This window comes from Castor canadensis, chromosome 1, assembly GCF_047511655.1.
Source record: "Castor canadensis chromosome 1, mCasCan1.hap1v2, whole genome shotgun sequence".
Lineage (NCBI taxonomy): Eukaryota > Metazoa > Chordata > Mammalia > Rodentia > Castoridae > Castor > Castor canadensis.
Genome location: NC_133386.1, coordinates 22,774,010 through 22,892,328, shown reverse-complemented (window position 1 = coordinate 22,892,328; position 118,319 = coordinate 22,774,010). Strand labels below are relative to the sequence as shown.

The 118,319-nt window shown below is 33.9% G+C and overlaps 3 protein-coding genes and 1 non-coding gene across 4 annotated transcripts; 3 read left to right on the top strand and 1 right to left on the bottom strand.

Annotated features, from left to right (window-relative positions):
• Nucleotides 1-14,779: 14,779 nt before the first annotated feature.
• Nucleotides 14,780-14,887, bottom strand: LOC141416180 (U6 spliceosomal RNA). The gene has a single exon (XR_012441014.1). It is a non-coding gene; the product is annotated as a U6 spliceosomal RNA (small nuclear RNA).
• A 14,144-nt stretch (nt 14,888-29,031) lies between these two features.
• Nucleotides 29,032-30,789, top strand: Gje1 (gap junction protein epsilon 1). Its single transcript, XM_020186088.2, has 3 exons — nt 29,032-29,094; nt 29,718-29,870; nt 30,394-30,789. Exons 1-3 carry the CDS (start codon nt 29,032-29,034, stop codon nt 30,787-30,789), a joined length of 612 nt encoding a protein of 203 aa, XP_020041677.1.
• A 1,281-nt stretch (nt 30,790-32,070) lies between these two features.
• Nucleotides 32,071-32,439, top strand: LOC109700780 (ubiquitin-conjugating enzyme E2 D3-like). Its single transcript, XM_074064962.1, has 2 exons — nt 32,071-32,214; nt 32,269-32,439. Exons 1-2 carry the CDS (start codon nt 32,071-32,073, stop codon nt 32,437-32,439), a joined length of 315 nt encoding a protein of 104 aa, XP_073921063.1.
• Nucleotides 32,440-40,108: 7,669 nt separating this feature from the next.
• On the top strand, nt 40,109-116,264 carry Vta1 (vesicle trafficking 1). Its single transcript, XM_020186089.2, has 8 exons — nt 40,109-40,283; nt 66,308-66,402; nt 68,958-69,085; nt 69,587-69,662; nt 84,888-84,996; nt 98,319-98,495; nt 104,537-104,617; nt 115,196-116,264. Exons 1-8 carry the CDS (start codon nt 40,172-40,174, stop codon nt 115,339-115,341), a joined length of 924 nt encoding a protein of 307 aa, XP_020041678.1. The 5' UTR covers nt 40,109-40,171; the 3' UTR covers nt 115,342-116,264.
• Nucleotides 116,265-118,319: the final 2,055 nt, after the last annotated feature.

Below are 118,319 nucleotides of genomic sequence, written 5' to 3'. Positions count from 1 at the left end.
AAATCAAGCAAATCTTTCAGATATACTACAACAAATAAAAGCAGAAGGAGCTCAGGATGAAAAGACAACTTCTGTAATCATGATATAAAGATCTCCACAGACACATATCCCAGTGAGAGAACCATAATTGGTGAGCATTACAAACATGCAAAACCATTAAATGGCTCCAGAAATTGTCCAAAGAGCATATAGAAAATGAAGAAACAGCCAAGACTATCTACTAAATCTCAGTAAAACCAGCCAAAGCTTATGGCATTTGAAACTGAGCCCTCTTCCTCTGTACCCCACATCTGCAGATCAGCTTGACAACTTCTCTCCTTGTGTATGCAGCCAAGAATGCAGGACTCCCTCTTGCTCCAAATTCCTAGTTAAGTGCCCCCAGAGAATCAGGCCACTGCCAAACATCCTCCACATATCCAGGAAAGAGCATCTGAGTGGTTTGGAGCTATCCTACTACATGCATCCCCCATCAGTACGGCAGAAGCTCTGTTGCAGGTACAGCAGACCATAAATATTTGGTCTCTGATCACCCTCACCCTGACTCATTTGTAGGGAGAGATCTCATGCTGAGAGAGGCAAGCTGAGGAGTTGGAGGTGACCATCCCTGCTTACAAAGCAGTGGTGTCACTGAGAGGAAAGAAGTCATTGTCCCTGCTTCAATGCTGTTGCAGAAGCTTTACCAAGTGATGATGCAGGAGGGTAGGAGTGAGCAGAAAGCGCATAAAAACAGAGAGCCCCAAAGCTATACCCAAGGGAACTAACTTTATTTGGAACAGAGTCTGGGGAAATTCAAGCTGAATGACACTCTTAAAAACAATGAAGATTGAAGATTATGGTGACAAGAAATTAAGAGGAGGCTTGTAACTCCATAAGAACAGTAAGCTAAATTGTAAACCAGCTTTACCAGTGAAAACCAAAAGGGATGGAATGAACTTTAAGGAATGGCCTCAAAGACTACTCCAACAAAGGGGCATGAATGTAATTGAATCATACTGTGAAGCAATTCATGCCCCATGTTATTAAAAACAATATAGAAGTCAGTCAGTAATTAGTGGAAGCTAACAGCTGGATATGACACATTCAAAGGCAGACAGATTAATAAAGAGATCAGGGAAAAAGGGGATCAAAGAGAATATTGCTAAACTCCTTCTCCCAGAATGACTGTGCACTTACTCAAAGCTTGGACCACTAAGGAGTGACAAATCAGGCCACACACTATGGGGTGAAATAGACATCACTGAAATAGTTCACGTTCCTTACCAAATGTATAAGGAAGCAATCACAAATAAGTTTTTTCAGCAGTGGTGGTGAGGGTCAATATTTTAAGTGGTTGCAATATATTAGAAAATCTGAGCCTAATACAGGAAAGGCTAGACAACAAAATTGTCCTTTGAGAGAATTCAAAGGTTGAACGTTGCAGAAGACTATATTATAGTAATAGCTAAGTATAACAGCTGAATGTTATTCAAAGAAATGAAGGACACCATAGTTAAAAACATGAAAGAAAGTATAATTACAATGTCTCTTCAAATATAGAATATCAATAAAGAAATAACCGGCAGAAAATTCACTAAAGTGGAAGACAATTTGATCAAATCAATATGAATAGAGAGGAAAAATACAAAGAAAAATGAGTGGACACTCAAAAATGTGGAATGTAATAAAGCATACTAAAATATACACAATGGGAGTGCCACAGGTAGAAGGTAAGCAGTAAGAAACATAAAAAATATTCAAAGAAATAATGCCTGAAAATGACTCAAATCTGGTGAAAAACATTTTAAGATACACTGAGAAAATTCAGTGAATTCCCAATAGAATGAACACAAAAAAGATGAACACCATGATATTTCAGTGCAAAAATATTGAAAAACAAAGGTAAAATACTAAAAGCACCAAGAGAAAAACGATTCATGAAATACAAGGAAGGGAACACCAGTAAGGTTGACAACCAACTTCATTTTTTTATTATTAATTGCACAAAATAGTGAGTTTCATTGTCAAAATTTCATACTTGCATACTGTTATTTCAGTCATTATCCTTTTTTACCTCATCCCTGTTCTATTGGTTCCTCTTTCCCCCAAGTAGTCCCTCTTCTGCTTCTATGTCTTTTTGAAATCTAGATTATAGTGTGTGAGAGAAAGTAAACAGTATTTGTGTTTCTGAGTCTGGCTTATTTTGCTAAGCATGTTGATCTCCAGTTCCATTCACATTCCAGAAAATGACATAATTTCATTATTTTTATGACTGCATAATACTCCATTGTGAATATATAGCACATTTTCTTTATCCATTCATCAGTTGATGTACTCCTGGGCTGATTCCATAGTTTAACTATTGAGAATAGGGCTGAGATAAACACGAGTGTGCAGGTTTCTCTCTCTCTTATATTGCTGACTGTGCTTCCTTTAGGTATATGCCTCAGAAGGGTATCACAGGACAATATGGTAGATACATTTTTAGTATTTTGAAGAAACTGCACACTGATTTCTGTAGTGGCTCAAATAATTTACATTTCTTCAGAGTATAAGGTTTCCTTTTTTGCCTCTTCCTTGCCAGCATTTGTTATTGTTTGTTTATTTGATGATTGTTATTTTGACTAGGGTCAGATAGAATTTTAAGTGTAGTTTTGATTTGCATTTCCTTTATGGCTAAGGATGTTGAAATTTTTTTTGTATTTGTTGGCAATTTGTACTTCTACTTTTTAAAAATGTTTGTCAAATTCATTTTATTGATTGGATTATTTGTTCCTTTGGAGTTCGATTTTTTAAATTCTTCATATATTCTGGCTGTCAGTCTCTTCTCAGATGAGAAGATTTTCTCCCATTCTGTAGGCTGTCTCTTCACATTAATGATTATATACTTTGCTGTGCAGAAGCTGTTTAATTTTATGCAATCTCATTTACCAATTTTTGCTCTTATTTCCTGTGTTATGGAGTATGCCTATCTTTTGAAGTGTTTTTCCCTAATGTCTTCCTGTATTAGTTTCAAAGTTTAAGGTCTTACATCAATGTCTTTGATTAATTTTGGATTGATTTTGTACAGGGGGAGAGACAGGGATCAGAGTTTTATAGTTTTCATTGTAGACATCTTTCACTTCCTTGGTTAGGTTTATTCATAGATTTTTTTAAAAGCTATTGCAAATCTGATTTTTTTCTGTTTTTTCTCATATGTTCATTAATTATATATAGAAAAGCTTCTAATTTTTATGTTGATTTTATATCCTGCTACTTTGCTGAAAATGTTTGCCAGATTATAAGATCTAAGGGTCTTTTTTAGTGGTGTTTTTTAAATATAAGATTATATTGTCTGCAAATAGAGGTAATTTGATTTTCCTTTCCTATTTGTTTCCCTTTTATTTTTTCTCTTGCCTTATTGTCCTGGCTAAGAATGAAAACACTATATTGAATAAGACTGGAGACAGTGGATACCTGTGTCTCATTGCTAATTTTAATAGGAGAGGCTTTCAGTTTTCCCCATTTAATACAATGATGGCTATAGGTTTGTCATGTGCATTTTTTATTATATTTTATTGCTAGTTTGTTCAGGGATTTTATCATGAAGGGATGTTGAACTTTGTTAAGGGTTTTTCTGTATATGTTGAGATGATCATGAAGGGATGTTGAATTTTGTTAAGGGTTTCTCTGTATATGTTGAGATGATCATGTGATTTTGTAGCTGGTTTTATTTGTGTGCCATGTTACATTTATTGATTTGCATAAGCTAAGCCATTCTTTCATTCCTGTAGTGAAATACCCTTGACCATGGAGTATTATGATCTTTTTAATGTGCTGTTGAATTGAGTTTTCTAGCATTTTATCAAGAATACCAGGAACGAGAGAAAAGGTTAGTTCAAGAAGAATTAATTTAGAATGTAACACATATGTACAGGAAAGCAATGGGAGTAAACGTCCTGTATAGCTATTCTTATCTCAACTAGCAAAAACCTTTGGTCCTTCTTATTATTGCTTATACTCTCTCTTCAACAAAATTAGAGATAAGGGCAAATAGTTTCTGCCTGGTAGCGAGGGGGTAGGAGGAAGAGGGAGGGGAGAGAGGGAAAGGGAGGAGGTGGGGGAAAAGGGGAAGAAATGACCCAAACATTGTATGCACAATGTAAAAGAAATTAAAAAAGAATTTTTACTTCTATGTTTATCAAGGAAAATATGTCTATAGTTTCTTTTTATGTGTGTCTTACCTGGTTTTGGTATCAGGGTGACACTGGCTTCATAGAATGAGATTGGAAGGGTTCCTTCTCTTTCTATTCTTTGGAATAGCTTGTGTCTGGCAGAATTAAGCAATGAACCCATCCAGTCCCCATTCTTTTAGGATACTCTTTATTACTGCTTCAATCTAATTGCTCATAGATCTGTTTGAATTGTTTATATTCTCTTGGTTAAATTTTGCTAAGTCATATGTGTCTAGAAACTTACCCATTTTTGCAGATTTCTCAATTTCTTGGAATACAAGTTTTCAAAGTATTCCTTAATGATTCTCCTGATTTCACTGGGATCTGTTGTAATATCCCCTTTGTTTTCTCTTTAATAGTTTGGGTCTTCTCTCTCTTTCTTTTGGCAAGTTTGACTGAGGGACTGTCAGTCTTATTTACCTTTTCAAAGAAAAAAGTCTGTTTTTCATTGATTCTTTGCATTGTTCTTTTAGTCTCCATTTCATAAATTTCCATCCTGTTCTCTATTATTTCTTTCTACTCATTTCAGGCTTATTATTGTTCTTCTAAGAACTTACTGTGCATTACTAGGTTGTGTATTTAAGAGGTCTCTGATTTTTTTTTAGAGTAAGCATTCAGAGTTATAACCTTTCCTCTTAGAACTGCCTTGCTGTATTCCAAAGGTTCTTGTAAGTTGTGTGTTCATTTTAATTTGATTCTAGGACTATTTTAGAATTTTCTCTTTGATTTCTCTTGATCTTTCAAAAATATGTTGTTCATTTTCATGTGTTTGTATAATTTTTGTGATTTCTCTTGCTCTTAATTTCTAATTTTATTCCATTGTGATTTGTTAAGACACGTAACATTATTTTGATTATTTTTATTCATCAAGACTTTATTCATGGTCTAAATTGTGATTTGTTTTAGAGAAAGCTCCATGGGCTGCTGAAAAGAATGTTATTGGATGGAATGTTCTGTAGATGACTGTTAAGTCTATTTAATCTATTCAGTTTACCTCTGAGATTTATTTCTTGAGTTTCTTTTGTCTGAATGGTCTATGTATTGATGAGAATGTGATATTGAAGTCACCTACTGTTATCATATCTGGATCTAGCTGTCCCTTTATATCCAGTAATGTTTGTTTTATGAAATAAGGTGTACCAATGTTTTTTGTATTTATATTTAACACTTCTTGATGGATTGTTCCTTTTAAAAATAGGTAGTGACTTTCTTATCCCTTCTGACTAATTTTGACTTGAATTCTGATTCTTCATATATGAGTATAACTATTCCTGCTTGCTTTCACCTTATACTTGCTTGATATATAATTTTCCATCTTTTCAATTTTAGTCTGCATGTTTCTTTACCACTGAGGTGTTTCTTATAGACAACCAAACAACCAGTATATATGTCTTTTGGTTGGAGAGAGAAGACCATATATGTTTAAGGTTATTATTGAGAACTATTTGCTGATTCCTGTGATTTTGTTGATTGTTTTTCCTGTTTATTCAAGTAGTGTTTTGTTTTTTCTTTCACCCTTATTCATCTTAAAATTTGTGTGTTTGTTGAGTTGTACATGTTTGATTCCTCTCTAACTCTCACATGCTCATCTATTCCTGTCATAAAATTTATTCTGTCTGAGCTTCTGTGTTTCTGACTGCCTTTCTTTCTCTTTCTGTGAGTAACTTCTGTAATGGTGGCTCAGTTTTCATGAATGGCTTTAGTTTGTGCTTATCTTGGAAGGGCTTTGTTTCTCCATCAATTTTTAGGGATAACTTTATTAGATACAGTCATTTTGATTGGCAGTTATTTACTCTTAGGGCTTGAAATACATCACTTTTTTTGTTTTCTTGGCTTTTAGGATTTCCATTTAAGGTCTGATGTGATTCTGATGTTTTTACCTTTGAGGGTAAGTTGGTGTTTTTCTCTTGCAACTTTCATTTACTTTCTTTGTTCTTTAGTCTTGGAATTTTAATTATAAGGTGACATGGAGAGGTTCTTTTCTGGTCATGTCTATTTGGGATTCTAAATGTCTCCTGTACTTGAATGTCCATATCCTTCCTAAGATTTTGGAAATTTTCTGCTACAATTTCATTGAATAGGTTTTACATGCTTTATATATGTATCTAGCTCCTTCTATCCCATGGGTCTTAAGTTTATTCTCTTGATTGTGTCCCAGATTTCTTAAAAGTTGTGGTCATGTTCATTTATTTTTTTCGTTCCTGATGTTTGAGTGTAATATTTCTTAGACCTTTTCTTCAACTCCTGATAGTCTTTCTTTTGCTTGATCTTCTGCTTCTCACTGTGTTTTAAAAATATTTATTTATTGGTGCTGCTTTTTATTTGTCTTGGGTGGGTCTAGGGTTTGAACTCAGGGCTTTGTGCTTGCAAAACAGGCATTCTACCTCATGAGGCACACCTCCAGTTCATTTTGCTCTAGTATTTCAGAGATGACATCTGATGAACTATTTGTCTGGGTGGCCCTCTGGTGAACTATTTGTCTGGGCGGGTCTCTAACCACAATCCTCCTGATCTTAGCCTCCCAGGTAGCTGGGATGACAGGTATGAGCTATCGATGCCCAACTTCTGGTACTGCTTTATTTTAACCAGGGTCAGCCCAAGGCTGAGATCTTCTTATTCATGCTTCCCACCTAACTAGAATTGCAGGCATGTGCCATCACTCCTGGTTGTTTTATTTAGTTTTTCATGCCCACCATTTCCACTGCTTTGTTGTTGTTTTTTCAGAATCTCAATTTCCTTGCTGAATTTCTCATCCATGTTGCTGTCTTTCTCATGAAAGTGTTGCAGTGATTTGCTTGGTTTATTTATCTGTTTGAATTCCATTTGAAGTCATTGATCATTTCAAAAGTACATTTTTGAATTCTTTGTTTAGCATTGTCATTTCAGTATTTGAATTTATTGAGGTGTTATGAACTTTCGAAGGAGTCATATTGCCTAGCCTTGTCATATTTCTTGTATTTCTATATTACAATTTGCCCGTATTTTGGAATGGTTATCTCTTTCACTATTAATCTGAAGAAAGAAAGCTGGCAGCACTAACAAAATAAATAATTTGAAAACAACCATACATTTAAATATAGCTAAAATCACTTGAAAAATGTCAATTACACCCCAATAAGGTTAGAAAAGAAAGGGACTAGTGTATTTATGGAATAAATTAGGAGTTTAAAAGTTGTTAAAGGTATACATATTTAACAGTAATAAAAAGAGGGCATTGGGGAGGTAAAGAAAGAAGAAACAAGATAGAAAAGAGTGGATAAATATATGTGATGAACATATAATGAATAATACTGAGAGAAAACACACTAAAATAAGTATAGGAAAAGGCAAAACAGAATACAAAATTAAAACATCCACAACCAAAGAGTAAAAAGTAAAAAAGCCAATATGTTTTCCTTGAGAAGGACAGTAGATTTCCTCTCTAGGCTTGTTTGTTACAGTTTACTTTGTGGATGGGGCAGATTTTTCTTTTTCTTAAGTCCAAACAGGTTAGATCAGAGAATGGGCTGGAGTGTAGTTCAGTGGCAGAGCACCCACACAGCATACACAAAGTCCTGGGTTCAATCACCAGGATAGCAAGAAAACAGAAAGGACTGTCTGTAGGCTGAGTGTGACCCAATCCATAGGTCCCCTCTATGCATGGCAGGCCTGTGGCTACCCTCCCAGCAACTTCCGGTTTGCCTCAGGCTCTATGTGGCTTGGGCACTCCTGGTTCAGGCTAGCTCTGACTTGTACCTTGCACTCTCTATTGAAGTAATTCTATGTTCATCGCCATGAGCCTGGGTCCACACTAATTATTGGGTGATTACTTGCTTAGCCAATGTGGGGGAGGAAGTGTGGAGAAATAAAAATGCAAGCTCTTCTGTTGTCCCCAGATGAAAGGTTTGTCTTTAAAACCAGTCTTAAGAAGGGCACTGATGGTTTATGCCTGCAATCCTAGATACTTGGGAGGCTAAAATTGGGAGAATTGCAGTTTGAGGCCAGCCCAGCCCAGCCCATCTCCAAAACAACCACAGCAAAATGGAATGGAGCCATGGCCCAAGAGTAGAGTGTCTGCTTTGTAACTGCAAAGCCCTGAGTTCAAACCCCAATCTCACCAAAAAGAAAAAAAGACCAAGCCTAGGAAGACTTCCCTCTGGGGATCAGTGATGAGTTAGGAGGTGCCATGGGCGCTTTCTTTGTCCTCTGCTTGCTGCACAGGATGCAGATCTACCATCTTAAACTTTTCTGTTTATTTTTTTTTTGCAGAGTGTCATCTTGTGTGTCTGTGGCGTCTCCCACAGAGGCTCTCTTTTTTCTCTTTTTCTGTAGTCTCACTGGAGGATTCTTTGTTTCCCTACCATTTTGATTAGCACTCCTTTGTTTCTTTTATAAACCTAAAGTTCAATTTTTCTGGATTTTCCCTGGTATCTGTCCACTGCTTATTGTTGTACTCCCTTGCCTTTCCACACAACCTACCACTCTCTGACGCCATGGTCCTAATGTTTTATTTCAGATTTATAGAGATGTGGAAAGTGCTGCCATCTTTTCCCCCCTCAATGACTGACTTCTCATTAGAAATGATAGAGGCATATATTGCTACAATGGGAGCAATTGTGTCCCTCAAAAATAAAGGCAAAAATATTCCCAGATAAACAAGAGCTGAAAGAAATGCTTTCACTTTACAAGAAATGCTACAGGAATTTCTTTAGGCAGAAAGCAAGTGACCATAATTCAAATCCACATGAAAAAACAAAGAGCATTGGTAAAGACAAATATATAATTATAAAAATAGAATAAATGCCAGTTTCCTCTCCTTTTCTCTCAACGTATTTTTTTAAAGTAATTATATAAAACAAGGTGTATATAAACATATTGTTGGGCCATATGACATAAGAAATGTAATAATATTTGACAGTAAATGTATGAAGTTGGTGGGGAGAAGTAAAAAGTAAAAGTAAAGAAGTAGAAAGTATGAAATCAAGGAAAATACACCAGGGAATTCCCAGTAACAAATGAAAGATCCATAAAATACATGCACAAATGAACAATACTCACAATAACCAGTGAAGAGAGCCAGAAATAGTAAACTGGAAGTTAAATATAACAAACTCAATACATAATTGCTCTTTTTTCTCTCTCACCTTCTTTAAAAACACAAGTTGTATAGCATAAAAGCATAACAATATATTGTTGGTCTTATAACATTTGTAAGTTAAGAGAAAGGAGTACTAGAGCTATCTGAGAATAATCTTTTTGTACCTCACTGACATTGTTAGTATAAATCAGAAGTAGATTCTGATGGGCTAAGATGCATTCAGTAAGCCCTAGAATGACCACTCATGAAATTTGAATAAGTACAAAAATGATTTAAAAATATTAATTTAGAAATAGATGTGTGGCTGTCCATGGGAGGTAAGAAGTACCGGGAGGAAATGGGGAAATGCTAATGGTGTGGGACTTTTTTTTTTGGAGATGATGAAATATTTTTAAGTTGATTGTGGTGGTACTTGCAAATATACTAAAAACCACTTAACTGGACACTTTACATGGGTGAATGGCCAGGTATGTGATACCAGTAAAGATGTTAAGGAGAAAGAGGAGAAGGAAGAAGGAAGAGCACCTGCCCAGACTTTACCTCTTTATGATGTTTATCATCAAATTCATTTAAATCCTTAAATTTTGAAATTTCTGGATAAGGAATCTAATTTAGACTAGTCTTCTTGAATGCTGTGACCCCCATTGATAGAACAAAACAAAACATACCCAATTGTGGAGCTTGTAGAAACAGGATGATATATAAATTTTTTCTCAGATAAACCCAATAAGTTGATAGATTATCTTCTAAGTCTTTTTACAATGGGAAAAATTTATTTAATCCTCTAAAATGATAAAAGATTGGTGATTGTGCTCACAAAACACTTGTACTGAACTCATTGAGACATGGCCTTTGGTTTGTACTGCTGTATACCACAAAACCTGGTAGCCGAGAAGAGTTTATTTCTGTTAGGAAGAGGCAATGAATACAAAAGTCATAATTTTGACTTACTGATAAAAACCAAATGAGATTAAATAATTTTCTTAGTGAGAAAAGTGGTTCAGGTTTTATATATAATGTGATTTCTGTGTTTTATATTTTTCAATTATTAATGTTACTTGTTAACAATTAAATAGACTGTCACTTAAGTATTACTCACATTACAGGGGATGTTTTTGAAATAGTTCTTATCTAGCCACTTACTGCAAGTAGGATTGCAAAAATGTGAAATAGATCAATTTCTTCAAATTAATACATAGAACTAGATAAGACAGACCTTTGTTGGAAGAAAAGTGAAAAACTGAGGTTACCAGAAATGTAAATGCCAGCTTTACCCATATAGAGTTGTGTCTTCGGAGAACATGTATTAGTATATTCTTAGTAAACAATTCTTACTCCCCATTTAATGCAACAATTTCTCAAGAATCACCAAGGCACATTCTAAGATACAAGTGAATGCTGTATTTGTAGTAAAATTCTCAAGTTGACAAGGTAAGCAAATACTTCAATCTTTTTAAATTATGTTGTGCTTGCTTTTTCAAATAAGTCAACTTAATTGCCCAATGTGTCCATTTTTTGTTCTGAATGTATAATTGCATAAAAAAAAGAATAATTTTCCAACTTCAAACACTTGGCCTGAACTGGGAAACGGGTAAAGAACCTGTGAGGTATGTCTCAAAGATGAGTGTGATTATAATTGTTTAGTAGTTTGTAGCTCCCAAGAATTTCATTTGAATTCCACATTTCATGCTTAATAGAATCATTTAATGTGATCCAGTTTTTCCCTTTTTGCAGCATGTGAGTGGGAGGCACTTCATGTAGGCAAAATAGCTGAGTTTTCAGTTGAAGCAGATGTTTTAATTTTTTTCAAATATGAAGTAGACAAGAAGAATAAACATTATTTTCAAATTTCATATAAAGAGTTGAATAAATTTTTTAAATCATTTGATGTGACCATGGTCCTCCCCAAATAAGAGACAACACAATTATTCTGACTCATCCTCCACATTCTTATATTGAACATTGCAATAACTCTTCTCTGGCAAAAGGATGATTTGACAATTCAGTATTGTGTGTCTCATTAGTGCCACCTACTGAGATCTGATTTCATTTCCTAAATCTCAGTTACAAGCAACTGCTGCAAATGCAAAAGAAACCAAGTAAAAATAACAAAAGAATGATAATGGGATGATTATGTTTCCAGAATTTTACTTTCATCCATGGTATTTAAGTAGATGCAGTAAACAGAGCAGTGGATGTCAGATCAGAAAAGGAATTTGTTTAAAATTTCATTTAAATAAATGGAATATGCAATTTCTTTCACATTCTTTCTATAGACTGTGGGAAACAAAAAAAAAACAGTAATGAGTATAAAAAATAAATACTCCATAGATGATACAAGAAAAAAATAAAAAATAAATAATTGATAATCAAATAAAAATGAATTGATTCCACATATAACTAAATACATTTATTACATTCAATTTTTCCATATGTATACATTATGCAGGCAGAACATTAGTTTTGTGAAATCAAACAATGCTCACATTGCATTTTCTTTCTTACAGTATTCTAGTATAAAGAGCAGCCTTGGAAGCTTCTAAATATCAATGAACATTGAAATAATTGTCATGAACATAAATGACAACTGCCTGGCATGCTACCTTTTCACATTGAGACTTTGTAATTTGTAAATATAATTATAGCCAAAATATTGAAGTCAATCTCCCTCCCACATGCAAATAAATTATTGTTTAATGGAAATCATCCTCTAGTACAATTCCCCTTTCATTCTCATATTCATGGCTATCCCTTGTGACTCCCAGAGGTTTCTCAGTGTGAAGATCCCAATTGTGACAAAGGAAAAGCTCACTTGAAGCCAATACATGCAGTCGCAAAGTGTTGTATAGAGGTTAAAAGACTGATATAATTTGGTCCACTCAATACAACCTGCAATGATATTGCCAGAGAAGACAAGAATTTGAATGAGCTTAGGTTGGAAAATAAATTACCTTGTTGCCTTGAAGGCAATCTCCATGGGTCAAGGATAAGGCACTTTTCTTTGGTATTGTGTGAAGAATCATCTCCGTTGCTTTTTTTTTTCAGATAACTAGGTGGTTTTGACATTTTTTGTGGTTAGTAACCTGATATTTCTTCACAAATTGTCTTTCAGAAAATAGAAATTGTTCTCAATTGGATAGGAGTGATGAATCATTCTAACAATTGTCTTTCTCAAAATCTATCACAACTTTAAAATCAAATTCAATGTTTTAATAAGACTGCTACCTTCCTCATATTATTTTTTCTTTCTGGGTTCATATATCTATATGTGTCTAGTTGATATCAACAGCAGAAGAAAATAATATGATAGTTCAAGAAATATAATCCTGTTAATATTTATTTGAAAAGTACTAATTTGATAGTGATTCTCAGTAAACATCAGTTAAAAAAATACTTTTGTGTCTACAAATAATTAACTTACATACCAGAAACTTGGAATCCAGGAGAAAAACTTTATACCAGTCTTTGAGAGTAAGGATGGTAGCATAATATATGGTCATTGTAATGGCAAATACATGCAATGGTCAACACAATTATCAGGGTTTTGGATCTTAAATGTCCATCAAAGTTCCATGTGTTAAATGTTTAGTCTCAGTGAGGTATTATTGGAAGGTCGTAGAACCTTTAAGAGGTGAAGTTTAGTGGGAGGTCTTTAACTCATTAGGTGCATGCTCTTGAAAGGCATCATTGGTCCCTGTCCCCTCTTTCTCCTCCTTGCTCTGTTTTGCTTCCTGAAGATGAGGTGAACAGTTATATGTTATACCATATCTTCCTACCATGATATGTTGACTCATCACAGGCTCAAAAGCCATAGGACCCATTTATTGTGGAACTACCAAAGCTGTGAATCAAAATAAGCTTTTTAACTTTATAAGTTAATTATCTCCGATATTTTGTTTTTATGACAGAAAGCTAACATAATCTGACCATTGCACTTTATACTGTGTTCATGTATTGAAATATCACATGATGTTCCAAAAATATGCATAATTATTAGTCAATTAAAATTATATATGTGTGTATTTATAAAAGGACTTTTATATTTCAAATGGCTTTATTTTCTAATTCACTCAGAGTTACAATTCGCTCACTAATCTTTGTGTCTGTGATTATTCCACCCAAATTAAGTTTTTGTCTTTTTAATTTATACAAAGATGTAGTATGGCCTTGTATTATACTTGGTATTGCCAAAAATATTCTAAAAATTCAATGAGAAAGGGTTTGTTTTTTTTTCTGTTTTTGTATTTTTTAGCTCTATTGTTCAGAGATGGACTCATAAAGATAAGGGATTTAAATTTAACTTGAGAAATAAATAAATGTTGATGAGGAAAATAGAGAGTAGAAGAGTCAAGTAGGAATTTTGTAATAGTGTATGAAAATAAATGAGGCACATTTGAGGTACAGGATATAATTAGGAGTGACTGAAGCATATATTTTCTAGCTGGTTGGGAACTAAAAGGCCAACATGGAATATTAAAATGCTGAATCAAAGTGTGAAGTTTGTGGTTATTAAGCTGTGGGGGCCATGAGAATTTAGAAGAGAAACAACAAAACCATACATCAGATGCTTAGTTTGGCATCATGTATAGATATTTTTGATTAGGTAATGTGACAAGAAAGCAACTGATGAGGCCTGAAGCAGCAGAAATGGAGGAGAAAATGATCTCTAGAGGTGATCATTACTCTTTTTCCTCCCTGTGAACATGAATTGTTTCTCTGTTCTTAGATCTAATATTTTCATCATGATCATCAAATTTAAACACTAAAATATTCTGGAATTTGCCATAGAGATAATATGTGAAAAATTATCTGAAGACCTTGAATTATGATTTTGATAAAGTCAAGCAGAGAAATACTTTTGCTAGTGCTCTCCACCATTCAGCCTCACAAAAAGGAGACATTGACTCAAACATACATATCCACATTTACCTGAAACTATGTGTTAAGTTTAGTTACTACAGGAAGCTATATGTAGAATATTTGGCTCTGAAGGGATATATAGAGTTATTTAAGCCTTGTTTGAATGCAGATAAAGACTTGGTAGGATTTCTGTTTTCAGAATCTTTTATGAAGGACGTAAGGACAAATTAGTAGTACTAAACAAAAGTCTTGAAACTCCATAAGGTTGTTGATGCTTCTGGATTCTGAAATGTTAAGAATCAAGGGAAATTTCCTATATAATTTCTAAAACACCATTTGATTCCAAATTTCTCTACCAATTCCAAGGAATTCATTCCAGACCGTCTTACTTTTTACCAGTCGATTTTTAGCCAGGTATTATCAGGAAACATTCCTTTTTAATCCCTACCTAATCCAATCATATTTGCAAAAATAATTGAGTGCTACATACTTTTACAATCTATTGGCATATATTTACAGATCCATTGGCATAAAATCATCTTGCAGCTTATGATTATCAGAAATTTTATCTACTATTATCCAAATAAGCCATGATTAATATCATTGTCATTAACATAATTGCTTTTAACTGGTTACTAATTTCTTTTTTAAAAAGAAAATGGGATACTTCATGAATTTGCGTGTCATCCTTGCACAGGGGCTGTGCTAATCTTCTCAGTATCACTCCAATTTTAGTATATGCACTGCCGAAGCGAAATTCTACCAACATCATCATGATTAGTGATGATTAGTAATTTTCATTAGAAATACTCCATCTCCCAGAAATAGAGATCCTATATATAAATTATATATATATATATCTACACATATATAAACTGTCATTAGAAATTATAGCATATACACTCATATCTTAAATTGTTTGTATACCAATCTTCAAAAAATTAAACCGAGAATGGCTTCCATATATTGTATGTACAATAACCAATAATGCTTGTGATGATAACCCCACTGAAGGTCATTAAGACATTTATAGAACCTTTCACTACATCTTGAAAAGTATCTTTCTAACACATAAAGCTGGAGAAAATCATTCCTTCTGAAACTATCAGAGTATGAGATGGTTTTAAAATTTTTAGTTTATATGACTCATGAAACTCAATTATAGTAAGTAATATCTTACTATAATCATCTCACATATGGTTTCATATTTTACCAACTCCGGCACTTCTACATCACAAGATCTATATTAACATTTTAAAGATAAATGAGTACATTCCAATGCTTAACAAGTAGGAATTCATATAAAATGGGCATTAAATTGTCCTTATAAAAGAGAGCAAAGATGTTCTATAAGTTAGGTGTTCATAATAGGAAAAGATATTAATCAACTTTCAAATGCTAAATGTTTCTCAAGTTAATTATAATTCAAAGCAGTGAATTTTCCCTGGTAACATGTTACAAAGAGAATAAGGAATGAATGTTCTAATAGCTCAGCAATTAAGTATGAGATTTTAATTCAGTAATCTGGAGTTTATGCACATATATCAACTAAAGTTGAATTATAGAAGCATTTTATAAATTACAGGAATACTTTGTATTACAAAATATGATTCAGTATATACTGAAATTAAGAAGCAGCACAGGGGATAAGGACATCACTCAAGTGGTAAAGCACTTGCCGAGCAAGTGTGAGGCCCTAAGTTCAAACCCTAGTACTGTCAGAAAAAAAAGAATCAATTAACAGTATAGTGCTTTGCTAAACAGAAAGAAATGATTAATTTTCCCCACACTAAGCAGGCAACAAAAACGTTACAAATTTTCATCATGTCTAGCATTGAAAAATGACAGCAATTTGATGACTTACAGAATTTATATTGATGAAAATTAGAATGAAGTCAGAAAGAAGCACTGGAAAAGTAGCAGTAGTAAGCAGAGGTTTCCTAATTTTACTCTGTAGTAAGTAATTTCACAAAATTCATTCCTTTCAGGCATATATATCTTTACAGCTATTTGGTTCACAAAAAAGAAAAGGAAACTAGACATGCATAAGTTTAAAAATTGAGTATTTATCAGCAAGACAAATACAATCTTCCTTCCTTTCTATTTATAAATCTAAGTGAACCAATAATGCTATCATAACATTCACTAACTGTTTGGCTATTAAAGTGACTTGAACTAATGCATGTTAAACAGCCAACACTCCAATTCTAACACACTTCTATTTGTAGTCATCACTAACTTATTACTATGAATACTAGTCATGTACACATACCCAACCTTAATGTCTAAGTTCCTCATTTGCCAATGGCAATTTGGAATTACTGCAGATAAAAGACTTCCAAAGTCAGGTTTATGCAATACAGATTTATCTCATTATGAAAAATCCTACTAATTGAAGAATTCTCTTACACCTCTTCAGATCTAGATAGGTATCATTCATAGGAGAATTGCCCCATGTCTGAATATCTTTAGATTATATGGACTATTCTAACTAAAAGTGACAGGGGCATAAGAGCTACAGAAAGTTGATGGGAATCTAAGAGACTAGAAATGACCCATCTTCTGGCATATCTGAAAGGTGAGCACTTCAGCTGCCTAGAAGCTCATCATTTGAGTTCAGAACTGTGCTAGTTGATATAATTATATTTCCTTCATACAATTTCCTCCACTTGAAACTCTAGCTCAGTAGACATGTAAAGTATTCAGGAACACATGTTTTATAAAACATAAAACACTTTCAGACTCATTAAGGTGACAGAGGTTGTGGTTAAGAAACACAGGAAAGAGGACATAGAAAATATCTGAAGAGCTGTACAACTGTTTATCTAATTCGGAAGCCTGTATGAAGACTCAGAGAGACCTGAAGCACGAGATTATCTGCATTCAGAATACAGCATCCTCTCACTTGTGGACATCTCACATTCATATTCCCCAAGTGCTATATAGTCCCCTAAAGCCCATGTGTTAAAGATTCGGTCCCTATTATGATAATGGGAGGTGGTGGAACTTTGAAGAGGTGGGGCCTAGTGAAAGGCATTCAAGTAATTAGGGGCATGACTTTGAGGGGATTGAGGGACTCTAGCCCCTTTCTCTCTATCTCTCTTTAGCCATCAGATGTGGTTCTGCTCTACCAAGTACTTCTACATGAGAACTGCTTCATCACAGGGCCAAAGCAACAGGGCCAACAGGTTATGAACTGAAGTCTCTAAAACCACAAGTCAAAATAAATCCCTTCTCTTTATAAACTATCTCAGATGCTTGCTAAGCTGACAGAAAGAGGATTAGCCCAACAAGTGTATTATATTGGACTCTATAAACTGATTCTGAGTTGATGATATGTGACCAGAATATTTATTGAAGAGTTCTCTCAGGAGTTGCCCTCATAAGGAAATGAGGTAGGCAGGACTGAGCAGGGGATGAAGCAAATGAAAAGTGGTTGCAACTGAAATCCCCAGGGGAACCCTGGAGCTGAAATAGTCTTTGTGCATTGTTTTCAATTAGAATGGAAATTGCCCTGCATCAGCCAGTTACAGGCCCCATGTGAACCACTGGAAAGGGATATAAAGTAGGTGAGACACTTTCCTTCCCTTCAAGGAATGACTGTGCTTAATGAGGGATGTTGCTGTGCACTGTCAGAAGCCAATATTCCCAGCAGCAAGGCCACAGTGCATAGGCCTTTGACCATCAAAATTCACTACACCTGAGTCAAGCTACCCTCATCTGCATAGGGCTACTTCATTAGGTTTAGTATTCATGACTGCCACTAAGAGCTGATCCAGACAGTTTGGTCAGAAAAATTAACCTATTATAATCTAAAATAAAGAGCAAAAATTGCCAAGGACTCTAGACATTGCAGAGTTTCTAAGCACAAAACTTAAGTTTATTGACTCACCTTCAGATGACAAATGGCCAACTTCTCAAATAACAGTCACAGGAAAGTGACAAAATAATTATATTTGCTATGTTAATTTGGTAGTACAGTCTACATATTATGGTAAATACATAATCTATCTCATTCAATTCTAATGGCAGGTAGGTAATGTTTTTCTGTTGTAGATGAGAAATTGAAACTCAGGAAAAAATAGAAAATTTATCCATGACCTCACAACCAACAATTCAGTACTTGAAACAAATGGTTTCAGCATATTTTAAGAATTTTACTAAAGAAGCTACATAGTCTGGCTTATTGTGAAAAACTCTGTTGATTTTTTCATTTCAAATACAAAATTATATCTGCTATATTTAAAATATTGCAAAATTCCCATTATATATTTTCAGTGGTCACATATCCAATCAACTTAACACTTTAGACCATTGAGAACCACAAAACCATCTTAAAAGGCTTTGTGCTGTGGAAGAATTAGAATGGTAAATATGAATGTTCCACTTTAAAAAACTAGAAAACTATATAAACAACTATAATAATCACTGTCAAAGTTGGGAAAGTCATTGAAAAACAAGCAGCCCAGAGCTCTAATCAATGAGAAAACAGAAATAAATCAAGTGAACCATGAATACATCAGCATACCTCCAGGTCATCTTTCAGGAAGAGAAAACCCTAATATAGCCCAGTGTTCTCAAGGAATTGACGAACCAGAAATCAGTGTTGGTGGAAGATGGCTGAATTTTGCTGGGATGAATACCATAGAGATGTGAGCTAATCAGATGGAACTTAAAGATCTGCAACTTAAATCTTTGAGTATTGGTCTGCTTATAGATCAAAGGAAACTACCCAAAGCCAGAGAAAGAACCACCTATGATGATTTGAAGTACAGCCAGTTGTGGTGGTACAAACCTGTAATCTCAGCAATTGAGAGGCTTAGGCAGGAGGATGGTAAATTGGAGGCCATACTGGGTATGAGACCCTGTTAAAAAAAGGGAGGGAAGGAAGGAGCAAAGTAGTTAGGAAGGAAGAAAGGAAAGGAGGAAAGAAAAAAAGATTTGAAGTAAAAACAACTGAAAGTAGTTTGTGCCCCAGAGCAGAAAGTATATCCTGTAAAACATATATGTATGTCATACATGTATGACAGCGTACCATACTCAGTAAGTACATAGTATGATATTTACACAATGAAATCACCTAATGATGAATTTCTCAAAACATATCCTCATCATTGAATCATTCAAGACTATAATTAGAGTATTGCTTTAGTTGTGAGGCTAAATTTGTCCTATAATACAAGCTAATGGAAACACACCTTAACAGTGTTTTAAAAAGCCTCAAGAGTAATACAACTAAAACTCCAAAGCTAACTGTATGCCAGAATAAATTCTAACAATGTTTAAAAGAAAACAATAAAATCCAACAACCAATAAAACAAAGTTAACAGTGTCAGATGATCAATCCAAAATTATCATATGTATAAAAAGTAGGAAAATATAACTAATAATGAGGAGAAAAATCAATCATTAAAAACAGGTCTAAAATTGAAATATGTGATAGAAATAGGAAACAAAGACATTAAATAGCTATTAAAACATGTTCCACCTATTTAAAGAGGTAGACAAAACATCATCATGATTACTAGAAAAAGAGAATTTTAAGATGAGTTTTAGAGGGGACATTCAAATCATGGAAGTTACCTTTGGAAGTTACCATACCAAGCATTGTAACATGTATATAATTGGAGTCCCAGAAAAAGAGAGAAAGGATAGAAAACTTTTGAAAAATAATGGCAGGTATATTTGTTTTAAATGTTGAAAACAAATGCACAAATCTGGACATTCAACAAACTTCACACAAATGAGGAAACTGAGGCCTAGAGTTGTTAAGCAAAATTTCCAAGGCTTTTTCATTACAAATTATGAATCAAATGCAAATTTGCTAATCCAAGAACTCAAAATTTCTACATGTTTGTTATACTTCCTGCTAAGCTTTTGGAATGAGTTTCTTCTCCATAATAAGAGTGAAAATATTATTTACCGAGAAACCAAGTACATATCAGGCCCTGTACAAGACATTAAGTACCTCCTGTACTCTCTCCTTTAGTCATGGCATCTTTATTAAGAACTGGAACCGAAGAGTTGCATAGAATACTTAAGTAACAGTAAAAGCAGGAAAAAGACACAAACCTGGGTCTTCTGAATTTGTTCACAGCATTCTCCTTTGGCACTTGGTTCACTGGATGGAATATCCAGAAAAGAAATAGTTATATGTGTTCCATAGCTAGAAACCATAGAACTTAGAAATATTCAAAATATGAATTCACAATTTCAGAGTCATAAAATAAGGCCTTCCATTTAGCCATTAGAATAAGCAATTGCTAGCAACATCCAAATTACTGACGATAAATCTCAAAGGTAAAGCAATAGCTCCAAAGTATGGTTATAGTACTTAGAATCATAAAGTCACAGAATTGTGAAATTACTGGCAGATTGTAGCATCCAATCTCTTCCTTTTGGAGAAAGGGAAACATATCCCAGAAGGTTAAATCATTTACCCAAAAATAACATCATTGGTTATTGACCTTTCTACTATGCCATCCCCAATTCCATTCCAGAAAATATAAATTATTCATGCAGAAAGACAAACCTAGTTTTGGCAGTTCAGAAAGACATGAATTGGCTAACAACTGTGATTTATAAACCTAGGCAGCTATCCAGATTGCCTTATCTCAGCTGTCCTTCTGGGAAACATATTATTGTGAGCATCTAAATTGACCTCTATTCCACCTCATTCAATAGTCATTGGGTATTTCATGAAGAGGGTAAATTACTGTGACACAATGCAAAATACTGAGAATTAAAGAATGTTAGAAAATTTATACTGAGATCATTTTCCCTTGCTTACCAGATATGAAATAACCCAAGAGAGTTTGTTATCATACGCTAAAGGATTAAAAATGAACCATGCCCCATTCTAAACAAATTCTTAACAGTATATGTCTCAACAATTTACTCATATACCTGTACATATATGCACAAGCACACATGCACTTATAAGCCATAGGAAGGCAAGGGCTACATTGCTCTCACATGTTTCCCACATTTTGCACAGCAGCTGGTACTGTAGGGGCTCAGTATTTACTGAATGAGTGACAAGAATCGTGCTTAAGTACAAAAACAGAAATGTCTGTGAAGCAATACATGTAACATGTAACTTTATTTTCAGCTTTATTGGGGTATCTTTCATAAATAATTATATATAGTTAAGGTATACAATATGATGTTTTCATATTCACATGAAAATGGCTTCATTGTAAAGTTAATCACAGTCAATCTTATTAACATAACCATCACCTCTTTCATTTTTGGTGGCACTGGGGTTTGAACCCAGGGCCTCAGGTTTTCTAGGCAGGTGCTCTTGACACTTGAGTCATTCCACCAGCCTTCCATCACCTCTCATAGCTACTTTTGTGTGTGTTAGTGCCTCCATGTGTCCACATGTTGTGTGGTAAGAATACTTAGGTCTACATTAGTGGCAAATTTAAAGTACACAACACAGTATTGTTAACTATAGCCACACTGCTGTACATTAGATCTCTGGAGGCAATTCAGCTTGTGTAACTGAAACTTTGTAGCCTTGTCTCCCTATTTCCTTTTCACCTTTTGCCCTGGAAGCCCACCACTCTGTCTGCTTTTATAAGTTTAACTGTTTTGAATTCCACATATAGGTAAAATTATGTAGTATTTATCTTTATATGTCTGGACTGTTTTACTTAGTATAACATCCTCCATTTTTATCCACGCTACAATGAACATAGGAAGATCATATAGCTGTATAAGATATTAATTTGATTCCTTTTTGATATTCTAAAAGTGAGCTGCTGAATCATTAAGGTAGGTTAATTTTAATTTTTTGAGGAAACTTCATACTCTTTTCCATAATGGCTATACCAGTTTACATTCCTACCAACAGAGAATAAAAGCTCTCTTTTCTCTAAATTCTTGCCAATAATTACCTTTTAATGTACATAAAAGCCATTCTAACAGGTGAGATATTTCATTGTGGTTTTGACTTGCATTTTCCTGATAAGTAGTGACGTCAAACACTTCATATTCTTGTCAGTCATTTGTATATCTTCTTTTGGGAAATGTCTACTCAGTTCCTTTGCCCATCTTTTAATCCAATTACTTGGTTTTTTATCAAGAGTGGTACGAGTTCCTTATGTATTTCGGGTCTTAAAGCTTTGTCATATACACAATTTACAAATACATTGTCCCATTCTGTAGGTTCCATTTTTGTTGTGTTGATTGGTTCCTTTGATGTACAGAGCTTTTTATTTTGATACAATACAACTTGGGTTTTTTTGCTTTAGTTTCTAGGAATTTAGTATCATTTCCAAAATCTCATGCCCAGAGGAGAATCCTCTTCTGTAGGTTTTCTTCTGACATTTATACATCAGATTTTACTCCTGGGAGCAATAAATCTCTCCTTTATAAACCACAGATCCATTGATAGATGAATTAAAAATCCACTGAGTCAAGACATATCCATTAATTTATAGGGAAGAAACTTTATTTTATAAAATTTCTATGTTAAGGTCCCTATGACAATTACTTTAAGAACAAAAAAGAAAATATAACATCAGTCCTGGTGCTTAGGTATGTTAGTGCAACCAAGGTGTTCCACTCCTTCTAAATATAGTATTTATAAGCATAATTATAACATTTATGGTGCTGATTTTATCCTATTCTCCCCTTCCAAAATGAAGCAAAAACCTTTCTCTACAGTGTGATGACTTATGGAACTGATTTTCATTATTTTATTTTGATTATTCCATCTGGTGTCATCTAAGGACTGGACTGATGCAAGGGCAGTTTATTATAGGATCATACAAGAGCCATGGAGTGCCCATGACATATAATTATTTCTTAAGCATTTTAAACCCAGAGGTTTTGAGCGCCTTGATGGCTCTGGATTGGGTAGATTCAGAAGATTGTCCTGTATTAAACCAAGTCCAGGGCAGATTGATCAATAAATCAGAAAGCCAATTTAAAAACTTGTAATGCATACACATATAAACACATAAATTAATAATATCAATATACACTATGTTAAAAAATTGAAAAGCTTAATTTTATAACCCAAAGTAACACATTAAATGCAAAATTTATGGCTTATTAACAGTTCTTTTAAAAGAACATTCTGGGAATGCCATTCTTACTTCTTTAAAATCCATGTTGTACTACATTGTTAGTTCCAGAATACCCTGAGCTAGATGGCAATAACCTGCCTCAAAAATTTACGGATAAAAAAATAAAATAAATACTGTAAAGGTAGATGAAATAATTTGGTTTTGTAGTGAAATTGTATATATTCGTGGCTATATAACATAGGTCTATTTGTTTATATATTAAATATGAATTTAATAAAATTTCATATTTTTCTCTAAAAAAAAATAGAGGTCAGAAAGACTTTATTTGTAGAGAAGAGAAAGACTGCATTTCCATGAATGCAGGGAGACCTGGAAACTGGTGGTCCCAAGATTTTACTTTTAAGTTCTTAGTCCATTTTGAGGTGACTTGAACATTGATCTGATGTCATTCTTCCATATGTGGATAATTCAGTTTTCCCATTTGATAAAGATAATTTTGTTTCCCTGTTGTGTTTTCTTGACATGTTGAAGAGGTTGTATAAATTTATTTCTGGGCTCTCTGTTCTGTTCCATTGGTTTACATGTCTGTTTTTATGCCAATACCATAGTGTTTTTGGACTGTCACTTTGATCATATTTTGAAACAAAGAAATGTGATGCCTTTATCATTGTCTTTTCTCAACACTGCATTGACAGTTTAAGGTCTTTGGTAATTCTATATGAAATTCAGACTTTGTTCTAATTTTTATAAAGAATGCCATTGAAATTTTGACAGAGATCACACTGAATCTGTAGATCTGAGTGTATAGTCATCTTAGCATTGTTAATTTTACCAACCCATCAATATGAATGTCTTGTATTTATATGTATCTTATTTAACTTCCTTAGTTAATAATTTATAATTTTCAGTTTACAAGTCTTCCGTCTCTTTGGATGAGTTTATTACTACATATTTTACCTCTTTGTTGCTGTTTTAGATGGGATAATTTTACTAATTTCTTTTAAAGATACCTCATTATTTGTACACAGAAAGGTCACTGATCTTTGTATATTGATTTTTGTATTCTTTTCCTTTACTAAATTTATTTGTTCTAACATGTTTGTTTTTGTTGAGTCTTAACTGTTTTATACTTGCATGATCATGTTATCTGCAAAGACAATTTTACTTTTTCTGTCTGATTTGGATTTTTTCCTGATTGCTATAGTTAAGACTTCCAGTATTAATTGGATAAAAGTGGGGAGAGGAATTCTGGCCTTGTATCTGATCTTAGAAGGAAACTTTTCATTTTTTCCTATTGAGAATGATGTTAACTGATGGTTTTTCACATATGGTTTATATTGTGTTGAGAAAACTCCTTCTATACTTATTTTGCTGAGAGTTTTCATCATTAATTGTTCAGTTTTGTCAAATATTCCTCTGCATCTCTTTAAATGATCATGTGTTTTTTATCATTCATTCTGTTAATAGGGTGTATCATTGATTGATTTGCATATGTTGAAGAATCTGCATCACAGATAAATCCTGCTTGGTCCTGGTATAGGATCCTTTTAATGTGCTACAGAATTCAATTATTAGTATGCAACTGAAGATTTTTGCATCTATGTGGATTAGGGATATTGATCTATAGTTTTTTGTGCTGTCATATATAGCTTTGATATCAGAGTGATGCTGGTCTATAGAATGTGTTTGGAAGTATTCCCTCATTTTGCATTTTTTAGAAGACTTTGAGAAGGATTGGTACTAATTTTAAATGTTTGGTAACCTGCTTTAAAGTACTAATTTAGAGTAGTTGGTAAGTAGTAATGATATATAATATTTACTGATTGATGTTCACATGTCAGTTATAATGTATAATGCCTTTATACATTGTTATTTCTTTCAAAACTACCTTGGATTTTGCATTAAATTAGAGGCTTATTCTTATCTGGGTTCTACCACACAAGACTTAAATGTTTTCTCATCTCAGTCAGAAATTTTATGATACCAAAAATATCTGTGAACAGATCATATGTGACTTCTTGAACTTAGATTCATGCTGGCATATCATAGTACTCTCTAAATGTGAGCAATTTTTATACTAATAGTAGATCTGAAGTTACTTTCATTCCTATATCTGAAAGGAAATTTTTAAGCAAGTTTGAGCAAGTAGGCTAGTATTGTTCCCTCAAATTTTAGTCCATTTACTCAGGAAACTTATGTAGTTATCCTGTTCATTTAGGATGGGAAACAAAGGTAAAGTTGAATAGTTAAATTTATACAAAGCCGGGCAGTGGTTTAATCCCACTGGTCTTTGGTGAGCAGAAGTGAATATCCTGGTATCTTAATAGACTCTAATAGTAGTGACACCTTGTTTCCAACAACATTAAACAGAGACAGGAGGAGAGAGGAGAGACATTGAAAGTAGAAATGAGTAGATATGCTACTCATCCATCTCTAAAACACATTTACTCTGACCTACACAAATGCTCTTTGCACTGAATATTCTTATCTGCTTAAAAAGGATCATTAAAAAGGAAAAAATTAATTGAAAACATGTGGTTTACGCTTTCATTGAGGACAGGAGAAATGTTCTCAAAATTCTTTGATAATCCACATACAATGACCATCCCACTTAAAAAAACTGAGGTAATAAATAATTTGCTTAAGATCTCAAATCTGTAATTATGGAGTCCATGATGTTAGTTGTTGTATGTTCTTCCTAGTCACACTGATGCCACTAATTTATGTGGAATCCTTTATGTTTCCCAAGTTCTACATCGGTATTTATTGTTCTTGGTTGGGCCTTTCCTCTTCACAATGAGATCTGACCAGGAAGTAGGGATGAGGTCAAGCTATGAAGAACCATCCAGTTGCTGCATGCTCCAATAATCTACTGGGCCTTTCACAGGAGAAAATAAGAAGTTACACCTGATCCTCCTTTGTTTTCCCATGTTCCAGGGTCCTAGTTATTAATGTAGATTACCTTGTCTAGAAACCCAGAGGTGAGTTTGTCAGCAAAATTTGAGAAAAATATAGAGGAGTCAGTACTCGCCACATGGAAATTTTTTTCTCATTGCTAGTCAGTAAAAAATTCTGATGTAAGAAATGGTCTTAGGGGAGGGGGTGGAGGGGGTGGTAAGGGAGGGGGTGGGGGCAGGGGGGAGAAATGAACCAAGCCTTGTATGCACATATGACTAATAAAAGAAAAATGAAAAAAAAAAAAAAAGAAATGGTCTTAGTATAAAAATCAAATTAATGGTGTGGCTATGATGTCCTTTGATACGATTTCTCAAACATTTAAGGTATAACTAATGACCATCTCAATTAGACAAAATATTTCTAATTGTAAAAGTATAGTTTCAGAGAAAGCCTAACCCCAAAATAGCAGTGAATATGCATGTAGAGAGAAAATTATGTCTTTAAAATAATTGCATGGTGTTGTTTCAAACTAAGTATCTTAAATTTGATACATGGAAAAGCAAAAATGTGATTAAGAATGTTGTACCAGAAAAAAAATTAGTATGGATTAAAAGACCCAGATATTGTTCAAATTATTAAAAAAAAAAAAAAACCTTTTTCCTAACAGGAAGTAGTCTAAGGAAGCTATTCCCCATTAATACAACCATTCTTTTTCAAAATAAGAAACAGAAGAGGCTTTCAGCTAGGAACACAGAGTATAGAGCTACAGACCACTGAAAAGTTATAAGCTACTGACAGCAATGGATTCAGAAACTACTGAGGATCTTGCTTTCCAGAAATAGTACAATGCCTTAATCATGGAACATTCCCTGTCTCCAAAGTAGGGACAATTGGCAAGACTGTTCCCTGTGAGATTTCAGAACTGTTGCAGAGTAGCAACAATTGTATCTCTCCTGCTCTTCCACTTTGGGAGTAGAAGTGTCTATTGTAGTCATCCTACTCCTGTATTACCATTGTATGTTGATGTTGAGTGAACAACATTTTATTTTGTATCTCCAGATTCTGGATCAAGAGGAGTCACATATGAGCCATATCCAGACATAATACGAATTGCATAACCATAGACTCTAACTTTAATGCTATAATTAAATGAGAGTTTCGGCATCTGGCATAATGGTGAAATCATGTAGAATATGAATATCTGTGAGGCAATAAATGTGATAGAATACAAAATTGGCCACACATTTCCCCAATTTTTTGCATCCACATTTTTGCCATGTGACTGCAGATCCATGAAAGTGTAGAAGCTATTTCTCAAATCTGGGTTGATACTGTAATTTTTTTTGCCTAATGTAACATAAGCAAACATGAACCCAGCAGAGGCATAAGCAATGCTCCCACATTAAGGATTGCCCTCTTGTGCTGTTTTTGGAAACCCATGCTATTAGCACAGAAGGAGGCCCAGGTGTCACTTAATAAACAGCCCTACCAATTGTCATACATGTGAGGCCAGTCTCATGATAGCAGGTATCTCTTTGGTACCTTTGGAAGGTAAGATTGAACATAATTTACTACCTAGCACCTTCAAACTTCCTCTTGGTGAGAAAGTTGCCCACAAAGATCAGTAGTTCTACTTTGTTTTTCTCAGGCCATGTTTCTTATAGAGGCAGGCAGGCATTCCATGCAGAATGACAGTCATGACACAGCATTGACCAGGACACAACAATATATCTGTGAATCCCAGCTTCATAAACATACAAATCATATTCCTCATCTACCTAATCTTTATGCACAATAAAGGGGATATTTTGGTCCTGGTATACTTTATTCCTTTTTGTCTCGTTGCTAACTTGGATCAGCCCTAATAAGGAGCAGTCTGGAGTTCTGATTCTAAAAGGATGAGAATATACACCAATTTCTTTTATCCATCTGAGAGATGATTAAGTTGCTCATTTTAATTTTTATCCTATCCAGCACATTACTCTTACTTAACAACACTACTGCTTTTCTCATTGGTTACAATTACACATATTGTGCAGTCATTTCTCCACTGCTGGAAGAGGGCAATGAAGTTTTCTGGAGTTATAGTCTTCAGCATATCACAAGAAAAATAGAAATGAGAAAGGTGGGTAAGGAAAGAAGATGTAATCCACTTTATAGATGAATGGACAAGAGCAAGCAGATATAACAGAAATAATTACTTTCTCTTGATCCATGATGCTCCTCAGCACCTACAACAAGGTCTTAACAGATAATGAATGATTCTACTGAATGACCAAAAGAAAAAGAGGGGTTGTTCTCAGTTTATACTAGACACTGGCCTTACCTCGGTTACAAGTCTACTGTATGTATCTTTAGAAGAGAAACCTAATTGCATTCGTTCCATCTTTGCAGCAAGTATTTTGCAAAAAAGACAAATATAATACTACATCAATAATATTCAGTGATGTAATAGTTATCATAGCCTGTGTTACAATTTCTTAGACTTCCTGGAAATTAGTTATATTGCATGAAAGTAAACAAGAATGCTAATTATCTTTTGGGACACACCTAATGGAAGTCTAAGCTAGAGTGTATTAATTTGCATCTAGGCGATTTTCAGGTGATTGCAGAGGCATCCAGTGCTTTGCGCCTCTGTCTGATGGCCTCTTGCTATGCTGGGCACTCCTGGCTGGCTGGCTGGCTCTGCTGATCCTGCAAGTCAAGGGATTATTAGATTGACCACGTGCCCTCTGCTTTTGTTTCTTTGTTTTTGTTTTGTTGGGGAGGGAGATAGGAAAGTTGACCAGGGCCCCAGAGATCTTTGAAAAAAAGACAGAAAAGAAGGAGGGGGGGAGAGAAATTTGCAGTGATAAGTGTTTTCTGCTGTAAAAGTCATGAGAGACTATAAGAGTTTGATTCTGGCAAATGCTCACTGGCAATGTGGATCAAGAATTAACCGGGATGCCAGGATAGCATCTCCTGAAACATGTCTCTAAATTACATCAAAAACTTCTATGAAGGATGTGTAAGTACTATTCAAAAAAATTTCATGCATTTTTGCCTGTGTATCTTCACCTGGTTTGTATGAGTGCTAAATAAATTCCTTTAGAATTGTGGTGAGTAATATAAATAACAACTGAATTCTTCTAAATATTCTAAATGTAAAGCTATAAATAATTTAGGAAGTACTTTTGGATCTTGACGTTTTAAAGCAGTTCACTCAATTCAAAAATTAGAAAAGTCTGTGACAATTAAACATTATTTGGCTGTTAAGATAGTGGGTGTGCTAAGTTTAATATGGGATTTGTAATTTAATTTTTCAAAAGAGGTATTAGAATAATAAAAGATTCTCATGTCTTCATTTCAAGAATTACAGGGGAAGAAAAAACTAATTGAATTCAAAGCTGTTGAAATATTTCCAAAATAACGCATTTGATTGGCAATATGTCCTTATTTGACTGTTGCATTCATAGTTTAAGAGAGAAAATATATGAAAAATCTCATTATGCAGAATTTATATTTGATTTGATAATCTGGTAATCTCTAAGGCTCTATCTATGTTGCTCCAAAACTTTTTGAATCTTAAAATTTTTAAATGTGACCATGAAAACATCGTTTAAGTTCTTTTTAAAAGATATTTGGTTTTAACTGATTTTATTTTCCTCCTAAAACCACACCCTTTTCTTCGGATCTATCCGAATGTTCTTCCTTGGAGTGTTGGGCTTTGCGGTTTATGGGAATGAGGCTTTGCACTTCAGCTGTGATCCAGACAAAAGAGAGAGAAATCTCTTCTGTTACAATCAGTTCAGGCCAATCACTCCACAAGTAAGTGTGCACGTACATTTTGACTCTACAACAGAGACAATCTTTTCTTTTTAATGTAAAATAATGTCATAAAGAGAAGTACTCCAACAGGCGTGATTATATTGATTTTTCTTTAATTTGCTGTATATTTTGGAAAAACTGAATTTGAGTTGGTCAAGAGTTTCTTCCAATTTTAGAATTCCATTATATATTGATATTATAATCATATTCCAGACTTGTATTTACAGTATAGAAATTAAGTAACTACTAAAATTAATTCATCATTCTCAGCAATTTATAGGCAATGCTACTAAAATATGACTAAGTTTTCACAACTACCATATGTTTAAAAACTTTAAACATCTTGGTAATTGCATGAAGCATTTTAAACTTTACTATGTTCATTGTATTACTTTATTTTTTATAAGACCTTTATGAAACTTGGGATTTTTAAGGTAACTTTCATTGGGTCAGCCAATTTTTAGAATATTTTGTTTACATGTTCATTAAATGGTTTGACTAAGCTATTTCTGACACACCTTAGGTGTTCTGGGCATTACAACTAGTGATTGTCCTGGTTCCTGGTGCTATTTTCCATCTTTATGCTGCATGCAAAAGCATCAATCAAGAGTGTATTCTTCAAAAGCCCATCTACACTGTGATTTACATCTTTTCAGTTTTATTAAGAGTTAGTCTAGAAGTGATAGCATTTTGGCTTCAGATCCACCTTTTTGGTTACCAAGTAAAACCTCTTTACTTGTGTGATGCTGGATCTCTTGGGAAAAAAATGACTATGATAAAATGTATGGTTCCAGAACACTTTGAAAAGACCATTTTTCTCATTGCAATGTATACATTTACTGTAATTACAATGGTACTATGTGTTGCTGAGGTTTTTGAGATCATATTTAGAAGATTATGTTTTCTAGTTAAGCAATGACAAGAGTTGATTACTTACTGTTGTGCCATAGTTGTTAACAACCATTTTTGTTTGGTTTTTATCTTTTTCAGTGAGTACCTCAATTTCAGATATAAATGTTTGTTCTTTAAATGCACTTTGGTGTCCCTGAAATTTATGTCTACCATAAAATATAATGCTGAATTCTAAGTCAGATATCATTGAACAAACATTTCTATTTTATCACATATGTTCTAATGTATACATAGATCTAATGTTACTCATTTTAAATACTACTCTTACAAACGTCTCTCATATACAACATCTTCATTGAAACTTCTATTATCTCTTTTACAGAGTAGAAAATTAATGTTCAGCAATGGTAATTTATGCGCTCAAAGTCATACAACCAAACTAGAATCCAAATCTTCTCATCTCCCTTCCCACTGAACCATTCAGTTTTAACCTTGGGATGAAATTATTTTTGCAATTATGTAAAATGTAATATTTAAGCCCAAAAGTTATAAATTAATTATTAAAAAGTATTTCTATAGTTTGATCATTAACTTAAAGAAATTGAGCAGTTATATTTTAATATTATATGTATGTTGTTTTCTTGAAATTTTTAATATAAAATGGCATGCAAATATAGCCAACAAATAAATTTAAAATGATACAGATAATATTGTGCATGGTTTTCTTATTTCTTGTTATGCTCACAGATATCCAATAGCAGTAACTTCTATATTCAAGGTCATTGAAATGGAAAATTATGTTTATATTAAGTTAGTCTTCCTCAATTGTTATGAAATTATTTCACAATTTTGTATCAGTCCAGCACATTTTTTCTATGAACCTGCCTTACCAACAGTGTTCTTCATTTTGTATCATTTAAGTCTTTATATAGTACTGCCTGGTATTGGTATCTTATTAATGAAAAAGACATACATAGTCAGTTGAGTACTGAGGTTTTCAATTTTTAATTAAGTATTAGTCTATGCTTGATATCACAAATTTCTGGATTTAAAAATTTTAAATCATTGAGTTTTCTTCATATGAAAGCACAGGAGAAAGTCAAACTTTCCTCCATTCAACAAATAATTACTGGGTACCTATTATTTAACACATCCTTCATTAAGAGGTTATATTAGGGTTAGCCAGCTACAAGGTTCTCCTGAACCTCCTAAACATCAAGCACCTGTGTCTGGCAGAGCCTGTGTGAGAAGAAGAAACAATCCTTTTCCCATACCCGAATAATCTACAGCATTGGCCGGACACTTGAGCACACCGAGATAGAAAGGAGCCAGGCAAAAAGCACAGACTATGGCACTGAAATGGATTAATAAGGAATTTAGTGATTTGGCCTGTGACCCTCCAGCACAATGTACTGCAGGTCCAGTTGTGGATGATATGTTTCACTGTCAAGCCACAATTATGAGACCTAATGACAGCCCATACCAAGGTGGTGTATTCTTTTTGACAATTCATTTTCCTACAGACTAACCCATCAAACCACCTAAGGTTGCATTTACAACAAGAATTTATCATCCAAATATTAACAGTAATGGCAGCATTTGTCTCGATATTTTAAAATCACAATGGTCTGCTTCAACTATTTCTAAAGTTCTTTTATCCATTTGTTCACTGCTATGTGATCCAAACCCAGACGACCCCCTAGTGCAGGATCTATAAAACAAAGTACAACAGACTATCTCAGGAATGGACTCAGAAGTATGCCATGTGATACTCCCTTAAAGTCAGAATAACTTGCATTATAGTTGGAATAAACTTTAAATTACTGTTAAAAAGAGTCCATATTAGAAGGTAATTAAAGATAAAAATAATTAAAATTTCATATCTACAAAACAACAGATTCTAGAGAGTGGTCCAGTGACATACCAGGAGAGTGGGACTGGTGTGATAGATGACCCTGAAGGAAAGGAATATTTGTTCATTGCCTTTGTTTAGAATAGCTGACTCTTCCTACTAATAAACAGTAACAATGTTTCATCTTTGTATTATTGTACTTAAAATACTCTGTAGATTATATGCCCCTTCACTTCTTTTGGAAGTGAAGAGTTCTTGTAGAAGTGGTAGACGGCCTCACCAGCCCTCCCACAACCACATACATCATCATCTTGATTTGTATTTTCTTTCCTACATCTTTGCAAAGCTGGTAATATTTAATTGGATGTCAGACATTGCTTCTTTTACCTTGTTGGATGATGGATGTTTTTCTACTCTTAAATATTCTTAAATTTTATTTTGAAACACAATTATTTGGAAACATAGTCTTTTTCTGCTTCCTTTTAAGCTCATTAGATGGGATCCATACAGTCCTTAGCGAAGGGTCAACTTTGCTCATGGCAAAGGCAGACCTTCTGGGTGCTTTGTCAGGTGCCCGTTTGGTGGTTAGAAAATGTTACCCTCTCACTTGCTACTCTTAAAATCCTGAGTTCCATCCTCAACCTGCTTGCCTCATGGTTGCTGAATAAATTTCTGTGTCTTTAGTTATCAGGCCCTCATTGTATCCAAGGAAAGAAGGGATATAGGACAGAAGGGCACTTTCCTCCACTCTCAGGGAAGATCATTTTTTCAAACAACTCACAGCAGATTTTCCTTTATCATTGACTACTCATAGATGAACACTGATTTGTTCTCATTTTAATTCATTCTTTAGAGTTAGGCACCGTCAAAGTATGTCCTGTTAAGAGATTTTTCCAATCTGGCTGTTGGGAACAACAGTCTCAGTCCTATGTAAATCTTGGATATTGTCCCTTTTCTGTTCCCTTAATCTGTTCAAGCCCTTTAATCTGTTCAAGTAGTTTTTATCCTTGACATATATTTAAAGACTTGACACTAATGCAGACTCCACTGAATTTGCTTTGAACACCTCTGGAGCGTTTTTGCTTTGCTGCTATCCCCTCAATATCACTGTGCCCCTGAACCATAGCCTTCTTGGCCTCCCTGGAGTCAATCTCCTCAACTGACGAGGAAGAAGGGTGGTATTTCTAACCCATCAAAGGAAACTCTGCTTATGGCTACTTCTTCTAGAAAATAGTACTGCTACAGTTTGAACCTGTCTCCCAAAGTTCACGTTTGGAAACTTACTCCCAAACACAACAATGTTGAAAGGTGATATTTTTAAAAGGTGATTGGGTCATGACAGTTCTGCACACACTTGAAGAAATGTGTTATCAGAAAAATGGGTTTGTTATAAAAGCAAATTTTGCTCTTTCTCACTCTCTCTCTCTCTCACCACGTGATGTTTTCTGCCATGTTATGACACCACATAAGGGTCCTATACTTCTCAGCCTCCAGAACTCCAAAAAATAAATTTCTTCTCTTTAAAAATTATTCAGTCCGTGGACTAGAACCAGTATATATAATAATATGACATTAATAATAAACATTAATTTTATTTTTGTTATTAATTTTAATTAATTAATATTAAACATATTATGTTTAATGAAAGAGATAAAGTGAGGTAGGTTTGGACAATGCTTTTAATTCCTTACTGATTTATTATTCTATAATTTCATTTTATTAGTAAATATATTAGGATTGTTAGCACATAGCTATACTATTTTGGATAATAAGTGTTATATGTACAATTCATATTCAAATATAAAAACTTACTTTTCTGAAAAAATGCAAGTATAGTAAGCATTAATAAGACCAACTTTGTTAAAACTAAACAAATATCTGACTATTTGAAAAAATATTTTAAACAATTTTTAAAAATCTCTTGGGTCAAATGAATAATTTAAACTGAAAATTTTGAGATTATTTATAAGTGAACAATAATCAAATGTTGCATATTAAACCCCAGGCACTCCACAACTGATGAATGGATTAAGAAAATGTCGTATGTATACACAATAGAGTTTTAGTCAGTCATAAAAAGAATGAAAGTATGTTGTTTGCAGGTAAATGGATGGAACTGGAGAATTTCATATTAAGCAAAGTAAGCCAAGCTCAAAAACTCAAAGTAGCATATTTTCTCTCATATGTGGAAGCTAGACCTATAAGTTAAATGTATACATGGATACATAAATGATCATACATATATGTATATACATACATATATATATAGTGACAGAGAGAACCAAACTGTACTAGTGAGTCCGTCTGAGGGGCTGTGGGAGGTAGGAGAGAGAAAGAACATGTTAGAGAATGAAAAGTATTGAAACACCTCATCCATACATGAATATAATATCATGCACTGTGCAGTAAGCTGTTGAATGTTAGGGGAGCATGGTGAGAGAGAATGAGAAAGTGATGGAGGGGAGGGGTTACTTTGATCAAAGCATGATATATAGAGGCCTGAAGTATCATGGTGAAACTCCCTTAGACTATCAATATATACTTAGTTTTAAAAAAATGAAGGGCAGGAGGGAAAAATAAATCTTTTCCAGGGGTGGGTACCAGTAGGAGGGGGATGGGCACAAGAAAGGGGGAATGAGGGCATATATGGTAGATGTATTTTGTATTCATACATGAAAATAGAAAAATGAAACTTGTTGAAATTGTTCTAAGAAGGGGGGAGAGTGGAAGTAGGACAATGATGATGGAGATAAATCTAACTAAGATATATTGTATGCTCACATGTAAATATCAAAATGTATCCCCCATACAACTATTATATGCTAATAAAATCATAAAAAGAACTCCAGGAACCACAAATTTATAACGCACAGAAAATACAGCTATATGAACAAGGAACCAATGAGAGTAATTAAAAAACAAACAAAAGAACTTCAAAATAAAAACAACTTTCAACATAAAATTAGGGGCAAAAATAATTTAATAAGAATATAGGCAGACAGTTATGAATTAGAATAGGAACAATTAGAACAGATGATTAAATACACAGTTAAATAATTTTTCTGGAAAATTACAAAATAGATATTCTCTGGCAAATTGAAAAAAGTATGGAAACTTACTATTGTAAGATTCATAATAACCTATGTAAAACTACATATTATCATTGATGTACACTGTGATACTTTAAAGATGTACTAAAGATATACTATAAAATTTTTTGCTTATTAACCAATGAAAACATTTAAATGGAAACATAAAACCATCAGTTAATCCCAAAGATTGCATAAAAAGAGAAAGCGAACAAAAACAGATGAGACAAATCGAAACAACAAGGTAGTAGACAAACGCAAACCTATCAATAGCTACAGTAAGCCTAAAAGGTATTGGCACTCCAGGGCTGGAGGCATGGCTTAAGCGTGGAGTGCCTGCATAGCAAGTGAAAGGCCCTGAGCTCAAAAAGAGAAAAAAAATTTTCAAAGGACCACTCCAAATAAAAATAGAAATTGTCTGAAGGTATTTTTTTAAAGCCAGATCAGGGCTGGGGATACATCTCAGTGGTAGAGTTCTTACCTAGCATTCCTGAAGATCTGGGTTTGATATCTAGCACCAAAAAAAAGAAGAAGAAAAGCCAGACCACATTATTAAGAGTAACCTCACTTTAAAGATTTTATATTAAAAACATTTCAGTACTTCATTCTTTTCAAGTATTACATTGAATGCTCACTGAGAGAGCATTGCTAGGCCATAAGAAACTCTCCAATATGAAATTTTGCAGCCTATTCTAGTTGCCATTTCATTTAATGAGACCCTCATAATCTTGATATCAAAATTCTTAGCAAAAATACATTAGCACATGTGATCCAGTTATACATGCATGAATAACACATTATGTTCAAGTGGGGTTTATCTCAAGTTGTTTTAACCTTGAAAGTCAATTGAACTATGTTATAAGAATAAAAGAAGAAAATCATATAGTCATCTTAATAGATTCAGATAAGAAAAGGTGGTTACATTTAACATCCACTGATGAAGAAACAAACAAATCCTAAATGCTTCATTCTAAAAGGGAATTACCTCAACTTGATAAAAAGCATCCAAGGAATGAAAAATTTTCCCTGCAATCTGGAAAAAGGGAAGGAGATTAACCTTTACCACTTCAGTGTAATGTTGAACTGAAGTTCAATAAGAAAAAAAACCCCAAAAGTAAATGTATAATTTGAATATACATTTATTCAATAAATGCAATAAGACAAAAATAAAAGGTAGACTGGAAAAGAAGAAATATTATCTCTACTCATAAACATAATCACACAGAAAATTCTGAAGGGTGTGCCAAAATCTACACATAATGAAATGTATCAAGGTTAACATTTCTTTATACTTATAAAAATTGTATTACCAACTATCACTTAGAATGAAAACATTAAATTACAATTAAAATATGTGTTAGACATATTTTAGCACTAAGAAAGAGGTAAAAGAAATTAAAAGTGAAAGAATAAGTCATATCATGTTCATGGCCTTAACTATTTATAACTTCGGTAACTCCAACTGATCTGTAAATTCAACACAATTCCAGTCAAAATACTAGCAATTTTTTGTAGAAATTTACAGCTGTTCCTAAAATTTATATGGGAATATGAAAGACCAAGAATAGCTAACACGATTTTGATAAAGCAAAACGAAAGAGAGGACTTGTGCTACATATTCTCAAGACTCCTTTAAAAGCACAATCATCAAGACAGTGTGGACAGTAAAAGGACAGGCACGCTGGAGAGGAACAACAGAAAAAACAGAAACAGTTCTGCATATAAATAGTTTATTCTTTTTAATGTGCTCGTGCAATTCAGTGTGTTATAACAGCTAATGTCCATGTTGAAAATACAAACTTCTACTTTTATAGTTTCAACGTGTCACAGGTATTGGGAAAATAAATGGACCTGCCCATGTCTTCAAGGTCTTGCTATATCATTCTTCTGATGGAATTTTAGGAAGAATACTTTCTATTGGTCTATTTGGATCGATGCTAATAATAGGATGTAAGTATCAGAATACTAGAAGACAAATTTCTGCCACATGCAGTATATATAATATAGCTACAGTTATTTGTTACCCTGATTATTGACCCCTGTCATTTACCATCAAATTAGTTCTGGTACCTGGAGTCAAGGGGATAGTGCAAAACTTTTAACTTTTCCAATGAAAACACCAGTCATTTCTAATTTCTCTTTCATTCTTCTTCCTGTGCTTACTCTCAACCCCTATCTTGCTCTGCTTCTCTGCCTACTGCTAACTTGCCAAGATTCTAGCCTCAGATCATGGTGATGTCAGGTTCTTCAGATACCGATCAGAGCTATATGGAGGACAGTTTGGTCCTTTTTCATAAGAAAACAACAGAATAAGGGGTTCTTCACAGTAAAACAAGAAACTGACTTCCCTGTTGTTAATACTTTGTTTCACAGCATAATTTCAATGCTGCTATGCCAACAGTGTCAACTCTTCATCATATCAACTATTCTTTCATAAAGGAGGTATGGTTTTTACAAAAATGATAGCATGCATTGGTAAAAGGAGTAAAATCCAATTCTAACCAGGTTACTTACTTGTTTACCCCCACCCAATCCCCAGCCCTAAGTATATGCAAATGAAAAAGAGACTGGTAACTTCTAGTCCTGAAGGCAGATATCAGGGAATAACAGGAAGATGCAAACTTCACCAGAAAGAGGAGCATTTACTTTCCAGGTACAGTGTGATAGAAGAGAGAAAAGATAACAACACAGGGATATATTGGCCTACAGAAGCATCAGAGTCAAATAGTAACAGTTGGGTGCACAGGCTCTGAAATCAAAACACCCAGATTTTAATGTCATTCTTAAAATGCTCATCCTTGTAAATTAACCTAAATTCTATGCATCCCCTTTTACTCACCTATAAAATGATGTCTTCCTCATAAATGAGTTAATGTAAACATCCTAACAACACTCAAAACACATAGTAGATGCTCAGAAAATGCAAGCTGCTTGTTATTTCTTTGAGCTGGGACAGAAACAAGGCAACACAATTCATTCTTGGTGACCTTAATCCAATAGCAGGAGCAGTAGTTGACTAAGGCAATTGGGGCAGAAGGCCTCACTTGAAGAGGATGGGAAAAGCTTGACACATCATCTATGGACATTCATTAGGGTACTGGTCCTCAACCCTAAATATGCCATTAATATTTCATGAAGGCCTTTAAAAAGACAGTGATATTTAGGATCCAATCCAGAGCAATTGAGAATGACTGGAGGTTCAACCTGGATATGAACCTCTTTCAAAGCTGCTGAGTTGGTCTTTAAGGACAGTCATTTTAGAATGGAGAAATAATAGGAAAATAATAAATGAGAGTTGTGAGGATGGAAAGAAAACATGTATAATATCTCAATCTTTTCTTCATTAATTTCTCTACCAATCCAGCAAACTCTGAATAAAAAGTCAAGATAGTGGGAGTAAGAGAAAGAAAGCAATTATTCCCAAGTGGTATTGGATGTGTGGCTGAGATTAGAGAAGAGTGAAGAACTTCATTTTATGTTGAATAAAAAGTAGACCCAGAGTAAGAAGAGGAACTTTATAAACAGGTATAGACAAAGGACGTAGAGTGAATAATACTTGAGTTCTTTAAGGGTGGGGAGTGGGAGTAGAAAATAGTAGGCAAAAGAAATTTTCAGAGCTTGAGATTTTGGTTCTTGGAGATAGTGGAATTTCAATGAAAACTAACTTTAAGACACATCCTCAAAGCTGGGAATTGAGATAAAATAAAGATGTATGTTATTGGAGGGGGCAAACAAAACGTAAAACCCTTAGGTTGATATTATGTAATAGAGAAAAAGACTTGAAATAATTGCTGGTAGGAAGAAAAGCTGATGCCCACCGTGTAGAGGCAGAGTCGGCGCCATTAACACAGGTAAGGAACGTGAAAGCACTTTTCAAATTGTCACTCCTTCTCGAGGAATAAGCAACCTACAGATTATTCATTCACTAAAATATACACTAGCCAGTTAAGACAGAAGTTCAATTTTTTTTCAACTTCATGTGTTAGTGTTTATGTTGGAACAATCCTGGTTATTTTATCCGATGTGTCAACATACAAATTTTAATTTAAATGTTAAACACTATTTCTCTTATGCAAGGATTGAAAAGTTTCTAAAATCGAAAAGGTTACTATGGACACTATTAGTATTATTTGAGGAAGTGGGGGTGATAAATCCTGAATGCTGCCAAAGACAATTCACGGCTTTCCTCTTTGTCCCAGTCAACAAACATCTTATCACAAGCCAACTAAAAAAACAACAAAAAGCAAAGCAAAACGCTATTCTTCCTCCCACCAGCAGAGGGCGAGGGTTCTATTCGCCACATAACGGCCAAGATGCTCAGTCTTCGGATTGTATTCTAGGAGGCAGGCACACCGATATTGTCCCTACCCAGTATCCGTAGTTGACTTAATGTCGCTAAGCAACGGACGAGGGGGGCGGGATTTACCCAAGCACTCGCGCGCGGCCGGTGACCGGAAGCGGAAGTGTCGGCGTCGCGCAAGTAAAGAGTGTTGTTTCCTGAGGTGGAGATGGCTGCGTTAGCTCCGCTGCCCCCACTCCCCCCACAGTTTAAGAGCATACAGCATCATCTGAGGACCGCTCAAGAGCACGACAAGCGGGACCCTGTGGTGGCCTATTACTGTGAGTCTTTGCGAGGCGCTGCACCCCTCCTTACCCGGTGGCACCCGGGGCCCAAACCGCCTTAGGTTCTTGGGGCATGCCCCGCCCCCCTGGCTTTGAACCTAAGCTTTGACCTCTAGCCGGGGTCCCATCCCTCCTGGGAGCCTGACTTCGCCGCAAAAACCCCTTAAACCACCGTATCGAGCACCTCTCCTGTCTTGTAGCTAAGTGTCCGAGAACTGACTTCACGAGCTCCTGACTTGTGAGCACACTCCCCAAGGTTTTCTTCCTGCTTGCATACATACAGGTTTCCTGTCTCCTGGAAATAACCTCAATAGTGAGTCACTGAGATGGGGTTACAGCGAAAGCGAGTGCCTCAAAGATAGTAGTGTTGTGGATAAAGAGATAGGGACTCGTTAAAACGCAGTAATACATACAAGTTAATGATGACAGCATGCAGGCCCATTCCAAAACTCACAAATAGTTAAGAGGAGAGGATCCTCTACTGAACTGTTGAATTTGATTATTCTCTCTTTGCACCCAAACTGCTCTTTCCTATGAATGAGAATTTTGAGTCTTCTTTTAATAATACCGTGGGACGGAATATTTGGTAACAGCATTCCCACTGATTGTTACACATGTAGTCTAGAACTGATAGGAAAACAGATGAAGTTTGTTTAGATATTTTTTCCCTTTACAATAGGTAAAGGGAGCAGTGCTAGTAGTTTTGTATAAACTTTATTTTGTATATTATACTCATCTTTTTGCATATAATACAAGAGACTGAACTACCATAATCAGAAAAGGATTTTTAGAATGGAGAAGCTCATTAAAATATGTATGTCACAGTTGTGGACATTGTTAGGGTAGCTCGAATCTCCTCCATTACCATCCCTCCTGTATTCCATATGTACCCTATTTCTCAAATATGTAAGTTTATTTTTTCCCCACTTGCTAAAGTCCTCATGAGTGAAGATCCAACGTACTTGTTACCTCTTTTGTAGGCAGAAAATTGTGCTCTCTTCTTTACCTTCTTTTAAAATCTTAGCAGCAATATTTCCTCTGTACTTGTTCCTCAAGTTGCTCAAGAAGGTACCATTAATCATTCATTCATCATGTATTTATTGAGCTTTTACCTTATACCAAGCATTACTGCCCACTGTAGTGGTTGTTCCTGTATTCATGGAGCTTACACACAATGCGAGTAAGGAGATTAAACAATAAAAATAATTTTATAGAATATTAGAATGTAATTAAGACAAGAAAGGGAATAGGGAGTATGGGAGGTGGTAGATTGCACATTCAGAGTGGTAGGAGGCACTTTACTGAGTTGACATTTAAGCAAAGAATGGAGTGAAAGGCAGGCCTTCATGCACATTAGGGCAAGAATATTCTTTATAGAGAGAATAAAAGTCCTGAAGTAGAGACCTGCTTGCAAGAGGAGAGAGGGACACCATTGTCACGGGAATGGATAGAGCCAGGGGAAAGTGATATGATAAGAAACAAGAAGTAATCTCATAACAACAGTGAAACAGGACCCCTTCTTTCTCTCTAAAACTAATCCTTACTCATGAGCTTTGTATTTTGTATTCTCCTTTGTTACTATCCCAGGACCTTCACTTCCTGGGATAGGTGAGGTGTCATCATCCTCACATTTCCTATTTGTTTCTAAGCTTGTCCCGGTTTCTTTTATTTTAAAAAAACAAACAAAATAAAAACCTCTCACCATGATATTCCCCTAAAATTACAGCCCTATTTGTCCAACTTCATAGGTAACGTTGAAATTGTCTTCTACAGTTGATTTGTTTTTACATTTTTTGCAGAACCTTTTCAGACAGTTACAGTCTGGCTTTCATGCCCACTGTTTCATTGAAATTGTTCTCCTTCAGGGTCATGAACAAACATTTTTACTTCAAAGTCTACTTAGCACTTAATAACTTTTTTTTTAACAAAACTTAAGTGTATAAGAGACCATGCATTCTGTCCACACAGAGTTTAAGGAATAGTAAAGTGAACACTGACGTGCTAATCACATTTGATGTTACTAGATTTTTAAAAATTTGTTGCCAATCTGGTGGATGTGAATGTTGTCTCAGTGGAGTGATGTTTGCAGTTCTCCAAGTCTTAATGAGTTTCAACGTCTTTTCCTATTTTAATTAACCATGTGCGATTTCTTTTTGAAATGCCTATTTATTGCTTTGCCCATTTTTCTATTGCACTGTCTTTTCTTAATAATACATATGACTTCTTTGTTCTGTGTATTACAGATGTCTTCTCTCAGTTTGAGTTTTACTCGGTGAAGTCCTTGTTCAAAAATTCTTAATTACAAACTATAATCAATTTATCAATCTCTTAAACATTTACATTGTGATTTTCTAGGCCTTGATTTCTTTTTATGTACTTATCTGGGACTTTGGTTTCCTGTCTCTGTAGGTGGATATCTTTTATTCTGGAAAATGATTATGTGTTCATTATTGCTTCCCCTTATTACCTTTTTTCTCTCCTGAAATTTTGATTAGATACGTGTTGGAATTTTCCCCTTTAACTTTCTTTTCTCCTAATTCTTGGATGTTTTTAATCTCTTTGTCTCTGTATTGCATTCTGTGTGATTTCTTGAGACCCATCTTCACCTTCGTATGTTGAGTTTTTGCTTTTGTTTTTATTTCTGAGTGCTCTGTTTCTGTTTTTAAATAAGCCTGGCTATTTCTGTTAATTTCTTGTTACTGCTCAAATTTTTTAAACACTTGATTTCTTTGAAAACTTTGAACATTTTTGTTTGTATTTGCTATCTCATGATTTCTATGGCTACTGTGTTTGTGAATCTGATTCTGCAGTTCAAAAGAACACTGTTCCTGGTGATTTCACTCCTTATAAATTATATACTAGGCATACTAAACTAGTGGTCTTTAAAACTAGAGATTCTGAAGGGCTCTTCAAAATCTAAAGGGATCAGTTTCTCAATTCACAACTTCCATGTTTTCCTTCTAAAATCGCCCTTCCTGACAAAGGGCCTGTTATCAGAGTATCACACTAATATGTTGGTTGTGTTTGCCCACTTTCTGTTCAAAGAAAGGCATACTGTCATGCTTCTTGCGTATTTTTATTCCCCCGGGGGAGAAGGAATCCTCCAGGGTGTTCAGATAAAAGGAGTCCAAATTACTGGTGTTGGTCATGTCTCCATTAAGGTATTAGATAGAGCTTTCTGTCTTTCCCTGTGTCATATGGAAGAAAATCAACCAGAGCCAAAGAAAAAGCTGGACATAAGTTCTAAAAGAGCATTCCAGTTTGGGGAAAAAATATGGAATGTTGTTTAAAGAGGATGCCAGTAGCTGGATGCTGGTGGCTCACGCCTGTAATCCTAGCTACTCAGGAGACAGAGATCAAGAGGATCTCAGTTCGAAGCCAGCCCTAGCAAATAGTTCACAAGACCCTATCTTGAAAAAACCCTTCACAAGAAAGGGCTGGTGGAGTGGCTTAAGGTGTAGGCCCTGAGTTAAACACAAGTACCACCAAAAAAAAAAAAAAAAAAGCGGAAAAAAATAAAGAGGATATAGGGAGTCCTCTGGAATTTGTCTTTTTTTTTTAGGAGCACTTGCCTAGTATGTACAAAACCTTGGAGTTTGATGCCCCAGCACCATACATGCACATAATAAGAAGAAGGCTGGAGCTCAGAAGATGGAGAAATTGTCCTGCATACCCACATTTTGGATTTTATCAAGGGAGTGAGGAGGAACAGGTTGGGACCCAGGTCATACTGGAGAGCATGTGAGGAGGGAGAGCATTGGGAACAAGGACTTGAAAGGGCCACAATGGGAAACTCTGATTTTTAGTCTTTTACATTTACATGTGTCTGTTAAAAACTGTACTCTGTTGCAATGTATTCCTAAAGGGATAAAAAATTTCCTTTAGACAAAGAACTTACCTCCTCTGTTCTCTGATCGTTAGTAAAGAATATCATTCCTGAGATGAGAACAGAACAAAAGGAGCAAAGGGAATTACTAAAGGCGGAAGTTCCTTGTTTCATCCAAGCAATAATAAACTCACATGTCTTATTGTTATTTTAGAGTTAGAGTTCAGAAATGAAATAGTTGACATTCCAGTTGAAAAATTGTTACATTTTTCTGAAAAAGTGACTTGACAGTAACAGCTGACTTTGCCGTTTATCAAATAGGATTGGCATTTCTCCTTTAACTAAATGAGCTAAATCTTCAGCTGTGAGATGTTTTGCTTTGTGTTGTTATTCAGAAATAAATTTAAAGTAGGTGATAGGATAAAAACACGTAAAGGGTTTTTTTTCTATTTTATGTTTTGCTAAGTTACATTGAAATTAATAGTGTATTAATTTTCCCAGTTATTAATGTATCCTGTGATAAGCAGGAAGACTGAAAGAAAATAATAAATCTTTGTAATATCTTTTTTGTGTATTTTACAAGAATTGAGAAAATCATTAACTCAAATAGAATGATGGCCTAAGAAATCTTTTTCTAGTTTTAAACAAATTTTGAAGCCAAATTAATTATCAGCCAAGAGTTTTTAAAAATGTTACTTAATAATAGGTGATGATATGGTTTTTACTATTAACTCATAGATAATTTGATTTGCCTTATAAGGTACCACTCCAATAAGTTTGACTTTTACATTTAATCATTAAAATGTATAATATATATTTGTGGTATTTTGACCAATTGTGTATTACAATAATACAAAGACTCAGTTCCAGAGGAAGAGTTTTAACACTTAGTACAGTCACAGAAATTATTTGTTTAAAAGTTTAAATTACAATTTTTGTTGCAGAGAGACATAGTAAGATAATCAAGTAAGAACTTCAGACTGCAAATGATTCCTGGTTTTTTTTGGCAGTACTGAGATTGGAACTCAGAGTTTTAGACTTGGTAGGGAGGTGTTCTACCACGTGAACCATTTTGCCAGCCCTTTTTGTCTTGATTATTTTTCAGCTAGGGTCTCACTTGAAGGTAAGCCAGTCTGGACTGCTTCCCGCATAGTAGAATAATAGGCACGCACCACTGCACCCAGCCATTGGTTGAGGTAGGACCTCGAGAACATTTTTTTTTTGCCCAGGCTGGGCTTAAACCATGGCCTTCCCAGTCTCTGCCTTCCATATAGCTATAATTATAAGCTTGAGCCACCATGCTTGGCTTAAGTGCATTCATTTCTTTATAATAAGATTCTACAGGGTAAGTAAATAGAAACATGAATCAAAAGAAAAAAGGCACAATGTAATCTTTCTGACTTAAGGAGAGCTTGTGTGTATCAAAAGATTGTGATGGTTACCACATTGCTATATTTAAATTTAAATGTGATACAATTTTTAGATGTCAATGTTCAATGTGGTGTAGAAATCACAGTTTTGTATTTGTTTAAGCTTCCTGATGAAAAAAGGTTTGTAGGTCAACTTAAAAATGTGTGACGGAATACATTTCTCTCTTGGAACATAAAAGAATTTTCAAAATTCCTAGACCAAGAAAGAATTTTTTGTGAGAAAAAAATTTAAGATCATTGTTCTAAATTATGTCCTGATTCATAAAATCTCCATATTATTTTACCTCTGGGGCTTTATTTGTGCTGTCAGCCTCTGGTTTTCCTCTTACTTTGACCAATTTATTTTTACTGATTATGTACAAATTTTATTTCTTGGAGATGACTTTTCATAATTTCTTAACTATAGTCAAGTGTTAGAGTGCGTATTTAGCAAGTATAAGGCCCTGAGTTCAAATCACAGTACTGCCAGAAGAAAGGGAGACTGGGTGGAAGGGGGGAAGGAAGGAAGGAAATTAGTTGCATTATTAACATCTGTTTGCCTTTCAATGTTTTTGTAATTGGGATTCATAAAGACATAATGCATGCCTCTTCTCTGAATATTATTAAAATTAACATTATTAATATTTCACTAGAACACAAACCCTGAGAACAAGAAGTTTACCTTACCTTGCTGATTATTCATTCTCTAACTTAATAAGACAGTGTCTAAGACATAGTGAATATATTTGTAAATTTTCTCTGTTGATTGAACAGTACACTAATTCATCACTTTTTCATGTGCTATAACTAATTAGTAAAGAAATGGAACAGAAAGAAACACAGTATTGTTATTTTATAATTGTGATCATTTGTGCATCTCTAACCTGAAAATCTGAATCCAAAGTGCTATAAAATCCCAGTTTTTGAGTGCCAACATGATACCACAAGTAGAAAATTCCACACCATTAAATTTTGTTTCATGCAGAGAGTTATTCAAAATATTTTATAAAATCACCTTCAGACTATGTTTATAAAATAAATTTCCTTTAGACTTGGGTCTTATCCCCAAGGAAGCTCATCTTTATGCAATCTAAAATTTGAAATGCAAAACATTTCTGGTTTTAAGCTTTTCACAAGTGGTAATTGACCTGCACTTTACTGTGTTTCTAATTGTTTTATTTTAGATTAAGTTATAGATAATATCATGTGGCCTGCGTATTAGGCCTTCTCCTTTATAGTATTTGTGTTTTCCACAAATTATCTCTCTGACCTTCATAGGAGTTCTGCATGTTTTATAACTTTCTGTATCACCTTGTACTAATATCAACTCAAAATGGATCAAGGACCTTAATATCAGACCTGAAACTCTGAAGTTACTACAGGAAGGAGCAGGAAACACTCTGGAACAAATAGGTATAGGCAAAGACTTCCTCAATAGTACCCAAGCAGCTCAACAACTAAGAGAAAGAATGGACAAATGGGACTTCATGAAATTAAAAAGCTTCTGCACAGCAAAAGAAATGGTCTCTAAACTGAAGAGACCACCCACAGAGTGGGAGAAAATATTTGCCAGCTGTACATCAGACAAAGGGCTGATAACCAGGATTTACAGGGAATTTAAGAAACTAAACTCTCCCAAAATCAATGAGCCAATAAAGAAATGGTCAACTGAACTAAACAGAGCATTTTCAAAAGAAGAAATTCAAATGGCCAAAAAACACATGAAAAAATGCTGACCATCTCTAGCCATAAAGGAAAGGCAAATCAAAACCACATTAGATTTCACCTCGCCACTGTTAGAATAGCTATCATCAAAAACATCACCACCAACAGGTGTTGACGAGGATGTGGGGACAAAGGAACCCTCTTACACTGCTGGTGGGAATGCAAGCTAGTGCAACCACTCTGGAAAAAAATATGGAGGCTTCTTAAAAATCTAAACATAGATCTGACATGGTCTAAGAAACCCCAGTCCTGGGGATATACCCAAAGGAATGGGACACAGGTTACTCCAGAGGCACTTGCACACCCATGTTTATTGCAGTGCTAGTCACTATTGCCAAGTTGTGGAAACAGCGAAGACGTCCCACTACAGACGAATGGATTAAGAAAATGTGGTACTTATACACAATGGAGTTTTACTCAGCCATGAAGAATGAAATCTTATTATTTGCAAGTAAATGGATGGAACTGGAGAACATCATTCTGAGCGATGTTAGCCAGGCTCAGAAGACCAAACATCGTATGTTCTCCCTCATATGCAGACTTTAGATCTAGGGCAAATACAGCAATGTTATTGGACTTGGGTCACATGACAAGGGGAGCGCACATACAGGAAGTATGGGGATAGGTAGAAAACCCAAAACATGAAAGTGTTTAATGTCCCCACTGCAGAGGAGCTGATACAGAAACTTTAAAGCGACAGAGGTCGATATGGGGAGGGGATCAGGAACTAGTGAAAAGGTCAGGTAGAGATGAATCAACTTGGGTTGTAACACATTTGTACATGGAAGCAATGCTAGGAATCTCTGTATAGCTATCCTTATCTCAACTAGCAAAAACACTTTGTCTTATTTTTTTTTTTTTTGTCTTCAACAAAAATAGAGAGAAGGGCAGAACAGGTTCTGCCTGGAAGTAAGGGGGGTGGGGGGGAGAGGAAGGGGGTGGGGGGCACAGGGGAGAAATGGACCAAACAATCTATGCACATGTGAATAAATGAATAATAAATAAATAAAATTACCTTAATATTCTTATATTTCTAAGATTGTACTTTTGTTTTCATTTTAAATCAGAAAGGAGTGTTGAAACAATCTATGTCAGGTTGTTTTTCTCTGTCTTTAGGTGCCCTAATGTGCTTATTGTTTCCTTGTTTGAACTTCCTAGTATAGTAATGACACAATACAAATTTACTCATATTTGAAACAGTCATCCATTCCTGGAAAGAACTTATTAGTTCTTTTTAAAAACTTAATCTTTGTTGAGGAATCCTGTATGCCATTTAGCCAGTGTCTCCTGATGGAAATATCTTATAAAATTATAGTACAGTGTGACATTGATAAAAACCAGTCCTATTCATACTTCTTCAGTTTCATATGTGCATGTTTGTGTGTGTGTGTGTGTGTGCACTTAGTACTAAACTGTTCGTGAACAGGTGTAGGTTCTTATACCCATTGCCATAGTGGAGGCAGAGAATGCTACGTAAGAATCTCTCACGTTGCTGTTCATAACCTTCCCTCCCTGCCACCTCACCTTTGTCTCCTGGCAGCCACTAACCCATTCACCACTCCTAAAATTTTCTCACAAAAAAATGCTGTGTAGCTGTGGGGTGTTGGGAAGTAGCTCAGCTACCATGCCTGGTATAGCATGTGCCTGGGTTCAATCCCCAGCATCACACACACATACACACATGCACGCACGCACGCAAATGTTACATAAATGTAATCATGCATTGTACAGATTCTTGGGATTGGCTTTTTTTCACTTGACATAATTCCTTGGATATTCATCCAAGTTAGTTTGTTCCTTTTTGAATGCTCAGTGGTATTCCACAGGGTATATATACTTCAAGTTAACAACTGTTGAAGGACATTTGAATTGTTTCCAAATTACGAATAAAGCTCTCATGTTTGCCTGTAGTTTTTTGTGTGAACATAAGTTTTTATTCCTCTGAGATAAGGACCAAAAGTACAATTCCTCTATCATTTTGTATCCCCACTAACAGCCAGAGTGAGTGATGAGGGATCCAGTTTCTTCAGCTCCTCACAACTACCATATTGTGGCACTGTTTCTTAATTTAATCTTTTTTTTTTCCTGGCGGTACTGGGATGGACTCAGACTCAGGGCCTCACACTTGCTAGGCAGACACTCTACTACTTGAGTCATGCTCCTAGCCCATTTTGCTTTAGCTACTTTTTGAATAGGGTCTCCCTTTATGCTTGGGCTGGCTTAAACTGCAGTCTTCCTATTTACCTCTCACATAGCCTGGATGACAGGTGTGTGCCATCATTCTCAGCTTTTGTTGAGAGGGTGTCTTAACAATTGTTGAGATAGTACTTTTTGTCCTGGAAGACTTCAAATTGCCATCTTCCTGATTTCCAACTCCCAAATAGGCATGAGCCTCTGAGCATTCTAATGGATGCATGTTTATAATTTTTATTTTCATGATGGCTAATGAAGTCAAAACATCTTTTTGTGTGCTTTTTTAAAATTATATGTATCTCATATTCAGTGTAATGTCTGTTCATTGTTTTTTAACCATTGGGCTTGGTGAGCTCTTTATGTATTCTAGTTACTAATCTTTTGTCAGAGACTTGTTTTGCCAATATTTTCTCCCAGTTTTTAGCTTGTCTTTTCATTTTCACAGACAAATCAGTTTTAATTTAAATGCTGCTTATTTTATCATTTATTTATTTTGTTGTTGTTTGTATCATGCTTTTGGTTCCAAGTCTATATATTTTATTATGTATTTTTCTTAAAGTCCTAGTCCATTTTTATTTTTCCTATGTTCCCCAAGAAAGTTATTAAGTGCTGGTTCAGCTTTTTCATTTACACAGTTATCATTTTGAAATTTTTGGTAACGATGACAGTATGCTACTTAGTTAAATATTGTTGAGAGGATTGCTTCTTTTTTGGCTCAAATATTTGGGTTAAAAGGCAGCAGATTTCTCTTTCTGTAGATTAACGAAATTTTATCATTAAGGCAGAATTTTGTTCTTTTTGTGAAATTTGATACATTTCCTGATTTAGTCTATTCTGCTTGAGTTAATTGATATTTTAAAAGGTTTTTTTAGAATATCTTCCATACTTTCAAATTTATTCATCACTTTTCCTTCTTTTCCTTATATTTCTCACAATCAGTCACTCATTACATTTTAAAAATTGTATTTATTTCCTAAGTTTCTTTGGTACCATCCACCTTAAACATATGCTATTGTACCTTTCTACTGAAAAAAAATGATATTAATGATTGACGTTCTGCTTGATTATGTTAATTAATTATGTTAATGTTAATTAAAATGGTATACCATTTTTTGAATAACTTTTTAACTCAGTGCAAATGAGTATGGAAAAATCATCACTGACATGGCTATGTGAATTAGGACAAAATTTCAGAAGGCATTTTGGCAAAACGTATAGTATCAACAATTCACTGATTTCAGTTTTGAAAAACTTGTGTTCAGGAAATACTAACAAATATAGTAAGATCTTAATACAAAACTTCCTGAATAGTTAGCAATATATATTTGTGGCATCTCTCTTTTCCTAAAGAAAGAATATTTGAGTCTCTACTAACAGCAGACACTAGATGATAAATATTTTAATAGTGCCAGATTTGGCTCAGAAGAAAAGCTAAATCCAGAAAGATCTGTGCTTCCTTTTTAAGTTTGTAACTAAAGGTGTAATGTTTCAAAACATAAATTTGTGTGTTTATGTATAAACAAATTTATAAATAAGAATTATCGTGGAAATGGTTAAGTAAATTATGGCATATCCACTTGATGGAAAGTAATATAATCATTTGGAAATTACAAAACATATATATTATGAAAAGGAAAAGTTAGGATACAAAATTTTAAATACATACACAAACACAATGATCTGAACTCTGTGTATATGTATGTGTACTTGGAAAAAAGATTGTAGCTTTTAGGTTCATGAATGGTGTTTATCCTTTTGATTGCTATTTTTTTAAAGTTTTCTGCTTTCTGCACGTGCACGATTCATACTACAAAAAATATATACAAAAACTATATAAACAATAAAAAGTGAAAATCCTGATCCTGGCTGTCCCTGCTCCAATGGCCTCTCAGCCTCCTGTAGTGACAGCTCTATATGGCAGTCAATAAAAATACAAATACTGTCAGTGGACCTCGTGGTTTGAATTTTGAGTAGTATTTTGTAGTTTTTTTTAATTGTTGTACTGGGGGTACATTGTGACATTTACAAATTTTTTACATTATGTCATAATCAAATTCACCTTTCCGATCATTCTCTTAACCTCTCTCCCATACTTTGTAGTTTTAATCAAACTGAATTTTATTTCTTTTCTGGAAACCTGTAACCCACTTTCTCCCAGCAGTCTGTTCTTTCTGCCTCCATGCCTCTTTTACTATCACACACACGCCATTTTTAACAGTAAGATACTACCTTGAATGTCTTTTTCCTGGGTGGTCTTCAAGTCCCTGAGTTTTAAGGTGCATCTTCTCTTTGTCTTCATTGTGTCTTGTATGACTTTACCTAAGTTGTTTTTTCACTCACCTGTCTTCTCTTTTAGACTGTGAACTTATGTAGTCTTCATCCCTGGGTTTCCTTTATTAATTTACTTTGCCAAGTAGTGCTAAATCACTAGAGATATTTTCGTAGTAAAGAGTAGGTGCTAAGAAATGTTTGCTAAATTGACCTGAATTTTAAGGTAATGGGTCTCTATATGGGTACATAGTTGTCACTGATTTGTCACTTAAGAAAGAAGGCAGACAACTAACAGGTCTTGGAATTTGTAACAGTACTTTCCTTTGGGTGTCTGATTTTGTGTGTGTACTCATTCTGCTCCTTCTGTTAGTTAGTGGTAGAACCAGGACTTCAGTGACAGATGTCAATGAAAAGTTATTGATAGTAGTTAGTAATCAGAGAAGTAGTTGTTGATTGAGCATGTGCGGGGAGGTGTGAGTGAAGGGAAAAGGTGATAAATTTATCATTCTGATAAATGAAAGAGGGCAAAAAGACAATGAAATAATCTGGGAGAATCTTAAGTGGAAATAAAGTATAGGCTTTCTGTTATTAACACTGTCTCTGAGCTCCATATGTTGCTCTTTTTTTTTAATTTAATAAAACCAGAAAATTTTTGACTCCCTACTAACAATAAATACTGTATGACAAATTTTTTGATACTGCCAAATTTGGTCCTGTAGATGAAAATAAATTCAGAAAGATCTGTCCTTTTATTTTATTATAACTAGAAGTATAAAGTTACAAGTTTGATTTATTAAGTTTCCTCTAGGGGGTGACATTGTAAAATCATTAGACTTTCAGTGAAAGTAAAATGTTCTTCAGAGACTTCATTTGTTTATATGATCATAGGAAAATTAAATAGTTATTCAGGAAGTTGTAAATAGATATTGTTATTTCAGTTCGCAGATGATACAGAACAAGCAAGCAGAAAACTAACTTAAATAAAGAGTGAATAATACTGTATTTCTTTGTGAATAGATGGTAAACCACATGGAAATTAGCATTATTGATTGGTTGCCTATTATTTTGTTGTTAATCACATAGAAATTGGATTTTTAAGTCCGTTGGACAAGCTTAAGTAAGCCAATAAAGAGAATCAATTCTTTTCATTCTTTAGTTTCAGAATCAGAATGATAAACTGGAGACCATAGTTCTGTTGTCTAAGTTTTTATATTTTTTATTATAGGCTAACTCAGGATATTGTGCTGTAACAATGATAGATTAACACAAAAACACACAGAAGGCAAGACTACCAATTTATCAGAATTCCATTCTTTTGTTTTTCCAAACATATATACTAACTTGAATTTTATTTTATAAAAAGTCATTTTTAATGCTCACTTTTTTTGAGTAAAGTAAATCATTTCATTTTATAGCTCTTTAGAGAAAACTGTGAGTTTGAGGAGATAGGGCCTATGGAGTTAAAAACACCTCCTTAGCTTTCATTTTCTTTGTTAGCACTCAGGGATATTTAAGTATCTTTAATAAGGTTTGTTTTTATAATAATTGCGTTTGATCATTCAGAGTGAAAGCTTACAATACTTTTTGATCAGCACAGAATATATATAATGGGTTTCAATAACCATGCTTGCTTAGTCCCTGTTTTCACTCAAATTCATCATTGGGTTGTAAGGTTTGCTCTCCTCACCCCAATCCCCTACACCCTTATGGCTTCTCAGGGTTTTTGTTTGTTTGTTTTAGTTTGTTGGGTATTTTTGGTTTTTAACCTTAGTCATTGTTTCTCTTTGGAAACACTTTGGCATGCCTTGCAGGGGCAATTCTTTGCTGTCAGCTACGTTTCAGGATTTCATGGTTCTAAATGGTAACCACCCCACAAAATTGCATTATCATGTACAAAATTAAAAAATAAATAGTAAGCCTTCACACTTTTCTAGCTCCCCTGACCTCCCTTGAGAAACGTTGGTATCAATAATACACACTGACTTAGAAAATTTGGGATACAGTTGCCTACTTACAATTTTCACAGTTAATATTTTGTCAAATTCTATTTGTTTTTCTTTGTGAAGTAAATAAAGTTTATACCCATTCATATTTACTATCTGTTCTATAACTTCAGGTGCCACTTACTCTCCTTATGTCTCAGTTCTGTAGAGGATAAAAAATATGAGCTAATTATTAAACGATATTGTCAGTAAGATTCTTGCCAGTAAGACCTTCTTAGTCTAAGATTATCACAAATCAATTAAACAGCCTCCATTTGAAGAGATATGTAAATTATCTGTTCATAAATACAGTAAGCTCACCTTACTCACAGATTTATTACAGGAGGCTTTGACCAAGCAGTCAAAAAATAATAAACGAATAAATCAAAGGAAATTTAAAAGACAAAATTTTTAAATTCCCACATGCACATTACACAGCTCACTTGTTACCAGTTGATGCAGAGAAGCTCTGCATCAGTAAGTCTGGTGTTACCCTGTTTTGTTTAAATCACTGTGTGATGTTCTGAGTGTTTCTCTGCCCTTAATTTTGTGAAAATACTGTTTGCCTCCCAAAACAGAAAATGGTGCCAGAAAAGCACGGTAAAAGGGAATGTGCTTATTGAAGTGATTAAGTTTATTGAAATCTTATGCATGCTGAGCATTTATGACTTTTCCTCAGTGACAGTCTCCTTGGAACCATATACCTGCAGATACTGTGCTGTAATTTATTGGAATTTATCCAAAGGAGATAATAGTGTAAAATTAGACACATAAATGGATTCTTAAAAGTGGTTTGGTTTTTTTTTTTTTTTTGTATTTTATAATAGGTAAAATTGAAACTCTAAATGCCAGTAAATGCAAGTTCAGTTCCTTTATGGTGTATTAATATAATAGCATATTATGTAGCTATGCAAATAAAAAGAATCAGAAGCAGAATATGCCCACAGTATAGTGTATAAATAAAGAGTGCAAAAAATGGCATAGTCTCATATATGTAAAATTTGTGGGTAGTATAATCTTATGTACATGCATGAGAAGAGATCCATTAAGAAATGGAATGTACAGTGACTCTGGAGCAAGACTGTCTTTTCATATGCTGATTTTAATTTATTTGAAGTGAAAATATGATATAGTTGAATCATGATAGTTCTGTTTTTGAGTTTTTGAGGAACCTCCATACTGATTACCATAGTGGCTATATTAATTTACATTCCCACCAGCAGTGTATAACCCTCCTCGCCATTCTACCATCATCTGTTGGTTTTTGTTGTCTTGATGATAGGCATTCTAACTGGGGTGAGATGGAATCTCTGTAGTTTTGATTTGCATTTTGTCCATTCATACTTCATCTTTGGAAAAGTCTTCAGTTCATCTCTCCATTTATTGATTGGATTACTTGTTCTTTTGATGTTAAACTTTTGAATACACAAAAGGTATATTCTAGATACTAAATGTCAGATAAATAGCTGATGACAACTTTCTGTCATTCTGTAGTCTTTCTCTTTATTCTGTTGTTTCCTTTGCTGTGTAGAAACTTTTTAATTTGATACAATCCCATTTTTTAATTCTTTCTCTTAATCCTGAGCTATTGGAGTCCTATTCAGAAAGTCATTATCTCTGCTTATATCTTGAAGTGTTTCTCCCATGGTTTCCTCTAGCAGATTCAAAGTCTCAGGTCTTACCTTAAGGACTTTCATTCATGTTGAATTCATTTTTGTCCAGGGTGAAACATAAGAATCTACTTTTAACCTTCCACATGTGCATACACAATTTTCTGAAATCTACTTGTTAAAGAGGCTGTCTTGCGCTGGTGGAGTGGCTCAAGTAGTAGAGTTGCCTGCCTAGCAAGCACAAGGTCCTGAGTTCAAACCCCAGTACCACCAAAAAAAAAGAAAGAAAGAAAGAAAGAAGCTGTCTTTTCTCCAAGTACCCTTTAGCGTGTTTGTTGAGAATCAAATGACTATAAATACTTGCTTTACTTTTTTTGTAAACTCAAGGTAATAGTATGATCAGCTTTTTAATCTTTTTGATAGAGCAGTTAAATTTTCCACTTTTCAATAAACAATTAGATCAGTGCATGACCCATGATAATTCTCAGTTCACTTTAATTTTTATTAAGTACTATTATTCTAGTTCTGTGGACCCTTGCAGGCAATATACTGTTGGGTTTTTCTTTTTGGGAGGGGAACAGTACTAGACCTTAGGGCCTCATCCTTAGGCTTGCTAAGCATGCACACTGCCACTTGAGCCACTTCACCAGCCATTTTTATGTTGGGTATTTTTAACACAACTATTTGCTGGGGCTGGCTTTGAACCATGGTCCTCCTGATACCTGCCTCCAGAGTAGCCAGGGTTATAGGTGTGATCTACCTGCACATGGCTGGGTCATAGATTTTTATCAGTATGTTATCATATTGATAAAACCTTGTAATTGCCATGTTTAAACCACTTATACTTAATGTGATTTTTAATGTGTGTGGATTTAAATGACTATAATGCTGTTGATTTTCTATTTGACTTATCTGTTCTTTGCTCCTCTTTTTCTACCTTTTTGATAATTGGAAAGGTGTTTGTTTTAGGCTTCCACCGTTCCTCTACTGTGGGCTAATTAGATATTCCTCTCTATTTTGTTAGTGATCAGTCTAGAATGTGAAGCAACTTATCACAGTCTCCTGTCATATAATATAAAGCCTCACAAACAAGGTATTTGTTTTCTCTCATCCTGCCTTTTGGTTGTAGTTGTTATACATTGTGTGTACTTGTGTGTGCATGCATGTGTGTATATGTATGCCACATACCCTATAACACATTTTTTGCTTTTTAACCATCCATTCTGTCTTAAAGAAATTTGTAAAATGACAAAGTGTTTTTTATATTTGACCACAGAAATACCATTTTCAACATTCTTCATTCCTTTCTGTAGCTCTGTTTTAAATCGGATGTGATTTTCTTTCTACTTGAAGAGCATTGTCATTTCTTATGAATGTTTGCTGCTAGTGAATTCTTTCACCTTCTATTGTCTGAAAATAAGCTTTTATTTCAGTCTTTACTTTTGAAAGATATTTTTTTGCTGGATAAAGAATTTGTCAAGTTATTTTTCTTTCAACTCTTTTTTTTTTTTTTACTACCCTTTCCTCTTTTTTTTTTGGGAATCCAATCCAATTACATGTATATTAGAACACTTGATATTTCTCTACCCCTCAGGACACAGGTTTTTCAGAGATCCTTTTTTTATTATTATTATTATTTTCTTTAAAAATCCTTTTTCTCCCTATTTTATTTTGGGTATTTTTTATTGCTGTGAAGTTCACTAATTTCTTTTAATCATATCCTGTGAATTTTTCACCTCAGATACTTTGTTTTTCATCTCTAGAAGTTCTATTTGAGTTCCTTTGTGTATGTTCTACTTTTCCTTTTTATTGACAGTTTTCTTTGAATACTTTCATAATAGTTTCCTAGTATTTGAGTGTTACCTGATATTTCCATTATTTTGGCATTGTTTGATCTGCTTGGCTTATATTTCTTCTTGTTCTGGGTCCTAATTAACATCTTTAGTAATTTTTGATTGAATGTAAGAACTGAACATTAAGTTTCTGATTGTCTGAAGTATGGCTTTACTTTGAAGAGACTTGATCTGGCCAACACTTAAATTATTTGCAGTTCACTTTGATCCTTTGTGTCTTGTTTTTGTTGTTGTTTTTAGCACTGGGGGGAATGTATAAAGTAGGAACAGGTTAACTTTAATTAATGTATGGTTTTTGTGAGTCTCTACTGAATGCCCTGTCTAAAGAACCAGGACTTTCCAATCTGTCTGGTTGGAATTTAAATGTATTCCAGCTCTGTATGTGTGCATGGGAAGAAGTCATCCATAGTCCCTGTTCATTCTTTAGCCTTGTGGCATTTTCCCAGATGCATCCACATTGTTGTATTCAGCTAAGCTTCAAAGTTACCCCTGTACAGACTACTGGACTCTGCCCTTCAACTGACATCTTCCTCAGTCTTCCTGAAGTCAAATCTTTTCTCTGCTCAACTTAGAGGACTGTCTTATGCTTGGAACTCCTCTTCTTGCCCCTTAATTTGGAATCACCTCCAGGCAGATTCTAGGCTGATCTTAGGTGCTACTTTATTTGGTTTTTTTCTCCAGCTATCACGATTTTCTACTGTCTGTTTCTATTGCCTGAAAACTTGTTTCATGTATTTTGAGCAGTTTTTTGGTTTGTTTTTTTTTTTGCTGTATACAGTAGGATGGTAAGTTTAGTTATTTCATTATGGTCTCATTTTAATAAGCACATTGTCACTTAGTGCCTACAGTGTGTCAGTGCAGTGCTGATATCCAGGATCCAATTCTCTAAATAATAAAAAATAAATATTAATTTATAGACTGATTTTCATTTCATCTTTTAGTAGGAAATCAAGAGCAACTTTTCGTAAAATTATTGTATTATGACATGAGCTCCAAAAATATTTATTAAGTGAAGGGATTAATAAATATTCATTAGTACATATTATCCTTTCCTTTCCTCTTTCCCTTCCTTTTCCTTTCCTTTTTCTTTTGCCCAACCCAGTGTACAAATTGTACAATTGTTCTTTGAATTAGTAAAATATACCTGTTAGAAAAACTGTGTAATATAACTTATTCTTTGACTCAGAAGTCCCTTGGCAAAGGATAACCTTACCATATAGCAGGTATTTACAGTATACTTAGAATAGATTTATATATTCAGTTCGATTTCTGTAATAAAATTTGCTTTTTTTTATTCATTTATTCACATGTACATACATTGTTTGGCTCATTTCTCCCCCCTGACCCCCACCCCCACCCTCTACCCCCTACCCACCTTTGCTTCCAGACAGAACCTGTTCTGCCCTTATCTCTGATTTTGTTGAAGAGAAGACATAAGCACAATAAGAAAGACAAAGCATTTTTGCTAGTTGAGATAAGGAGAGATTTCTAGCTTTGGTTCCATGTACAAACGTGTTACAACCCAAGTTGATTAATCTCTACCTGACTTTTTCACTAGTTCCTGATCCCCTCCCCATATCGACCTCTGTTGCTTTAAGGTTTCTGTATTAGTTCCTCTGCAGTGGGGACATCAAACACTTTCATGTTTTGGGTTTCCTACCTATCCCCATACCTCCCATATGTGCTCTCCCCTTAGCATGTGACCCAAGTCCAACAACATTGCTGTATTTGCCCTAGATCTAAAGTCCACGTAGGAGAACATACGATTTTTGGTCTTCTGAGCCTGACTAACATCGCTCAGAATGATGTTCTCCAGTTCCATCCATTTACTTGTGAATAATAAGATTTCATTCTTCTTCATGGCTGAGTAAAATTCCATTGTGTATAAATACCACATTTTCTTGATCCATTCATCACTAGTGGGCCATCTTGGTTGTTTCCATAACTTGGCTATCTGTTCTTATCAGTTTAAAGTTTGCTTTTACATATCAAAATATATCATCCTACTTGATTGCCACATTCATTAAGACTAATAAAACATATTACTCTTCACTGTTGGCTTTGATATATTTTCTGTGTGTATATAATGTTACTTTTTTTATATTTCTCATAGATAAGCAAGATGTGTTAGAATGGTAATGCTCAGAGTCTGTGGAACTTTGAATTATACATATCTTCAGGATTAGTAAATGTGGGTTTCCTAAATGCCTCACATTAAATTAAAGTTGGGCTGGAAAGTATTTAATCCTTTTGCAAACATGCCTCATTACTCATCATCAAATAATATTTATTCATAAAAGTAAACACTTCCATGATGAAATAAATCAAATATATTTTCTTATAGATGGTTTTAGCCACATGTTTATTTGTTCTCTTTCATAGGTATTTTCCATTAATTCTTCATCATATTGCTGTTGCCACACGAAATTGCTTGTCTTGAACAGAGTTCTATATGAAAATGGTTCTTTTTTTTCCATCCATATGGAAAAAGATATTTTAGTGTATTATTAATCTTCATAACTGGATTTGCAGTCTTTTCATGTTTATTAATATACTGAAACATCTTCTGACCCATTTTTAAACTTAAGAATTGTAAATCCCTTAACTAATTCAGAAGTATAAAAGCCAAGCCAATTTTTTTCCTTTCTGAGATGATTCAGTTCTTCAGTTAACCATGTTACTATATTAATCTCTTTATAATTGCAAAGACTATACATATAAACCACAAAAAGTGTTTATAGACCAAGCCCATAAAGTATGTTATCATTATCCTATATTTCAAAATTGTATTATGTTAACTTCTTAAAGGATAACAGCTGAATGATAATGGTGTGGTGACTGTGAAGTGAAAACAATTTGATCTTTGCATCAAAGGCAGTATACACACATTTTTCCCCATTTTTATTATAAACAGCAGATGTTAAATGAATTAGAAACTGGAATTTTACATAGGAATAAATTACTTTCTTATGGCAGCAAGGAAGTGATAAAATAATTTTGTATGCTTCTGCTTTAAGATTACCTGAGATGGCTGTTAAAAAGCCAATGTGAAACTAGGACTCAACTCATTTCTTTACTACTGGGATGTTAACCTATGCTGGATAGCCATTTTTCCCCAAAACTAGTCTACCAAATAGCTAACTATGTTCCATGGATGTTAAGTCTAACATAGAGTACAGTGTTCTCTGGAGAGAAAATAAGGAGAAAAACCTACTACAGAAATGAAATTGTCAATATTGTCCTTACTCGCATTATCATATTGGCCAGTATACATATAGATAGTGACCAATTAATTAATGTGTATCAAAATGTTTTTTGCATATTTGGGGGAAAGCTTGTTTTAGACCAATTGAAGTTCATTTGAATGTCATTCAGGATATTGGGAATGCAAGTATTAAGCTTATTTGAGGTTGATAACTAGATATTTATAATCATGGAAATCTGCCAGCTGTCTCTGTTCAAAGGATAGTTGGATTTCTATGTGTGTTTTTTCTAGAGGGATGTAATAAAAAAAGATTTAGAGATAGAAAGAGATAGGACAGTAACATTGTTGAAAAATATATAATAAAATTAAAGCTGGCTTCAGAGGGAAGTAAAAGGAGGAAAGACTGATTGTAATATAGAACTAAAAAGTAACAGTAAATTGGAAGCCTATAGTAATGTGCATAGCTAAACATTGGAAGGAAAGGAGATTGCATTCTGAAAGTAGGGGCTTCATATACTTACTTACTTTGACTGTTTGAATTGTAATTTAATTACGGAGTGACCAGTGTGTGAGGCAGAGTACATAAAATTATTGGAGTCAATAAGAATTGGGAACACGTTGCTGTGTTTGCATGAGAATTAGATGTGCTTATTTCAGAAATCCAAAATAGTAATGACTAAGAAAAATAAGGATTTTCTCCCTTGTTTAAAAGAAAGTCTCCTATTAGCAGTGCAGTGCTCATGTGTCATCTCCATGAAGTTTGCTTGGACCCAAATTCATTCTAGTTTCAAAGCTAACAGCGCAATTAGAGTTTCCAAAGGTTGCATATAGTGTAAGATAAATATTAGTGTTCAGTTACCTAGTATTTTTAAGTGCAGTAGCAAGGGAAGATAATAGCGTGTCCTTAGGATATCTCCCCTGTTGTCATTTACCCTTTTAAGAAGACTTTACAGAATCCTCTCCCAGTAATTTCTGGTTATATGAAATTAGTCTTAGCTACATGGCCATATTTTGCTTTGAAGAATACTGAGAAATTTATTCTTTTAGCTACATGTGTGCTTCTTCTTGGTAAAGATGTAAGGATGACTGTGGGAAGGCAACTAGCGTTCTCTGCTGCAGTATTGATTATCCATGTGAGCAATGAGGTTTTCAAAAAGGTGATAGAAGAACAAGCATAATAAGCTTGTATAGCAGTGGGTAGCATGAGCCTCCTAGAGTGTTGAGAAGACATTAAGGAAATGCTGAAATACAGGTAACAAATGAGATGCAAGGAGGAAAACTTGGCAATTCTAAGATAGAAGGATTGTGAGATATTTTTTAAAAAAGAATCAAGAGGACTGCAAGACCGCAACTAGAAATGATTTCTTCAGTGGCATCAGGTTTCAGTTAAGACAAGAAAGGAGATCTGAGGAAACGTTGGCAGTATACTGATTTTGAAGAAGGGGTTCCAGGGGATTTGGGTAGGAGGGATAAGAATGTAGAGATGAGGCCTGGGCTGCACTGGGGCAAGAAAATATAGTTCATAAGTAAGAGGATAAAGTAGAGCAGTGATCCTTGATTTTTTGATCACCTATCCATATGAGTTAAAAAATATGAACACCAATCTCCAATATATTGTATACATTATTTATCATTTATATTGTATACATTACTTATAATTTATTAATGTATAAATATATGTCTATAAGAGATACATAAAAACAAATTTTAGAAAAATGAGATAAAAATATATCAATAGAAATACTAATATTTTCTTTCCACACTCCTGCCAGTTGTTTCTCTGTTCCCTGGGGTCATATGGGTCTCAAAAGCCTGGGCTTTAATATAGTTGAGGGTGAGGAGGACTCTCTCAGGAAAAATGTGAGCAATCAGGCATGGAACCTGGCATGGCATTGGTCCTACTCCACTAGAAGCCTTCCTCTTAAAAATAAAAGCAAAGACACTTAATATCTTCAGAAAATTTTGGCAATACGGTAAGACATAGTAAGATTAAATTTGGAAGAAGAAAAAGCATATTATCATTTATAGGTATTATCATGTAAAGAGGTGACAAGATCTGGAATCTCAGCAAAATCAAATAACCAGGAAACATAAAAAGTGAAAATATATTCAAGAAGGAACCACGAATCATTAAAGAAAGGAAGGATTATTTAAGTGATTTTTAAACAGATGCCTATAACTTGTGGAGAAATGCAAATAAGATTAGGGTTGTATTTGAAAATCTAAACCACATGAAAAAACGTAAAAATAATGAAACCAGCTATTAAGTCTTGAGATAAAAGAACTTCCAAAACTTAGATTTGATTTGGGGGAAGGGATTCCACAAATTTTAAGTCTCTTTATTTTGAAACAACATTCCAAAATTTAAAAATTGTTTATTGTATAGAGTTCATGTGCTACGTGTTAAAAACATGCAGCACAAACACTGGAGGAACAGACATGGACAACCCAGTGGTCTAAGAGTTCCCTCAGTTGTAACTAAAAAGCAAAGAGTGGCACAGAACTTAAGCACCCAAAAGAAATACAAGTGGTTTGAAAGGGAGAAAGTGTTCAACCATACTTTAATGGGAGTCAGGGCAACTGATTAAAACCTAGCATAGTCAGATTTGAAAAAGAACTAGACAACTTGTTAAAGAATATAGCTAGTTAAAAAAAAAAAGAGCTAGGGGTTATGGCTCAAGTGGTAGAGCACTTGCCTAGCATGGTTGAGGTCCTCGGTGCAATCCCTAATACCTCAAAGAGAGGCAGAAAAAGAAATAAAAGACAGAAAGTGTAAGTTACATTTGTGACCAAAGCATTGGATACTTAAATGAAATAAGGTGCTTTTTGTTTTCCTCAAGTTACCACCTATTTGTGTGTCCAAGATCTTCATTGCTGACTAGTGTGCATTGTGTAAATTGCACAGCATTTTTGAAACTCCATTTTTTCTCTTTTTAATACGTAGGTGGATTAAATCCTTAAATATAATGTGAAGAAGTAAATATTTTAATTTATCTTCAAGGTCTATAACATGAGGTAGCCCTAAAAGTCCAAGTATTAAAAAAAGTATTTCCTTCACAACTATAGGAGGCAGGAGAAGGAACGAGACTGTTAGAGAATGAAAAATATTGAAATATGTCATCTAATATATGAAGCTAATACAACATCATGCCCTGTATGCTGTTGAGTAATAGGGGAGCAGTGTGATAAAAGATAAGTAACGGGGGTTAATCTGATTAAAGTGCAATATATACATGTCTGAAATTCCAGGGTGACACCCACTTAGACTATCAATATACACTATAAGAAAATGAAGGACAGAAAGGTAAAGCAGGTCTGTCCAGGGATGAGTATCAGTGGGAAAGGGGACAGCATAAGGAAGGGTGAATAGGGGTGAATGTGGTAGATGTATTTTTTATTCATATAGGAAAACAGAATAATGAAACCATTTGGAATTGTTCTAAGAAAGGGAGGGAAGGAGGGAAGAGAACAATAGAAGGGGTGAATCTAATTAAGATATATTGTAAGCACATATGTAATACCATATGTATTTTCATATATCCCCCTGTAAAACTATTAATATGCTAATAAAATTTTTAAAAAGTATTTCCATCAGATAAAATCACTAAAATTAAAAAACAGGTACAATAAATAAGTGATTAGATCATGGATACATTAATATATTTCAGAGAATTTTGTCAGGTAGACATGATTGGATTGGAAATCTGAAGAGTAACTAACATACTCTTAAGTCCCGTTATAAAGCACTAGTAAATTAAACAGCAATGCACTATACACTAATATCTCAGAGTAGAAAATTGGGCTCTTTTATCCCATGGAAACATACTATGTGATAATGAATGCTATAAGTGACATTTAAATCAATGGGGCAGAATGACCTTTTCTTTCATTTATGTATTTATATATTCAGAAAATGTTTTATTGAAGAAGGCCACCCATTCACTAAGATGTCAGCAAAGGAAGTAGACTAAAATCCCCATTACGGATCTCTAGTTGAGGTAGTTCCTGATGATAACGAAATAGATGATTGCATTGTAAGAAAAAAAGTAAAGCAGAGATGGGGGATAGTTTCACAAGATTTTACTGGGTAGGGGAAGAATATATCTCTCTTCATAGCTTGGTAAAGAATTTTTGTAGGCTGGAGGTGTAACTCAGTGGTAGGGTACTTGCCTAGCATGTGAGAGGCCCTGGATTTAATCCCCAGTACTGGGGCAAAAAAAAAAATTCACAGGTCACTTTGTTAAAAAGAAAACAAATTTGGCAGGATTTTTTTAAAATATCGGTAGCGCTCATAATTTTTAAGGGAGAATATAGTGTAATACCTTTTTAGTAGTCGGGAAAATGCAAATTCAAACAGCGAGATACTGTTTTCAGTTCTCAGATTGACAGGAGTTTGTGTTTAAAGTTAATTTTTGGTAAGTCCAGGGAAAAATGAGTATCCTGCATATATTATAGATAAAACTATATTTTGAAGGACAATTTAAAAATAGCTGACAAAGGGCCATGCATGGTACCTCATACCTATAATCCCAGCTACTGGGGAGGCAGAAGTAGATGGATCATGGTCCTGGGCAAAATTAGCATAAGACCTTGTCTAAAAAACAAACTAAAAGCAAAAGAACTGGGGTGTAGCTGTGGCCCTGAGTTGTTCGATCTCCAGTACTGGAAAAAAACAAGAAAGTAGCTCAGAAAATGAAAAAGGCACATATACCAGGACTCAGGAATTCCAACTTTCTTTAGCCCAGAGAACTCTTCTTGCATGTACACCCATGGAATTTGTAACGATGAAAAACATTTGTAAAAAATGAAAATTTGAAAACACTTAGATGTACTTTAGGTGGAAAAATACATACACACTGTGGAAACACTAGAGCTGACAGGGATCTTTAGGACATGTTGCCTTTATATAAGGTAAGTTGCATGCATTATATGTACACACCAGTGTTAAGAGTTACCACTAAAACTGTTCCCAGCTCTTAGCACTGAGAAAGCTATTGAAAATGTGGTGTTTGTCAAAGAAGTCTTTAGCTTTAGTTTTATCTCAGATTTTTTTATTAACTCTTTTACAGACAGGTTATATTTACTAAATGACTAAAACTGTTCCCCCTATAAACCAAAGTTCAAGTCTCATTTCACACCACTATCCCAGCCCACTTGGTGTATTTTATAAGTATCACTTATCTAGCACTTAGCACGTACTCTTGTATATATGGTTGTTTTTCTGAGTATCTTTAAATTGAGTTGTAGGTTTCTGTTGGTCCCTTTGATGGCTTAGGACCTACCTAGACTTTGTTGCTTTGTTTTAAAATAATGCCAAAATGGAAGGCATTGCTTGGTAAAAAGGGTTATCATGGATTTCTTGAATTCTTTAGATAATAATTTTTTCCCATGTTATGTCAATTTTATTATGTTTCATGTAAAATTTTGGGGAGGACAAACACCCAGATTTGCTTGCACTCTTAAGGAAATTTTTTTTATTGTTGTGCTGGGGGTACATTGTGGCATTTACTGAAGTCCTCACAATATATTAAATACATCATTCATCCCTCCATCATTCTCCTTTATCCCACCTCATATCATTCTTGGGATGGTTTCAACAGGAAACTCCTTATATAGCTATCTTAAACAAATAAACAATGTCATGTTTTTTCTTTTGCAAAATCAGAGAACAGGTAGGCAGAACAGGTCCTGTCTGGGGGTTTGCTACCAGTGGAAGGGGGGAGGATATGGGGAAAGGCTGTAGGAGGGTGAATATGGTACAAATACTGTATACACCTGTATATAAATAGAAAAATGAGGCCTGTTGAAACTAAAATCAAATTTTTATTTAAAATTTACTTAAATTTTAAATTACTTATTAGACAAAGCATGTTTTAAACATTCAGTCATTTAAAAGAAAAATTTAAGTACAATTGTTCAAGTCCACTTATTTTTCTTTTCCTTGTAGGTCGTTTATATGCTATGCAAACTGGAATGAAGATTGATAGTAAAACTCCTGAATGTCGTAAATTTTTATCAAAGCTAATGGATCAGTTAGAAGCTGTAAGTTGAACATTAATAATTTATTATCTGATTATGTTTTAGATGCCCCTTTTTTAAATTTAACTATTTGTGTGTATGCGCCTTTGCGTGCTGTCATTTTAGTTCTTTCCCTAGGCAGCACTCAGAAAGTCATTATTGTTTGTTTACACCATACAACCAAGGAAATTATAAGTTTAAAGTAGGTTCAAATATCTTTGCATATCTATTATATCTTGTTCCACATTATCATAGATGGCTTTTGGCTTATCCTTTTATAAGCGACAAAGGCTTTCTAACTTTCCCTCATGTAGTCACATGATGGTTGATTTGGAAGTTTTTAACTAGTTCTTATCATAATGACATGGGCTTATTTAATTCATGAAAGGAATGATGAATGAAATCATACCAATTGCTTATCCTCTGTTGTTCCTTCTTAGTCCAAGACAAGGTGCTCTTACAGTCTAAGCACCCTCCTGTCCCAGCAGGACTGTGGTGGATGACTGTTGAGTCACATTCTTGAACATGATAGAGCTTCACAGGTCACTGGAGATGGCTATTTAGGGAAAATGTATTTGGTTGGGTGTTAAAGCATAAAGAATGCAATGCCAGCAATAGTAGTCTTACTTAGTCATTAGGGTTCTGTTCTAATGTTTAAGTTAGTGGCTACTTCACATTAATGTGTCTCCTGGGAGGCTGTAGATTGCTAACTGTGGATTGCTTTCTATTCTGTTGCTAATGACCTACTTAGAAGCATGAGAAACTGTTCATTCAATCATTGCATTATTTTGCTTAGAAAAACAAAATTTAGACATGTTAAAATCAAAACATGTATACTTACCAGCCCAAGACTTTCTTGTTGTTTGCATTGTTTTTCTTTATTATTGGAAACTTATTATTCAGATCAAGTTCTATTGCAACATAGAACTCCCCTGCCTAATTATCTTATGCAGCCACAGTTAGTAGTGTTCTCTTTAACTTTCTGTGACACTCTGGCCTACTAACTCAGAGTTCTTGTCATCTGCCACTGCTACCCACCAGAGGTGAGCCTGGTAGCACCACTAAGGGAATTAGGCTTCCCCCAGAGTCTCTTTGGTTCTCCATTTTTAATGATGCTTCTATGGATGCAAGATAAATTTGAGAATTGTCTTTAGGGTGGGGTGTTGATCCAGGAGGGAGATTGTCTCTCATACATGGTATTGTATTTGTAAAATTCCAACTCTTATAGACATTTTATATAGAATATATCTTAATATCATAGTATAACAATAGTTGTTAAGATAAAAATAAATAGTTGTAAAGATAAAGTTGGGTAAGACTAAACTTAAGCAGTATTTTTAATAATAAATGAAGCATAAAATTACATTTATGAAGTGACTCATGGGGAGTTTAAAGTATAAGTAGGTCAAGTTTATTCCCAGTGAGGACTCTTATGTCTGTGATATAATATTTGTATTACAGTTTAAAAACTTTAAATATATTAGGAATTTTTCTGCCAACTATTTTCTATTAAAGATGAAATGGCATATTCCCACTAAAATATATTTGGAATTAAATCTGCCTTTACAAGTTATTTTGCAGTTTCAGTGTAGTAAACTAGTATTACACAGAGGCTAGAGGGAACATTTTTGGTTTTGTTTAGGATAAGCATAGCCAAAATTTTCTTAAATCCCAGCATTAAATCTCTTGTGGTCCTTAAATTATTCTGTTTGAATTATGAGAGTGTTTGCTTTGCTGATTTTGTAGAAAACCTTCAGGCCTTTTTTGAAATTTAATTTTTCACTTAGTGACATCTTTGAATAAGGCAATTTTTAAGTAATATGCTTAAATCTGATATTCCAGAAAATCATCTTACACCAATATGACAGTCTAAGAAAAAAATAGAAATTTGTATTGTTTTTAAGTACTTTAAATTATTGTATGCAGAGTAAATGTTTATACAAACTGAAATTTTACATAGTTGTAAGTTGTGTTAATTTGAGGTATACTTGTCTTAATTTAAAAAGCTTCCATCATCTGATTCTGAGTTTGTCAATTTTTACCTCACTGAGTGTTAACTCTCTTTCTCTCTCTCTTATACATTGTTCTTGGAGAGCTACTTTAGGACACAGTGGGTTCTTCTAGTCTTATTTTTTTAATATTTAATAAAAGAAACTGATATGGGAGTAAATTAAAAATTTAAATTATGTGTGCTTGGAAACGAATTTTCTAATTCTGTTTTTAGACTAATTAATCGTGGATGGGATAATATAATTTAGAAATACTTTGGTGCCTCACAGGGATGGTGACATTACATTGTCTTTTTTTCTTAATTATTTTAGTCTTTAAAGCTAAGTTGCATTTAGTTCTAAAAGTTGCACTTTTAGGTTATCATGCATTTGTTTCTTTTGTAAAAGTTGAATTTTGTTTTAAATACATTGGGCTGAGATGGAGCAATTTTTTGCAAAATTTCATTGGTAGCGTCTTTTATTGAAATACATATAAAATAATTTATTTAAAATTATTATTAGGATTATTAGTGCTAAGCTAGCCCTTCTGAGAATCCAAAATCATGAGTTGTGTATTTGATTTTATTTTAGCTTAAGAAACAGTTGGGTGATAATGAAGCTATTACTCAAGAAATCGTTGGTTCTGCCCATTTGGAGAATTATGCTTTGAAAATGTTTTTGTATGCAGACAATGAAGACCGTGCTGGGCGATTTCACAAGTAAGTGAACAAGGAGGAAAACAAAAATTATTTTACAAGGTTGGTTACTGTATGACTAGAGCTTTGTAATTTTCAGTTGAATACTTTCTGACTTCCTGAATAATGATTTAGGCTTTTTTTTATTTAGACTCTCAGTAATTTTGGGTTCCCAGGGCAGATTTATTTTCTAGTAAGCTTACTCTAATTAGCCATTTGGCAACGTTAAAAAATAAATAAATAAACAAGCTGATTTTACCCAAAATCACAGGCTGGCCCAGTGATGTTGATTAATTCAGATAAAATTCTAATTGCATTTTCTAAAATTAACCTAATTTTAGTACATTTACTTATAATGTGAATGTTGTACTAATAGTATTAGCAAAGGTGTAGTTGTATTCTTGAAGTTTGATTTTATTTAAAACATTAATCTCTTAAAAACATTGAGTTTTTTCTTACAGCTACATGACTAATACTTTCTAATGTTTTTCATTTAAATTAGGCCAGTTCTTTTTTTTCTTCCAGAAACATGATCAAGTCCTTCTATACTGCAAGCCTTTTAATAGATGTCATAACAGTATTTGGAGAACTCACTGATGAAGTGAGTATACATTCTTTATTGTCTGATTAGCTGAAGATGATTAACGTTGCTATCTGTTAGTTTTTAATCAAATTAAATGGAAGCAAAATATAAAATTAAAAGTCCTCACTTTTAGGAATGTATGTGAAACAGGTAAAATTATTTCTAATAATTCTTTTTGTCATAAGGTCTTTAAACCTAGTGTGCATTTTACTCTTCACCGTATGTGTAAGTACTGCATTAGACAATACGTTTAGAGTTTGATTTTATTAAGCATTCATATGTTTTAATCTTGTATGTTACTAGGTTTCTACATTAGATTAGTATTTGATAAACATCCCAGAGGCAAAGACTTTTTAAGACCATTTTTTCCCATTTTTCTAGTCAGAAGTCTTGTTATTTATAATTTTGTTTCTTATTAAAAAATACATACGGTCCTTGACATTTTGGAAGATACTTCATATCCATTTTAATAAATTTGATTCTCATACTGACTCTAAGATGAGCAGAGCATATACTAATTTTATACTTTGCACATCGAGGCTAATTGACATTTGTTGCTTTAAATTTAGTGTTTTTACTGTAGCAGGCTTTACTGTTTTCATGGAAAATTTGTTTTCTGCAAGAGGAGATACCAATCTAGAAAGAGATTGAGAGGGGAAAAAGAACTACATATGAGATATGGTGCTTTGAATAGTATGAGGAGCATTGTTTCTCTGACAGACTTTTTTTTTAGACTAATGGGCAGCTGTTGGTAAACTTCCAAAAACAAAGTACAATTTGCATTTTTTAAAAAGATGGTATGTCAAAACTGCAAAAAGTTATTTTTTCTTATATGTAAAGTGGTGCTAAACTCTTGAAGATTATAAGTAGGGGTTTTGCCAGCATGAAAGTTGTACAGGACAATTCAGAATTGTGACAGATGGGGACAGTTTTTTTACTGGGTGTTTCCATCCTTTTTATTTCAAAACATGAAGCATCCCCAATCATTGCACACACAATAATAGCAGCATTCCTTGATCATTTTGATAACCAAAAAACATCTTGTAAAGGCCTTATGGATATACCCTGTTTAGCAACTTTTTTCTCCTGTTTCTGTTATTACTGATCTGGACTTCTGTTTCTGTTTTACTCATATAAGGTACAGTGCTAAATACTTAGAGATACAGAACTGATACAGATATGATATTATGGAAAGCTTTTCATTAGGGTTTTAGAGAATACCAGGTAATAACAGAAAATAGTGAAAATTCAGACAAGAAAAAAAAGTCATAAGCCAGATAAGATGAACATTAGAAGGCCATCAACCTCCAGTCAGTGGAGATGTTTAGTAAAGGACTATGCTTCATGATGCTTTATATGATAAGAAGCTGTAGAATGGGGAAAATGACAAGCCATTTGGCAAACGAGCAGCTAGTCAATAAATAACATGGACTTTAGGTTAGAGGTGGAGAGTCATACACAATGAGTTCTTTTGGATTTGAGAAAATAATATTCAAAACATTTTAAAATTTGAATACTAATGTAACATAAACAGAAATCATTCTTGGCAGTAGACAAGAAATCAGCAAAGTAGAGGGAACACTTCAAGTTATAAAAGTCGACAGACCCTTCAGGTTGGATTGTTTTGAAGGAGAGCAAGGATAGTCAAGTAAATATTCTTTGTAAACACCTATATTTAAAATGCAAGTGGAAAAAGTGAGTAAAGAAACACAGTCACTAACGTGGGTAGAAGTTCAGAATAACAGAGAACATGATGATAAGGCAAAGTGCCAGGTTAGTGTGCCAAGTGCTTCCAGTGCTCTCATTGCCCTCTCCTGGTTCCTCTTACTCAGCAAGACCTTCCCTGCCCACGTATCTCAGATGCAAGCACTTAGTCCTCTGAAGCTGTAACTTCTGGAAGTGGGAAACCCAGATAATAGGTGAAATAATAGACATAGGAAAAGGAACAAAATTTCCAGAATCTTAAACTGAATAACAAATACTTTTCAGTAAAAGGATACATAAATACCTCCACACACATATGGTATATAAGTTATCAGCATTTCAGACTAAAAATGTAGGCTTATATTTAGGTGCCCTTAATAATGATCATCTTCCTTAGTTATAACTTGGGCAAGGACTCTAAGACCAATGAGAAGGTTTCAAATTAGATTGGGGATGATGTGGTAAGGTACAGTTAGATACTGGGGTTATTAAAGAATGTGGCATAAGGGTTTTCCCAAAATAGTGTTGTATTTCTCTCTCCCTGCCCCCCCACCTCACTAGTCAACCTAATGATGGAATCCAGATAGCTGGAGGGGTTTGGAATGGTATGGAAAAAAATTTAAATATTCTAAGGCCAGAGTGGAAAGAGAAGTCCCTGTGGTTTTGTGATTGGGCTAAGGTTTATTCTTGGGCCTTCATGTAAATACTGCATATTTAGATTAGAAAATGTGTGTACACAGTTTATGTGTAATTATGTGGATGCTTTTCATTAACTTGCTTGTATTAGTTGTAACACGTAAAATTTGTACTTTAAACAAACGTTTTATATATATAAATTTACAAATTGCTTGAATACAGTACTGCCTTTTTCATATCTTACACTATAGTGAGCTTACCTTGTCATGACTAGTGAACTGAGTTTTGACTGTGAACAAAGATTTACAAGATGTAAAAATTTTGCCTTCAAGGAAAGTTTACTGGTAAGGCACAATTGAACCAAACAGTTTATTCAACCTTCTTTCAAATTTGTTTTAATTTCATTGTTTTATTGTTGTTGTTTGATTATTTTCCATTTCTAGAAATGGAATCTTCGTAATGATTACTGAGATCATCTAGGTCTTTAAAAAATGATGATTTAAAATGTCAGTAACTTTACATGACGCTCTACTTAAGTAGAACGGGGAACATATGATCTAGCTGTGATTTAACCAATGTTACAAATGATCAACAGGACAGCCAGCAATATCAGCACCCTAAGGCTTAAATTTACTGATGATTTAAGTACTTTGTGCATAAAGTAAGCACAGGTGCCCAAAACAGCTTAATTGTTTGAAAAAAACATCACTATAAACTGATCATAGCATTTAGCAGTTTTAACTTATTCCCTCCTTTCCACTTCCATGTTAGGTTCATTCTTTGAAAACACTAGCAGGGACAAAGACAGGAAACAGAACAGTGGGAAAAGAATGAGTTTAAGAATGTCAGGAGGGAACCTTTTTTTAAATGTATGCTTACTCTCCTGTACTTATAATCAGGACTCTATCCTATGTTTCATTTCTGGGGGAAGTGCACTAGTGTTATTTCATTGTATGATAAACCAAAACTTTTAACAAGGCTAAATCTTCACTCAGTATTGTTTTCTTCCTTTTCTCTTGCTGCTTGAGAAACAATAAAATAACAACAAAATGGGGTACATTACAATTGTCTTTATTTTTGTATTTTTAAGTTAGCGTATGTTTAACTTTTTCATCTTTATAACCAAGACAATCATGGTCTTTAAATTACATTTTTTTATAGTTTAAAAGTTTTACAGTTGTGTCTTAATAGCCCTGAAGATTATTCTAAAAGAAAAGAGATAGTGGTTGTCAGAACCAGGCCCATTGAACTCCTGACCACAAAGTCATCTTACCTCTTTGGATTTGGTTATTCTCTATTAAGAGGGGAGCCTGGAAAGAACGATTTATTAACTTGAGCTCTTATTCCAAGCACTGCAAGTCTAGGCTCTTCTGCGAGATTTCCAGGCCTGCTGTAATATTCCTTATATAACTCGTACTGCTTACCAGTCCATTTCGCTTGCCAGACCTGTCTGTTTACTGTCCTGTCTGTCTTCTCCTTGGGGAATGTGTTTTTAGACTGCTTTGCCTCATTTTCACCTTCTCTTCACATCTTAGCTACCTTACTCTAGCCCTTACATGGATTTGTCCACTTCCTCAGTTCTTCAGTTTTTAGTTTTTAGTTTTAATTATATGAATATTACACTATGACTTTATTAACTTCATTTTAATACATTATATTTTGAAATAAATCATACTGCAAGTACATGAAAAGAAGACTTTGTCTCATTCTACTCTTTCATCTTCTTTGATATTGACTATAAATTTGTATACGGAGTAAAATATCAATAAAAATGGAGTGATTAGTTGATATTTCAAAGATTGCTATAGTCAGCTTTTCATTTTTTATCTGTAGGTGGAAATAATTTTCAGACTTGTTTACACAGGACTTCTTTCATAACTCTTCTAAAAAGTAATAGATCTCATTTATTCACAGGATTTTCCTTGGTCCAGTTCCTAATAATTTTTCCCTTTTAATTTCATGTCATTACTCTTAGTTGTACAAAACTAAATAAACTATATTTTCCTTAGTATTCAACTGGGTTTTGGTATTAATTTTTAAAATATATTTTATTTCCATTCTGTTTTTTCAACTTGTATCATTTTATATAATATATTTAACTTTTTTAAGGTATGCTTTCTTTAATTTCTTCTCAATATTTTAGTTAAATTTGTTGTTATGTAAGCTTTTTGAGTTCCTGTAGGTCTTTTGGTGCCAGTGTCTCAGTTTTAGGAATAGAATCACCATTTTGTGTGTGTGTGTGTGTGTGTGTGTGTGTGTGTGTGTGTTGAGTCGAGTCTACATTATAGGGAATGTTCAGAGTACAGATGTTTTATTTTCCTTCTCTAGCACCTTGTGTAATCTGTTTGTGTCAGATAATATTGATTGACTTCCTTGTATTGTGTTTTAGATTTACTCCACCACTAGTAATGTTTGGGAGACAGGTAGTGTTCTACATAGTTTTCTTTAAAATCTTTGGCTAAGGTTTAATGCTGTTAATTTAGGAAAAATGTAAAAATTGTAGGTAAAAAAGATAATACTGTGACTTACTGTTTCCACTATTTTGTGGGGATCAGATTAATACAATATTTTTTCTGTCTTCACAGACCTTGTGTTTTAACTTAGAAGAGCAAATAACTATGATGTTACATGGTATATTAATGATGAAGTGCAGAGAAGTGACCCATTGCAGTACCAGCCATTTGCCTAGCATTCTGCCTAGATACTGTCTACATATATATATATATATATAAAATATATATAAAATATCATGTTTCACCTTTAACAACTCTGAATTATGTTAAAAAACTAAGGATCATATGTTTTAAAACATATGTGTCTATCTGAGTACAACGTTATTATAACTATACATGTACATTTGGTAAAATATAAATACCTTGTTCCCACATGCTATATAGTTAGAATAATTTTTCTCAAACTCTGAAATAGATTCAGCCTTTTTATTTATTTAATTTCCCATGCCTTGCAGGCTGTTTTCATAAAATCCAAATGTGAGTAAAAAATACAATATTAAACTTTTAAAAAGTGTATAAAAGAGGCTAATTTGTTATTAGATTTCTAAATACTCTAGCTCTCTTTACTACTGGTTAAGTATCTTACTCAAAGTAGTCTGGATGAGAAGTACTTCATCTTTCTGGGTTTTTTAAGATTTTGAAATATCTGTATAGACTTTACCACTTGAGCATCTTTGATCCAAAAATCCAAAATCTAAAATACTCCGAAATCAAAACTGACTTCAGCTTATAATGTAAGTCGGAAGCATAGATTTATTGTATAATGATGAATAGGTCATATTTTAGTAATGTCCCTAGTAGTGTACTCTGTTTATAGAGGATGTCAACAAATGCATGAAAATTTTGATGGAAATTATCCTAATCAATTTTGTATACTTATTTTATATTTAAGTGAACACATTCAAAATATATATCATTACTATATTTGGAAGCCTAATGTGCATTTGATGTCTCAAAAGGGCAATAGGAAGAAAATAAAGAAAAGAAGATATTTGAAGAAATCATGTCTATGGGTTTTCCAAATTGGGTAAAAAAAGCAGCTAAGAAAATCAGCGAACCCCAAGTAACATAAATAAAATCACACATAAGAACTGCATAGTCAAACTAGTGAAGTTCAGTGATAAAAGAAAAAAAAAAAAAAACGACCAGAAAATAATGAAATGGCATATTAGTAAGTGTTGAAAGGAAAAGAAAATCTTTCAATTCAGAATTTTGTCTATAGCAATATTATCTTGAGAAAATGAGGATAAAAGACATTTTCAGACAAATAATGATTCATTATAGCAGATCTAGACTACACATCTAAAGGAAAAAGTAAGGTTTTCAGGCTTAAGAAAATTATGCCAAATGGAAACTTTAACTCACAGGAGTTAACACTGGACCTAGTAACATAGGTAAATGTAAATGACTGAATCATTTTTTAAAACATATGTGTCTATCTGGGTACAAAGTTATTATAGCTATATATGTACATTTGGTAAACCTAAAAGAAGGCAGGAAGAGTAAAGAAAGAGAAATAAAAACAGATGAGACTAATACAAAACAAGTAGTAACCTTTGGGCCTAAATACATTTGTCTCAATATATACTCTAAGTGCAAATGGAATAATGCTCCAATATAGAAGTACAGCTTTTCAAATTAGATGTATAAAGCAGACCTTAACTGCATATTATCCACAGGAGACACTCTTTATATACAAAGATGTATTTTGAAAATATAAAAGTAGAAAAAGATACTCGATTCAGATAATAAGTAAGAAAAATCCCAAGTGATAGTATTAGGTAAACTCAAACTGTTACTAGAAGTGAAATGGGACATTTCATAATAGTAAAGGATCAATTCATTCAGAAGACATTGCAGTTATAAATGTCTATACATCTAATAACAAGAGTTTCAAATTACATGAAACAAAATTGACAGAAAAACATTCATAATTATAGTTGGAGATTTTAAGGTCCCCCTCAGTCCTTGATAGAATAAGTAGTTTTAAAAATAAGTAAAATTAGCTAACATGAGTAAAGACTGTCCACTCAAATATTGTCTAGGATGTGGAAAAATAAGACCTTTCATACATTGCTTGGTGGAAATGTTAGATGTTGTGTAGCTGCTTTGGGAAAGGATTTGGCAGATTTTTGTAAAGTTAAACATACTCCCACTCTTTTACCCAGCAATTCCTTTTCTGGTATTTATCCAAGAGAAATTAAAACATATGTCCAGAAAAAAGACTTGTTGAGAAGTGCTCATAGGAAATTTATTTATAATAGGACAAAGCTGGAAATAAGGCAGATGTCCACCATGTTATTCAGATAGAAAAAGGAACTAACCACTGGTTTAACCTGCAATGTGGATGAACCTTGCAGACGTTCTGAGCAAAAGAAGAATCAAAGAATGCAATCTGTATGATTTCCTATATATAAAATACTAAAACAGAAAATTTTACCTTAGTAAAAAAATAAAAAATAGTTTTAAGTTTTTTGTGGCAAAGGAAATTGATCTGGAAAGGAATATACTTTCTGAGTATATAGGAATGTTCTATGTTCATAAAAGTGAGTTACATATATATATGTCAAAGCCCCAAATTATAAACTTAACATTTATGCCTATTGATATACATCAGTTTTGCTGAAAAATGTTAAATATTTAATATTTTTGGAGAAGTTGCAATATGGGTTGAGAGATGTGGTGTTGGAGTGGTATTGGAGAAATTGTATTTATGTTTTTGAATACATTAGATAGATGGATGTATGTATGTGCATATATGACATATATACTGTATATGTGTTAATATATGAATGTGTTTGTATGTGTGCATAGTTACTGGTACATGTATATATACATATGTACACACATATCATAGTTCCTGTATCTCTGTACTGAGACCTAGAAGTGATGCACCAGTACAATGAGCACCCCTAGTGTCTGATTTTGGGTTCTAAATACTAGTTTTCTATAATAGGAACCTGGACTCTCATTCAAAGACTGAATCTTGAGTTAAGTCAAGGAAAGCAGTAGGTGAGATTAGACCTTCTTGTGCCAAAAATTAATGAAGTGTGATCAAAATCAGGGAAACCAGTAGCCATCTTGAGAGGATCCCTCTGTCCATGTCAAAAACAGTCTGATCCAGGTGTGGTAGTGAAGATCTGTAATCCCACCCTTGGGAGGCTAAGGCAGGAGGATTGTGAGATTGAGGCCAGCCCTGGCTTCACAGTGAGACCCTATCTCAAAAAAGTATTAATAATTAAAAAGAACAATTTTAACATCAAAATAAGACCAAACAAACATCATATGTATGTAAGATGAACTGAGAAAGACAAACATCACTTCAGTGATAATGTTGCCAAAATGTGAATCCTGAACCTTTTATGAATCATGAACCATCAGAGAAATCCAAATTGATAGACATTTTACAGCTAAGTTAGTATTTTTTAAATGTCAAGATCAGGAAATACTAATAAATGTTATTTGAAATGCAAGTCTAAATGAACATATTGACTAAATAATGCTTGCTTCCTATTCTAATAGGGGAAGAAATAATCACAGAGGACATTATTAGGACATTTGACAGAAGTTAATATGACTATGGTCCAGACAGTAGTATTGTTTGAGTGTTAAGTGTCCAGATTTTGATGACTGTTGACTGTAACATTGTCCTTGATCTTAGAAATATAAAATGAAAGGGTAAAGGGGCACAGAGTTTTCAACTTACTCCTCAATGGTACAGAAAAAAATTCTGTTTATGTATATATATATATATATATATATATATATATATATATATATGTTATCCGTGACGTTGACACCAAATTAGAGATTGTCAGTCCCTTTTTTCTTTGAAAATGTTATAAGAGCTATAAATTTTTTCTCATGCATATGCATGTTATACTTCTTCACATAATTTGGTGTAGTCACAGATACCCTCAACCCTATCCACTGACCCTTCCTTGTAAGCCTAAGTCAAATTGTGTAATCAAGTTTAATATAAACATTTATTTATTAGCAAAAACAGTTTTACTTCAGTTCAGTGATTTCATAGAATGGTTTCCAGATAGCCATATTCAAATTCATTTGAGGGACTTAATGAATTCCAAGTTATTCACTTATTTGATCACAAAATTGTTCTTAAATTCTGTTTACTAAGCACAATTCCAGGCACAAGCAATACAGAAATGGGTAAGGTGCCTGCCCTCATAGGACACATTTCTATGGTTGAGTCAAACAGAAAATTAATAGTTAAAATATATACTGTGTCACATGATAAGTGTCATGGAGAAATTCAAGGTAGAAATAAGCAGATCAGTTTTTAAATAAGTTGGTTGGAGAAGACCCAGTTGAGAAATAGGTAACATTTTAGCAAATTCTTGAAAGAGATATTCCAGGAAGAGGCACACAGTTTTCAAGAAGATATACCCATTATGTTGAAGAAATAACAAGGCCAAAAACGTGGCCGATTCCAGAGTAAGGAGAGCGACACTAGTAGATGCGGATGGGAGGAGGGAATTCAAACATAATTGATAAGATATGATTTGCATTTAAAATGTTACTCCTTTCACCATACTGAGCAATGGTGGGAAAAGGGAAACACATTAGTAGATTATTAAATTATCAAGATTAGAGATAATGCTTGCTCAGATTAGAATTTGCAATATAGGTTATGAAGAGAAGTGATTAGAATCTGGTTCTATTTTCAATTTAGAGCTGACAGAAGTTAAGAGATTTACTGATACAGGGTGAGGGAAACAGAGTACTCAAAAATAATTGTGAAATATTGAGCTGGATGTGTAAGTCTCAAGGTTCAGAAGTATGTTCTAGAACAGAAAATATGAACTTGGATATTATAGGAGCATTAGGTACTTGATAAAGCCATTGGACTACATGAGGCCATCAGCTAAAGTAGAGAAAGAGGCATCTAAGAGCTGAAATCCTTGGTACTCCAAGCTTATTTATATGCCATGAGAAAGAGCTGAAGGAAGCACTAGCAAAGTGAAAGGAAAACCAGGAGACCCTTATAATGAGAAAACCAAGTGAAAATGGGATACTAGCATGAAAAGGCATACTTTTCATGATGAAAGATCAAGGAAAATGATATTTAAGTGTTGAATTTAGCAATACAGAAGTAATCTGTAACCCTGACAAAAGCACTTGCAGTAAGTGATAGGGTGATTAAAAACTCCACAATGGTAAGTTCAAGAGAAAAAATCAAGTAGGACAAATTTGAGGCAGCTTATGTAAAACATTGTCCTTCAGGGATGGTCCTTTGATATGCTATTAAAAAAATATTTATATAAGATTTTCTATAGGTTGGGCCAGAAATTCATTTTTTGTAATTATATTGTCATGTCATTTTTATATGCACTAAATTTGAGGATACCTGATCCAGCCTATGTGTTTTCCCACTAGTCATTCTTAGGAGTAGCAAGTGCAAATGAATTAAAAATTATATGAAAACTTTTGTATTCTATTGCTGATTCTAGTAGCTGAAATTTGCAGTTGTCAGTGATTTTCATCAATCCAATTAGAAAACAGGAACTTAGAGGCCAGGGACAAAAGTAAAAGTTCTTTTTGCAATTCCTGTTTCCCAGAAAGGATGTCTAAGCAGCCAAGTAGTTAATGGATTTCAAAAATATTGACATCTTGAAAATTTCCTCTTAAAATACTATGTAATATCTAGCAATATTTTAAAGAAAACCACATTAAAAACATGCATTAGTTCAAGTTAAAATTGTCAGAGATTTTTACTAAATATTCATGCCAGAGTGCTGAAATGATGGTATCTTGGAAACTGAACTAAAATTTAAACTTTATTACTTTATATGCTTTAGGAAAAATTTTAATGTGTTGGCTGAAATGAACCCTCTTTAGCTTAAACTAGTATTTTCATAAACTTCATATACTAATAAATCCAAGGTAGTTTAAACTTCTCTACTTTGTTTATACTGTGAAGTTAGGACTGAAAGAACCTTGTAAGTCATTACAATACAACTTTTTCACTAAATCTTCAGACAGAATTAAGTTATTTCAGGTTGGGAAAGATTTGTCTTATTCTTAAAGTTCCCAAAAGCAAGCAGTTTAAATTTTTCTTGGCAATTTTTATTCATTTCCTTTCGAAATGATCCTCTTTATATCTACCAAAATATATCCTGCAGTAATACACATTAAGTCACTGACCTTTTAAAGCCCATTTTATTTCCACATAAATTACAAATTGCAGTGTGGTAGTTGTAGTTTAACGAGATAGTCCTGAATAGATTGGCTGTCTTTATTACTAAAATAATGTGACCTTGGGTAAGTCACCTTACTTTCATAATGGCACTCTTCTCTATAATGATGAGATTGTGAAACTCTTAGGGAGAAACGATGAAGAACTAATACCTGACAGGTATGGCTTCCATAAGTGCCCCCCACGCACGCGCACACACACACACACACACACACACACACACACACGATGTCTCTAAGATGGCACTCTTGGGCTTGGTGGAACTTTTGGGGGTGGAGTCTTGTGGAAGGTTCTTAGGTCATTGGACATGTGCCCACAAAGGAGATTATAGGATCCTTGCCCTGCCTCCCTCACTTACTGATTACGAGGTGAGTGAGTGGGTTTTGTTCTACACAATCCATTATGAAGTACTGCTTCAAACCCAGGCCCAAGCATACTGATTATGGACAGAGCTTCCAAAACTGTGAGACAAAATAATCTTTTCTGCTTATATGTGATTATCTCAGGTATTATGTTATAAGGAAAGAAAACTGACAAACACAGGGACTTTAAATAACAGGTGTCACATTTAGGGATGTGACTAAATGCTAACTTTAATACTGAACTCTAATGCTCATATGTGACTTTTTCATCCTGTCATCCTCAGACCTAGCACCGTGCCATCCATGATAAGTAATTTTTAACTAGAAACCAAGGAGGCACATTTTGAATAAATATTTGAGCTGAGCCTTGAGGAAGAAGAGACTTTTGGCCAAAAAGGAAACCATGGTAGATAAGGGAGAAAAGCGTGGGAAAGTACTGCAGGTATTAGTATCTTACCTGGATTGAAGAAAATGGCAGGAAGTAAGACTGAAGCAGGGTCAACAGTGTGGCAGACCCTGAATACCCATTTAAAGTGTGTTTACATTCAGCTTGTCCTATAATGTCTCAGAACCTCAGTGGAAGTAAAATATGACCAATATTTCAAGGTTATTAGGAGGTCCAAATAAGAGGGAAATGTGTAGAACTGCTTTATAACCTGTAAAGTATCATAAAGATGTCATCTTATTTTGGGCTTATCTTACTTACCCAACTAGCCCTTAATATGTATCTTCCAGCTGTAGCAAATCGATTTATTGCTAGTTCTCAAATTTTCGTTTCTTTCTGCCTTTCTAAGTTTGCTCATCCTCTTTCTTTTCCCCATTATAGTCATTCCACGACTTTCCACCTTTTCACATCATGTTTATCCTGAAGACTAAATTTAAACACCATTCCTTTAGCAGGTGTCCTTTATCCTATTTTTCTTTGTTTTTCTAAATAGTTCCATATACTTGCTGTAAGAAACAAGTGTAATTTTTCCTACTTAGTGTGCTTTATTTTAGTTGTGTATTGTAGCCAGATGATTTAACTCCCTAATGGCAGGACTAACGTGCTGACTTATTTTGTATTTCCCAGATTGTTAATTGAAGATTTTAATTAATAGCAAATATTTATTGAGCATGCAAAACATTTTAAGTTAATTACAGTTATCTTAGTTTTCCCCCCAAATGAAGAAAATTTTGGACCACAAAACATGTGTAATTAGTAATTACCTTCATTGGTTTTAATTGCTGCAGTACAGGAGTAAAAATAAACATTTTAAAATAATGTCATATTGCACATACTCAATTCTAGTGGACATGGGAACCAGAGGTTCTGAAGTTTGGTAATAATGTAGTTTTTCTAGACCTTCAGTCCCAGTTATCTAGGATTATGATAAATTAAAAATGCTCTGGAAAGCTCAGTGCTTTAGCATGTTTTGCTCTCACAGAGTCAAAGAGAAGGAAGGAAAGAGTGAACCATATAACAATACTGTTTCTGTGGGTCAAAAACGGTCAAGTACTAGAATGCAGAAATCGTGAATCTGTATATTGAACAGAATAACTTCCATGAAAATCAAGCCATCATATATGGAGATGTGTCTACATTTGTTAAGCAGTTACTGGTGCTGGAACAAAGCCACATGCTTGGTATAAATAGACCATGCCTTTAATGAGCTGGGAATGTATGTGAGTAAATGTTTAGGGAGGAGGGAACACTTTATAAGCATACATATAAATATATAATTAGAAATTATGATAGTGTTAAAGAAAAGAGAGTAGAAGATTATTGAATAGTCTTCAGTTGGGAAAACCTTTTTGAGAAAGTGATATTTGATTTGATATGATGAATAGTTTAGTAGAGATGAGTTAGTCTGTGAAGACAAAAGGAGCATGCAGAGGTAACCGGTTATGTGGGCCATGGCATGTTTAGGGATAGAAAATATGCAGACCGAGCTGGATGATACGGGAGTGAACAGAATAGAAACATTGAGAAGCTGGACAATCAAGAACAAGGTAGAATAGACCCTTGTAGTCAATGTTAGAGCTTTTATATGTGTGTGAATTCATGTGTGCGTGCATGTGTGTATTGGGAAGTCACTGAAAAGATTGATAGGAATAGATTTATGATTTTAGGAATATCAGTCCTAATGAATAAGAAGATGTGGTGAGAAGTAATGTAAGAATATTAGTAAGGAGGCAGATTAGGTGAATGTGGGGAGATGACGTCCAATTCAAGATATGTTCCAGAAGCAAAATCAGTTGAATTCCTAGCAAATTGGATGGGAGAGGCAAAAGACAAGAGAGAGGTGCTAAAAATGACTCACATTTCTAATTTCAAAAGGAGAGATTTAGAGGAAAATTAATTTTAGTTGTATGTGTGACATCCAAGAAGAGATACCATATTGTCAGTTGGATATTTGTCAGAAGCAAATTCAGGTTAGGTTTACACATTTAAGAGTGATAAAGATATTGATAGCATAAGTGAATATGGAGACAGAAGAAAACAAGCTAGATGACTGGAGTCATATTGGAATGAAGACAGCTCATTATGAGACAATAAATAGCAACTCTGTAAACAGGGATAAATGAGGGTGTAGAGAGCAAGGAAGAGAGAATGAATGGATGAATTTGAATGAATATACACCATCTAAAGGGGACTGCTATTCAGTTCAGATAATTGTGATCTTAAAAAAAGAGAGAGATCTGGGTTTCTATAATTTTCCTGTGCTATGAGAAACGTAATTCATGTTTTAAATTCTCTAGCAGTCAGCAACTAGCCACTAGCTTTTCTGCTAGAACAGGGTACTTCAGATTATTTGAAGGTTGGATAAGGATTAAGTAGCTAGAGGAAGTAGGAAAACAAGTGAAAGTGTGTCATATATCCAAAGATGCAGAATATTTCAAAAAATTTGTAATGGTCCAGCATTTAATGTGCTGCTGAGAGGTTTGATAAGATGATGCTTGAAGAGTGTCTGTTGTGTTTGCCAATGTGGAACAGGTTGTTGATGACTTTTGCAAAAGTACTTCTTTAGTGAAGTACATATGTGGGCGCCTTGCTAGTAAAAGACACGGGCACTTTCAAATTCTGTGACCTTTTGTATGACATGGAAATACAAACTAAATAGAAAAGAAATGGGCATGTATTTCCCCACCCTCACCCAGAGTGAACTTAACAGAGAAGAATTGACTTTAAATATGGATACTTCTTTTGAAAAGCTTGGTGAAGTGGAATAAATACAGTCATACCTGGAAGAAAATGGGAATCAATGTATGTAACTTCAACAAGGAAGAAGAGGCAAATAGCAGGTTTTTAGGCAATATTTTCAGTTCCCCTTATAACAACACAGTGAAGTACTGTTTTCCCTTTTTAGAGTTGAGCTAATGAGATTCAGAGCTATTAAATAGTGTGCATGTTAAAAGTTAAGCTTGCCAGGCTATCTAATGTTTGTTTTAACTACTATATCATAGTTTTCCTTTTGTTTTCATAGATTGTATAGATCGTTTGGTGCAAATAGTTCAGGCTACTATTACTGACTTTTGTATTTAATCTTAAAATTCATTTTCACCTATTTTTCTTATGCATAAGAGTCTCGAGTTTTTGCTGGCAAGACACTTCCATAGTTCCATTGCAGATCTTGTTTGAAATGTGACACCATATAGGAGCACCGGGCATGTGTTTAGATGGAGATAGCTGTTCATGAAATTTGTCAAGTCCATGTAAAATTAAGTTTTATCTCAGAGGTATGATATAGGCTATTTTAAATGTTTGTGTTTTTTTTTCTTTTCACTTCTTTACATGATCTAATATTGATACAAAAATAATCTCTTTTAGAATGTGAAACACAGAAAGTATGCAAGGTGGAAGGCAACATATATTCATAATTGTTTAAAGAATGGGGAGACACCTCAAGCAGGCCCTGTTGGAATCCAAGAAGATAATGGTATGTGTTTATTTTTCCAAGTAAAATGATTTAGTAGTATCATAATTGTTCAGTTAGAATTCCAAAGTTTGTGGAAGGAAGGTTGGGAATGGAGCTCAGCAGTAAAGTGCTTGCCTAGCCCTAGGCTAAATACCCAGCACTGCAAAAATTTTAAAGTTTCCAAAACGAACAATGCAGTTGTTTTCATACATGAAAATTAAGTATAAAATCATAGCTTAGGGACAGCAAGAGAATAAGATCAAACTGTTGTAATGTCGTCTGTATCAGCAATGTGGCTTGGCTGTCTCACACATCTAATCATACTTCATTCCTGAATAGGAAAGGTAGTCCATTTATAATTTAGAAAATGTTTCCAAACCACAAAGATTAGTGTATTTTTTGTATATTTATTTGAATTGTGTAGGATTTTGTGGGGTGGGGGGGAGGATTAATGCTTCACATCCTCCAAAAATCATAAAGTATGTAAAAATGCAAAGCGAATTTCTCATTACCGTCATGTTCCCCATCTTCCTAGATCCTACCAAAGCTCAAATTCTTTAAGTAAATAGTACTTTTAATTTTTGTGTGCCCTTACAAAGATCATTTTATAAGCAAATAAGAATATATATAAATATTTAAGAATAAATATATTTGAGAATATATATATATATATATATATAAATAACTAGGAGTGGGACTGCTGGTTTTATGCTAGGTACATGTTAGTTTTATATAAAACATAGCTGTATGTGTATGTGTATGTATATTCATCCATAGCCTCCCTTTTTCACAAATTGGTAATACACATACTCTTTTACATGTGGCTGTTTTTTTAAACTTTACACAAAAAATTTCACCATCATTAATTTTACAAAATTTAATTATGAAAAAAATTGAAGATCTTATTTCACTTGATAAATACTGGGGAAAAAGGAAATTTTTTTTTACTTTCTTTTATTGATTAGATGTATAGGAAATAGATTGTTAGAGAACAAACATTACTCTCTGACCGTAGAAAATTCTTATCCTTGTATTTTGTTATATAACATTTTGGTATCTGTGAAGGTCATTTAATGCAGGGATCAGTAAATTTTTTTCTTAAAGGAGTATCTAGAGAATATTTTAATCTTGTGGTTCACACAGTCTTTGTTGCAAATGCTCAACTCTGTTGTTGTAGTGCAAAAGTAACCCTACACGGTATGTAAACAAGTAAGCATGATTATGTTCTAATAAAACTGTATTTGTAAAACAAGCAGCAAGCCACTGGCCAGGTTGGCCAATTCCCATTTAATTCATCTCCTTATGTCTGTTATTATAGTGAATTCTATTAAAAGATTGCCTAACATTGAACCAACTTTGTATTGTGTGATAAACCCCACTTGGCCAGGATGTCTTACTTTTTATTATACTAATGGATTCTGTTCCAGATTCTTGAGGATCTTTGCATTCACATTCATAACTAAAATTGATCTACAATTTTCTTTTTTGATATCAATATATTATGCTTACTTTATAAATAAAATTTGAAAATTTCTAGCTTTTTTATATGCTTTGAAGCACTTTAAATAGCCTTGAAATTCTTTGCTTTTTTATTTTTTATTAGCCTTGAAATTAAATGCTTTATGGAAATTTTTTGTGAAACCAGCTGGTCCGGTACTGAGGATAGCTTTTGACCCTGTTCTTCCATCAGTGCCCAGTAAATGAATGTGCATTGATTAAATAAATTGTTTTTCTTCTTTGCACCCATTTTAGTGATTCCTGCCTAGGAGTTGAGTTCTTACCATTTTTCATTGTATGTGTACCTGTGCAAGGCTATATGTATCCACTAACAAAATATGATAGTCAAATACTTCCATATATAACTTAAAAGTGAGTAGGTAGCACACATAAACATAAGAAAAGTTGCTGAAATCAGTCAGTAGGAAAAACAAAACCACAATATACCCTACCTACTGACTAGAATCTAGAGCTAAAACTTAAGCTGATAATGCTGGCAAGGATGTTTAGTGGCTATAATTCTCATACATTGCTTATGAAGAAAGAGAAAAGTGTTTGTTAGTTTTATATAAAATTAAACATATACTTAGCATAAGCTAGCAGTCCCACTCTTAGTTATTTACCCAAAAGAAGTATAAATACGTGTTCATGCAAAGAACTGTACATGAATATTTCAAGAGTTTTATTTATAATTACCAAAGTATACAAATAATCCAGATACCATCAGTTTGTAAATGAATCAATGAATCGTGAAACATCTTTGCAGTCAAACCTGTTAGCAATTAAGTATATATTATCTTGCTAATATATGCAGACTGATTTCAAAAGCCATACCAAAAGCTATGTATTATATGATTGCATTTATATATTATTCTAAAAAATGCAATGTTATATGGACAGACATGAGATCAATGAGCAGTGGGGATAAGAGGAGGAGCAAGGGAAAAGTTTAGGAGATGATGGGAATATCCCACATGTGGCTGTAATGGTGGTTACACACTATGTAAGTTTTTCAAAACTACATTCCTAAAAAGCATAAGTTTATTTCCTTATATAAATATACTTTAATGAAAATCCCAAAAAAGACAAAAAAAAAAAAAAAAAAAGAACTTGGGAATATAGGAAGATCTGTATATTTTATTTATTTATTTATTAAAAGGGCTATTGACAGTATTATAATGTCACTCATTGAAAAACTGTATTTTTATATACATTATGTTTTTCATATAAATTTTATGTGTATATTATTTCATAGTTCATCTCCTAGAGGTGCACACTTTCTTATAGCACTTAAAGTTAATTTGTTCCTGTCTATTCATGAAAAACACTTGGTGATGTGTCCTTACCTAATGTTTAAAGCCATTTTCATATTAAATACTTGTATTAATTTTGTATAATAAATGACTTGCAATCATACTATACTTTCAGACTTGCAATTCATTTTCACATGTCATGCTCTCATAATTCAAAAGAGCTAGATTATGTTACTCATTTTATAAAGGAAATTGCAGTTCCTTGTGAATTTTGGCCTTTCCAAGGTCATAGAACCACAAAGAAGGAGAATCAGAACATGAGTCTTGATTTTCTTCCTGTAGGCCATGTATTCTTTTCACTAATACTACAGCAGAAATAGTAAAATATTATGATCATTATTAAACATTTAAACCACTGTAAAAATGTGATTAAGTTTTTGGATTATTCATTAGTTCAGTAGTATTGGAATTTCTTTAAAGTATATTGCCACAACTTTATTTTGTACTTTTTTATTTAATGTTTCAGATTTTTTTTCATACTTTTTTCCCTGTTTTGATACTGACATTAATCAGGGATGATTATATCTGTCCTAGTGCTTACTGCTTTATTGTCCCAAAAAGAAACTGTAGATTCTTTTCCTGTGTTCTCTGTGCAACATGCTTTCTAATTTTTTGCAGTATGGATACATTAAGAATTTTCCCCAAGTCTCCAAGTTCTAGTTCCTTTTGGCCTAATAGTTCTTTTTTCAATCTCTATGTCTTTGCATTTTATCCTAAGCATTAAGTGAGGCGATCTAGGCTGCACCTTCAATATTTTCTTAGAAATCTCGCCTACTAAATATTCAGCTTAATCTCACAAATTTTCCCTTCCACACACTTCGAGCACAGTTTCGACAAGTTCTTTGCCACTTGTGTAACCAGTTTCTAATAACCTTTTCCTCGCTGCCATATGAGACCTCAGCATTGCCTTTTAACATCTGTATTTCCAGCATGTACCTCAGAACTCTCCCAGCCTCTATCCATTACTGAGTTCCAAAGCCACTACCAGATTTTCAGGTGTTTGCTACAGGCCTCATCCTACTTCTAATTGGGCTACCACATATTAAGAATTCCCATATTAAAGTCCAGCAGGTAAATTTCTGGTGAGGGCTCTTTTCCTTATTTGCAGATGATCAACTTGTTGCCTATCTGTTTCTCTTTTCCTCTTCATTTCCAATACAGTGCCCTCAGACTAGCACCTCACCCTTATGACCTCATCTAATCTTAATTCCCTCCTAAAGACTGTACAGATGTAATCACATTGAGAGTTAGTGCTTCAAAATATGAATAAAGGAGAGGCACACTTCTTTCCATAGCGCCCAAATAAACCTTTCAGTTACAGCATTAAAAGTTAGCAGAAAAGACACTTGTCTCTCCAGTTAAAACTATTCCTCCTTTCTAAAGTACTCGTAACTTTGCCTATATGAACTGTAATGATCTACAATTATCTCTTTCATCAGAACTTCTGCAAAATTATTATAGAAAGTCTTATAAAATTTTAATGAGTGTCTTGATGACTGACAGTAACATGACTTATACAGCACTTGCTAGGTGTTAGGCAGTATGCTGAATATTGTACATTTGTTATCTAAGTGAGTCCCCCTAACTTTAGGAGTAAGTTTGGCATGTCTGTTTGTAACTGGAGAATTGAGGATTCAGAGAGTATAAGCAACAGAGCTTTGTCACCTAGTTAATATAACCACAGTTTGAACTCAAGTCTTGACTTCTAACACTTACGCTGTTGTTTTACATTTAAGCAGATGCATTTTTTTTCTTTAAGCCAGTTTTACACAAGTCTTGTACATACTCATCGTTTCTACTAACCTTTCAGGGAGTACCTGAGAGCCAGGCGTGGGGGACCAGGCCTGAAATACCAGCACTTGGGAAGCTGAGGAAGATATCTTGGTCAACCAAACAATCAACAGAATAGCTATTCATTTAACGTTCCCTTGAGAAAATCATATCAATATTATGAGGAAGATTTCTATGGTTCAGATATGATATAGAGCTTGAATTTGTAATGACCCCCTTCTCCCAGGACATACCCTTGTGCTTGAGTTTTTAAAATAGTATACATATATTTTATCATTTATTTTTTGCAATAATGTGGTTTGAACTCTGTGTCTCAAACTTACTAGGCAGGTACCCTACCACTTGAGCCATGAACTCAGCCCTTTTTTGTTTTTAGCTGTTTTTCAGATAGGATCATGCATTCTACCCCACTATCAACCCCTGAGGCCAACCTCAGACCAAACTGTCACTCCCTACTTAATTGATTGAGATGGGGGTCTCACTAACTTTTTGCCTGGGCTAGCCTCAAACCACAGTCTTCCCAAATCTCTGCCTTTCTACAAATGTACGTATATTTTTTTATTTTTTTTCCGAGATTCTTTTTTATATCTTTTAATGTTCTTCATCAGTATTAGCCAGGTACTGCAGATGAGTACTCTGTTTCTTACAGAAGCTTACATCCTCTTAGAAAGTAATGATAGACTAACAAGTACAGATATGAGCAAAGACTTGCAAATTAATTGAACTGAATCAGGTAAAGAAAGAGTATGGAATACTACAACTAAAAAGAAAAGCATCTACAAAAGCAGATTGAGAATGGGTAGGGTCTAAGAATTAAAGAAAAATAGTGTTTGAGAATGAGTTGAAGAAAGGATACATCACACTGTGAGACATATTCAGGATCTGTTAGTAATTCAAATGATAAATAATGAGGTCCTGACTGAGGTATTAGCCAGGGAGGTACAGAGAACAAAGTGTCATTAGAGAAGTGTGATCTGTAGGATTTGCAGACAGCCTAATGTGGGAGAAGAGGGAGGAAATGTGAGGCGATTCCTGTGTTTCCGGCTTAGGTGAGTGGAGGCATCAAAGAAATGGCTAATAAACGATAAGCACATTTGATGGGAAAATTAAGAAAAGTCATTGAGATGTTAAGGTAATTACTGCTTGGTGTAACCCAACTGGCAATTAGCTATTCTACAAAAGATTTCAGAAGAAAGGTCTGGGATAAAAGTAGAAAAAGTAGATAAGGCCAAAGATTGAATTGTTCTTCACATTTAGCAATTAATGTTAAATAAATGTTAAATTGAAAACTGAAATTGAGACCCTTCTGATTACATATCGATTATATGAGATAGCTTTACACACTTTGGTAGAAAATACAAAAATACATATTATATTTATAATTAACTTCAAATATTTGATTTGGGGAAATACTTTCCCTCTTTTATATAGTTATATATGTACTCAAATGTACCTACTTTTCAAGAGTGTTTTCACTGTATCATTTTGTACATTAAAATGCCTGATAAAGTATCAATTTTATTTCTTAGGCTTTCTTTCAGTATCACTGACTTCTTAATCTTAAATCTTTGTCTTGAAAGTAGGGTATGTTGCATTTTGATTATTATCTTGATCTTTTTTGCTCTGAAATAGTTATGGGCCCTTTATCACACTAACCAAATGAATTATTAAATCTAATAGTTTTTCTTTCATTTTCCAAAACTTGGCATATAATATAATTTCTATTCTTTCTTATATAGATTTGTTGAAGCTTGAGGATATTAGAAAATTGTGAGCTACAGAATATTAATAAACTGTTTAAAATCAAAGTATTTTCAGTGTATACTTTTTAAACTCACTAACTTAAAACAAACCTGATGTCATAATCAGGTGTTAATGTAATGTAATAGCATCTAATAATGTGTGCTCAGAAATGGCTGGGTTTTACAGACGATGCTATTAAATCTGAATGTGTACGAGAAGAAGTCTTCTTTAACATCTTGATTTGCTTTTTTCTTTCTCAGTGGAGCATTATATTCTCTTGTTTTTCAGTTAACTTTCGATATAAAAGTATATTTAATAAAAATCTAAAAACCTAATAATCTGTATTCTAGAATAGAATTTCTAATAAAAGCAGTAGAAAATAATAGATACTGTGTCTTAAGGAGACAGGAGTAATATACTTACTTCTGAAAGCAGCATTGTGTGTATTCTTTGCTAGCTGTGTACCATAGCACCATGATATTTTAATGATATTATATAGATTGATATAAAAATGAAAGATAATTGAATTTACTCATCTTATATGAACTTTTTTTGATGCACTTAAACTTAGCAAAAAGTCATAAGAAGAGTATAAGTAACTTCTATATGCCCATCACTCAAATTCAACATTCTCTCATTTATTCTGTCCCTTCTTAGAGGACAGAGCAAGAATAGAAACATAAAGATACAGTCATTTATTCTTCAGCACTAAGATTCCTGGCTCCTGTTAGCTTTAGTTTATTCATCTGTTCATGTTTATAAAACACAAATTGGTAAAAGTCAGAATCATTAACCTATACTGTAAAAAGCAAACATACAAATTAAAGTTTTCTGTTTATTTAGTTTTTTATTGTCTGGAGTTTCTTTTTTGACATAAAACCTTTATACAATGAAATGAATATGTTCTAAATGTCTAGTTGAATGACCTATTACACACCCCTTTCTAAATCTAAAACATTTCCATTACTCCCTCAAAATTATTTTATACTCCTTTCTAGTCTGTTCCTACCTTGACAGCTGGCTACATTTTGTTGGTTTATTCTGTTCTAGACTTAATATAGTCACTCATTATTACTTTGTGCCCAGCTTTTTCCTCTCAGTATTATATTTGTGATATTCACCCATATTTCACCTGTCAGATGCCGTTCCTTTTTATTGCCGAAAGGTCCAATGAGTTTATTTGTTCACCAGCTGATACACATCATGACTGATTCCAGGTTAGGTTATAATGAATGAAGCTATTTGAGCATTCAATTAAATGTGCTTTTTAGACTATTTCGCCTGTTATATGTGAACATCTAGCATGTGTTCCGTTGTTGTGAGCACATAGCTCTGACAGACTAGGTGGTTGTAAGTTTAACTTCTAAGAAACACACAATGGACCATTTACATTTCTTCAGCAATATGTAAATATGTAAGAGCTTATTGCTCTGAATCCTTGCCAACCCGTGGTATAGTCAGTTATTTTAAATTCAGCTATTCTGGTCCATGTATAGTGATTCCACATTATGGTTTAGTTTTTATTTTCCCAGTGACTAAATGATACTGAACTCTATTCTGTGAGTTTATTGATTTTTCATATATCTTTATCCATGAAGTGTCTTGGTCTTTAGCTCATTTTTTTAAATCATGGTAAACATTAACATAAAATTCACTATTTTAACCGTTTTTTCAGTGTAGTTTGTAAGTGCATTAAGCAACCAATGGTCAACATCCATCTCTAGAATGTCTTTCATCCCCTCAAACTGAAAAAAACACTGTTCATTAAACAATAATCCCTCCTCCCCCCCCCCCCGTTCTCATTCCCACCCCAGCTCCTGACAACCACCATTCTATTTTCTGTCTCTATGATTTTGACTACACCAGGTGTTTCATATAAGTAAAACCATGCATTAATCTATTTCTTTTTGTGAATAGCTTACTTCACATAGCATAATGTCTTCAAGGTTCATTTGTGTTGTAGGACAGACTGAATAATATTTCATTATGTGTATGTGCCACATTTTGCTAATGGACATTTCTGTTATTTCCACCTTTTGGCAAGTGTAAGCAATGATCCTGTGAACATTGATGTACTTGCCTATTTTTAATGAGTTGCTTATCATACTGTTATTTATAAATTATAAATTATATATTGTCACTTATCAAATACATGCTTTGCAAATACTTCCAGTCTGTTGCTTATCTACTTGGATGCTAAACTGTCATTTGATTACCAAAAGCTTTCATGTTAATGAAGTATAATTTGTAGTTTTTTAATTATGTGGACTACTTTTTATATCATAAGAAATCTTTACCTACCTCTACTTCAGAAATACTATTCTAATTTTAATCTGGGAGATGTATAATTTGAGCTTTTACTTTTAACACTGTGCTGTATCTTGTACTTATTATGTGTATAATGTGAGATTGGAATTAAGGGTCCCTAACTCCCTGTTCTTCATACCATAAAGATATTCTGTTATTGCAGACCTGTTTGTTACAGACTTTCTTTTCCTCATTGAATTTCTTTGATACCTCTGCCAAAAATCAGATAACCATATAAATGTGATTCTATTTCTAGAATCCATTGAATTATATCTACATATTTTTTCCAGCTTATGCTATTACCATACTCTCTTGCTGCCTTTTTATAATAAATCTTAAAGTCAGAGGATGTAAGTGCTCTAGCTTTTGTCTTCTTTTTCAAGATTACCTTCGCTAATTTATGTACTTTGAGTTTCCAAAAAATTTTAGAATCAAGTTTTCATTTTCTCTTTAAAAAAAAAAAAAGCCTCTTGGCAGCAGACATAGTGGCTCATGTATGTAATCCCAGCTACTTAGGAGGTAGAGATCAGGAGGATCATAATTTGAGATCAGCACAGACAAAAAGTTAATAAGACTATGTCTCAATAAATAACCTGGATATGGTGGTATATGCCTGTTAGCCTAACTAAGCAGGAGGCATAGGTAGGAGGTTGGCCAGGGTAAAAACCTGAGACCCTATCTGAAAGATAACTAAAAAGCAAAAAAGAATGGGGCCTGACTCAAGTGATAAGGCCTGAGTTGAAATCCCAGTTCCCCTCCAAGAGAAAAGCCTATTGAGATTATGATTGATAGTGCATTGAATTTATAAATTGACTTTGGGAGAACTGATATTTTTCCATTCATTTAAACCTTCTTTAATTTCTTTCTTCTGAGAATAAAGGTTTTATACCTCTTTGTTCAACTTATTTCCAAGAATTTTATGTCTTTTCATTCTTTTGTAAGTAGAATTATTTTCTTGGTTTAGTTCTTTTGTATTTCCTTCTAGTATATAAATTCCAGTTGGTTTTTATGTATTGATCCTTATCTTGCAACCTTGCTAAATTTACCTGATAGTCCTAGTAATTAATTTGCTAATTCCTGGGGAGTTTCTGTGTACATAACTATAATGCTTTTCAAAGAGTCAGTTTTAGTTCTTTCTTTCCAATCTTTATGCCTTTAAAAAAAATACTGTCTGCTGTTCCAGACTAGTACATACATTACTTTGTTTCAGTAGTTCGTGTTGGCCATGTGTAATACTAAGGAATTATCTCTATTTGCTTAGGGTGTTGAGAACATTTATTATAAGTAGATGTTAGATATTGTTGTCTTTTTTATGCATCCATTGAAATTATCATATGATTTTCTGTCTTTATGCTGATAATATGTATTATGTTGATTGAGTTTTCAAATTTTCAACCAAACCTGTACTCTGACAAGCCTCATTCATTCATGAAAGGACTTTGTGTTAAATGATTGGATTTTATTCTAATATTAAGGTTGTGTTTGGCCATGTTCAGGACTTTGTGAAGTTTTGATATCAGGATTACATAGACACCATAAAACAATTTGAAAGTGAGGGTCATCCTCTCCCCTTTTCTGGAAGTATTTCCATAAGATCACTATTGTTTCTTACCTAAACATTTGATAAAATTCACCATTTAATCCATGTAGGTCACACATTTTCTTTAAGGGAAGGTTTTTAACTATGAATTCAGTTTCTTCTGTAGGTACAGGACTACCATCTTTAGGGTGTTTTAGTAGTTCTTTCCAGCATTGGTCCATTTCCCTGAGGTTGCCCATTTTATTGGTTTAATCTGTCCCTGTTATGCTCATTATCTTTTTAATGTCTGTAGGGTGTTTATTAATACCACTTTCATTCCTAGTATTCATAATATCTCTTCTCTTTTTTATTTTCTATTTTATTTATGTTTCCCTTTATCCTTATTAATATTTCCTTCTCTGTACTTAGAGCTTTCTTTACTTTTAATTTTTTAGCTTCTTAAGATGGAAACATAAGTCTTGGTTTTTAAACTTTTTCTATTTTTTTTATTTTTTGCAGTTCTGAAACTTGAACTCAGGGCCTCATACTTGCTAGGCAGGCACTGTACCACTTGAGCCACTCTGCCAGCCTGTTTTTGTGTTGGGTACTTTTGAGATAGGGTCTCGCTAGCTGTTTTCCTGGGCTGTCCTCGAACCACAATTCTCCTGATCTCTGCCTCCAGTGTAGTTAGGATTACAGGCTTAACCTTGCTTTTCTAATACAACCATTCAAAATCTGTTCCCTCTACATACTGGTTTAGCAACGACATAAATTTGGGTATTGATTATTTCAACATATTTCTAATTTCCTTTGTGATTCTATCTTTGAATAATAATTTGAAAGCATACGATTTAATTTCAAAATATTTGGGGATATTTCTAGATAACTTAGTGCTTTCTAACTCAATTTCATTTAGGTCAGAGAACATCCTTTGCAAAATTTCGGTATTTCAGTGTTTACCAAGATTCATTTTGTGGCTCAGCCTATGATCTCTCCTGATGAATGTTTCTCGGCAATTAAAAGCTGTATTCAGCAGTTAGTGGTTATGATGTTCTATGAACGGAAACATGAAAAGTGTTAAAATCTCCAACTATGGGAATTCTACTAGTTTTGTCCTTTTTTTGTTTACTTTGAAGTCTGTTTTTTTTTTTAATTAGGGACGTGTTCCTTTATAATTTTTTTAACTGACATAACCCTTTTATTATTTTGAAATGTCCCACTGTTTCTTACTAATATTCCATGTCATGAACTTTGTTTTGCCTGGTATTAAAATTAGTCACCCCAGCTTTTGTCTGCTTGGTATTTATCATTATGAAATGTCCCACTCTATCTCTAGTATTCCTTGTCATTCATTCTGTTTCATCTGTTACTTAAATTAGTTACTTCTGATTTTGTCTGCTTGATGTTTATGTCATATATCTGTTTACATCTTTAGTTTAAAAGTATACATGACTCTGTATTTAGTATGCATTTCCTGTAAAAAAGATATAATCCCTTTTTAATTCAGTCTTGCAACACTTACTTTTGAAATAATGTTTAGTTAATTAACATTTAATGTAATTGATATAGCTAGATTTAAGCCTAATATTTTGCCATTTGTTTTCTGTTAATTCAATCCACTTTTGTTCCTGTCTTACAGTTTTCTCCAATGAGTTATCCCTCTTTCATTCATAGCTATGTTTTTCTTTATGGTCTGGAATATATTTATAATAGCCGATCTAAAGTTCTTTTCTGCTGATTTTACTACCTGGATCATTCTCAGGTCTTTTTCTGTACACTCTCCTCACTGTGGTACCATTGTCTTTCTTCTCCCATATTCTTAACAGTTTGTGTTGTTAACAGCATGTTGTAGCTCCTTGGCATCCTGTTATCTTCCTCTGCAAAGTCTTGATTGTTGTCAGTTACAGACAGTTAATTTGCCTGCTTTGTGCATTAAACTGTTGCCTTCTGCAGGATGCCTGGAGTGTTCCCTGAGTGTTCATGCGTAATTCACAGTGTTTTGTTTTTTTTTTTTTTTTTTTTGCACAGACTCATGAGTGCCCTCAAGTAAAGCACCACATAAAAGCAAAGCTTACCTGGTGAGATGTCCTCTCACAGCAGCCACCTTCATTCGAGTGTCTGCCAGCCTTTGCTCATTCTCTAGTACCTATAATAGTGGGAATATTTTTCTTTCCTAGAACATACAAATATTTTGATATGAGAGAAACAATTTTAGTGTATATAAAGCATAAATACCCACTAAGTTACTTAGTAAAAATTTTTTAACCTTTTTTTGTGAGGCAGAGTCTCACTATGTAGACCAGGCTAGCCTTTAACTTCAAATCCTCCTGCCTTAGCCTCCTGAGTGCTAAGAGTACAAGAGTAGGTCATCACGCCTAGCCTAAAGTGACTTGATAAAATGCCCATCTCAGAAGAGTAGGTAAATTTGATTTCATTTAAAATTATTTACATTGAAAATATAATATTTATAATCAGACAAGTTATTTTAAATTTTCATAAAAATCAAAATTTGTTAAAGTTCAGAAAACTGTAGCTCACATGTACTTTTCTTCCAGATTATATTGTCACCCAAAGTGTGTTATCTCATTAGGCATACTATCAAAATTTAATATTCTGAAAGTACTTTTCAAAGTCGTCTTCTGATGTATATTTTGAAAGTACACATTTCAAAACATATCAAAACAAAGTATCTCACCACCTCTTTCTATATACATAACTAAATGTGAAATTTCATCCCCTTGTTTTTTATTAATACTTTGAGCAATACATGCAGATAATCATTTAATAGCTAGTATGCAGTAGATACCGAGTAACAACCAGGTATAAAAAAATACAGCTCATACTGGGTAGTGTAAGTGTGATACGTTTTTCCAAAAATTTCATTGATTTTTCATTTAAAGAAAGTTTGTTTTAAAGAAAAGTATACTATGTGTAAAGAATTTATGGAATTAGCAAGTATTAACCTAAAAAACGGTATTTGTATTGATAGTCAAAATTAATTTTTTTAAGAAAATAAAATTTTAGCAATGATTTTGAGACAGTGTTTATCAACTGCATTACAGGAATTGTATTTATTGGTTGCTTTTGTCATGTGCATATAGCAAACAAATAAGACTTGGTATTTGTATTTCAAAATACCCACTCTAATTTGCATATTTTATATTGGAAAATAGATATTGAAGAAAATGAAGATGCTGGAGCGACCTCCCTGCCCACTCAGCCACCTCAGCCATTGTCCTCTTCAACTTATGACCCAAGCAATATGCCACCAGGCAGCTATACTGGAATACAGATTCCTCCAGGTGCACATGCTCCAGCTAATACACCAGCAGAAGTGCCTCATAGCACAGGTAATAAATCAAAACTGAATTTCTAATTCCCCTTTCATAAAAAAAGAATTGTACTTCTTATATTTTTGCCTCATAGTGATGGTTATGAACCTATGATCCTTAAATTCCATTTGCACCCACAAAAATTAGTTACTTGCATTGGTGTTTTAATATTATGGTTTTGTTTTGGCAAGTATTGACATGCACTGAATACTGTTAATTAACTTGATATTTTATTAATAACTAGTTTTCTATATTTTTTGTGTGCATTGCTCCTTTTCTTCCCTTTTTTGCTCCTTCACTGTTGTTTGAAGATAGCTTTGAGGTGAGTGGGGTTTGTTATAGGATGTGTCAATCAAGATTCCACTGCAATAACAAGTTACATACCTATATATGTTCTCATAGAAAAGAGATCTGGCAAAACTAGTCTCTGCTAATAAGTCACTGTCAATAGGTAAAAAGCCCTTTCACAAAGTTGCAGGTAGTTCTCCATTTGCTTATATTGTTGACAAAGTATTGCCCTTAACTTTCAAATAGAAAGCCATTTACAGTCATTATTTAAAGTTTGCATTTAATTTGTTGGGTTTTACTCCAAGCATTGTTCCTGAATTTTTTCTTTACACTAACATAAGGGTGATGTGTGATTCTGAACTATGCAAACATTTCAAAATGTTTAACAAATGAAATGGGAGTCACCCCTTGAGCCCTGATTTCTGCTATTTCTATTATGCTGTCTCCATTACTTCACAGACTTTCGTTTGTCAGCCTCATTTTACCCAAACCATTTAGGCATTTTGCATGAGTTGGATAACATTTAAATGTGTTCTTTTTGACCATTGTAGCGGCGATCATGATTAGTTTTTTCTGTTTTAATACTTTCAACTTTATATCATACAGATGTTGCTAAAATTTCGCTCTTTAAGATATTAATGAAATTGATCACTGTAGCACTGATCAATTGTTTACCATCATTTGGTATATTTTATCCTGATTTTCAGGGCTTTATGTCTGTGTGATAACATAGCCAAACCAATTTGAATTTGTTTTGTAAGTAAAATTTCATGGAACAGTTTTAAATATTTTATTATCTTTTTGAAACATTCAGTATTTCCAGTACAGAGTAATTAATCAAGACTAACTAGTTAATCCAGTATATTTGCTGTAGGTGAATGCTGTTCAAAATGTGCTTGAATTATATATAAACACTGATCAAGAGTCTCAGACACAGGCATTCTCATAGAGGGACTATTTGAAGTCAAATAGTATTGCTTATTATTTTATGCTAAACCACAAACTTAACTGCTTTCCTCAATCTAGGTTTTTTTATTTCTAAAATGGAGTTAATTATAATTACTTCTCATGATGATTTTAATCATTACAGGGCAAAAAATATAAAAATTGATTAGTACGAAGTCTTAACAAAAAGATCAGTGTTCAACAAATTAGTTGCCTTCTGTTTTTCCTCTTCCCTCCTATTTCTATGACAGCGACTGTGTCTAATCACAAGTTAATGAACATTTGTTTTTGTGAATCAGGAGAAGTGTTACATGTGAGTGTAAGATGTTAAAACCTTCCAGAAAGGTTATTCAAAAGGTACTGCTTACACAATATACTTTAGGACAGAACTGTGCACATATGGTTTATTTAGAAATTTACTCTGTATATATGAAGAGAAAACACACATTAGTAATAGGGCTATATTAGGTTGATCCATATGAAATTGCTATTTTTGTATAACAAAAATGATAAATATTGGTACTTTCATATATGCAAACCAAAAGACATCTTCTGGTTGGAACATTCATTATATAAATAAATATAAACATTAGAAGATGGTATCCTAGCAGGAAATTTTATAGCATGAACAGTTGGTTCATTTTGATCCAGTTAACTTAAACATAAGATGGTTCTGATTCATTCTGTCTCTCTCCTCTCTCTTCTGTCTCTCTCCCCTTTCTCCTCTCTCTTCTGTCTCGCTCCTCTCTCTCTCTCTCTCTCTCTCTCTCTCTCTCTCTCTCTCTCTCTCTCTGTCTCACACACACACACACACACACACACACGCACACACACACACACTTGTCAGAGGCAGGAATAAAATTTTTTAAATCCTTAGAACTTTATAGTATGCAGGACTATTATTTTATATATTCTTACACAGACTTAGTCTTTAAATTATTGTCATAGCTCTTTACACACTTATTGCAGCAGGTATATTACATATCTCTTTCTCTCATTATAGTCTGAAGAAAGGAAGAAAGTAACCATTATCCCAAGAAAATGAACATACCCAGTGTCAGAACTGAAATTTGAACCCAAGTCTCTTTGATTTCATGTTTTTCCACCTCACTTCTATGTCCCTTTATCCAAGGAATTAAAATCCTGTCACATCAAAACCTACTTTTCTGATACCATAAGTCTCTTTAACACTCGTTTATGATGTTGGAATCTTCTCTGAGGGCCTTCAGATTTGATTTTTTTGTTTTGTTTTGTTTTGTTTTTTCATTAAATTTGAAGCATTTTGAACTCAGTTCATAGTTGTCTAGTAAAAAGCAAATTTTTTAGTTTATAAATATAGCAGTTGTTTCCCCTCTTGCTCATTTTAAGATTGATTTACTTTCTGTCATATAAAGGTCCAGGATACACTTTTATCAAAGGGAAATCCTTAAGATAGCTGAAAAGAATAGTATGTACTAATTTTTAGTTTTTAGTTTTTCCACAAAAAAGCAAAGGGGCTTCAAAGAGAGCAGGGATGGTGATTGTTTAAACAGTGTTTGCCTCTTGTGCTTTACCACACTGTAGGCAATTAAAATGTATTTTTTTTACCTCTTGAAACAGTACTTCTTACAGTCTGTACACAATGTAGGAAAAGGTCTTAGCAGAAATTCTAATTAGATGAATAAAAGAATTAGGTTAACCTTTTAATTGTAAATGGAGCTTACCTCATGCATAAGAAAACTGAACTGAGGGAGTTGTGGGGTATTGTCAGAAGTATTGGATCTGGGCTCTTTTTTGGGCTTTGGTGTTTTCTTGTTGACATCCTGGCATATGGGTTTTTCTCAGTGCTGTTTCCTGTGAGTACACAGGTTTTACTCAACCCAATCCTCCTACTTTTTTACTTTCTTGGTGCTTTTCCCCATAGTTTTATATTTCTTTCCCCCTTTTCTCTGCCTCTCTAAATCCTACTACCTTTCAGGGTTCTATTTAATTAAACTTTTTGGATAGTGTTCTATAGTTTTCTAACTAATACCCATGTCTCCTTTTTCAGAATTCCCATATTATTTAGTCAACAGAATAACTTAGTACTTAACTAGAGATTTTGTAATATTTAATTTTTTGATGTATATAAAGTCCCATCTAATATGCTATATAAGCATCTACTTAACAATTAGAAATTACTTATTAACACTTCTGCTTTGTTAAATAATAAAAAGGAATGAACTTCCATTCCTACTCCTCCTCTTTCCCTCAGGTGTGTTTTTGAGGTCATATTCCTTCAGCAGATGCAGTCCAGGGAACTAAAACCCTTTTGCAAATTGTCAAATGAAATCTATTTAAATCAAGAAAGGAGGGAAAAGAAATCAATTTGGACATCTCAGTAAATAAATAAACAGTATAAACTAAAATTTGTTTCACTAACTTAACAGGTACTTACAAGCTATGTTGAGCCAGTGTTCTAGGCCCTAGCAGGAATGTGCTGGAGCTGACTGCCCGGAGGCCAGGCCTGGCCTCTGTGTCTTGAGACTAATGAAATGCACCATCTTCTAACTGTGCTACCTGTGCATGTTAGCAGTCTGTGCCGTCTTTTCAAGTCCTAGTTTAGCAACTATGACCACAGTATGCCCAAATGAAATAAAAGAGTTTCTCCTCATAAATTCCATTTTTGTTCTTGTTAATTTGCTTATTTATTTAATCAGTCTTAGGGAGTTGTACACGTAAGCATTTAGAAGTTAACTCAGAATCCTGACCAAAAAATATTTCTTTTCCATAAAGCAGTTGGTTGGAGGATTTTAACGCTGGAAAAAATACAAATTATTTACTTTGTATCTATAGTAACATAGATTGGATTGTGAGGTTTATAGGCTTGCCTTTTTTATTTTAAGATCTATCTGGGGCTGGCAGAGCGGTTCACCTGGTAAGAGCACCTGCCTTGCAAATGTGAGCCCCTGAGTTCAAACCTCAGTGCTGCCAAAAAAAAAAAAAAGATCGATATGAAGAATATATACAGTCATCTCCATACATTTTAGATACAGTTGCTTCAAAGCACTAGCCTTAACTAAGTAGTCTTAAAAAATACTTTTAAAAAATATTATGTGTTTATGTGCCGTTAAGTGTTTGGCAGGTTTGGTGGAGAAAATTATGCCAGATATTTATGGTTTAATATATTTGGTTAGAACTCATCAAATTAATGAAGCAAAAAATAGTCACTGAATTGGTCAATATAAAATTTGTATGTCTCCTGACTTTGCAAAGTACTTCTACAAATCTTTCTGAAAATATATTCATACACATACTTTGTAGTAGCAAAGATTAGAAGACAACCTAAATGTTCGCCCATAATGGATTCCTTTATAAATTATGATCCATGCATAGAATGGATACTATGTAGCCATTAAAAAGAATGGTTTTAATTATATGTATCAATATGACATTGCTAAGCCATATTAAGTGGAAAATGCACACAGCAGTATAGTATAAATACATATGAAAGTCCAGACACACATTTATATGTGTATGAAAAGGCGCCTTTGAAACTTAATTTTCCTTAAAGTAGATTGGAGTAGAAATGAGAGGCAAGCTTTAATCTGTATGTTTTTTATAGTATTTAAAATTTGCATATGACTTGATCTATATCCCTTTGTGTTTATAAATTTTTTATTCAATTTTTAGTTAAAAAGTAAGGTTTTGATAAGGCATTGTGGCACATTCCTATGATCCCAGCATTCTGGAGGCTAAGGCATGAGGATCACAAGTTTAAGGCCAACCTGGACTACATAGAGACCCTGTCTCCAAGATAACATCAAAAATATGTGTCCCTAGTAATTTCCCTCTTTATCTTCTGCCTTTCCTCTGTTCTTATTTCCTTATCCCAGTGTCTTTCCCCTAATTTGTCCTTAGTACAAATTGCCAATTCCAGTTTATCCTATTCCAAGAAATTATTTGACTTTATTGGTTTGGAATAACTAACTTTTCTTCATCATTTGCTTTCCCAATTGACTGAATAATTTTAGTCTCATTGGAAAATTTCATCGCTTGCTAATTTTTTTAAATTTTTTTGTTCATTTATTCACATGTGCATACATTGTTTGGGTCATTTCTCCACCCTCCCCCCCCCACCCTTCCCCCCCTCCCTGAGTAATAATCTTTAATCTAGTATATTACTTGCCTTTAATTTCAGTGCTAGTTATTCAATGAATACAACAGTTTTGACAAGTCCTAACAAAAAGTCAAAACTAATTACTCATTGCATCTTTAAAAATGCCATCTTAAAAACATACTAATTGGAAAATTTGGAATGTGTCATTTGCACTTTCATGCAGTGATAACAGGATTCATCTCGTCACTTAAACTAAATCATAGTTAATCTCTTGCCTTGTCCCCAAAATTATTTAATTGGCTAAGAACTTGAAAGGTAAGAACAGTCTATCACCTGTACAAATATGTGATAAGTTTCATTGAGGAGCAAGTTGAAGAGCTGGGGTTTGTAGCTCAAGTGGTAGAACAATTGCCTAGTATGCACCAGGCTCTGGGTTCAATCCCCAGTATACAAAAAGAGAGAGTGAGAAAGTAAGTTTAAGCTTTAGACATGACAAATACATAGTAGGAATTTTGTAACCAATACATGGATTGGTTACACACATATATACACATATATACACATACAAATACTCATAATGTATTTTCCTGAATATTTGCTATTTCAGCCCCTGACATCAAATAAATATATTAAGGTTTCAAGAAAATAATTATGTGAAGTAATAAGATTCCACAGATCCTTTAAATTCTTCCTTACTATGTAATTAAGAAGTGTCGTACTTTCTGCTCATTACCATTTCTAATTTCAGGTGTGACAAGTAACACTGTCCAGCCTGCTCCACAGACGATTCCAGCCATAGATCCTGCACTGTTCAATACGATTTCCCAGGGTGAGTTAGATGGTTGATCTGTGAATTATATCGGGTCTCTCCTATTTTGGGGTGTTATTTTGTAATTTTACCTTGGGTGTAACTTATATTAAATAAATATAAGTATGATATATATGTATATTAACTAGCTATTATTACATATTAAATAAATAAGTTCTTATTTAAATTTGAATGTCTAGGTAATTCAAAACAAATTTCTTTCAGTGCCTCCTCAACTAGATTCTCTAATGAACCAGGACTATCATATAATCAAAAATTTCTAAATCCAAAGGTGTCCCCTTTTACAGTTCTTTTTTTCCTTTTCTTTCCATCTATCTTTTTGTCTGCTACTGGAAGTGGTGAAACAAATATCTAGCCAAAGCTCCACAGAAATTTCTGCTAGGTTACTGTCTTTTGGGTCATGATTACTGTATGCCGTGGTTATGATCATCCTTATCTGCACTCAGTTTTATCAGATTTTCTCAAAAGAACAGAACAGACTGGTTTTGAAAATAAGTATATGTGATATTATTTATTTTGATGGTTGGTTCATAGGCTAGGTGATTGGTGTGTTTATTGCAATCTTTACTACTTTTCTGACTTCTCTTTGCTTTTTACCTCAAATCAGGTGTGGGGTTTATTTTGACTTTCCTCATTCAGAGTTTGTTTCTTCATTGGTTAAATGATTTACGTCTTTATCTTTAAATACCTTGATTGATTGTCTCTAGTCATTGTTACTTGCTTTCCTCTGCTATCATGCACGCAGGTATGTTTTCCCACTTGATTTTTATGTTCTCCTCATGCACATGGGAATTGGTATTAAGCCCCACTGCCTCTTAGCTATAGAATGAGGAGAGCCTTTAAGGAAATGGGTGGGGGGTAAACAATCACACCATACTTATTAGTCTTAGCATTGTTCAGGAAGTTTGCTGCACACTTTTGGGGAAGTGATCTGTATCTTTTTTGCCTACCATGAAAGCGAGAGTTGAGAAGCAGTTGGGGTATGGTAATATGCAAAGTTTTATAGGATGGGAAACAACATAAAATCAGTATTTTTTTTTCTTACTCTCACTTAAGACCCATCACCACTCCTCATATCTGCCTAGACCCTTTCTGTGCTTTCTCTAGATAATGTCCAGTCACTTCCCTCTGTGTGTGTTCTGAGTTGAGCTTTTTTCCACTTTGTTCTGTCTGACAGCATATATTCACTTCCACACAATTTCTTCTTCTCTAGAAGAAATTCTTCAAGAAGAATTTACAGTTCTTCTGCTCTCGTCTCTGCCTTTCCATTCAATTTTGTGGACTTATTTCTTTTTGCATAACTTTATCATTTTAATATGATTTCAGAAGAAATAGTCAACCACTAGAATTCTTTACCCAGCCAAACTCAATCAGGAGTGAAAACAGTGCACTCAGTCTTTATAGGAGGGGGAGCATGCCTTTAAGTACCAGGAACCATGTTGCTTATTATACATTTAAATGCAGCGTACAATTTACTTAATCATTAAACATACAAGTTACCTTACTCTTATTCTCCTTTTTCCAGTTTTGTCAAAAGTAGATGAGTTATGAGACCTAAAATGAAGAGCTACATAGAACATTGAATTCTGAAAGGTCTAGTTTTAAGGACATTTGTTTCATAGGGGAAGACAGTGTTATGGTAAGAAGAGTACATAAGGAACCTATAATAAACTGGCAGATTACACAGGGACATAATGAAATATATTTATTTTTTATAGACAGAGAGATAACCTGCCCAACTAATATTATATACCTCTGTTAAACAGATTCAGCTCTATAGTCCCAACCACCTGTAAGAGCTCTATGTAAAATCTAATGTTACAATATCCATAAAAGAATAGACAGATAGATCAACAAAACAGAATAGTGAATCCAGAAATCAGGCACACAGTATGGGAATTAAACTAATGACAAAGGTAGCATTCAGATCATTGTGACAAGAATATATATTCAAATGCATTGTGGAAACATTTGGCCATTGTGGAAAAAACTACAGTAAATGCCTATCTCAAATGTTACATCTCATTTGTTTGATAAATGAAAAGTCATAAATTCCTAACAGTAGAAGATACTTCCTCATCCATTATATTGTTAGAATTTAGCTAATAGACCAGTACATTTGAAACTTAAATAATATTACTGTCTAAAATAAATTTTAAAAGTTCCTACAAATTAGTAAGTAAAATTTAGTAGGAAAAAATGGATGAGAGTGTAAACATTGTATATACAAATGTATAGTAAATATATAAAATGTCCAACTTTACTAACAACCAAAGCAACTCAGAATTAAAGTGAATTTTATTATGTGTCAGTAAATAAAAAGATACTTGGTGGGAATAGAAATTGGTAATGCTTTTTTAGTAACATTATGCCACCATCAAAACTGCAAATACTTACACCTTTTAACCCAGCTCTTCCACCATCAGAAATCTATCATAAATACTTAGGTGTAGGCACAATGTATTTATATAGATGTTTATTTTAGTATTGTTTGAGTAGTAGAAAATGATCTTAAATGCTGCTAGGAAGGTAGTTTAATTATGGTCTAGCCTTATTATCTAATGCTATGTGCATGTTAAAAGGAAGAATGTGTTAACTCTCATGTGATAAGAGTGCCTGGATATATTAAGTAAAATGGCAAAAATGCAGAACATTATATATAGTATGACCCTGTTGAAGGGGAAAAAGAAGAAACAAACTTGTGTCTTCTGTGTCTCTACAGGTTTGTGAATGTGTAGGAAAATCTGTAGTATATACAAATTAAAAATACTGATTTCAGATAAACCACATCCTAGGCTACAAAACACACCTAAAACAGTTTTTTAAAAATAAAAATCATAAACTATCTACTCTCAATGAAATTAAGAAATCAATAGCAGAATGATAGCTGGAAGATTCCAAAGTCCTTGGAGATTCAGCAATATATTTCTGAATAATATATATTCACAGGAGAAATCTCCAGAGAAATTTAGAAATACTTTGAACTAAAACAACTCATCAAAAGTCAGAGGATGCTGTAAAGGCAGTGCTCGAGGAAACATCATGGTACTGGCATATAAACAGATGCACAAACCAGTAGAACAGAATAGAGATTGCAGAAATAATCCCATGCATCTACAGCCAATTCATTTCTTACCACAGGTGTGAAGAAATGGGACTGCATCAAACTTAAAACCTTCTGCACAGCAAAAAGAAACAGTCACTAGACTTAAGAGACTGCCCACAGAATGGGAGAAAATTTTTGCTATCTAATCATCCAATAAGGGGCTAATACCCAGAATCTACTGGGAACTCAAAAAACTCAACCCCCAGAGAATCAAACCCCAATAAGAAATGAGCACATGAATTAAATAGAGAATTCTCAAAGAAAGAGGTACAAATGGCCAATAAATACATAAAGAAGTATTCAACTTCCCTGGCTATAAAAGGCTGGAAGAAGATTTACCAAGCCGGTGGGCCCCCAAAACAGGCAGGAGTTCCAATACTTAATATCAGACAAAGTAGACTTCAAACTTACATTGGTCAAACGAGACAAAGAAGGACACTTCATACTAATAAAAGGGGTAATACATCAAAGGAAATAACTGTTATCAACATATATGCACCCAATATTAGTGCACCCAGTTTCATCAAACATGCACTAAAGGACTTAAAAGCACATATAGACTCCAACACAGTGGTAGCGGGAGACTCTCATATCCCTCTATCACTAATAGATAGGTCATACAAACAAACAACAACGAAATCCTAGATCGAAGAACACTACAGAAGGTAGAAGGATCTCCCATGCTCATGGATTAGCAGACTCAACATGGTAAAAATGGCTATACTACCAAAAACAATCTGCATGTTCAGCACAATTCCCATCAAAATCCCAATGACATTCATTACAGAGATTGAAAAATCTACCCTAAAGTTCATTTGGAAACACAAAAGACCGCGAATAGCCAAGGCAATACTGAACAAAAAGAGCAATGCTGGTAGTATCACAATACCTGACTTCAAACTATACTACAGAGCCATACCAATAAAAACAGCATGGTACTGGCACAAAAACAGATATGAAGAACAGTGGAACAGAATAGAGGACCCAGATATGAATTCATACTGCTATGCCCACCTTATTTTTGACAAAGGCACCAAAAACATACATGGAAAAAAAGGCAGCCTGTTTAATAAATGTTGCTGTAAAAAGTGGTTATCCACCTGCAAAAAACTGAAACTAGATCCCTGCTTATCACTCTGTATTAGTATCAACTCAAAGTGGATTAAGGAACTTAATATCAGACCCAAATCCTTGCAGCTAGTACAGGAAAGAGCAGGGAGTACTCTAGAAGAAATGGATATAGGCAAGGACTTCTTCGTAGAACTTCAGCAGCTCAGCAACTAAGAGAAAGGATGAAAAAAATGGGACTACCTGAAAGTAAAAAGCTTCTGCACAACAAAAGAAATAGTCTCTAAATTGAAGAGAATACCCACAGAGTTGGAGAAAATATTTGCTAGCTATACATCAGACAAAAGACCGATAACCAGAATATACATGGAACTCAAAAAACTAAACTTCCCAAAACACAATGAACCAATAAAGAAGTGGCAACTGAACTAAACAGAACTTTTTCAAAGAAAGAAGTCCAAATGGCCAAAAAATGGCCATATTGAAAAAAATGCTCACCATTCCTGGCCATAAAGGAAATGCAAATCAAAACCACACTAAGATTCCACCTCACTCCTATTAGAATAGCTACCATCAAGAACATCGCCAACAACAAATGTTGGCAAGGATGCAGGGAAAAAGGAGCCCTCATACACTGGTGGTGGGAATGTAAGCTAGTACAACCACTTTGGAAAACAATATGGAGGCTTCTTAAAAAACTAAATATAGATCTGCCATATGATCCAGCAATAGCACTGTTAGGGATATACCTGAAGGAATGTGACTTCGGTTATTACAAAGGCATCTGCACAGCCATGTTTATTGCAGTGCTATTCACAGTAGCCAAGATGTCCCCCTTCTGACAAATGAATTAAGAAAATGTGATATTTATACACAATGGAATTTTGTTCAGCCACAAAGAATAATGAAATTTTGTCATTCCCAAGTAAATGGATGGAACTGGAGATCATCTTAAGCAAAATTAGCTAGGCTCAGAAGGCCAGAAATCACATGTTCTCCCTCATGTGGATTATAGACCATTTAAAATGACATGGGTCACCCGCTAAGGGGAAAACGTGCACGGGAGGAATAGGGAAAGGGAAGGTAACCTAAAACTTGAATGTATTTGATGTGCTCACTGTAAAGAAGCAAATATAGTAATCTTAAACCAGCCAAGACCACTATGGGAAGAGGACTAGAAAGTAGTGAAGAGGTCTGGTAGACATGAACCAATGTGGGTTGCAATACACATGTGCATGGAAGCAATGCTAGGAATCTGTATAGCTGTCCTTATCTCAAACTGGCAAAACCACTATGTCTTTCTTATTATCTCTTATGTTCTCTCTTCAACAAAATCGGAGAACAAGAGGGTGGAGGGTGGGGGCAGGTGGGCCAAACAATGTATACACTTGTGATTAAATGTAAAAACAATAAAATAAAAGAGAGAGAGAGAGAGAAATAGGTGCAAACAAAAATTAAACTAAGATTTTATCTCACCCCAGTTAGAATGGCCATATTGAAGGGCAATAACAACAACAAACGCTGGCAAGAATGCGGCAAAACAGGAACCACACTGTTGGTGTAATTGCAAATTAGTGCAACATTACAGAAAGCAGAATGGAGTTTCCTCAAAAAACTAATTATAGAGCTGCCATATGATCCCATGTTACCACTCCTGGGCATATACCCAAAGGAACATGAGTCTGGATACAGTAGAAACACTTGTGCAGCCATGTTCATCGTAGCACCATTCACAATAGCCATGCTATGGAAACAACTGAGATGCCCTGAAACTGAAGAATGGATCAAGAAAATGTGGTGTATATATATATATAATGAAGTTTTACTTAGTCGTAAGGAATAATGGCACCATGTGGTTTGAAGGTAAGTGTATGCAATTAGTGGACAGCATGTTAAGTGCATTAAGGCAGGCTCAGAAAGAAAAACAAAGACCATGTTTTTTCTCATATGTGGAAGATAGATCCAAAAGATAAACATTTACACAAAAGCAAGCATGATCATATACAAAGTCATATCTTGAACATGTTTATAGTAGAACTTGGGGAAGTAGGGAAAGTAATCCCAACTCAGGTGGTAGAGGCAGGAGGGTCGAGAGTTCAGCGTCAGCCTGAACTACAAAGTGAATTTGAGGACAGCCTGTTTACAAGACCCTGTATCAAAAATAAATAAATAAATAAATAACTCTAGACACAGACTTTACGTCCTTCTAAAAATTTAACATGCCTAAATACAAATTGCAAAGCTAAAACTTGGAAAGCTATTAGGAGAAAATCTAGATGATCCTGGGTTTGGCCATGAATTTTTAGATACAGTGCTAATGGCATGTCCCATGGAATAAAGAGTTGATAAGCTGGGTTTCATTTAAGCCAAAAATGTGTGCTTTGCAAGAGAATGAAAGGACAAGCCACAGACTGGAAGAAAACTTTGTAAAAGACATATCTTATAAAGGACCATCTTCCAAAATATGAAGAAACCTCCTAAACTCAACAATAAGAACACAAATAATTTTATAGCTAAAGACCTTAACAGAAAATGTTAAAATAAGCACATAAAATGATGCTAAACATTGTATGTCATCAAGGAAATGAAAATTAAAACAAGAATTCCTCTACACACCCATTAGAATGGCCAAAATCCAGAACACTGAGAGCACCAAATGCTAGGGAAGACATGGAATAACAGAAACTCATTTGTTACTGGTAGGGAATGCAAAATGTTACAACCATTTAGAAGATAGTTTGGCAGTTTGTTAAAAAGCTAAACACATGTCATCTTGTAGTCATGTTCCTGGATATTTACCTTAAACAGTTACAAATCTGTGTCCACATAAAAGCCTGCATGCAGGTGCTTTTAAGTGGCATCACTCATAATTGCCAAAACTCAGAAGAAAGCAAGATGTTCTTCAGTAGTAATTGCATAAATGAACTGGTGTTTCCAGATAATAGATGACAGAGTACCATTCAGTGCTTTAAAAAAAAATAGAACTATCAAGCCATGAAAAAACATGGAAGAAATTTAAATGCATATTACTAGGTTTAAAAAGACAATCTGACCAAGCTAAATACTGGATAACTCCAACTATGACATTCTGGAAAAGGCAAAACTATGGAAAGAGTATAAAGATCAGTACTCATCAGAGGGTGTGCAGAGAAAGGGAGAGATGAATAGAGTGAAACACAGAGGAATTTCACAGCTGTGAAACTATTCTATGTGATAGTGTAATGGTGGATATATGTCCTTATAAATTTGTCCAGACCCATAGTATGTACAAAATCAAGAGTGAACCCTAATGTGGACTTTGGTTTATAACAATGTGTCAGTCAGAGGCAGTTAGTGATTCTAAATAAATGTATCACTCTGCTGGGGGATGTTGATAATCAAAGAGGTTTTTCATGTGTGGCGAGAGAACTCTGGGTAATCTGAGTGCCTTCTCAATTGTTCTGTGAACCTAAAACTACTGTAAAATATAAAATCTTTTTTAAAGAAATGGTGTTTGTAACCATATCTAATACTTCGTACCCTTTTCCTGCTCTACTTTTCTTCTTAGTGCTTAGTACTTACCACCTTTTAATACACATGTGCGCTGTGTTAATGGATAGGTATACATAATATTTATGCATATTAAATATTCTTATAATGAATTTGTGGCTGACTCGTGAGGATAATGGAATCGGAAAGATAGGTATTCGAAACGCAGTATTTACTATTTTACCCTGTATTTCTCTATGCATAGTATTATTAAAATATAAATAAGTCACTTAAATGTTTTTGAGTCTTAAGTGGACCATTATCTGAAAAGTATTTAGCAGTGTCTGGCATAATGACATTCAACCTGTATTCATCACTGCTTGTTGAAGTGATGTATCTTGGCAGTGCATATATTTAAGGATTCAGTCCTGGGTTTTATATTTCCTTTTGTGATTAACTACAAGTCAGGTTACTTCCTTTTAGTTTTGCCTATGTCCTGTGCATTCCATTCAGTTGGAGAATAATAGATAGAGTACACTGCACTGAGATTATCCAGGGCCTTACATGAATTTCCAGAACTATTACATAAATTAAAAAGTATCTCTAAGAATCCATATTGCAAATATTTACAATTAGACATTCTAGCCTTTGTAATGACATTAGATAAAGCAAGCTTGGAAAGGTTAATTTTCTGCGGCAGAGAATTTAACTGATAGCCTGTTCTTTTCTTGTGCTTTGAGGGGGAAAAGCAACTCTCTTATAAAGATGGTCTTGCCCACAACCCAAATGGACCTTTTAGGAGCACAGGATTCAGAAGAGACACACTATGTTAGACAACCTCTCTAATTCTGTAAACACCAGTTAAGCCCACATTTGTACTTTCTCTGCTGTACTGATTGTGACTTCTAGTAAATTTTAGTGGGAGTAAAAGCAGCTTTCATTAAGCTTCTATTTATGATTTTGAATATGAAATCAGATGTACTAAAACTGAACAGTTGTTCTCTTCCTAAAGTGTGTTTTTCCTTCTCTCTTCTTCTTCTGTACTGCACTTGGAATGCTAATTTATAATAATCTTAATTAGGTGGCAGATTTTATTTTTATTCAATTGAAATTTAAATTCCCATATGTCATTTTTAATTATATCTGTTAATGAAGGAAACCCTGATATGTTGCAAAAGTAATTTTTTAAATAACAAAAGAACAATCTAATCAATAAATGAACCCATGAATTGAACATAATTCTCAAATAGAGAAACCTGCACATACATCCAAGTGTTCTTTAAATTGTTGAAAGTAAACCTAACATTTCTATATACTTTAAATTACATAAATCTACATGTTGGTGATTGTGATCTAATTATTGTATGTTATATATGAGAAGCATAATTTCTTTTACTTGTCTAAGCTTTATATGTCTATATTCTTTCATTTAAAATATTTCATATACATTTTATGAATATTGAGCTTGTTTAATGAAAATGCAATGTTTGTGGTTTTAAATAATTTTATCATTAAGTTTAGTTTATGAAAACTAAAATAATAACAGTTCTTGCCGTTACACACATTTTATCTTACTAATAACTGATAATGCTTTAGGTTTAATGGGTAAATCAGTGTCAGGTTCATTAATTGTAGAGAAACTATTTTTAATATAATTATATTTTATTAGTTTATTAATTAGTATTGCTTGCTCTTTAAGCAAGACCAAAATTTAAGGAAATTGAAATAATTTCTGTTAAAATTGGAATGTGTAATCTAATAAGGACCAAATTTTATGTAATTTTTGTAAGTATATTATCTTAACATCTAAAATGTAATCGGTAGTTTACTCTGTCATGAACTTTATTTTAAAGCATGGGAAGTCACTAAAGTGGACAGCCTTTTCATATTCCATAGAGTTACTGAGCTCAGGCCCAACAAGTACAAAGTAATATTAAAATTTAGCATCTGCTAATTTGGACTACCTCTTTCCCTTTGGTAATTGTCATAGTTTTCATTATATGCTATTTCTCTCAATAGCAAAATTTAACTTAAAATTGTAATTTATAAGTACAGCCTTATAAAGAGAACCGAAATATGTCATATGCTCAATATATTCTGTTCCCCCAGATTTCTGATCAGTGTAGTCTTCATAAAACTCCATAGATAAGGGTGGTTATTTTAAAAGACTAAGATACTCACTTTTTTTATCTTATCTTTAGAAATGCATATTTAAGTATATTCATAGCTAAGATTAAATGAAATATCTTAGTGTATTTTTACACAAATTATTTAGTTGAACTCTTATGTATTGTATATGTAACTATGGAAAATGTGCTGGAATAAATTTTGGAGAAATAATTTATAGTGGCTATTTTCATGTTTAATTGTGTATTTTAGTGATGAAAAATTTTGAAAACCTTAAGAATTTTTTATATGGATATCACAAAAATGTAAAATATTTTCATTATAACAAAAAAATTATTTGACATAGTGTTTTACATAACATATGCTGTTCATTTTTATTGAGGGTTATGTTTATATTCAAGCTCAAATCAGGGCTGAAGAGTTTAGTCTGTGTGTATTGTTCCATGAAGAGAGAGATTCAGCAAGTCTAGTGTAAACACCTTAGCTGCTTTTCTTGTTCCACAACAAACTGGAAGACATTTTGCAATTAATTTGCTAAAATGTAAAGATTTCTAGCTTATTGATTTTTGAAAGAAAATTTATTTATATGAATTCTTACGTATTTTCATATCTCTTATAATAATGAAAATTGAAAAGACTAGAGAAAACTTATCAAAACTAATTTGGGATTTAAAAAAACCTTCATGATTTTACATAACCTTAAATGTTTTCTTAAATTTTTTTTTAATCTTCAAGTGTAAGCATGTACCTAACCTAGTAGAACACTTTTTATAGTGTAATAAATGTCTTAATTATACTTTATCTTCTAGGGGATATTCGTCTAACTCCAGAGGACTTTGCAAGAGCTCAGAAATACTGCAAATATGCTGGCAGTGCTTTGCAGTATGAAGATGTAAGCACTGCTGTACAGAATCTGCAGAAGGCCCTCAAGTTACTGACAACAGGCAGAGAATGAAGCCTTTGTACAAGAAATCCATGTCTTTTTGGCATAAGAACTAATAGTCCATTACTCTGTCTTCAGCCTATCAGGAGCACAGTTTTAAGGAAGACTTCATTTCCATCAGATGTGACAATGGCTCTGTGTGTATCAGATTCCTATTGAAGCATTCATCAGCAGCCTCAGCCAGTTTTCATTGTCCATTTAGTGGATCCACTAATGTCTGAGTGTATAGTGCTGATAATAGCAAGATCGTAAAACTCCATTGACTGCTTCAAAAGATGAAAATACACCTCTGTAAGATTATGTTGAGAATAAGCCTTCCTAATTTATACACATTAAGTGAATTTTTTAATCCTTAATGTTTGGACAAACAAATCATATTACTTTACTATAAAATTCTAGATTTAACTTTTAATAAAGATTGCCAGAGTATTCTAGATTAGAGATCATAGTTTTGTTTTCCTCAAGATTTATAAAGCAAGTATGAACATCCAAAACTGTTAGGGGAATCCAAAAGAGATTATGTTTAAAACTCAAATTTATATTCATGTTAGATGTAGCTAACTTCATGGAAGGAAACGTAAAGATAAAGAGGCAGCATCACTTTAAGACTTTGGAATGTTAGCTTCCAGCTGCTTCCTGCTATTCCTTGAAGCTTAAGGTGAATTGGTATTTGCTTCATAGGCAGTTTGGCTGCATGTATTAGAAAATGAAAAAAAACAAAATTTGTAGTAATGCCTGGAAACTTGGTGCTTTAACTAAGGTTCTCTGCTGCTGTGGGATGGATTCCATAGAGTGCATAGGTGGAATGATGCAGAAAATTGTAGGACTTTAGAGTCTCAATTGTTAAGTTTATAAGTTTTATGGGAAATTATGGACTTACTATATCAACTTCATTTGTGCTGTGTAAAAAATAAACACAAGGATTCTTTTAACTAGTTCGACTTATTACAGAGCTAAATGTCTGCTTTGATTTGCATGGTAGAATTGTCCCTTTTTGTAAGTATTTATATTTAATTCTAGGATATGAATGCTTCTATAGCAAGAAATAGTTTTGGGGGGAAAAATGAGTTTGACAAACTTACCTTAAATTCATGTGGTTCTTTTCATTTATGCCACTTGGATTAGAACCCTTTAACCGTGGGGTGAGCAACCTGTAGCCCAGGGGCTCTTCTCCTGTTGCATAAGGTTTTGTTGGATCAAAACCACACCCATTCATGTATGCTATGTTGATGATTGCTTTCCACAGTGGCAGAGTTGTTTGGCTTGCAATAACGTTTACTATGTAACTCTTCCAGAAAAGCAATTACTGACCTCTGTTCTAACTGCTTAAAAGAAAATGGACCACTAACTTATAATCATTTGTGTCATTTTTTCTCTACGTAAATATGTTACAGTGCAGGGTTTAGTAGAATGAATATGCAAGCTGAAAGAACAACTATAAATTATTACAAAAAAGCCTCCAGAAAACATGTCTCCTGAGAAATGTTCTCTTGTCTTTCACAAGATGCAGGGTTCAGCATTTGCATCTAGAAATCCAGTGCTCTGGTACATTCTGTAGAACATGATAATAACTGAAATCTGGCTAGGATGGTCTTTTCAAAAGAGATTCATATACTTCAGCTAATTTTAATTCAAAGCTTGATATGTCTGTACACCAAAAATAGAACTTTTATAAATGCCACAATGTACTCCCAGCACAACAATAAAAAAAAGAGAAAAGAACTATCACACTCCTATTTCACACCCTTCTGGTCGGCTCCTAACTGGGAGAGCACATGGAGGGAAGGGGACAAGACTGCTACCTTCTGCAAAAGAACCCTTCCCTGTAAAATAGAAGTGAGAGCACCAGACACCTCAGTATTTGTTAGAAAAATTAAATGAGATGCCATACATGAAGTGCTTAACACAAGGTAGCATTCCATAAGTGTGTGTTGTAAATTTTAATGCTATAATAATGTAATACGAATTTTTTAATTTATTTCCTAATACAAGTTGTCTTTGTGGCCCAGTACTTAAAAATGCTTTCCTGCATGAGGGACTGAACTTCACAATGTTTTCTAACTTTGTGTTTGTATTTCTTTGTATATAATCTGGTGATAAAATTAGGATACATTTTCTGGTGTAATACTAGGATTAGAAATATTTAATACTCCAATATGTATTCATTGAATAGCTACTGTGTGCCTGGTATTATTCTTTGCAACAAGAAATAGCAGAAAACAAAAAATACTCTGACTCAGAGTTTACATTCTAATGAGGAAACGTATATTTAATAAAAGTATTTGACCAGTGGTTCTCAAAGGGTGATTGTAGGAAATGTAATTCTCAGGCCTCACCCAATCAGAAACTCTAAGGAAGGAACAAATCTTTCTGAGTTTTCAGAGACACTAGGTGATCCCTAAAGTTTGGTTTAATCCCACACAGATCAAAATTCAAGAGGCTGAAAGGAGAGATTATCAAAAGCAGTGGTTTCCAGATCTGTGGTCCTTATAGCACCAGCTAGAACATTCTGGGAACCATACTTGAGGAATTTCTATATTGGATCGTAATAAATGCTTTGAAGACACTTCAAGCACATGTTAGGAGGTTCTTACAGTGTGTAGACTTGTGGGATTTAAGTCATAGGATAGGTCTCGCTAAGGAAACATTTGGGAGCAGAAGGAAACACAATTTCATGTGATGCTGGTGCATAAAGGAGGAGTGTTCTGGAGAGGAAGGAAGAAATGAGGGCAGAGTGTACAAGTGGGAGGAAGGCCAGTGAGAGAGATAAAAAGCCTAGGATTGACTACACAGCTTTTTGTAAGGTATCAACTTAAACTGAGTAAGGTGAGTGGCTACAAAATGGTTTTGAGCAGAAGAGCAGCCCAATGGGATACAACTTAATTTTTAAAGATCTTATTGGTCCCATTTTGAGAACAGACCACAGGGAGGGGAAGGGTGGAAAGTGAGAGGCCAGTTAATAGAACTGTAGTAATTAAGGTGAGCTATGA

Coding starts and splice junctions, on each gene's coding strand:
- Gje1 (XM_020186088.2), top strand. CDS start 29,032: ATGTCTCTAAATTACATCAAAAACTTCTATGAAGGATGTGTAAGTACT. Junction 29,095..29,717: donor GTACTATTCAAAAAAATTTC/ATGCATTTTTGC, acceptor TCCTCCTAAAAC/CACACCCTTTTCTTCGGATC. Junction 29,871..30,393: donor TCAGGCCAATCACTCCACAA/GTAAGTGTGCAC, acceptor GACACACCTTAG/GTGTTCTGGGCATTACAACT.
- LOC109700780 (XM_074064962.1), top strand. CDS start 32,071: ATGGCACTGAAATGGATTAATAAGGAATTTAGTGATTTGGCCTGTGAC. Junction 32,215..32,268: donor ACAGCCCATACCAAGGTGGT/GTATTCTTTTTG, acceptor AAACCACCTAAG/GTTGCATTTACAACAAGAAT.
- Vta1 (XM_020186089.2), top strand. CDS start 40,172: ATGGCTGCGTTAGCTCCGCTGCCCCCACTCCCCCCACAGTTTAAGAGC. Junction 69,086..69,586: donor CGTGCTGGGCGATTTCACAA/GTAAGTGAACAA, acceptor TTTTTCTTCCAG/AAACATGATCAAGTCCTTCT. Junction 98,496..104,536: donor AGAAGTGCCTCATAGCACAG/GTAATAAATCAA, acceptor TTCTAATTTCAG/GTGTGACAAGTAACACTGTC.